The 144,179-nt window shown below is 42.2% G+C and overlaps 5 protein-coding genes and 1 long non-coding RNA gene across 9 annotated transcripts in view; 2 read left to right on the top strand and 4 right to left on the bottom strand.

Annotated features, from left to right (window-relative positions):
• Positions 1-30,772: 30,772 nt before the first annotated feature.
• LOC107282084 (uncharacterized) lies at positions 30,773-35,170 on the bottom strand. 2 transcript variants are annotated; one of them, XR_003238761.2, is made up of 5 exons: positions 34,991-35,117; positions 34,739-34,837; positions 34,118-34,204; positions 32,154-32,222; positions 30,957-31,097 (listed from the first exon to the last, which is right to left on the bottom strand). It is a non-coding gene; the product is annotated as an uncharacterized lncRNA (long non-coding RNA). The 2 variants fall into 2 exon arrangements; XR_001548578.3 differs by lacking the exon at positions 34,739-34,837 and having other exon boundaries at positions 30,773-31,097; positions 34,991-35,170.
• Positions 35,171-63,723: 28,553 nt separating this feature from the next.
• Positions 63,724-68,525, bottom strand: LOC4346496 (GDSL esterase/lipase At2g42990). Its single transcript, XM_015756004.3, has 3 exons — positions 68,065-68,525; positions 65,130-65,619; positions 63,724-63,996 (listed from the first exon to the last, which is right to left on the bottom strand). The coding sequence occupies exons 1-3, from the start codon at positions 68,449-68,451 to the stop codon at positions 63,803-63,805; spliced, it is 1,071 nt and encodes a 356-aa protein (XP_015611490.1). The 5' UTR covers positions 68,452-68,525; the 3' UTR covers positions 63,724-63,802.
• A 521-nt stretch (positions 68,526-69,046) lies between these two features.
• On the bottom strand, positions 69,047-90,480 carry LOC4346497 (auxin transport protein BIG-like). 2 transcript variants are annotated; one of them, XM_066303868.1, is made up of 14 exons: positions 90,050-90,480; positions 88,141-88,247; positions 87,772-87,937; positions 81,655-87,677; positions 80,831-81,448; positions 80,555-80,735; positions 79,113-79,347; positions 74,463-79,001; positions 74,132-74,354; positions 73,607-74,008; positions 72,716-72,859; positions 71,348-72,373; positions 70,719-71,222; positions 69,047-70,108 (listed from the first exon to the last, which is right to left on the bottom strand). In XM_066303868.1, exons 1-14 carry the CDS (start codon positions 90,273-90,275, stop codon positions 69,296-69,298), a joined length of 15,207 nt encoding a protein of 5,068 aa, XP_066159965.1. In that variant the 5' UTR covers positions 90,276-90,480; the 3' UTR covers positions 69,047-69,295. The 2 variants fall into 2 exon arrangements, with proteins under 2 accessions (XP_066159965.1, NP_001409634.1); NM_001422705.1 differs by lacking the exon at positions 90,050-90,480 and having other exon boundaries at positions 69,129-70,108; positions 88,141-89,975.
• Positions 90,481-102,520: 12,040 nt separating this feature from the next.
• On the top strand, positions 102,521-115,583 carry LOC4346498 (D-aminoacyl-tRNA deacylase). Of its 2 annotated transcripts, none has more exons than XR_010735045.1 (10): positions 102,521-102,743; positions 103,995-104,178; positions 104,498-104,640; positions 104,718-104,781; positions 108,598-108,650; positions 109,063-109,118; positions 109,997-110,065; positions 111,617-111,802; positions 111,953-114,484; positions 115,101-115,583. XR_010735045.1 is itself a non-coding variant. In XM_015756545.3 (10 exons), exons 1-9 carry the CDS (start codon positions 102,642-102,644, stop codon positions 112,038-112,040), a joined length of 945 nt encoding a protein of 314 aa, XP_015612031.1. In that variant the 5' UTR covers positions 102,521-102,641; the 3' UTR covers positions 112,041-112,088; positions 115,101-115,583. The 2 variants fall into 2 exon arrangements, 1 of the variants encoding a protein (XP_015612031.1); XM_015756545.3 differs by having other exon boundaries at positions 111,953-112,088.
• Positions 115,584-137,472: 21,889 nt separating this feature from the next.
• On the top strand, positions 137,473-141,141 carry LOC4346499 (fasciclin-like arabinogalactan protein 2). Its single transcript, XM_015756362.3, has 2 exons — positions 137,473-137,979; positions 140,059-141,141. Exons 1-2 carry the CDS (start codon positions 137,629-137,631, stop codon positions 140,911-140,913), a joined length of 1,206 nt encoding a protein of 401 aa, XP_015611848.1. The 5' UTR covers positions 137,473-137,628; the 3' UTR covers positions 140,914-141,141.
• A 1,876-nt stretch (positions 141,142-143,017) lies between these two features.
• LOC4346500 (FRIGIDA-like protein 3) overlaps positions 143,018-144,179 on the bottom strand; it is a 4,902-nt gene continuing 3,740 nt past the window's right edge. The window contains exon 4 of the mRNA XM_015756363.2: positions 143,018-143,675. Within this exon, the coding sequence (XP_015611849.1) occupies positions 143,262-143,675 (414 nt within the window). The 3' untranslated portion in view covers positions 143,018-143,261. The remainder of the gene's footprint in view (positions 143,676-144,179) is intronic.

Below are 144,179 nucleotides of genomic sequence, written 5' to 3' on the forward strand. Positions count from 1 at the left end.
TGTGGATTGAGGCGAGCCGCGGGATTGGGGCGTCGGGCGGCAGGAACGGAGATCTTGGGTTGAAAACGGAGGCTGCAGGTGGGCTGGCGCAGCGGACCGTTCGATCAGATTTCAACGCTCCAGATTTCTCCAATGTCACACCGTGCCATGCCATAGCGATGTTACTGAATCCGAGTCCCGTCTTTTGGATGCTGAAATGTGGTATGTCTTTATAGAGAGACTTTGTTTATGTCTATACTATGCTTGTACCAAATTGCGGCACTATTTGTTATCTAGTATATGCATAGTTGCTTGTCAAGCCGATGTTATTAGACATATGTTGCAAAGGCCAATTCTAAGTGGGTGAATTGGCAAGTGGGCATATGTTTTGATTGAATATGATTTGGCTTATGAACCGTTGAAATCTATGAAAGGCCAAATTGTAGTACATTTTATAGTAGACCATCATGTCGATATTGCTTATGATGAAGAGATTTGCTTAGTTGAAGTTATACCTTGGAAGATTTATTTTGATGGTTCTTCTTGCAAATAGGGTCAAGTTATAGGTGTAGTTTTATTTTCACCTAATGGCATGTGTTATGAGGCATCGGTTCGTTTGAAATATTATTATACAAATAATCAAGCTGAGTATGATGCTTTATTATTCGGCTTACAAGTGATGGAGATGATTGGAGCCAAACACATAGAAGCATTTGGTGATTCGGAATTGGTGGTGCAACAAGTTGCCGGGGCTTACAAATGCTTGTACGGATCATTAAATAGGTATCTTGATCAATGCTTGGATATTATTGCCAATTTATATAATTTTGCTATTAGACATGTTGCTAGGCGTGATAATTCTAGAGCAAATGATTTAGTGATGAACTCTGAGCTCCACTCGAGACACTCAAGGCTGTTGTTGGCCCGATCTTTCGGTGAGTTGTAGATAACTACGATTTGAGAGAAACGTTGACGACCTGACTACAACCGTACACAACGTTGTTGTGTTGTGCCTTAGCGATCGATACACCTCTCCGTGGGTTGTTGATCTTGCCGGTGCAGATCAACCTTATTCCTGCAAGGAAATCGAATAAACAAGCAAGAACAAGATAAAAGCAATCTGAATTGCAGATAGGAATTGAATACAAATGATAAGTTGGGATTCCGTAACAGGCAAACCAGCGATCTAACCGATCACGGGATTACACGGCAAAGTATCAAAGCTAAACTTTAATCTAAACAAAACCCAAGAAATCTTGAAGGGGTACCTAGCTATTTATGGAGGTGGGAGGATGACCAAGGGGACCCTAGGGTCGTGCTCCAACTGATTGGGGCGCACCCCACATGGGCCCCACTTAGGCCGGGTCCCAAACGAAGTTACAAGCAATTTGGCCCATTATAGGTGACGTAGCACCTTATTTCTGCAATAGCAGCCCACTGAGAAGGAATTTGGCAATGAGGTTGGATCCGTTGGAAAGATGACTACGTGAGCTTTCCATCAAGTACTCATGGACCCAAAACGGAGCTCGTATGCACATTTGGCGGCCATTTGAATTCAATACAGTAGCAGGTGGCTGAATTGGATTCCAATAATTGGAGGACTTGATCTTGTTATCATCTTGTTCATCCATGATGTGAGCAATGGTTGTATCAATGGTAGCCATGGTCACATCATCCTCCCCTTCTCCTTCAAATCATCGAGCTCACAAAAATCATCAAACTGAACATAGCCCGAATTATTTAAAGAAGATGTCAATTCTCGTTCCTCTATTTCATTAGCAATGTGAACGACATGCTTAAAATCGGCACACAAAGAAACACTAGAAACAACATGTAAGTGAAGCATTATCACACGACTCTTCTTTATCACAAGGAACAACAAGTAAATCAACTTGTGACAAAGGCATCTCAGCAATTGGTTCCACTAATGGCTGCTCTACTATAGCATGAAAAATAGACATGTGTAGCTTAGCTTGAGAATACTCACATTTATTTATCTCAGTACCATTTAATTTACCTTGCAAACTTTCTTCAGACACCACAGGTGCTTCATCCTCTTTCTTCTCAAGTACACCATTCTCCCTCTTTTGTTGAATGTGATGAATTACCTGCAAAATGTTAGTAACAGGAGAGACAAAAGATTGCTCCTCCAATGTTTGCACATCATCATTGCATCAGGATATAGGAGATTCAGAAATAGGAGATAAATCACATTGTTCATACTTTCTCGCATTTGATATGATCTGACTCTCAATGCTACGAGCAAACATGAATAGGTGTCCAATATGATTATATTTCACATTAGCAAGCATAACCTGAACTTCAGAACTAAGCCCTTTGAAAAATCTACGCATTGTGTTTTCATTGCATTCTTTTAGACCACTGTAGATAATGCAAACTTTGAATTCATGAATGTACTCTCACCTTGTGTTTCAGATGTTCTAATTTCTCATGAAGAAGACATTTGTAATAAGAACTTACAAAATGTTTTCTTATCAAGGTTTTGCATTCATCCCAAGTTTCAGGTTTGTTACTCACATAACTCCACCAAAAGAGAGCAGGAGAGGTAAACTTATTACTAGCAGCCTTAATCATTTGAGCATCAGAAAAATCATATTTATCAAATTCATTGTCTACTGCTAGCTCCCAATCAATATAAGCAACATAATCGTATTTACCATTGTAGAATGGTAACTTAGATTCAACTCATGCAAAATTATAGTCAGGTACCTCATATGCATCTTGTCGAGAAGTTGGCATCTCTCGTCGATGGTGAAGAAGCCGATGTTGAGCATGACCATCTCGTATCCCCTTGCGCAATCCTGGCATGGTTAATAGCAAACAAGAAACATACACAAGAATATGCACGCTCCTATCAACTACTAGGTAGTGGAAGCTCCGATATCACACACACTCAAGCTTTTTACCAAGTTCTTACCAAAGCAAGCGGAATGGTGACGTACACCAACTCGGCCAAGCATCCCAATGGAGTTTGGATGTATCGATACCTTGGCAAACACTTGCTATACGGCTGCAATCAAATATGTGGAGCTCTGGGTAGGCTTAAAATGTAGCAAAGGAATAGCAAATGCTCAAATCAGATAATACAAAATTGAATAATCATTCAAAGTCAGTACCGTACTGGTCCTAGGCTAGAACGTACTAGAGACGCGATCCTAGACACAGACGATACCACAAGATAGCTCCAGAAACAACTCAAGCACACTCTGATATACTAAAGCAAACTCAAATATAAGAGCTCATTTTTCTCTTTTCCATCTTTCTTCTTTCTTTTTTTTCTTTTATTTTTCTTTTCTTTTATGGTGCGGCTTTTCATTTCTTTTTTTATGCACCTTCCTGCCTTTTTTTTCTTTCTTTTTTTGATTTTTTTTACCAAAAACAGACTCAAGGACCTCAATGTGATGTTACAGGGACTCAAACGTAAATATAAAAATTTACAAGGACTCAAATGCAAAAGTCCGAACCCAAAATTAAAATTATACAAAAATGGAATGCTGAATTTATACTGGTTCCATTTTTTTCAAACGGATCTCCAATCCGACAATCGAAAACTTGTCACCAAGCTCTCTAGCAACTCACGGTGTAGATTGAAATCGAGAGGAGAGTGGGGAGTCACTCGGCTTGTAGAGGTGGTGTGAAGCCGCACGCGAGGGGGTGGGAATCGGCTATAAATTTGGAAATCACGCATGGAAGGAAACAAAGTCCAGAAACCGATCTGCTATCCTTTCTTTCTCCTTAACCGCACGCAACAGCGATATGCTATCCTTCCTTTCTCCTTAACCGCGCGCAACAGATCCTCTTCCTTGTGTGAACAGAACAAGCACAGGCGAATGCAGACGGCAAACCCCAGATGCAACTCAGCAACTCTAAGACCGACTGATAAAAACTTCTGAAAACTAGAAAAATAGAACCCTGGCAGCATGGCGGTTCCATTTTCGTAGGTCCCAACGATAACAAGTACACGACGACGACGACGACAGTGGTACAAAACGTGACCAGAACCTGAAACTCTAAACGAACTAAACGCTAAGACCAGCAACATGACTCGACAATGCAACGCAAAACTCAACAAAGCAAAAACTGAATGAACAATGCAATGGCACAAATATGGCTAGGTATAGGATGCAATTTTTTTGTATGGCTATTTTCTGGTAGTAGTGTTAACGACCAAATTTGAGAACACTGAGCAAAAAAAAGCTCTGATACCACCTGATGAACCCTGAGCTCCACTCGAGAGACTCAAGGCTGTTGTTGGCCCGATCTTTCGGTGAGTTGTAGATAACTACGATTTGAGAGAAACGTTGACGACCCAACTACAACCGTACTAGACGTTGTTGTGTTGCGCCTTAGCGATCGATACACCTATCTGTGGGTTGTTGATCTTGCCAGTGCAGATCAACCTTATTCCTACAAGCAAATCAAAGAAACAAGCAAGAATAAGATAAAAGCAATCTGAATTGCATATAGGAATTGAATACAAATGATAAGTTGGGATTCCGTAACGGGCAAACTGGCGATCTAACCGATCACGGGATTACACGGCAAAGTAGCGAAGCTAAACTTTAATCTAAACAAAACCTAAGAAACCCAGAATGGGTACCTAGCTATTTATGGAGGTAGGAGGACAACCAAGGGGACCCTAGGGTCATGCTCCACCTGGTTGGGGCACACCCCACATGGGCCCCACTTGGCCCATTATAGGTGACGCAACACCTTGTTTCTGCAATTGCAGCCCACTAAGAAGGAATTTGGCAATGAGGGTAGATCCGTTGGAAAGACGACTCCGTGAGCTTTCTATCAAGTACTCATGGACCCAAAACGGAGCTCGTATGCACATTTGGCGGCCATTTGAATTCAGCACAGTAGCAGGTGGCCGAATTGGATTCCAATAATTGGAGGACTTGATCTTGTTATCATCTTGTTTATCCATGATGTGAGCAATGGTTTTATCAATGATAGCCATGGTCACATCATTTAGCATGGCAAGCATATGGTTATAATGTGAAGAAGGGAGTATTTTTTATATTAGAAGAACCGGTGCTTGATTTCAAACCTTTGGGTGAAATTGGCAAAAATGCAGACCGGGGGCGGTCTAACCTGCGTTGCACGGCTGGTCTGACCGGTGACTAGGGGTGGTCTGACCGGCCGTATGCCGCCGGTCTGACCGGCCAACCCGGGCGGTCTGACCGGCCGTATGCCGCCGGTCTGACCGATTCTAGACAGAAGGTTGGGGGGCACGTCCCGATTGATTCAAAGGCCGAACTAATTGTAATTTCGGACATTTGTGCCCAGGATACAGAAGAGGATTGGAGAATTCCTTTGATTAAATATTTGAAAGACCCTACACTTAAGGTTGATCGGAAGATTTGGCGGCAAATGTTTAAATATACATTGCTTGATGAGGATTTATATCGCCGAAATATAGATGGGGTGCAGTTGAAGTGCTTAGATAATGATCAATCTAAAGTGGCTATGGGAGAGGTGCATGAAGGAATTTATGGAACTCATCAATCGGCCCATAAGATGAATTGGTTGCTTAGAAGAGCGGGGTTCTATTGGCCGAGGATGATTGAAGATTGTTTCAAATATTATAGGGGATGTGAGGCTTGTCAACGGTTCGGCAATGTTCAATTGGTGCCTGCCGCCGTGTGAATCCTACTATCAAACCATGGCCGTTCCGAGGTTGGGCTATGGATTTCATTGGTCAAATTTATCCTTCGTCATCAAAGGGGCATAGGTTCGTTGTAGTTGCAACGGATTACTTCACCAAGTGGGCCCAAGCCGTGCCGCTCAAGAATATGATTCATACGGAGGTAATTGTCTTTATTTTGAAGCTTATTATCCATAGATTCGGTATCCCGCAAACATTGACTACGAATCAAGGAGCTTCTTTTATGTCTAAGGAAGTGAAGAGTTTTGCCGAATTTTATGGTATAACATTGTTGAGTTCTTCTCCTTACTACGCTCAGGCTAATGGACAAGCCGAGTCGAGTAACAAGACGTTGTCGAAGATAGTCAAAAAGAAGATTGAGGAACACCCAAAGAAGTGGCATGAAGTGCTTTCTGAAGCATTGTGGGCGCATAGGATATCTAAACATGGTGCCACTAAAGTCACTCCTTTTGAATTGGTTTATAGTCAAGAAGCTGTTTTGCCGGTTAAGGTAAATCTTGGCTCTCTTCGGTATATCAAGCAAGATGATTTATCAAGTGAAGATTACAAGAATTTGATGGGAGACAATCTTGATGAAGTCATCGACAAGCGTTTGAAGGCTTTGGAAGAGATAGAGAAAGAGAAGAAGAGGATGGCCAAGGCATACAACAAAAGGGTGAAAGCAAAGTTGTTTCAAGTTGGAGAATTGGTTTGGAAGACAATTTTGCCTTTGGGTACTCGATCCAGGGAGTTTGGTAAGTGGTCTCCTAGTTGGGAGGGTCCTTTTCGAGTATGCGACATTGTTCGAGGGAACACATATTTTTAGAGACACTTCAAGCAGAGCGTTTTCAGCGAGCAATCAACAGAAAATACTTGAAGAAATACTTCCCGAGTGTTTGGCAAGACACTTAGGAGGTTCTATGGCCAGTAATTGGATTATCACCCTAAGACCAAAACATGTTCTATGGTTTTAGATTCACGCCATTCACCAAAACATGTTCTATGGTTTTAGATTCACACCCAAATTCGGCACCCAGGGATAAAATATGGAAAATTGCCAAAGTTTGGATGTCTGACGGTTTTCCTCTAGTTGGACCGGTCTGACTGCGGTGTATAGGCCGGTCTGACCGCCGAAAGTGGGCCGGTCAGACCGGCGGTGTGTGGCCAGTCTGACCTGTAGAGTCCGAGTCCGGGACTGTTTCATCGGGTCTCAAGGTTTGTGGGCCCCCGGCTTTACACACCAGAAACCCCATGTGTCTTACAATACCATTTCCTAGATCAGTAGATGGTACACATATGGCACAGTTGTATATCACAAGCTGACATCGTTATATAGTTTGAACTATACATTAATAGTACAAGGGTAGCCCAAATGGGATCCAAATAGACCGAGCATGGTCATGTACTTTGCAAAATACCAAAAGAAGTAGATGAGATAGCGGAAGCGAAGCAGCGGCGGTCCAACGTACTCCACAAGCATCGACTGGTGAACCTAGGTCCCGACTCCACCGGCTTCGATATCTCTTCATCAACATTGTTCCCGTATGGTCGACTCCAACTCCTTTCTAAAAGATTTAGTTAAGCAAGGGTGAGTACCAACCGTACTCAGCAAGCCACCACTACAGAATGCATTTAGTGCACACAGAGGTTCAAGGATGGCTTGGTTTATTTGCATAAAGCAAGATTTCATAAATCATTTCACAAACCTATGACTGAGCAGTTTTAACTGAAAACAACGATAAGTTGAAGTTATCATTAATCCGCAAGGGTTCATCCACCTTCCCCAAGCCTCGTTTGGTCCGGTTTACCCTCGCATCTAGTTTTCCATATTCCCAACATCATCATCATGACCTTCCTGCCCATCGGGCAAGATCACACCACTTAATCTAAGCAAGATTAAAATCTATGAGACTAGTCAAGTGTAGTACAAGTCCCGGCGCTCAATAACCGCGAGCACGGCTATTCGAATATATTTGATTTACTCACACTGCAGTGGATGTACGCTTTTAATCCCACACTCCGCGACTTGCCCAACACATGAGCCTAGTCCCAACACATGAGACTTTCCACGATCCGGTATTTCAGTCACCCTCGCGTTTCGGCACCCGCTCCAAGGACTATGTACCTCCATTGCACCCTTGGCACAACACACCACCTCAAGCCGGCGGTGAGGAGAGTCCTGGCGCCCCTGGGATCACAATGGGTTATATTACATATAGGTTAGGTCCATTTTAGATTTCTGATGTCATAAACCAATCCACATCCCTTCACCTTATCTCACATCACACTTCAGAACCACCATGACAGGGGTGCCGTGCTATAGCTGCCTTCATAGCTAAGTCTTCACCAGTTATTATGTTTGTGGGCTCTACACCTTCCATAGCCTCTAGAAATGCTTGAAACAACCATACAAAGGTTTCTGTCTTTTCATTCCTTAGAAATCCACAACCCAGCTAAATATCCAAAAAAAAAATACACATAAGGAAGTCATCATAGTTTGGAAGTAAGTTACTACAATTTGCATAGTCTGTACAGTTTGTTTTTGCTGGAAGTAAATCAGTACAATTTTGAACTATAGAACAGACACTAAAAGATGTAACTTGTAAACTTAGTTACTTTTTTTTCTTTTTTTTAGAAAAAAATGTAACTTCACATGCTACTGGAAGTAACTTTTATCAGGACTTGATGTAACTCAATGAATCCAACAACTAACTTAAGGTGTACTATAATGTACAAAGTTATTACAGATTTTTTAGATTTACTTTTTTTGCAAAACAAGGAGTACCTGAATTGATTGCCCATGTCTGTTTATCCCAATGAATGGTGCACAAGGCATGTTATACATGTTCGTCATGTATGTGCAGTCAAACGAGATGCAATCTTTGTAGTCTTTGTAGGCATTTCTTGCTGCTCCATCAACCCAAAATATGTTCTGCACCCTGTCTTCCTTATTAAGTTGAATCTTGTAGAAGAAATTTGGGTCATCCTTTTTGATTTCCTCGAAGTGAGCAATTGTTTGAGGCATATCTCTACACCTATACTTGCTCCCCATCTTTGACTTGAAATTGCTTATGTCTTTTCTAGTGTAGGGTACATTCCTAGCCCCTCCATACAATTCTGACATCAATTGCATAATTCTACCAGTTGAGAGATTAACTCCGTGCAACATTGTGATGAAATCTTTTTCCTTTTTCGGTATTGCTCTATGTGACCTTAGAAATTTCTTAAGTGAAAACTTTCTAACCAGAGGATGTGTGTGTTCTTCAACAAACTGAATTACTTCCCACCTAGTTCCTTTCCTCTTCACTGTCATCCTTACTTTGCAGGCAGCCTGTCTTGTTTTACTTCTTTTCCTTTTCTTTGGAGGGCACGCTTGTCACGCCCGAAAATTCACTAGTAATTTCCGAACTTATTTGTGCATAAAATCCTCGTCCAGGAATCAGCCGAGGTACACAAACTGACAATTTAATATACAGATTCATCAAATTAACTAAAACGATAAATACTTACTTAAGAGGCACTTAGTCCTCACCATGAAGAAAACTGCAGCGGAAAATAAAATCTAGCGAAGCTCCGGCTCCACTCCCACAGGCAGCTCAACTGGGGTATAAGCCAAACGTCTTCTCCTTCTGGATTCTTTTTCTTTAACTGAGGTTGATTGATTAGTGCAAGAATGAGCATATGACATACTCAACAAGCCACACAGCAAATATGCAAGTGCACGAGGATACCAAAGGATGGCATAATATAGGCTCATTTGCAAAAGCAGCATTTAGCAAAACATTTAAGAGAAGTAAAACAGTGGAGTAATTAATCAGAAATTTTAATCAACACTGAACAGCACACCCATGCTGCACAGGCCCAACCATCCTGAACAACCATACCCGGCTGTACAGATCTAATCTCCAAACCAGGAGCTAAGCAAATTATTACCAGGTATAACATCCATAATTATTGTGAGAGGTGTGAGACTAATCACGAAAAACATTGCTCAACTCGCCCATAACCGCGGGCACGGCTATTCGAATAGTTTTACTCTGGCCAGAGGTGTACCACTGTACCCACAAGACACGATTCCACACATGTTGCCATGCCCCGAAGTACCACCACGGCACTGCAAAGGGGGAAATCGTGACAATACCCTTTGCACAACACAACTCAAAACAGTGCACCGTTCCTGGATCATAATCACCCCCTCAAAAACCAGAGGCATGGACTCCCCAGCGACCCCCGTGGGCTTATCTCCGCCACTTCTCAGTCTGGTGCTCCGCAATGAATCATGCTATACAAAAGATAAAGCCGTTGCCCACGCTGGCTTGTGGTTGGCACGGTTAAAGTTTCACAACAGTAGCTCGCGAACCGGTCCTTAATTTTCATGAGCACGACTCTCAAAACCATGTGCTCACAACCCACCATTATCAAGTTTTAGTTGGCAAGTAATTAATTAACCAATCACGATTAACCATCGTGAACTATCATTAAGCCATCATTAAATAATAATGCGTCATAAGTTATCCCAATAGTGTGCTAATGTTTCTAAGCATGGCTAAGCAATCACATCTAATATCTAGCTGAACCAATATGTAAAGCTCAACTAGTCAAGTTATAAAAACCCAAGGTATCAAGGAATAAAGTAATCAATGCAAACAGCCCATAACAAAGGAATAGATTCACTCCACCCAGTGACATTCGAAAATAAATGCACAGTTGAAATAAATAGAGAATTTAAATATAGGATCAACATGCTCAAAGGATTGTGTTTAGGATCTGTGTGACTTGCCTTGCAATAATCGGTCTTCAATTAATCTTCTTGAACACTTCCGACGCACTCGCGAACCTTCGCAACGACGGAAACGACAAGCTAACACGCAAAACAAGGAAAAGACTAATAAAAACCAAATAAACAATACATAAAAAGTAAACAAACATGTAGATCATAATTTTAGATGAATTATGAGTCTTGAACGGCCTCATTCTGACTTCAAATGAATTTATTATGAATTTTACAAGATTAAATCTATTTAAAGCCCATTTAAAAAGAATTAAATAAATTTAATTCAATTTATGGACAATTTTAAAATGTAGATCTTTATTTTATATAACTTTTGCAACTTGAACCACATTAAACTGAGTTACAATGAATTAGTTATGTATTTTTAAAGATTAAACCGGATTAAAGCATTTATATGGATTTTAATTGAATTATGACGCAATAATGAATTATTTTTGAAAAGAAAAAGAGGATTATTGCGTCAGCGGCTAGGGTTTGCGGTGGACCGGGTGCACGGCGGCGGTTCACGAGAACGGACGGCCGAGATCGATCCATCCAAAACGGACGGCCGAGATCGATCGGTCCACGACCGGGCCACCGGGAACGGCAACGATGACGTCAGCACCGGCGGCGGCTCGGCAACGCATGCTCGCCGGCGAACGACGGCGCGGCGACGCGAACGGAGGGCACCAGGACGATGCGGGCATTGCGGCAAACTCACCGGTGACCAATGAAGCGGCGGAGGAGCAACGGACGGCGCCGGCGACGAGGAAGAAACGGCGGCGGTCTTCGGGTCGACGGTGACGGCGGTGCTCCGGCGGTCTTCGGCGGCGGCGAAGCGGCGGACGAGGACGGCGACGACTTGGCGACCACGATGGCGACCTCCCCGAGCGACGACGACGACCGGAACGGCGGCGGCGCACGGCTGGAGCGACGGCGACGACGGCGGCACAAGATCTCACGGCGCTAGGGCGCTTCCGACGGCGAGAGACGAAGGCGAGGGTGGCGACGGGTAGAGGAGACACAGGGGATCCTTTTATAGGGGCAAGGAGGCGGCGGCGAAGGCCCACGGCTGCCGGCGACGAGAAGGAAAGGTCGGGGTTTGGAGGAAAGAGACCGATCCGAATCGACCTCGAATCCACGAATTTCCAAACGATTTTAGCCGGTGATTCCAAAAGAGAAAAGGTGGAGGAGATCGAGAAGATCATTTCCCCTCTATCAATTTCACCGGAGAAGGAAAGGATCGAGCGGATTGGAAAGCGGCAGCAGCGCGACTCGGCTAGGGTTCCGGGCAGCGGCGGCGGCGCGAGGAAGACGAACCTGACAGGTGGGACCCACCTGTCAGCGACAGAGAGAGAGAGGAGAGCGGCAGCTCGGCGGACTGGGCCGACTTGGGCCGAGGGAGAGAGAGAAGAGAGGTTTTGGGCCGACTTTCGGCCCAAAGCCAAAAGAAGACTTTTAAAAACCTTTTTCAATTTACATTATTCATGAAATGCAATTCCATTTATTAAAAATACTTCCTTGGCTCAAATAAATCCCAGAAAAATCTAGGAATTATAGAATTAAGCAAAGTATTTAACAAAATTTTATCTAGCCCAATTTTATATTGAGATTTAACAAATTAAAATTAGATCTTCTCTTTTAGGCTTTTAAAATCATTTCTAATAATTCCTTTTAAACAAAAATTTATAATTTAAGGATTTTTAAACAAGAAAAGCACTTAACAATTATAATTAATGATAAAATAATTATTGAACTGTTCTTTGTATCATTTAGGAATTGAGGTCTGAAAAATCCGAGAAAATTTTAGAGAGTTGACTTAATCATGGAGAATTTAATAAAAATTAAATCCATCCATGCTTTATATTTAGGAAATTTTATTTCCCACATTTAACTTCACTTGTAAATTAAAGAACATTTAATATAAATTCTATTAATAATTTATTAAATAATTTATAAATCCTGAAACAAAAATCAGGATGTGATAACGCTTCACCCGTTTTTTCTTCTGGACCACATTTGTTGCAAACAAACATTACTTTGTCACGTTCTCCATCTTTGGCTGACTTCCTTGAAGTGTTGATTTTGATTGAAAATCCAACGCACTTTGCATACCTGTTATAGTGAGCCCTTGCTTCCTCCTCTGAGTTGAAAGTCAAGGTGAGGTATGGCACTTGTGTGCTGCACAAAAAATCCTGTGATGGCGCTGACTGTGCTTCTGAATCATCTGTGCCAGAGTGTTCACTTGAAATTGTGTTGGCAGTAGCAGTTGTTGCGCCAGTTGCAACACTAGTATGCATTGTGTCTGCATGATCTGACATTTCTTCAAATAGTTGCATCTCATCATTGGCTTCAAATACTTGCATCTGATCATTGGTTGCAAATACCTGCATCTCATCATTGGCTTCAAATACTTGCATCTGATCATTGGTTGCAAATACTTGCATCTCATCATTGGCTACATTGTGTGCTCGTAAACTTCCAGCATCATCAGCAGTATACATAGTTTCAAAGTCAAAAGTGTTGTCCAAATTTATAGTAGGAATCTCCATGCTAGTGTCAGTTGGATTTACAGGGAATTATGTTTCACTTCTGTCTTCATCATCAATTAGTAAATGATGTAGTGGATGTTCATTTTCACCAGAAACTAATTCCGGGATACTGTTGAGGTCAAAATCCATTTTTGCTGCATGTGTTTCAGACTATTAGTAAGTTTATACAGAGCATTCATTGAGGTAATTCAGTAATTGGGGGGAGAAGTAACTTGCACATCACATGAAAGTAAAGCTTTTATTTTTTTCAGAGGAGTAATTTTGTCAGACAATTACATCTGTGGTATAGAAAATTACTTGCATGTTTTAGAGGGAGTAACATTTATATGTTTTGAAGTAAGCCAGTACAGTTTGGAAGTAAGTTACATGCAACAGGATAGCAACTCTTATAACTGGACTCGATGTAATTAAATAACCTATACAAACATTTCTGTCTTTTTTAGATGCTTTCTAGGAAGCAATTTTGTCAAATTGAGACCAGTGGCTATACTAATTGAAAGTGCATCTAGGCCCCTAATGATTTTGATGATTGATTACAATGCGATTAGAGAGGACTAACATTTTTATTCAAGCAAATGTGAAGGTTGTTAAGTCCTCAACATGTTGTAATACAATGCATATCCCGTGAATGCGACATCGCGATGCAATGCGGCAATGATCAAATGGTATATTGTATCTTTTTCCTCGCATTGTGTCGTAGGAAAGCCGTACTATTAAGGGGGATGATGCATAGACATATAAGGAGTGATGCGTGTGCTCAAAATCAATTTTTCTTCGAAGCATTTCTCTTTTGGAGTGTTCTGGAAATTTTTGGAAGGTCCGAAAATAGTTTTCGGAAGTTCCGAAAATAGTTTTCGGAAGTTCCGAAAATACACAGAATTGTGTTTGAGTGTTCTAGAAATTTTCAGAAGTTTCGAAAATAGTTTTCGGAAGTTCCGAAAATACACAGAACCGTGTTTGAGCGTTCTGGAAATTTTCGGAAGTTCCAAAAATCATTTTCGGAAGTTCCGAAAATACACAGAACCGTTTGAGAGCTTTCTGGAAATTTTCAGAAGTTCCGAAAATGATTTTTGGAAGTTTCGAAAATACACAGAAGCGTTCTGGAAATTTTCGGAAGTACTTTCGGAAGTATTTTCGGAAGTTCCGAAAATGGGCGTTGACTTCGATTTTTCTCAGATCTGGAATTTTCGGAAGTTCCGAAAATTGTTTCGGAAGTTCCGAAAATCCCTTTTATTGCACTCCAACGGGCAGATCTTGTGAGGGCTGCTGGTTCCATTCCAATTATTTGTGCCCTTGGCTTGCTCTCTCTCTCTCTCTCTCATTCATTTGAGCCTTGCTTCCTCGATTCATCTCTCCACCCGTGTTTGATTTGGATTTGGTGTGTGTGTGAGAGTGTGGATTCGAGCTTGTGTGGGTGCTTCTTGTGGTCTTTGTGAAGATTTGTGAGCACTTGCATCATCTCCGGGAGTTCTTTGCATCATCTTTTACTCTTGGAGGTTGAGGACTCCTAGACGGCTAGGTGTCACTCCCGAGCCATCGATCTACTTGTGGTTGGCCGGGAGAAGTTTGTGAAGGCCGGATCTCGCCTCCGCAAGAGAAGAGATACCTCTTAGTGAAAGGAGAAGTGCTTAGTGCAACCTCTTGAGGAAAGGGTTAGCTAAGACCCGGCTCTTAGTGAGCTCCTCAACGGAGAGTAGAATCCCCTCAAGGATTTGAACTCCGGGGAACAACTTTGGGAGCTACATCTTGGTGATATTTCTTCATCCCTCTCCTCTAGCTTTGCTTGCTTGTGCTGTTATTGGTCTAGTTGCTGATTGTGCCTTGTATTTCCTGTTATAGTCTTATAGATCTAGAGTTTTCATTTTTTGTGTGCGCTGCTCTGTGCATTTTCGGAAGTTCCGAAAATCATTTCGGAATTTCCAAAAATTCCTAGCCTAGCTCCGAAAATTACTGCTTCCGCATTTCTTAAGTTTTAAATTAGCCTATTCACCCCCCTCTAGGCCTAATTGACCCTTTCAATTGGTATCAGAGCCTAATCTCCTAATTAGGCTTAACTGCTTGGAGAGATCTTGTCAGGCCAAGCGGGGGATGGGAACGATGGTGATAAGGGAGCTAAGATCCCTTATGACTATCCCTCTACATCTACATCTTTTGTGAGTACCTATAGCGGCAAAGCTCCGTACTTCAATGGTACGGACTATGCCGCTTGGAAACATAAGATGAAGATGCATTTGAAGTCTATTAACCCATCTATTTGGAGAATAGTCGAAAAAGGCTATGTTTTGCAGAATCCCGAAGATCCCACCAAGGAGGACGACGAGAACGAGCACAAGAACGTTCAAGCCGCTAATGCAATACTTAGCGCCTTGAGTGGAAGTGAGTTCAACCGTGTGGATGGCATTGAGAGTGCCAAAGTGATTTGGGACACGCTTCGGAACTTGCATGAAGGCACGGATAGTGTTCGTGAGTCCAAGGTGGAGATCCTCAAGGGGTAATTTGAGAGATTTGTGATGTTGGATGGTGAGAGCCCAAGCGACATGTACGACCGGTTGAGCAAGATCGTCAATGAGATCAAGGGACTTGGCTCCAAGGACATGACCGATGAGGTTGTGGTCAAGAAGATGGTTCGAGCAATCACTCCAAGGAACTCTAACTTGGTGACCATCATTCGTGAGCGTCCGGACTACAAGACTCTCACACCTCACGATTTGCTCGGACGCATCTTTGCCCATGACATGCTCGTACAAGAGTCCAAGGATGTCATCCAATACATCAACCAAAGCTCAACCGCAAGCATCAAGAAGGAAGACTTGGCTTTGAAGGCAAAGGAAGAAGAAGAAGAGAACCGCAAGAGCAAGAGCAAGGCGGAGATCGATGATGAAGAGATGGCTCTCTTCGTCAAGAAATTCGGCAAGTTCATGAGGCGAAGCGGCTTCTTCAAGGGAGGATTTTCCAAGCACTACTCCAACAAGTCAAGTGGAAGACACTCTGCAAGAGTGTGCTACGTGTGCAAAGAGCCCGGGCACTTCATCGCGGATTGCCCCCACCTCAAGGATGGTTCCCACATCAAGGAAGATAAGAAGAAGAGTGAGAAGAAGGATGAGAAGAAGGAGAAGCACAAGCATAGCAAGAGGGAACATTATGGCCAATCTCACCTTGGGATGATCTTTGGCTCCGACTCCGAGTCAAGCTCAAGTGATGAAGAAGGAGTCGCCACGTTCGCCGTCAAGCCTTCATCACCACCGAGACTCTTTGACTACTCAAGTGATGAGGATGCTCCGGTTTGCCTCATGGCAAAGGAGCCTAAGGTACCTTCTCCTCTTAAGTCATTTAATGTTGATCTTGTTAGTGATGAGGAGGATGAGGTTGAGGATGAGATTATGGATGACGAATTGTTCAAGTCCATAACTAAGGAATCCCTACCACACTTGAGTGAGTTGCTTGGGAGAATTGAGGACCAATATGCAATTCTTGAGAGGCAAGAGACTTTGCTCATTCGTGAGAAAGAGCGGTCTCATGAACTCAAGAGTGAGCTTGTTAAGGAGAGAGAGAAAAATGAGGCATTGGTACGGCTTTACAAGCAAACCAAAGAGTCTCATGCTAATCTTGATGTGGCGAACGCTCAACTTCAAGAGAGAGTGGATGGCTTGGACAAAGCATACCTCACTCTTGAAGAAAAGTTCGAAACCTTAAAGAATAGTGTCTCTCTCCCTAGCGAGCCATCTTGTTCCAAAATTGTCCCAAGCAATGAACCATGTGTGAGATGCAAAGATATTGATATTAACGCTTGTGCTACTAACTCTATTGCCTTGAGTGGTTTGCAAAAGCAAAATGAGAAGCTTACGGGACTCCTTCACAATGGCCTACTTAAGTGCTATATGGGTAGTAAGGCCCTAAATGTCGCGACCGGGAAAATTGCATTTTCCCGAACGCTAGTGTATTAATCCCCGTCCCAGGAAAAGCCGGGGTACACCATACAAACATGATATAAAAGACACATCTTTATTATATCGATAATATTTACATTATTACAAAGGCACTTAAGGCCTGACAATCAAAAATAAACAGCAGCGGACTAGCGGGCCTACGGCTCCATCTTCATAGGCGCTCAACTGGGGTATAAGCCAGGACTCCACCTAAGACTTCTTCTCCAAAGCTTCTCTTACTGAAGGGGGGGAAAAGATTGAGCAAGAGTGAGTACAACCACAGTACTCAGCAAGCCACACCGGAGATGCATAATTAATGCAAGGGAGTACAAGGGGATAATAATATAGGGGTTAAGTTTTGCAGTAAACAGCATTTAAAAGTCACTTACTTGCCCAAAGCTATTTTGTAAACACGATCCTAGAGCTATACAATATTATTAATCAAGGCCATGAACCCACACGAACCTGCCTTAACCCAAGGCCTACGATGATTCAGACCGAACTGGCAACCCGACCCTGGGTCCCAGCTCGTCCCAAGCCAACCCAGGCCAACCATTCCACATTTTAGTTGTTAAGCAAATTTTAAGAATTAAAACACTGACTTGGGTACATTGCTCGGCTTGCCCATAACCGTGGGCGCGGCTATTCGAATAGATTATACTCTGATCAGAGGTGTACATCTTTACCCACAAGACACATCTTCCTCACGTGTAACCACGTGCCACATACCACCACGGTATACGGACGGAAGACGTGACATAGTTCCCAACCCATCCTAGCCATAAACAAGAGTACCGACCCAATCCCACCTACGGCCGGAACCCCCGGGACAGGCAGGCAGGATTGAGCCCCCTAGCAGCAGGACACCAGCCCTGTGCCATGACATCTCGACTACCGGGCCGCAGCTCGTGTAGCCTTCATTTGTCCTAGAGATGTCCATCGACCCCCGACTTCGTCCATCTCCATCCGTGTACTTTTGTTTATAACCAGTCTGAGCTACAAACTAAGCCTTACCCACTAGACATGTGGAAGTACGGTAGTGCTTTGCAACAGAGGCCCGAGCTTAATCCTTATAGTACCCGAGGTACGACTAGCAAAACCCAACCACGCACCTCGAGCCCAGCCTAAAACCATTTTGGGGGTTTTGAATAGAGGGGGAGGTGTGTGTCCAATTCCAACATAAGCCAACCATTCCATAGTGTCCAAATGATATGAGAATTCCCAAAGTCTAAAGTTATAAAAACCACCTAATGTTGTCCTATTAAACAGCGAAGCATCTACCTAAATTCATACTAGTGGAACCATGAATAGAGTACCCACTAGTTGGGGTTTTGTTTATTCTAGGGTGAACAAGGTAATAATAACAATAGCAATAATAATGTCATAACAAAGGTAAATAGGCATGGCTAAACAAAACAGTGATAACGCGGGAATTTAAATAAAGCGGTAATGCATTAATTTAAATCAAAATAATTTTATAAACTGAGATTCAATATGCTCAAGGATGATGTGACTTGCCTTGCTCGCTTTCCCAAACGTCGGCTTCAACTTCCACGAAGAGCGGATCTTCCGAAGCTGCAGCGTCTACACGACCAACGGAAAAGAAACGGCTTTTACTCTACTAAACTCCATATAACAAGCAGAAACAAAGCACAAAAATGGGTTCTTGGCTTCTTAAGGAAAAATTAGAGACTTGAACGGTCCAATTCCGAGTTCAAATGGCCAAGTTATGGCCATTTGAAGCTTATATGCTCTTTAAATGGATATTTGCGAATTTCTTCATTTAAATTTTAATTTAAAATCGGATTTATTGCGTCAGCCGAGGGGAGGGGCGCGCGGACCGGGTCCACAGGAGTGGGGCCCACGCGGCAGCCTCACGGTCCACGGTGGACCGGGTGCACGCGGCTTACGCCGGCCGGCGCCGTGGGTCCCGCGTGTCAGCCGTACCCGAGGGCGCGGGCGGCTGACGGCCGGGCCCCACCTGGCAGCCGCGGGGCGCGCCCGAAGGCGGCCTCGCCGGCACGGCCGACGGGGAGGCGGCGCGCTCGCACCCCGATGGTCGCCGGCGGCGACCACCAGCGCGGCGGAGCGGCGCCCGAGAGAGGGGAGGGAAGGGGGAAGCGAAACGGCGGTCCACGGCTCACCCCGGGTCGACGGCGACAACGGAAACGGCGACCGAAGCGGAGAGAGGCGGCGGCGCGGCTCGGGTCGACGGGAACGGCGGCGTTCCGGCGGTCGGCTGGCGAAACGGAGGGGTGGACGAGGTCGGCGAGGACGCGGCGGAGCCGAAGGAGGCGACGCCGAGGCGGGAGAAAGTCCGAGGCGACGACGGCGGCGGACCGGAGCTCGGCGGCGACGGCGGAGAGAGAGGACGACGGCGCGAGCTCGATTCCGACGGGGAGAGAGAGCGGCGAGTGGCGGAAACGGAGGAGGGAGGCACGGGGAACGTTTAAATAGTGTTGGGAGGGGGAGAGAGCGGCCGGATGAGGGGGAATCGGCCGCGGAAGATCCGGCCGCCATTGATGCGCCGGCGAAGGTTGCGGGAGCGTTTCCAAACGAATCCGAGGGAGAGAGAGAGGGAAAAGTGGGGGGAAAGAGGGAGGGAATCACGGGGAGTGATTTCCCCCTCTTTATTGCGCGCGGGGACGGCGGGAGGCGGCGGGATTCGCGGCGGCTGCGGCGCTAGGGCACGGGCGAGGCTGCGGGAGCGGCGGGAGGATAGGGATGACAGGTGGGCCCCACCCGTCAGCGAGGGTGGCGGGCGGGCCCGCCCGTCAGCGGCGCGCGCGCGGGGAGAGGCCGAGTGGGCCGCGGGGAGGAGAGAGAGGGAAAGAGATGGGCCGAGCCGGCCCAAGAGGGGGAGGGGGGGAAAAGACTTTTTAGGGTTTTTCTTTTTATAAAATCATTTTAACTTTGTTTATTTCTTAATAATTATTATTTGTGCTCTGAAAATTCCACTAAAATTTGAGGGCTCCTTTTAGACCAAGGAGAATTTAACAAAAATTCTCCGGGTCACATTTGAATTTTTCTTGTACGTATTTTAATGTTTGCCAATTTCTTTTCGAATTTTAATTAATTCTATTATTCCTTTTAGAGAATGATTTTTATTTCGGGATGAATTTATCAGGACGTGACACTAAAGGAGTACCTAGGCTATCAAAGGGACAACTTCAACCATGAGGGTCTTGGGTATGTTCCTCCACCAAAAGGGAAGGTGGACAAGAGTGTGATGATCAAGAGGCCGCAAGGTCTTAGCAATTTTGTTAAGGCCAAAAGTATCCTTCCTAATGATTATGCTTGACATTGTTCTTTTGATGCATCTTATATTCTTAGGAAGAATGCTAGTGGTCGTGTTGTTGCTAAGTATGTAGGCCCAAGGGGCAAGAATATTTCTATCAAGAGAGTACTTTGGGTGCCTAAGGCACTTGTTACTAACATGAGAGGACCCAAACAAGTATGGGTACCTAAAACTAGAAATTGATCTCTTGTAGGAATATGTCTCCGGTGGAAGAAGTTGGGTGATTGATAGTGGATGCACCAATCACATGACCGGAGAAGAATCAATGTTTTCATCTCTTGATCCAAATGGCACTTCACAAGATAACATAGTGTTCGGGGACGATGGAAAGGGAAAGGTTATGGGATTGGGTAAGATTGCAATCTCTAATGATCTTTCCATTGCCAACGTTCTCTTGGTAAAATCTCTAAACTACAATCTTTTGTCCGTTTCTCAATTATGTTCTATGGGTTACAATTGTCTTTTTACCGATGTTGATGTGACCGTCTATAAAAGGAATGATTCCTCGGTAGTCTTTAAGGGTGTTCTCAAGGGAAAGCTTTACCTTGTGGATTTTTCCTCAAGTAAAGCCAAACATGAGACATGCTTAGTGGCTAAGTCCAACACGGGGTGGCTTTGGCATCGGAGGCTAGCCCATGTTGGTATGAGGAATCTTCACAAGCTTCTAAAGCACGATTACATCCTTGGACTAACAAATGTTCAATTTGAGAAAGATAGGGTGTGTAGCGCGTGTCAAGCCGGCAAACAAATTGGAGCACATCATCCCGTCAAGAATGTGATGACCACTACAAAACCATTGGAGCTTCTCCAGATGGACCTCTTCGGGCCAATTGCTTATCTAAGCATTGGAGGTAACAAATATGGTCTTGTTATTGTTGATGACTTTTCACGCTTCACGTAGGTGTTCTTTTTGCATGACAAGAGTGAGACACAAGCCATCTTCAAGAAGTTTGCAAGAAGAGCACAAAACGAGTTCGACCTCAAGATCAAGAACATTCGAAGCGACAACGGCAAGGAATTCAAGAACACGTGCATCGAGAGTTTCCTTGATGAAGAAGGCATCAAGCATGAGTTCTCAGCTCCATATTCACCTCAACAAAATGGAGTAGCCGAGAGGAAGAATAGGACTGTCATTGAGATGGCGAGGACCATGTTAGATGAGTACAAGACATCGGACCGTTTTTGGGCCGAAGCCGTCAACACCGCATGCCACGCCATCAACCGCCTTTATCTTCACCGCCTTCTTAAGAAGACTCCCTATGAGCTTCTTACCGGTAACAAACCAAATGTCTCTTACTTTCGTGTTTTCGGTAGTAAGTGTTACATTCTTAATAAGAAGGCTAGATCCTCTAAGTTCGCTCCTAAAGTGGATGAGGGATTCTTGCTTGGGTATGGGTCAAATGAATGCGCATACCGCGTCTTCAACAAAACCTCCGGTATTGTTGAGATCGCGCGTGATGTGACATTTGACGAAACTAATGGCTCTCAAGTAGAGCAAGTTGACTCACATGTGTTAGGTGAAGAGGAGGACCCGAGTGAAGCAATCAAAAGGTTGGCTCTTGGGGACATACGCCCTAGGGAGCCACAACAAGGAGCCTCTTCCTCAACATAAGTGGAGCCACCTACATCAACTCAAGCCGACGATCCCTCTACCTCAAGCTTGGATCAAGGTGAAGAAGGCGAGCAAGTACCACCCTCACCGATCAATTTAGCTCGCCCAAGAATCCACCAAAGTATCCAAAGAGATCATCCCACCGACAACTTAGGAGACATCAACAAGGGAGTATCCACTCATTCTCGTATTGCAAATTTTTGCGAGCATTACTCGTTTGTGTCTTCTCTTGAACCTCTAAGGGTGGAAGAAGCTCTTAATGATCCGGATTGGGTGATGGCGATGCAAGAGGAGTTGAACAATTTCACCCGGAATGAAGTGTGGACTTTGGTGGAGCGACCTCGGCAAAATATGATTGGCACAAAGTGGATCTTCCGCAACAAGCAAGACGAGGCCGGGGTCGTAATAAGGAACAAGGCCGAGGTTAGTGGCGCAAGGGTTCACCCAAATCGAAGGATTAGATTTTGGTGAAACTTTTGCGCCGGTAGCTAGACTTGAGTCAATTCGCATATTGCTTGCTTTTGCTACTAACCTCAATTTTAAGCTATATCAAATGGATGTCAAAAGCGCCTTTCTCAACGGGCCTATCAACGAGTTGGTATACGTGGAGCAACCACCGGGCTTCGAGGATCCAAAATTTCCCAACCACGTGTACAAGCTCCATAAGGCACTATATGGGCTTAAGCAAGCCCCTAGAGCTTGGTATGAGTGTCTTCGCAATTTTCTTGTGAAAAACGGCTTTGAGATCGGGAAAGCCGATTCAACTCTTTTTACTAAAAGGCATAATAATGATATTTTTGTGTGCCAAATATATGTCGATGACATTATATTTGGTTCTACTAACAAGTCTTTTAGTGAAGAGTTTAGTAGGATGATGACCAAGCGTTTTGAGATGTCCATGATGGGTGAATTTAAGTTCTTCCTCGGTCTTCAAATCAAGCAACTCAAGGAAGGAACTTTCATTTGCCAAACAAAGTATTTGAAGGACATGCTCAAGAAGTTTGAAATGGAGAATGCGAAGCCAATCCACACTCCCATGCCATCAAATGGCCACCTCGACCTCAACGAGCAAGGTAAAGACGTCGACCAAAAGGTATACCGTTCCATCATTGGCTCACTCCTTTATCTTTGTGCATCTAGGCCCGATATTATGCTTAGTGTGTGCATGTGTGCAAGATTTCAAGCCGCTCCGAAGGAGTGTCACCTTGTGGCCGTGAAGAGAATTCTTAGATATTTAGTGCACACTCCTAACCTTGGTCTTTGGTATCCTAAGGGAACGAGGTTTGATCTCATTGGCTATGCCGATGCGGATTATGCCGGGTGCAAAGTGAATAGGAAAAGCACATCGGGTACTTGCCAATTCTTGGGTAGGTCCCTTGTTTCTTGGTCTTCCAAGAAGCAAAACTCCGTCGCCCTATCCACCGCCGAAGCGGAATATGTTTCGGCGGGGAATTGTTGTGCTCAACTTCTTTGGATGAAGCAAACCTTGAGAGACTATGGCCTCAATGTATCCAAAATCCCACTCCTATGTGACAATGAGAGCGCCATTAAGATAGCCAACAACCCCGTTCAACACTCCCGAACCAAACATATCGATATTCGCCACCATTTCTTGAGAGATCATTCCACAAGAGGCGACATAGACATCCAACATGTGAGAACCGACAAACAATTGGTAGATATCTTTACCAAGCCTCTAGATGAAGCTAGGTTTTGTGAGTTGAGGAGTGAACTAAATATTTTGGATTCTCGGAATGTGGCTTGATCTATTGCATGCATGTTTGCTTGGTAGAATATGTTTGCATACCACTTTGTGACAAAATGATCATTCAATTCATGGATGGACACTAGTCACTTTTGTGGAGAACTTGAATCTATGTGTATGGGGATCTCATTTTTCAATGAATTTTGGTCCTAGCACAATTTGCAATAGATTCGCACATTCCCTCCTTCGAGGGTGAATCATCTTGTCTCATGGTAATTCACTCTCTTTTGATCTTTGGATCATCCATTTGTCTTGTGGCTATTGTTTTGTGTGGTTGATTGCGTGCTAGCCATAAGCTCAAATGGGGCCTAAATGTTCGACCATTCTTTTCACTCCTTCTTCTATCCAAAGATTTGCAAATTGCTTTCATCAAAATTCCCAGTGCGAATTCTCTTGAAAAATGCATTTCAAAATGTTTGCAAAATTGTTTTTCATCAAAATTCCGGCGCGAATCCTTTCAGAAAGGGGTTTTTGTTAGCTTTCCAGGTTTTTTCGGAGTTATTCCGAAAATTATCGGATAATTCCGAAAATTTTCAGAACCATTGCGTCGCTTCTGTATATTTTCGGAACTTCCGAAAATTTCCAGAACAGTCAAAATGTTTCTATAAATTTTCGGATCTATCCGAAAATTTTCGGGACTTCCGAAAATTCTTGGAGGATACTTAAACCCCCGACCGTGGACCTCTTTTCTTTCTCTCCTCTTTCTTCTCCACGGTTTCCTCTTTTTCTCCCTCCCCTCTCCGGCGACCCAATCCTCTCCGGTGATTCCTCGGCGATTCCCCGGCACTCCCCTCCACTCCAACCTTGTGGGAGCAAGGTTGGGAGTCTTCTTGGCGGCTACATTGTTGATCTTCCCCGAGTTCTTCACGTTCTTCGTGTTCTTGAGGTATCCAACTTAAAATCGAATCCCTCGATTCCTCGAGTTTAATCTTGCGATTTCCTTCGGTGGAGTTGTTACCCTAGTGCCATAGACCCTGTAGATTCAATTTCACAAGTTTTTGTTGGTGGATTTGTGCAGGATCTAAGTTGTAGTGCTCGGGCTGAAATTTTCGGAAGTTCCGAAAATTTTCGGAATTATTTTCGGAAGTTCCGAAAATTCCTGGCTGAGCCCTCCAACCTTGGTTTCGCATGATTCTTGCCTCCAATCACTTGTAAATCTTCTCTTTGGCTTCCTTATACTCATTGTTACTCTTGTCTTGATTGAAGGATGCCTCATTGCAAGCAAACTTCTCGCAAGTCCAAGCGCTCTAGGGATCGGTCTCCCACTCCTTCCCCATCCTCTCATGAGGACTCGGACCGTGATTGGTCCGGGCGAGAAGAAGAGGAGACCGGCCCTCAGGTGGCCAATGTTCCCCGGGGCTCCTCTCTCCCACCTCGGCGCTCCACTCATGGGGATGAAGGGTCCTCGCGGCAGCCTCGTGCTTCCTCTGGCGAGGGCTCTTCTCGCCAAGCTCACACCACTGCGCCTCCTCCGGCGAGGCTTATTGGCCCCCTCATGCTTCATGCTCCCTCACGCCATCCTCGCCGAGCTGTTCGTGACTGGCGCCAAAAGTCTGACATTGTGGCTGTGGAGCGGAATCAGGATCCTCGCTCCATGCCGCGCACCGCCTCTGATGACAGGTTCTGGACCTCTTTCCAGCAAGACTACAATGCCCATGCAATGGATCGATTGGGAGGCTTTGGCGACCTTGGATGATCCTGACCTCAATGCCGTCATTGGTGCTTGTGAGATGGGGGTTCGCAATTTCATGACCCTTCAGCAAGCTTGGTGCAAGGAGATCATTGCTCAATTCTATGCCACAGCCTATTTTAATGGTGATCGTGACATTCATTGGATGACTCAGGGCTCGTGGTATTCTATCTCTTATGACCAGCTTGCCAATCTGTGGGGTTTTAATGAGAACTGGATGCGGTACATGACCCACTTGCATAACATTGTGATTCCTCACAATCATGATTTGCGCCCTCTGTATCTTCCTGGTGGCAAGTTGGGGACTACTGAAGGGCTGAAGCCTTATCATATCTATCAAAACCGCATCCTTAGGCGGACCTTGACTCCAAAGGATGGTGATGCTAGCAACATCAACCATTTCTCCCGCTCCATGCTCCTCAGGTTCAATCCCCCCTGTCGTCCCTTTCATGTCTTTCTATTTGTTTGGTAGGAAATCCGCATGGCTTCTCTTCAGTATAAGAGAGGGCTTCCCTATGCTCCTCATATAATGCGGATGATTGAACATGTCACTCACCTTCAGTTTGTGTGCGAGGAGCCACATACCGCTCTTTCCTTGCGCTTGCCTAAGCGCGGGCCTGTGCCTCAGGACATCCCCTCCACATCCTCTCAGTCGCCTTTTGCTCCTGAGTGTCCTTCCTCTGTGGCTCGTCGTGAGCCGTCTCCCTTATTTCGCATTTTGCGGACTCTTTTTGGCCTTTGCTCTACGGAGGCTAAAAAGAACCGCCGATTGCGGAATTTGGCGAAGAAAACGGCTCGTGATGTCAAGTACCTCAAGGCGAGGTATCACGAGGACCACCACATTGATATCCCTCCTTCCCCTCCGGGTTTCGAGGCTGAACCCGATGAGCCCGAGGAGGAAGAGATAGAGGATCCATTTGTTGGGGTGCCTCCTGATTATGATTTCTTTGGTTATGGCCATGGCTATGGCTATCCCCCTCCGCCTCCTCCAGAGGATCCTCCTCAGGCGCCCCTTGCTTGAGTCTGTGTCTCTTCGTCCTCTCTTTTTGGTGTCTTGATGCCAAAGGGGGAGACTATCTATCATCTCTATCCTTATGTTGGTCGAACATTAGTGGCTTTTTATTTGTATGAGACTTGTGTGTTTCTTAAGTTAGTTTAATGCTTTGTAAGACTTTATTGTTTAATTATAGATGATGGGATGTAATGGATATTATGGTGCCTTATGTTTAATGTGATGTCATGTCTCTTTTATTCTATATTGTGGTTGTGATGAGATGATGATGTATTTGTTGCAATGGTCTATTCTCTCCATGTTGTGTTGGTGTTGAGATGAAATGATTACTTTGTTTAAATGCGATTCTGATATGATGAATTGATCCTTCATGCATATATTGTGATGATACTTGTTGTTTTGTGAGCTTCAATGTGGATGCAAAGATTTAGGGGGAGCTCTCCACTTGCTTTTATGCACACTCTTAGGGGGAGCTTTCACTAAACCTTTGCACCAAAATCATCTAATATTATTATTCTCTCTTGTGATTTAATCGAATTGTCATCAATCACCAAAAAGGGGGAGATTGAAAGTGCATCTAGGCCCCTAATGATTTTGATGATTGATTACAATGCGATTAGAGAGGACTAACATTTTTATTCAAGCAAATGTGAATGTTGTTAAGTCCTCAACATGTTGTAATACAATGCATATCCCGTGAATGCGACATCGCGATGCAATGCGGCAATGATCAAATGGTATATTGTATCTTTTTCCTCGCATTGTGTCGTAGGAAAGCCGTACTATTAAGGGGGATGATGTATAGACATATAAGGAGTGATGTGTGTGCTCAAAATCAATTTTTCTTCGAAGCATTTCTCTTTTGGAGTGTTCTGGAAATTTTCGGAAGTTCCGAAAATAGTTTTCGGAAGTTCCGAAAATACACAGAATCGTGTTTGAGTGTTCTGGAAATTTTTGGAAGTTCCGAAAAGAAAATTTCCAAAATACACAGAACCGTGTTTGAGCGTTCTAGAAATTTTCGGAAGTTCCGAAAATCATTTTCGGAAGTTCCGAAAATACACAGAACCTAAGTTCCGAAAATGATTTTTGGAAGTTCCGAAAATACACAGAAGCATTCTGGAAATTTTCGGAAGTACTTTCGAAAGTATTTTTGGAAGTTCCGAAAATGGGCGTTGACTTTGATTTTTCTCAGATCTGGAATTTTCGGAAGTTCCGAAAATTGTTTCGGAAGTTCCGAAAATCCCTTTTATTGCACTCCAACGGGCAGATTTGTGCTGTGGGTATAAATACCCACCTCCCCTCACTTGTGAGGGCTGCTGGTTCTATTCCAATTATTTGTGCCCTTGGCTTGCTCTCTCTCTCTCGTTCATTTGAGCCTTGCTTCCTCGATTCATCTCTCCACCCGTGTTTGATTTGGATTTGGTGTATGTGAGAGAGTGTGGATTTGAGCTTGTGTGGGTGCTTCTTGTGGTCTTTGTGAAGATTTGTGAGCACTTGCATCATCTTCGGGAGTTCTTTGCATCATCTTTTACTCTTGGAAGTTGAGGACTCCTAGATGGCTAGGTGTCACTCCCGAGCCACCGATCTACTTGTGGTTGGCCGGGAGAAGTTTGTGAAGGCCGGATCTCGCCTCCGCAAGAGAAGAGATACCTCTTAGTGAAAGGAGGAGTGCTTAGTGCAACCTCTTGAGGAAAGGGTTAGCTAAGACCCGGCTCTTAGTGAGCTCCTCAACGGAGAGTAGAATCCCCTCAAGGATTTGAACTCCGGGGAACAACTTTGGGAGCTACATCTTGGTGAAATTTCTTCATCCCTCTCCTCTAGCTTTGCTTGCTTGTGCCGCTATTGGTCTAGTTGCTGATTGTGCCTTGTATTTCCTGTTATAGTCTTGTAGATCTAGAGTTTTCATTTTGTGTGTGCGCTGCTCTGTGCATTTTCGGAAGTTCCGAAAATCATCTCGGAAGTTCCGAAAATTCCCAGCCTAGCTCCGAAAATTACTGCTTCCGCATTTCTTAAGTTTTAAATTAGCCTATTCACCCCCCCTCTAGGCCTAATTGACCCTTTCACTAATGATTTTTTTTCACAATTTGTTTTTATGCAGTACAAGATGAAATTGAGACGCAAATAGGGGATGCATGTCGGGATACCCGGTTTGAGTATGGTATCCCAAAACCACCCGCGACTGTCCAGGATTTCGATCGTGCATAGATTGATATACAGAACAGCTTTCGATACGTATACCCAAGTTTTTACAGAAATTATTATATAAAAGATAACTAAGACAGGTTTTAGGGGCCGACAGGCCAAACACACTCCCTACAAACAAAAGACCCAAACACAAAATAGGATAAAAACACCACAGGCAACGCCTGAGAGCAGATCGACCTAGAACAAGAACTCGTCAGCACCATAGAATTATTCCCCTTCCTGCGCCTCCTCAGGGAAGAACTGATCATCTGAACCACATTTTATGCAAGAGGTGAGTACCGAGGTACCCAGCAAGCCACATCCATAATAATACAAATAGAATATATGCAAGGCGTACAAAGAATATAGTTCATCAAGGAGGTTTCATAACAAGCCTATTATAAATAGTTTTTCCCTACTTTATCAAATATTTTATTCGCAAACAATTGTAAATCATCATTTTAAAACGGTAGCAATATTAATCACCATTCATCCTCATCTTCATCATATTCCATATTTGAATTTAAAATCTACTCATACCATGATAAATAGGAATCACCCAATGACATAGCTTCTTAACCGGAAGCACGACACATTCGAATGATTTAAGACTCATCTCTGCAGAGACTGCCCAGCTTTACCCACCTGATGTCAACAACTAGCTAGGCTGAGGACAACATAGTCGTTCGAGAGTCCCACTTACTACTAGTTACTGCTCAGTAGGATATTGATCCGTCCTAGCAGTCGGGCACTTGCTGGGCCTAAGCAAGGCTAGACGGTCGCTGCTTTCACGGGTTCTGTAATATTTGTGATGAACAATTGGCTATGCAAATGATTTAATCGTTGAATTGGTTTGAAAATATGTGTGAATGTTGGTGTGAGTGCGTGTGACTAATGTGGGACAGGTTGTGATATCTGTGCCCAGAAACGGTTGTTTTGTCTGATTATGTGCAGGTGACTTGAGGTCAGCCTTGATCAATGGTGAGGACCGGGACTATGTTCAGGGAGAAACAGAGGTCTAGTGCGGTCGGGATACCATGTGAGAAGGTGACTAGAGTCAGGATTCTTTGAGGTCAACTTCGGTCAACGGTGAGGATCGGGACTAGACTCAGAGAGGAGTTGAGGTCCAGACGGTCAAGGATACCGGTTGACGAAGTTGGATACGAGATGGCATACGGTGGATGGACATCGTATGAGGAGAGATCTTCGCAACGGGCTTCACGAGGTGTGCGTGCAAGCATCGGTGTTCGCGAAGGAGATTGGAAGAAACTGGAGAGGAGTATATGGTGCTACAGTGCTTTGGGTTACTGTAGTATGCATATGTGTTTGCGTACTGTGGTGAGCAGTAGCAGCATATATGTGTGTGGTGCATATGCATGTCGTTGCATGCATGTGTGTGCTGCTTGGGTGAAGCAGCAGCAGGCAGCTCGGCCTGGGAGGAAGCAGCAGGAGCGAGCTGGCCTGGGATGTGCGCAGGAGATCGAGACCGGGTGCCATACGGAGATGGTGGTGTATTGACGTCGGATTGGTTTCCTGCGGCTGCAGTTCGAGAGTTTGGAGGATTGAGTCCTAGTGTGACTAGGAGTTGTTCTCCTACTTCCTACTTTGAGTAGGAGGTTTTGGGTATAAATAGAGAGGGAGGGGTGGCCTCCTGGGATCGGTTTTAGAGAGACACAAGTTGAGAGAAAGTTAGGGTTTCAAGTTTAGTTCGAGATTTTGGTGAGGAGTGCTGTTGGTGCACTTTGTAAACACTAGTTGATGCAATAAAGTCGAAAAGTTTCAATCTACATCTTCGAGTTTGTCATCTACCGGTGTTTCTGGGTCCCGACGGTCTAACCGGAGGGGTGTGCGCGGTCTGACTAGTGGGATAGCGGCGGTCTGACCGTAGGTGTTCAAGCGATCTGACCAGCGAGGTGTTGGCGGTCTGACCGGCGGCAGGAGGGCGGTTCAACCGGCGGCGACTGGACTTCGTCATCGACTTCGTTCGAGGGTAATCTTTAATTCCGCAAAAGATTTTGGGTTTTTGATTTTCGCTACCATTCATCCCCCCCTCTGGTAGGTTCGTTTGGTCTTGTACGATCCTACAGGTTCCACCGTTGTGGATCATGTCAACCTGGCCAAAGCCCCTTCCACATGTCCACCCCAAACCTGCTCATAGAGCCACCCTACAGTCTTTCATATAGTGAGACAATGTACTAGGCTAAGTTTGATTACTCAGTCCTGTGGATGGGCGCAAATTACATCATTTTCCATGGCATAGGGGTAGTCCTTATATCCGGGGAAAACCACCAAAACTAGCACAGGCCCGTGCATACTTCAAGTGTAAATATACACTTTCCACAAAATAATTATAACAACATTGTCACGCCCAGAAATTCACGAACCAGAATTTCTAAGCTGAATGTGCATTAAATCCCTATCCAGGACCAGCCAGGGTACACAAACGACAATTGTTGACCTACAGATCCACGTTTTACAAAAATAGAAAAGATTACAAAATGCAGCAAAAAAGATAAAACGAGCTAGACTTGGAAACTTGACTTCAGTAGCGGGGCGACTCCACTCCACAGGCAAACCTTGACGGCAGCGACGAAACCAACTCCAACAGGACAGCTCCCACTAGGAAGATCTTCAGCTCTGGTGTGGGGGAAAAGAAAGCAAGACTGAGTACTACCCACTGTACTCAGCAAGTCATACCGGAAGAGGAGGTATGATGCAGGATATAACCAAAGGAGGCTAAAGGTTCTTGTGCATAAAGCAGGCATTTCAAAGCAGTAGTTGAAAGCAGTAAAACAGTAGTAGTAATTAAGCAGTATTAACCAATTACTGTCTAACGCTACACCACGTTGCAACAGGCCCAACCAACCACCTGAACTACACCAGTTCATTAAACTAAACTCGGGGTGAGACTAATCACGGTGAATCTGGTTGATCGCCCATAACCGCGGGCACGGCTATTCGAATAGTTTTACTCTGGCCAAAGGTGTACAACTGTACCCACAAGACACGATTCCACACATGTCGCCATACCCCGAAGTATCATCATGATACTGCAAAGGGGGAAATCGTGATAAGACCCTCCACATATCCCTCCCCTAACCATCCACACCACGCTAAGGTTTCACCCCCACCCCTCAAAAGGCAGTGGGCGGTCCCCTCTTGCGCCGCGATGAATCCGGCAGCTGGACAACCGGACACCCCGGCCGACCCAACTCCATCACGCCCACCCTCGCCACCGGTGCCTAGGAAAGGGTCGAGCTATACTTCAGATCAAGCAGTTACCCACTCCCGCTTGTGGTAAGCACGGTAAGTCTCCCAGGGTTTCCCGTGAACCGGTGCTTAACTGCCATGGGTGCGACCAGCAAAACCATGCACCCACAGCCCACCATTCAGTGTATTTTAATTAACTAACACCATTGCGGTGGCACCAATCCAAAGCTATGCTCGTAGACAAAGTCTATGTAATAATGTGATCCCCATTTGTGTACTAGTTGAACTAAGCATGGCTAAGCATTTCCTAAGCCAACATCTAGTCATTTTGATACCCAAGTTATCAATGGCATATGGTAAACAATATATGGCTGAGTAATAGGACCCATCCCACATGACATTGTAAAAGAATGCAATATTTAATAGAAATGCGGGATATTTGTAAATTGGGTACAATATGATCAATTGTATTGCATGACTTGCCTTGCTCTCGAACCGATGAGACCTCAACAACGTCTTCGAGAAACCGCGGATCGACGAAACGGCCGAATTCTACGCGACAAACAAAGCACACAAGCAAAACATGCTATAAGACTACTGAAACAGGAAACAAAACCATTTTTAATGGATTCTTTGCATTTTTCTTGACTTACTGAGACTTGAATGGACTTAAACGGAGCTCGGATGAATTACTTATGAATTTTAGAAGATAAACTGTGTTTTTACTAATAAAGAAAAAGTCCTTAATTATTTATTGCGCAATAAATGCCCAGGGCTGACGTCATCAGGGGGGGCGTCAGCACGTGGGCCCCATGGGTCAGCGGCACAAGGCGGCCGGTCCACCGTGGACCGGGACCACGCGGGTGGTCCACCGGCGGTGACCGGCGGCGCGGGAGACGGCGGCGGCCGGCGCGAAGGCGGCGGCGGCGGCCGAAGACGACGGCGCACGCGCGGAGGGCGGCGGCGCTCATGGGAGAGAGGGAAGGAAGGAGGAGAGCGGATTCCTCACCGGCGAGCACGGCGGCCGGCGCGAAGGAAGAAAACGGCGGTGATGACCGGCGATGCCGAGGCGCGGACGGGCAGCGGCGGCACCCTAAGAGAGAGCAGAGAGGGGTTAGGGGAAGGGAAGGCGACCACGGCGGCTTGAATTGCTGGCCGGAGATGGAGAGGAGAGAAGGTCTCACCGGCGCGCGAGGAGAAAAGGGCTCCGGCGTTGTTCGGCGGCAACCAAGCGGCGGCCGAGGTGCGGACGGGCTCTGTGAGCGCGACGGCGGCGATGGCACGGCGCGGCGGCAGCGCGCGGCCGGAGATGGGCGGCAGCGGCGGAGCTCGGGTGTGACGGCGCGGGCGCGGTAGGGGGCGTGGGAGAGGACGGCAAATGGGGGAAACAAGGGAGGGGACTCGGGGGAGGGTTTTTATGGGCGAGGGAGGGGCGGACATGGCCGGGGAGATGGTCGAAACCGCCGGCGACGTGGGGAGGAGAGAGAGAGAGTGGGGTGGGATTCAAAATGAATCCCGCCCACTTCGTGCGTGCGCGCGGGCGGGAAAGGCGGAGGAGTGGGGCGGCGACGTGGGCGCGCGGCACGGGCGGAGTGGGGCGCGGAGAACGGCGGGAAACGGCGGCAGCGGCGTGGGCGGTTTCGACGGCAGCGGCGGTTGCTGGAGGTAGGAGACGACCGACAGGTGGGGCCCACCTGTCGGCGTCCCAGAGAGAGGAGGGAGGGGCGCATGGGCCGTCCCAACAAAGGGGAGGCCGAGCGCGGGAGGGAGTGGGCCGACGGCCCAATAGAGAAAAAAGAAGGAAAAGAAAAAGGAAAAGAAGAAAGGATTTTCCAGGGATTAAAAATATTGCGCTTGCTCATTTTTAATTGGTTAAAATTATTTCCAAGGCTTTGAAAATTCCACTAAAAATCCTGTTAATATATTGTGACATGTGGAACCCAAGAAAAATTCCACCATGCCGAATTTGATTATTAAATGCATTTATTAATTAGGGATTTAGCTCTAGGTTAATTTAAACAATTTCTTCGAGCAATTTATTTAGCCAATTTTTAAAGCAAGGAGAGGGGGAAACTTCAAGGCGTGACAAACATGCACGGTCTCACACACCACAACATCCATCGTCACCCGGAATTAATCTTCCATATCACTCTAGGCGAGTGACTTATATCAAATAACATATTTTATATCACCCGTCACGCCACCACGTGACGACGGGTAAACTATGTATATGAATATAGATATTTGGTGGTCTTATCCACTAGGTTATCAAAGGGGCGTGATATAGCAATTCATGGATTTGGCCAATAATAACAATGTAATAATGGGTAATAACTAAACTAATAAGTTTATTCAAAAATAATTTATACGCAAAATAATTTATATAAAATAACTAAGTGGTTCTCTACTAGGTTTCAATATGATCAAAGATTGGAACTGTGGCTTGCCTTGTGGAAGGTGGCCTTCCGAAGCTTCAGCGTAGCCTTCTAGGTCCACTTCAGTTCCTGTGAGTCCGGTGGAATCTTCAACACCATCTAACGTACGCACACGAAGAAACGACCAAATAAGCCTATAATAAAAATACTACAAATAAACGATAAAATAAATATTGTGAATCGGAGCCAGAACAAAAGAAAATGATAAATCAAGAGTTAACTTGATTTGGATGACAAAAGATTTATTCTAGGGTTATGATTCATGGTATGTGTAGTAGTGGTTGCAATTTGGAATTAATGCTATAGATGACAGAGGTGAAAACTGAAATTGATTTGGAGTTTTAGAGCTCGAACATGAGAAAAACATCCTAATGGAATTGTTTGGACTGGTTTATTGTGGTTAGGCACTATTTAGGTGGTTTTGATGGGATTGGTTGGGTTCAACCAATAGGAAACAGCGCTGCCGGAACTGTTCATGTTCTTCCCGTGGCTTTTCACGTGAGTAACAGAGGTAGAGAGAAAAGCTCTAGAGCTCCAGTGAGGGAACGGCGATGGATACGATAGCATGACGTGTTCCACAGGCTGACACCCCCACAGGACGTGGACACTGGGCTGGAAGACAACAGAGCTAACCGGAACGCGAGTTCCAGATCGGGAGCTATGGTGACACCGGGCATGGAAGTGGCAGCTCCGGTGGCGAACGCGGGCAGGTGAGTGCGTCAAAACGTGTTCCTGGATGAGAAGGTTCCATTTTTGTGGTTAGTTGATAGAGATGAAGCGTCGGCCATGCCGACCTCGGTGGCAGCCATGGTGGTGGACAGGAGCACGATAGGAACCCGATAGAAGCAAGGAAAGAAGGGGACAAAGGTTATTGAGAATTCTCACCGATGAGAGGTGTTCCTGCGGTGCTGTGGTGCAGCAGCAGAGGGACGACGACGACGAATCGGCTACACAGCTGGCCTTGGCTGTGGCTGAGGAAATTTTGGGATGAAAACGAGTTTAACGCTTCCAGGGAAAGAAGAAGAAGGAGAAAAAGGAAAAGAGTGCAAGGTCTAGGAACCGACCGGGGAGATCGATGGCGAGGCGAGCTCAGCCTCTCGCTATGATTTGCGCGACGGCTAATGGAGATCGGCGCGTGGCTGATGTGAGGCGGCACGGGCGGGCGTGTGCGAGCACGGGAAGGTCGCGAGGCTGCTTGCGTGTAGCGCGAGAGCGGCCCTGGATGGCGTCGGCCTGCAGAGGCTCGGCTGGAGCCGGGCTGCCTAGGCTGGGCCAGGACATGGGGTAGAACAGCCCAACACAGAGAGTGACCAGGGAAAAGGAAATCCGGAATATGGGCTGGATTGCAAGGAACTCGGTCCGAGAAGAAACACAGTGATCTATTTGAATTTTTGGAGAGATTTTTGTATAGAAATTTGGTAGGATATTTTTGAATAGGAAATCGTTAAGACTGATTTTTAGAATATTTGAATGATGACTCCGGGATAACTTAAAATAAACACGAGCTCTTCTGATGATTTTCGGAATTTTCTCTGGATATCTCAGATTTGGTTTGGAGAGGGAAACTAAACAAGGTTACGTGGGAGTCGGAAACTTAGAGGGAACAAAAGAAATATAAGGATTGGGAGGCTCCAATTCGAAAGAACGAAGAACATTGACTTTAAATATTTTCACAAAAATTTTACCCTGAAAAATCTAGTATGTTACAATGCATCATGCTGTATATAGAAACAAGGTACAAAATGTGTAACTAGGAAATGTAAATTCAAGTTTATAGGGAAGTAACTTTGCATGTTTCTAGGAAGTAACTCATTGAATTGTTACAAGTAACTTTCTGCTAAAAATACACTGAGACTCTGTTAAAATTGCTATGAGAATTAACCTAATGCACAGTGAGAAGTTACTTAATACACAGTGAGAAGTAATTTAGTGTACTGTAGGAAGTAACTCATTGAAGTGTTAGAAGTAACTTTTTGTTAAAAATGCACTGAGACTTCTGTTAAAATTGCTTTGAGATTTCCAACACCATTACTCATGCCTATGTAACTAGGGAATGCAAATTTAAGTTTATTTTGGGAAGTAAAGTAACTTTTTGTTCAAATTGCTCTGAGAGGCAACCAAATGGAATGTATCATGCTGTGTAAACTAGGGATTGTGAATTCAAGTTTATCTGGAAGTAAGTTGCAAGTTCATAGGAAGTAACTTACTGATTTGTTAGAAGTAACTTCCTGTTAAAATCGCTTTGAGATTTTGAAACACCAGTACTCATGCCTTTTCAATAACTTTTTTTCTCAGCAGCACTAGAAAGTGAATTTGGGGTATAAAGGAAGACAGAAAACAACACTACAGCTCATTACTTACAAAATTACAGCACATATTCATATGAATTCTTTTCTCGAAGAATACAGAAAAGATCTAAAAGTTTCTAGGTTAGTTCTATTTGTTTTTTTTTTTGGATGGATCTCAAAGAAGACAGAATTTGAACTTCATGTGTACTTTACCTGGATATTTTCTTGGATTTACTCCTCCTCCTTCCCCTCTTCCAAGATGGCGATTTTTTTCTTCTTAGATTTGCTCCTCCTCCTTCCCCTCTTCCAAGATGGCGATTTGTTTCTGATTTTTACCGCTGTGGCAACTGCGTGGCGATTGATGTCGCCGATGTCCGGATTTGATGGGTTGGAGCGGGGGAGAGAGGCGCATCGCGCTGTCTTAGCTGGGGCCCACGCCAGCTAGCGACGTGTGGCGTTGCACGGCGCTTGCGCGCGCAAGCGCGCACTTTCCTTTCCTTTTTGAGCCATGGCGCACGCGGGGGCCCGGGAAAACGCTGTTTCCTTTTTTGGCATGGGCGCGCGCACGTCGCGCGATAGGGCTATCGCGATACCGGTCTCGGTGTAGTCGCGTCCAAATGGAATCTAGGTACCTTCATCTACCTCCAGAAAAATCCCCTCTAATTTTATCATGTCCACAAATTAAACTATAGATTTAAAAAGTAAGGGGGAGAGAAATAATCTTGAAAATAACTGAAAAATCAATTTTCACTCAAAATCCTACCCATCCCTTACACCCACACCTAGACCACACCACCCTGGACCCACCTGTCATCATCTCTGGGTCGCTGTCCAAGTGTTCACCTCCTCCAGCCGACCAGAGACACATAGGGAGGGAGGGAGCACGCTCTGCCGCCCTTCAGAGTCCGAACGCGCGCGACGCGTGGCTATGACGTGTAGACGCCCTCAAAATGCCGAGCTCCTCCTCTACTCCTCTCCCTGACGCATCGCCAAACTTCACTGTCCACCCTGAGCCGAAGAAACCCAAGGAGAGAGCTCCAACTCTCCCTCTCCACCTCTCTTTCGTCGTCGGCCGCCGATCACCAACGAGCCGTCTCCATCCCTATCTAATTCACGTTCCGTTATCTTCTCTCCATGCCGAGCAAATCCTCTTTTCACTCCATCTTGTTTCGTCCACTGCAACGACGGGAACGTGACCTCGTCTACGGGAGCTCTAGAGCGTGCTCCAAGCGCCGCCGCAAGTGTCGAAACAAGATTTCGGCAATACTAAAAGGGGGTGGCTATCAAGCTGGAAAAGTGGATGAGTTTAGAGACAAGGAATTTTATACAGGTTCAGGCCTTCTTAATCAAGAAGTAATACCCTACACCTGTCCGGGGATTGATCCGCCGAGTGTATTATAGATCGTATGATCTTGGAGAAAAATCGTACCCCAAGAGGCACCCGGACCCCTCCTTATATAGGGGAGGAGTCCGTATTACAAAGTACAGCCCATATCCCTAACGGAATAGGTAGTTACAGATAAGATACAATCATAACCGACTAAGATCCCGGGTATTTCCTTGACAAACAAGTTTGGATTTTAACCCGAGTCCCTTTAAAGATAATCTATCTATATATGGCACCCCATACCCAGTCGGATATACATGCCGTGTAGGTATGGGGTATCCATAATCTCTACAGTAGCCCCTGAGACCTTTACAGTCGACGAAATAGTCTTCTCTCGTAATTCAAAACAATAATCCGAGTGCTCCAACTTCTTCTGCCTTGGTCTCCCGAGTACTAAAATCAAAGACTGTGAAGGGCTAAAATAGAAAAAATCAGGTGCATCAACTAGATGCACCTAATTAGGTGTAGCCCCCAACTATGTGATTAGTTAAATAAAAACTAAACACATAGTTAAAGTGCAACTAACATCCATCCGAGTGGTTTTACAACCGAATCGTCCAAGGTATCACATAGCTAAGCATATGCGACGTTTGATAAAACATCCAGCCGACTGCTTTAGCTTTAATACACAAAAAAGGAGATATAAAGAGACCCGAGTGAGAAACACTCTAAAGGTCTATAAATCAACACATATGATAAGAATCCGAGTAAAAACTCTCAAAAAGATCCATCAAATGTGATATAAAGCATGACAAACGATGAGTCTAAATAGCCTAAGTTATGACTCACGCCATGACCAAAATAAGCATATAACGTGCCGAGAAAATGACTACTCAAAACCAGTCATCTCAACAAAACCCAAACAGCTTTTGCAGCCTAAAAAGCTTGCAAAATTAGTATAACACTTTTCCGTTGGGCACCTTTTTATTTGCATCGTAGTAATTCCAAAGAATTATTTAACTGCGTCAAAAAGGATTTTAACAGCATTAGGCTATATTGTTGTGAGCAAATATTGCCGAAGCAAAAATGCCTAAGTCCCTAAGGATCACAACTTAGCCACGCCGATAGCAAAATTGGGCTGAAGTACTGTTTAGGCCCATGCCCATTAGTACTTCCAATACCCTAATGAAACAACACTGAAGATCAAGCGCCGTTTCGTCTTCCCCGCCGAAACCCTCGCCACTTTCCCCATTTTCTGCTACAGTACGAACCCGCGCCGGCGAAACTAGGGTTCACCGATTCGCTCCACTCCATCCTCCAAAACTTCACGAAAATCTCCCACACAACCACCGCATCAATCTCCCATTCATTCCTAGCCACACCCCGAACCAAATCACCTCATTCAGATCGCATCCATGGTGGAAGAGAGAGAGAGAGCTTTGAGAGTCAGTGGGCGCCCTCCGATGTAACGGAGGAGAACCTGAAGGAGATGGTGGCGCACGGTGTTCTTCCGGCAAAGGAGATCATTGGGTGGCGTCCAGCATACGGCGAAGCATTCCCAACTCCTGACACACATGTGGTCGTGGTATTTTCTCATTTCTTCTACGGCGGATTTTCTCTTCCGACCTCAAGTTTCTTCAGAGGAATTTTGGATTTCTATGGAATCAGCCTACACCACCTAAACCCCAATTCCATAGTCCATATCGCCAATTTCATCCATGCTTGCGAAGCTTTTCTGGGGATTAGGCCACATTTCGCTTTATTCCGCTGCATCTTCTTCCTCAAGCCCCAGGCAAACAAAAGCAAACCATGCGTAGTTGGGGGAGCCGGATTTCAACTGAGGGGGACCTTGAGCCAAAAATACTTCTCCATGCCATTCAAAACCTCGAACAAAGGTTGGCACGCGAACTGGTTCTATGTGCAAAACCCCAAGCCAGCGCTTCCCGGATACTCCTGTCTTCCCCCAGTCTATCGCGATACCTGGAACTCACTGCCGATGGGAGAAGAAGCCGCCCAAGCGCTCGACTTGTTTGATCGCATGCTGAAGCTGAACGAACAGGGTCTACAAGGGGAACAAATCACTCGGCACTTCATCAAGACCTTGTTGGCACCAATCAAGGAAAGATCTAGAACAGCCTTTGAATTTGACGGCAAGCATGACCCCAACCGAGAGAACCCAGAATCTCTTGAGTTCAAAATTATGCAGGAGAGGATGTAAAAAATCTTCTCGAATGCCATCGTGGTCAGCTATTCACACACGTTGCCAGTCATACCATACAACGCCTTCAATCCTCCCCCACCGGTATGCATCATACATCTCAGCCTCTCTCAAAGCATGCTTTTATTTTCTGTAAGGTAGGTTGAAAACTCGGAATACCATGCACAGGAATTTGCTTTGATGAAATCTGACCCTCCGATTGCTCAACGCCGCTCACCCCGTTGGAAGACAAGCCAAGCCAGTGGAGGGCCGAAAATCCGGTCTATTGATCAACCTGACACTTCAAAGTCGACTAACCAGTCTGACTCTCGTAAGAGAAAATTGGTTGTGAGTGACGACGAGGGCGATGACGCTGAAAAAGCTGGCAACAAAGGGATGACTGGAAAACAACCAAGATAAGCTAACCCAAAGAAGAAAACATCCAGTTGCCCTATGCCGAAAATCAGGAAGTCCTCCAGGTACAAATCATTTGGCCATTTTCCTTGTATTGCTTCTCACTCACTACTGAAGTAGCACTGATAGCATACCTCAAATTTGTAGGAAGCCATCTGACATAGATCCTTCTGGAAAAGACCCCGAGCCAACTGACACGGAGACGGGTCCTTCAAAGGAAACCGGGCCGACTGCCGAAGATCGCCCGAGTGATAATCAACCAGCAACCGACAATGTAGAGACTAGCAATGAGCCCCCGACTGGAAATCATTCTGCCGAAGCTGGAGTCGGCGCTAATCAGGAGCCCCCGACTAGTAACCGACTAGAAACCAGTTGGGTACAGAACAAAATAATGACATCCCGGAAGTAGAAGCTCAAACTAACAGCCCTCCCAAGACGGACACTGGTGCTGACTCTGGAACTAGTTCTCCTGTTAGGGTGCAAGGACCTGCTCGTCCCAGACCGGAAATTATCACAGGTAAACTAGTCCTCCAAACCTGCTTTGATTCGACAACCTTTATTCAATTACTTCACTATTACTCATGAATATATAAGGGCCAATGATTGGTGATGAAGAAGAGGTCCTCCGGGTACAATCGGCTGAAGATTCCCGCCCACCAATATTAGTCAAGTGGAGGGATGATGAAATGCGGCCACAAGGAATTGTAATAAATAAGCAGAGGGAAGATGAGGAAGTATGTCTACTGAAAAAGACACTGGGCCAAGCTACTCGTCTTGTAAATGTAAGTCCACTCTTACAGAACCTCAATCATCCTGTCGACCACTTTACTTGAACAGGGATAAATTTGTGGTGTAGAGAATCCATCTTAGGAATGAAGCGAAGACAGCAACCCTCGAGAAGTTAGTTCCACACCTTGGAACCCTTGAAGCCACCAGAGACCAGCTGCACGAAGCCAAGGAGCTTGCCAGGAAGACTGAGCATGATCTGAGAGACCGTATCACCAAGCTTCAAGACTCCAATTTCTCGATAAGCGGCTCATCAAAAGGTAACTCTCATCCTTGTCTGACTCATTTGATGTTGCTATCCATATGCTATCAACCAACAAGAAGCAATACAGTGCAAGCCGCAAAGATATCCGATCTGGAAAAGCGGATCAAGGCTCTGGAAAAGGATAAGGATGAATTGACAAAGCAGAGGGACTCGGCCTTGAAAGATGTCGAAGGTACTTGCAGCTGGAACTTCAAAAAATCACTCTTATCTTCATGCCCTCTTGCTGATGTGAATGTACTTGTGCAGATCGTAAAATCAAATCCTAGGCTCAATTCGACGTCTTGGTCAACAAAATCAAGAGGCTTGAAGGAGCTAGAGATGAAGTCGCCAACGCCGCTACACCACTCGTCCAAGCCATGTTCTTCAATAACAATGGTCCGAGTTCATTTGACATTGCCGAGATCTTCGACAAGCTGAGAATTGCTCCGGATACATATTTTAAGAATATCAAGGAAGCTGGAAGCATGGGAGCAAGCCTGGCGTTGGCGATGACCAAGTCCTTGTACCCGAAGATTGATATTAATGCCATTGATGGCTTTGCAGACGGGACAAGCAAAGAGGCTGCTCTTGACCTCATCAATGATGCACAAATAGCTGCTGATAAAATAGCTGCTGACGTCGTTGAGAGATTCTAGGACAACGACCTCCAGCCGACTAGATCTAACAATTCTGATGATGAAAAGACTGATACTGATTGATGTTGAATTCTAACAATGATGATGACGATGATGATGGAGTTACAATTTGTACAATACTGATGAATTTATGCTGTGCTTGATGATTTAAACTCAGCTCCTGATTTCTTAAAAGTTTTTGTCAAACCTTATTGAGCCTAGAACTCGCAAAAGTTGTTGAAAAACTTTCAGTCCTCATTGACTAAGCCAAAAAATCAAACAAGGCAATGATAAATCAAGTAAGCAAATTGAATTGATAAGAGATCACACTCCATTATTATTATAATAGCCCCCTGATAACTTCAAGTACAAACTTGATGTTAACGTTCAAAGAGGAAAATACAAAATGTAATGCCTAAGCATAACAACGACGGAGATGTTCAATGTTCCGAGAGTTGTCGACATGAGTACCGTCTTCACGTTTGAGTCGGTAAGAACCTGGCCGAGTAACCTCAGAAATTATGAATGGCCCTTCCCATAAGGGAGATAACTTGTGCCGATCTCGCGTAGTTTGAATTTTTCTCAAAACCAGGTCTCCAACTAAGAAAGCACGTGATCGAACATTGCGATTGTGATAACAGCGCATCCCTTGTAAATACCGAGCCGATTGAATTAAGGCTGCTTCACAGGCTCCTCCAGTCGGTTGATATCATCTACTCGGTCTTCTCCGTAGCGCTCCTCGCTGAAATTACGAAATCGCAGCAACTCAAATTCCGCTTCGCTTGGCAACATCGCATCTGCTCCATAGACTAGAAAAAACGGCGACTGGCCCGTGGCCAGACTGGGTGTGGTGCGCAGGGACCAAAAGATAGATGGCAACTATTCTACCCATTTGCCAGCATAGGGATGTAGTCGGTCGAAAACTCGTGTTTTTATTCCTTGAAGTACCATACCATTGGCACGTTCGACTTGTCCGTAGCTCATGGGGTGCGCTACAGAGGCATAACAAATTTTGATGCCGAAGTCCTCACAAAAATCTTTAAATACTCCGCCAGTAAACTGAGTGCCGTTATCAGTGATGATCCGATTGGGTACCCCAAACCGGTGCACAATGTTGATGAAGAAATCTCTAGCCTTGTCTGCCGTGATTGTGATGACCGGTTTGGCTTCGATCCATTTGGAAAACTTGTCAACAGCTACAAAGAGATGAATATAACCACCGACAGCCTTTTTAAACGGGCCGACCATGTCGAGCCCCCATACCGCAAACGGCCAAGACAACAGGATGGTTTGCAACTCTTGAGCCGGTAGATGAGTCTGCCGGGCAAAAAACGGACAACCCTCACATGTTCGCACAATTTTGTCAGCGTCGGATACAGCTGTAGGCCAGAAAAAACCTTGCCGATATGCCTTGCCAACTATGGTTCGTGCAGCAGCGTGATTGCCACAGATGCCTGAATGTATATCCTTTAGTAATTGTTTTCCCTCCTCCAAAGACACACAGCGTTGCAAGATTCCTGATGGACTTTTCTTGTACAGCTCGGTCTCATGTACAACATAAAGTCTGCTACGCCTGGAGATCCGCTCGGCTTCGTCTTTATCTTGAGGGAGTTCTTGTTTGGTCAAAAATCTTATGAAGGGCTCTCTCCAGTCGGCTTCAATCATGTTTACGTCTCAGGCGTCCGTGGCCTTGTTTATTTCTTAATTTGGTACGATCGGCTCATAAAGATGTTCAACGAACACGTCGGAAGGAGCTGTTTCTCGTTTTGAGCCAAAATTGGCCAGTCTGTCGGCTGCCTCATTATTATGTCGAAGAACGTGGGTTAGCTCGAGGCCATCGAATTTATCTTCTATTTTGCGTACCTCCTGCCGATAGGCAGTCATGTTATCATCAAGGCAGGACCACTCTTTCATGACTTGATTAACAACCAACTGAGAGTCTCCACGAACTATCAGATGCCGAATTCCTAAGGAGATCGCAATCCTTAGCCCGTGAAGAAGTGCCTCGTATCCCGCCACATTGTGAGACGCAGAAAAATGTATCCACAATACGTAGCTCAACCTCTCTCCAGTCGGGAAAATTAGAACAACCCCCGCTCCAGTGCCTGAAAGCCTCTTTGACCCGTCAAAATGCATAGTCCAATGCTCTATCTTTTCCGCAGGCGTGTCTTCTTGGCACTTGGTCCATTCGGCGACGAAGTCTGCTAAAGCTTGGGACTTGATCGAAGTTCGCGGCTTGAAGGATAGATCCAAAGACATCAACTCTAAGGCCCACTTTGTGATCCGCCCATTTGCTTCGCGATTGTGAAGTATATCCCCGAGTAGAAATGACGTAACCACCGTAACCGAGTGACCTTGAAAGTAGTGAGATAATTTCCTGACGGTAATCAAAACACCACATAATAGCTTTTGAACTTGAGGATATCTTGTCTTGGAGTCAGCCAAAACTTCGCTAACAAAATAAATTGGTCGTTGGACTTTTTGGATATGGCCTTCCTCCTCACGCTCAACAACCAGAACTGTGCTCACAACCTGGGCAGTTGCCGACACATATAGCAACAGCGGCTCTTGCGGATGTGGCAAAGCCAAGACCGGTGGAGTAGTGAGGAGTTTCTTGAAGTCTTCAAAGGCTTTTTGTGCTTCGGGCCCCCACTGGAAATTGTCAGTTTTCTTTAACAGCTTGAAGAAGGGCATCCCCCGCTCGCCGAGTCGTGAGACAAACCAGCTGAACGCCGCCATGCAACCAGTCAACTTTAGAATGTCTTTCTGAGAGCTCGGCGGTTTCATGTTGAGAATGGCGTTGATTTTCTCCGGGTTGGCTTGTATGCCCCTATGGGATACCATAAAGCCAAGCAACTTCCCTGACGGTACTCCGAAGATGCACTTTTCAGGGTTTAATTTCATCCTGAAAGCGCGGATGCTCGCAAAGGTCTCTTCTAAATCCGTGATCAAATCATCCTTCTGCTTGGTCTTGACGACTACATCATCAACATAGGCTTCAACGTTACGACCGATCTGAGTTGAAAAACATCTCTGGATTATGCGTTGATAAGTTGCTCCTGCATTCTTTAACCCGAAAGGCATGGTGATGTAGCAATAGACCCCAAAGGGTGTAATAAACGAAGTCTTTAAACAGTCGGACTCCTTTAGTCGGATCTGATGATATCCTGAGTAGCAATCCAAAATGCTAAGTAGTTCGCAGCTGGCCGTTGAGTCAACTACCTGGTCAATGCGAGGTAACCCGAAGGGATCTTTGGGACAAGACTTGTTGAGGTAATCAACACACATGCGCCATTGCCCCGTCTTCTTCCGAACTAGGATTGGGTTGGCCAGCCAGTCGGGATGAATGACTTCCTTGATGAAGCCTGCTGCTAACAGCTTGGTCAATTCCTCCTTGATCGCGTCCTTCCTATCTTGTACGAAACGGCGGAGTCGTTGCTTGATAGGTTTAGCATCTTCCTTAACATGTAAAGAGTGCTCACTCACCTCTCTAGGAATACCAGGCATATTAGATGGTTTCCATGCAAAGATATCTTTATTATTTTGAAGAAAGGTGATGAGCGCGCTTTCCTATTTACAATCTAACTCAACGCCTATTACAGCAGTCTTAGTAGGATCAGAGGGATCAAGAGGAATCTTCTTGGTCTTGGCGTCGCCTTCTCCGCTCTTTGTCATCTTGGTTGCAGGCACTTCTCCTTCGGTTGCTGTGGACGCGGCCAGTCGGATCTCTTGTCGGGCGAGCGTGATCTCGCGGGTCTGGGCCATCTCGCAGCTTTCCTTGTCGCAAGTGACGGCTTGCTTGATGTCGCTCCGCAGGGATATGACTCCTCGGGGACCTGGCATCTTCATCATCATGTAGGTGTAGTGTGGGACAGCCATGAACTTGGCTAACGCCGGGCGTCCGAGTATGGCATGGTACGCTGTCTCGAAATCAGCAACTTCGAAGCAAATATTCTCTGTGCAAGAGTTCTCCCGAGTACCGAAAGTAACCGGCAAAGTGCTCTGGCCGAGTGGAGTAGAAGACAGCCCGGGGATGACTTCGTGAAAGGGCGCGTTACTCGGTTTCAATTCCGTACAAGGGATCTGCATGTCATCCAGAGTCTTGGCGAAAAGGATGTTGAGTGCACTGCCACCATCGATGAGGGATCGTCAAAGCTTGACGTTGCGAACCACTGGGTCTAGTACCAGGGGGTACCGCCCCGGGTGGACCACTCGGTCAGGGTGATCCGAGCAGTCAAACTTGATAGCTATCTCTAACCACCAAAGATATTGGGGTGTGCCGGGCTGAACAGCATTGATCTCCCGTTCGGTCAGCTTTTGCTTTCGTTTGGATTCATAAGCCAAGGGTCCACCAAAGATGTGGTTAAGTTCCTTGCGATGGTCTTGAAAACCAGTCGGGGCATCATCTTCATCATCCTTCTTCTTTGACGTGCTTTGATCTCCGTCATTCGTCTTGCGTGCGTTCTTGGCGTATTGTTCTGCAAACTGCTTGTAGACGAAGCAATCTTTGGCCGTGTGATTGGAATTTGGATGATGTGGACATTGGGAGTTCATGATCTTATCAAAAGTGTTGACGCGCGAACGTTGTCGGGAGGATGGTGTAGTGGTTGCCACAAGTTCCTCGGGCTTGCACTTATGATTCTTGTGATTGGTATTTCCACTCCCCCCCTGTGGTCGGCATATCTGTCTTCGGCTTCCAAGTAGTGCCCGACTGCTTGGACGCGGTAATGGCATCTTCGGCTTTGGCATACTCATTGGCTTTTTCGAACATCTGCTTGACCGTCCTGGGAGGCTTGCGCCCAAACTTGCCGACTAGGTCATCGTGGCGAATGCCCTTAGTGAAGGCGGCGATGATGACGTCATCGGTGATGTCGGAGATCTTGTTGCGTTGCTCGGAAAAGCGCCGGATGTAATCTCGAAAGGATTCTCCGGACTTCTGGACAACGTTGTAGAGATCGAACTGAGTGCCAGGGCGTTCAAAGGTGCCTTGGAAATTGGCGATGAAGTGGTCGCGAAGTTCCGCCCAAGATCCGATTGTGCCACGGGGAAGCCCGTGAAGCCAGGACCGGGCAGAATGCGCTAGTGCTACAGGCAGATAGTTTGCCATAGCTTTGCTGTCTCCTCCTGCTGCGCAAATTGCAAGACCGTAGACGGTGAGCCAAGACTCAGGGTTAGTGGTGCCGTCATGCTTCTCGATTCCAGTCGGCTTGAAGCCGGCCGACCAATCCACTCGACGCAGGTCGCTTGTGAATGCAGCGACTCCATCCACGTCGTCGTCGTAGCGATCTGGTGAATGGTGGGGACGTAGCCTCTCGCTGCGCGGCGCTGGTTGATAGTTTCGCGAAGATCGATGGGACGCCTGCGATGCGGGGAGCGGGGACGTTCAGCTCGACGCTCCCTGCGTCGGTCAGGAGGCGAGTGGACGGATCGCTCGTTGTGGTCCCTACTCCTGCGACTAGATCCGGCACCGACGGCGCTGAGGCTCGGTTGGTGATAGTCTTAAGATCGAAGAGGGGGGACTCGACTGCCAGTCGGTGTGCGAATGCTTGCGGAGTTAATCGGGACCAAAGTTGCGATCATGGTCTTGGTCTGGTTCAAGATGTTGACGACGTGATTGGCTTGATTGAGTGCGTCTTCCATGAGGAGGGTGTCGAGGAGGGTGATCGCTGCAACCGCGTCTGTTGAGGAGTGTGAAAAACCGCAGTTCCCTTGACGTCTTGCTGCCCAATGAGTTCTCGTGCTCGTCACCTGGCATCCAAGGCGCGTTGTCGCCGGTCCTCAGCCTCCTTTGCAGCCCGTTCGCGCTCCTATTGCTCATGCTGCAGCCGTTCTCGCTCTTGTGCTTGGCGCTCCTCTTCGAGTCGGTGTCGTTCGGCTTCCTTTTGTACGCATTGTTCTTCTGCTTCCCGGGCTTTACGCTGTTCTTCCGTCTCGTTGTCGGCCATGAAAATGCCGAAGTAGAGAGGCGTGTAATTATCTTCAAAGTCTTCGCCAAAGTCGTCGAGGTTGCGGTAGTCGTAGCGGTAGCCGAAGTCGTCGTACTCAATGATCTCCGTTGGCCGTGAGTCGACGCCGGGGGAGCTGAGGTAGCCATCCAGTTGTTCCGTCAAAACTGTGCCGAGAGGCTAGAGTATGACGCCGACTTCCTTAGAGCTAGACTGGATCGGGGCCGAGGCCGGATCCCGCCTAGACCTACGGGAAGAAGACGCCCTTGTGGTGAAGACGGCAGCCAAATCATCGGGGAGTTTCATCAGGATTGGGGGATAAGCTCCATCGTCTTGATCATGTCGTGTTATAGTAGATTGGATCTCGTCCGAGTGGTTTGAGGCCAACTCGGCTGAGATGATCTTGGGGTAGATCTAAGCCGAGTTCGGAATACCGAACGGGGCAGAGACCTAGCCTCTTCCCGACTGGTTCGAATCCGAGTCGAAGAGAGAAATCTTGCCGAAGTCGTTGGTGATGAAGTCGAGGCTGCCAAACCAGAACGTCTGCCCGGGTGGGAAGACGAAGTCATTGATGCCGGAGACGAAACCCATCGCACTAATCCTCGAAGAACTTGACGCGGCCCCTACCTGGCGCGCCAACTGTCGAAACAAGATTTCGGCAATACTAAAAGGGGGTGGCTATCAAGCTAGAAAAGTGGATGAGTTTAGAGACAAGAAATTTTATACAGGTTCAGGCCTTCTTAATCAAGAAGTAATACCCTACTCCTGTCCAGTGATTGATCCGCCGAGTGTATTATAGATCGTATGATCTGGGAGAAAAATCGTACCCCAAGAGGCACCTGGACCCCTCCTTATATAGGGGAGGAGTCCGTATTACAAAGTACAGCCCATATCCTTAACGGAATAGGTAGTTACAGATAAGATACAATCGTAACCGACTAAGATCCCGGGTATTTCCTTGACATACAAGTTTGGATTTTAACCCGAGTCCCTTTAAAGATAGTATATCTATACATGGCACCCCATACCCAGTTGGACATACATACCGTGTAGGTATGGGGTATCCATAATCTCCATAGCAGCCGATATCGTCCTCGTTCCGACCGCTGTAGACCAAGCCGAGCCGAGCCGTCGCGCCAACGTCTTCTCCTTGATGTCCTCCTCAAAACCCCTCAAAAATCCCAGGCAATGGCGCGATTCCGCCTCCTCCGGTGAGCCATTGTTCGTTTACTCGCGCACACACCATTTCTCTGGACTCACTAACCTCATGGACACACATGCTGACATGCACGATAGTTCTTGGAGCCGATTGAGCTGTCGCCGTTCACCCCGGAGGTTCTTGCCGCAGCCGAGCCGTCACACGAGCTGCCGTCGTCAACTTAGCTTCGCCAGCCTTGTTTTACATCTCGGTCAGCACCCTGGACTCCTTAGAAAGCACATGCATGCACTCCCTTAGTCGATTCGCACCTATGGCACAACATGCCTACCCATGCCAAAACATCCTCCGCTCGGACTCGCCGCCGACGTTACTCCGGCGTCTTTTGGTCGCACCCCCAAACGAGCCATCGTTTGCCGCCGGCGAGCTCGAGATCGAGCTCGGCCATGGCGCTCTGTTCTGTCCAGGTCGCAGGGACTTTGGTTTGAGAATTTAAACAATTATAAGGTTCAATATGAAAACATACTAAACACTGACATATGGGCCTAGGACTGCGGGTTGGTTTCTAGAAATCTCAAAGGCCTTTTTGCATATTGTCCGTATGACTGATAGTGGACCACTAAAAACAAAATCTGAGATTATATAAGAAAAGTACCTAAAAGTTGTAAAATCCATATAAAATCAAATATAACTCTTTTTGAGATGATTCGAATTTCTGTGAACTCACCAAGTCATTAACTTTAATGTTAAGGAATAAAAACTTGCACTCACAGTACAAATTTCACCTCTAAAATTTATCTAAGAAAAATTATACATAAAGCATACACAAAATTATAAAATGCATACGAAATTCATCTCAACTCATTTTGGGGTAAATTAACATTTCACAGACTCACCAACTTACACTCTCTGGTATAGTGAAATAAAATCATCTACTTACTTTTTGTCAAATGTCTCTAAAACTAGTATAATCAAAATAATTAGTTTTCTGTAGGCTGAACTTTAGAAGTTTATATAAAATTCATCTTAGATCCTTTTTGAGTAAACCAAAGTTCTGTAGAATCACCAAAACATATACTTCCAAGTTATAAAATAAAATTATGTACTTACTTTATAATAAAAGCCTCTAAATATTTATATAAGAAATAACCAACATAGAATAGCCTTTAATTGTAAAATTTGTAGAAAATTCATCTTTAGTCCAAATGGAGTGAACCAAGTTTCTATAGAACCAGAAAATAGTGAGCTTCAACATAGTAAAATAAAATATGGCACCTTTTGTGCAGGTTATAGCTCTAATCTTTAAATAGGTAATCTAAGAGTTAATCACTGTTGATGCGAAAAACACACACTGGCCTGGAAGATCTGCTTAACTTCAGTGCAGGTCCAAAATCTTGCTTTTAGGTTCGTGAGCGTGCCAGTTGATTTGATCCTGCAATCAACAAGAAAGAAAGACAAAAAAAACCGCGGTTAAATCCATAAACGATAGCCGATAGTCTAGTTGCTGATGACATATCATTTATCCTCGAGTCGATGTCATATTGGAATCGATCGGCAATCATAAATAAATAAGATAGAACTAAATCTACTTGATCAGGTATAGATATTAACGATGTATAATCCTTCCTTCGATGTATATTTAAACTAAGTGATTGGGATAGATCGGTCACCATGCCGAGACGGTATAAACCACTTAAGTCGAAGTATACATTAAAGCAATGATTATATAAACGTTTATAGCATAACCGACCAGATAGATCTAGCATGTATCAGCTAATACTCCGATACCACTTTATATTAAGATATTAAAATAGACAGAATATATCAAACAAGAAGCCTAATATACCTTAATGCTTGGCGGATTTGCTCAACTTCCCTTTCCGATTAAAACTAGGGTTTCCTTAACCGATTCCGTTTTGGCCGTTACCGCACTCCCTTTTAAATAGTAACCACTGCTTTGCTCGTTTCACGGCGTCAGCTCCCGTTTTAACCGCTCTAGTGAAAAAACTTTCCCCAATCTCTTCCTCGAGCTCTCCCGCGACACCTTCGAAGTTTCCGGCGACCCAAATGCGATTCTCTGCAACTCCAACCCTCACCGCCGGCAATGTCGACGTCCGCAAGTCCACCAAGCGCATCAACCGCCGAATACGTCAAGGTAAGTACCTGTAACGCCCCGATTTTCGGTCGGAATTAAAAATCATTTAATAATGCATTGTCTAGAAATTAAATAAAAGATAAATCAATTTAATCAAGTGAAATTATGGAGGAAATTAAAATTTCCTTTAAAAATAATTAGCCGAGAATATTTTGTAATATTCTTTGTGCCCTAATATATTCTCCGGAATTTTCCGTGAATTTTCGGAGCTCAAGAAATAATTTTAATAGCACAAAGTTCATTGAATCAATTAAATAAAAAGAAAACAAATTAAAAACTCCCCTTCCTCCTTGGGCCATTTTCGGCCCAAGAATCCTTCCCCTCCTCCGCGGCCCGCGTGCGCCCCTCCCCCTATCGGGCCTCTCTCTCTCCCCCTCGGCCCGCTCGCCCTTGAAGTCTAAATAAAGCCCTAGTCCCTCTCTCCCTCTGGCCGACAAGTGGGACCGCGGGACCCACTTGTCAGGTCCATCCCCAACCATCCTCCATCCTGGCCAGCAACCGCCCGAAGCCGCCATGCCGCCCGTTGCCGCCCACGTCGCCGCCGATTCCGGTCCTCCCGCTCGCGCCCTCGCGCCCAAACCACATAAAATCGGTTCCCCTCCACCTCCTCCACCAAATCCCCCACTTTTCCCAAATTTTTGGCGCCAAATCGAGCCCCCACTTCGCCCACGATGTCGCCCACGTCGCCGGCCGTTGCCGCTTCAAATCCGCCACGTCCGGCCACTATTTCTCCTCCCCGAGCCTATAAAAACCACCCTCGTGCTCTCCTCTTCCGTTTCCCCCTCCTCCCCGAGCTCCTCGCACCCTCTCCTGTGCTCCCCGCACGAGGCCGCTCTCCGCCGCTTTCCGGCGAGCTCCGGCTGCACGCTGTCGTCGCCGTAGCCACCGCCGCGCCGCGCCGCTTGCACCGCCAGCTTCGCCATGCCTCGCCGCACACCGGCCACCGCTCCATTTGCACAAACCTCCGCCGAAACTCCCCTTCCACCGTGCACCCGAGCCGCCACCACCTTAAACCGCCTCCAGCCGCATGTTGTCGCCACCTGAGCCGCTCCCGCGCCCTGCCACCACCGCAGCCAGCTTCGCCGCCCCGCGGGCAAGCCCGGTCACCACGCCGCTCCCCCATGATACAAAATAACTGAAACCAAACCTTGACATGTCGACCAGATACTCAAACCTAACCCACTCAAATATAGACAAAAAAAATACAACCTTAATATATAAGTCTCAAATAAAATATAAGTTGTAGCAAATAAGATTTCCCAAATAAAACATGGTTGGATTTAATTTTATTAAGCTCTCCGTGATTAATTACGCTATGTGAAATTTTCTCAGAATTTTTAAAGCTCAATTTCGAATTTTAATAATATTGACAACATTTATTTAAATAAAAACACTCCTTTCTATTGGGCTGAAAATAAAAACCCTCCTTTCTTTTGGACCATTTTCAGCCCATCTGAGTTTTCTTGCCTCGAATCCTACTATGCCCCACTAATGATGAGATGTTACCGTTCCGTTTTAAAAGGAAACAATTTTTAATACATCATAAAAGAAAAACTCATCGTACATATAAAAGAACATATCAATAATAGGCTCAGTTTAGATGGAAGTGGTTGGTAGTAAACTCCTATCACTAAGTTTTGATAGTATATTTGATATCTTTTATGTAACAGTTAATGGTTAAAGTTTCCACTTAACAACCGTCAACAAGGGTGTGCCACGCGTGGCACGGTGGCGGTGGTGCGAGACTGCGAGCTCCTGCCTCCTGCTCGACGTGGTGACTGATCGGATGGGCGCAGCGACGGTGAGGGCACGGCCGCAGAAGCCTTTTCCTCAACATGATGCGGTGACGGCAGGCGTACGGCGCGGAGATGGCAGCGACAGCCATCCATACCCCTTCCGTCTCCTCGTCGACGGGGGTATGGCGCGAAGACAGTGACGACGGCCGTCCCTCCCCTCTCTCCCTCTCCTCCTTAGCCTCTTCGTTTCTGCCATCAAATCAGGGAGACGGTGGCGGTGGGGACTGGAGCTCGAGGGAGATGACAGCGGATCCAAGATGACGATGACGACAGTGGCTTGGTTGGTGAGTTCAGCTTGATCCGCTAATTTGTTTGATTCGTCGATTTGTTGCCTCGTGATGCAATATTCACTACTATATAAACACGCAAAGATGTCCGCATTATAGATACCGGAATGGCTAAAACCAGCACATATAGTGCATTTCTGGCCTAAACACATGCCCATGGGGATGTCAATAGCAAAAACCGTCAGCTTAGTATACAAATAGATGCCGCTCATAGGTGCTGGTTCCGGTTAATAAACAGACACTTTTATGCAGATTGAGCCGATATTATCCAATCGAGCCGTGCGAACATTTTTTTTCTCTGCCCTCACTTCTCCTTTATTTTTCGCCCAACCCTCCTTTTCTGCACCTGCACATCTTTTTCTTTTTTCCTTCTCTTTTTCTGCGCCTCCTCTTTTGCCACCTCCATCCTCTCTTGCCTCCTCTCCCGTCTCCTCAAATACTAAGTGACGACGGCGGCTACTGCTGCTCTCCCTCCCCGACGTGGTGGCAATGGCTGCGACCCTCTCGCCAGTTGCCCACTCACCTTCCTGACGTGCAGCCGATGGCGGCTACTACTCCCCCCCCCCCCCCCGGCGTGGCGGTGGCGGCTACTTCCCTCCCTGGTGTGGTGGCAGCAGCTCCACCCCTCCCCCCAACTGACCCCTCACCTCCTCGACGTGGAGCTGACGGTGGTTCTCTCCAGCATGGCGGCGGTTTGATTTGTGAATATTTTGAGGATTTTGTGTTTTGGATGTTGATTTAGTACGACGGGGATTAAGTTTCTTGGGGATCAAATTCATGAGCTCTAGATTAAATTGGCTTTTCCGTGCTGTATTTTGTTGTGTCGTTGATTGATTGATTTGGGGATCTACCTTGTTTTTTTTGGACGATGAACTCGGACTCAAAGGATGGACAAAACGGACGAAGGGAAGCCTTATAAATATTTTTCTATTATATATTACTAGAAAAACTGCCCGTGCGTTGCAACGGGAAAAACTAATGTTATGATAATGATTATAATTTATTTTAAGAAAGAGACAACATATTCTTCACTTATTGGATAATCTCTGCTACTTAAAAAATCCATATTGATGATGGTGAAGCCAACACACACGATCCAACATAGACACGCGATCTATTAACCATGCATGGATAAAAAATCGAACGCTGCAGAGCGATCCCATCGTGCTCCTCCGCACCACCATCGCGCGACTCCTCTGGATCGCGATCCGCACTCAACAAGAAAATAACGGCGCCCCTAATCCCCCAACGATAGAAAACACTTTCAGGTCTTGTTCGATTTGGAGGGGATTGAAGAGGATTGGAGAGGATTGAGGGGGAATAATTCCTTACCACAACATGTGTGGAATGAATTCTCTCCAATTCCACCCTCACGATGATTAACCAAACAAGACCTTAGTGGGCCCACAACCATCGCGAACGATCCCGTGCGTAGCAAATAGATCTAGACAGCGGGCAGCCCTTCTCCGGATCGATGACTGCGCGCGCATGCCGATGTTCAGCCGTTGCTCGCACGTTCCTTTTCCGTGGTCACCTGGTTTGTGTCTCCTCTCCACTCCGCTCAACCATCGCGATTAATTCTTAGATTTCTCGATCGGTCCATGGAGGTCATGCCCGATCCCTATCAACCCAGAGAACAACTTGCAGTTTCCTTTTCGGTGTAAATCTTGTCGAAGTTAGCCTCTGATTTGTTTGAATTGGACGACGACGTGAGGTGCCTCGCCAAGTGATGGTCATCGCTGCCTGCAGCGCAGGTCGCTGCCGCAGCTGTGAGCACGAGCAGCGCCGTCGCTGCGCGGAGAGCGGCTGAGCGACATGAGCACCACCCCCCAGTGTGCTCCCTCGGCCAGGTCCGAGAAAGTCAGCCTCCTCAGGATCTTCACATAGATCAATCAAAATGCAAGTGTCATGGCAAGCTTAGCTTTGGAAAGCTTTTGTGTGTCGCAGACTGTATGCGACAACACAGATGGCCACAAGGATGTACTTTCATTTTGATCATATATATTTTATATGTGCATGCATAATTGATTCTTAATTAATAAGATAGAGTTAACACAATAGCCAATCTATTGTATTGGTTGTCTGTGGTATAAACTACAAAATAACACATTACTTAGAGCAAACAACTAGCCATGCTATTGACCTTGTTCTAAGCCGATAGGAGCCGAGCACACCGAATCTCGATTGGATCGATCGGATTGGCTTCCAGCTATGGTGTGCTTGAATTGCCTGTTTTAGGGAAGAAGGGGCGGAAGAAGGGGGGAGAGCGTGATGCGTGACCTGATGAGAAGGGAATGGCGTGCCGGCGCGGCGAGTGTATGCACGCGGTATGCCTAGAGAGCAGGGGCGGTAATGGATCAGAAGCCATGAACCCTTTCCCAACCCATCTAAACCTTAAGAACTTGTTTGTTTAATTCCTAAGAAAAAGGGAATTAAGGAAATTGAGGGGGAAATTGATCGGGTCTTCTTGTTCATCTCTTCATGTGTACATGGAAAAATGAAGAATTACATTTGCCGGCTATTAATGTAAGTCCTGACTGGCATTGATCATTTGAATATTATATCATATAATTAGAAATATTTAACTTACAAAGAAAATACATGTGCAGGATGGTGACAAGCTAATGCAATTTTTTTTTGCTAAATCTACTGATGTACCAACAAAATGAGTGTGAAAGCAACATACCTAATGGCGCACGGGATATTATTAAGTGTATCACAAATACACAATATTAGGGTAGTTATTTACCTATATAGAATAATTTAATTTGAGGTGATCATCCATGAGAAATACCATATCTGAAAATCCTTAATGTTCTAGATTTAATGTTTGTGCTTTAATTTGTATGACATCATCAAATTTTCGTAGCAGGCTTTTACCTATGTTGCCTTTTTATAATTTAATAAACACTGTAAGATTGTTTTATGCGACAAAAAGCTTGGATTATGCTTCTGTAATGAAAACAAATTTCTTGCTTGAAATTAATCTACATAACTATTATGATTTCTAGTTTCTTTGATTGCCAGATTTTTTTTCCTATGTTCAACAAATTTTCACTCAATGATTATTTAATATCTTTTCACTTAATATAATTTGAAATTGATATACAACATTTCCCGTTGCAACGCACAGTCACTTTACTAGTAACTTAAAAATTCAAACTGTTTTGCATTTCCATGTATCCCTGAACTGTATGGTTGATTCCCACTAGCCAACAAGATCTAAACCATCAAGGGTGTGTTTGGATAATGGGAAATGAGGGGTGGGGTTGAGATAGGGAAATGAACGAAGGGTTAGGATTAAATAGAAGAGGGAGAATGAATGGTTAGGATTTAAAGATGGGTGGGAAATCATTTTCCTTTTCCATTTGACAAACACTGCCCGAGGTTATGGATTTTGTCACCCCTTCTGACAGGAACTATTTATCCTAATTGTTTTCTGAATCTTTCATTAAAATAGAATTTAGCAAAATTTATTTTAGATGTGATCAAATTTTGATTAACATTTTAAATTAATTCAAACCAAAATTACCACAATTTCCAAATTTTCGATCCTATCTGTGTCGGAGAGAGGAATAGGGAAACCAATAGCACGTACACAAGCTTACAACACCGGTGATCTTGTAGTCTAATTTTGTCTTAGGCACTTAGCTCCTTGAATGGAGCACAACCAATGAACCTAAACGTGTACGTGAAATGATCACGAGCAAGTAGGGCTGTCAAAAAAGCTCGAGGCTCGCGAGCTGCTTGAGCTTGGCTCGCTGTAGACTCGGCTCGAGCTCGATTCGTCAACAATTTGAGCCGAACTCAAGCCTAGCTCCAAGCTTGCGAGCTTGACGAGCCGAGCTCGAATAGCTCGTCGAGCCCAGATTTCCCTCTCTTAAATTTTCAATGCAACAGCTAGTACTACTCCTACTCCCAATGAAAAGCTGTATAGAAACACAGAGCGTGCAGGGCTGCACCGTGCAGGCACTAGCCTACTAGTACTACTTTACTCTGCAGCACTAGCCTATTAGTACTACTAGCATACATGCAGCTCTATTTAATAGTACTACTAGTTGTCATATCATGTTTGAAAAAGCTACTAGTACTAGTAGTACTCGACAAGCATGCATGCAGCCTCCTTTCATCTGTATTGGTTATTTGAGGGCACACGAGTTAGGCTCGAGAAAGCTCGAGGCTCGAGCGAGCCGAGCTCGAGCCCATTTCTAAGCTTGTAGTTTAAACAGGCTCGACTCGAGCTCGGCTCAAGTTGGTGCCGAGCTCGAGCCTATATAGGTAAGCTCGCTTGAGCTCGGCTCGTTGACAGCCCTACGAGCAAGTAGTAAAAAAATCAACACGATGGAGAGAGGAGCATGTGTGTGTGTTCTCTCTTACTTTTCACCGCTGCATGCAATGTATTTAGATAGAAAATTAAATTTTCGTCTCTCCACGCAAGGAAGTAAAATCTCTACTACTTAAAAAATACGAAACGTTTCCTTCATCCGTCAAAATAAAATAAATAGCGAAAAAAAACTATCTAAACTAAAAAGTCCGATTCCCAGAAGATGTGGCAAAAAATAAAAAAAAAATACACCCTTAAAAAATCCGATTCCGAGAAGAAGTGGCAAAAAATAAAAAAAAAACGTAGAAGTCCAATTCCCAGGGGTAGCGAAAAAACAAAAAAAAAAACGTAATTCCCCTTAAAAAGGGGAAAACAAAAAAAAATCGGAGAAAAATAGCGAAAAATCTTTAAAAAAAATCCGATTCCCCCTATAAAAGGTGAAAAAACCAAAATAAATCTGTAGATCCGATTCAAAATACAAAATGTTTCCTTCGTCAGTCAAAATAAAATAAATAGCAAAAAAAACAACCTAAACTAAGTCCGATTCCCATAAGATGTGGCAAAAAAATTTTAAAAAATACACCCTTAAAAAATCCAATTCTGAGAAGAAGTGGCAAAAAAAATTAAAAAAAAATAGAAGTCCGATTCGCAGGAGAAGTAGCAAAAAAACAAAAAAAAAAACGTAGATCCGATTCCCCAAAAAAATGGGGAAAACAAAAAAAATCGGAGAAAAATCTAAAAAAAATCCGATTCCCCCGATAAAAGGTGAAAAAAACCAAAAAATCAAAAAAAAAAAGGCGAAAAAAATCATAGATCCGATTCCCCTTAAAAACAAATGGGAAGAACAAAAAAAAATATGATTCCTATGAAAGGCAAAAAAACAAAAAAAAATCCAAAAAATTAGGTAAAACATTAAAAGAGTTGCGAAATAACGGTTCGTAAAAAATAAAAAAACACGCGAGACTGTATATATCTTTTCTCTATCTCTAATCAAATCAAATCTAACTATATAAAAGAGAAGTTTTCATCGTACAACTAAAAATAAAAAAATACGCGATAAAATAAAAACGGTTTTAAAAAGTGTAAGAAAAAAAAAAGCAAAAAACGCGTGAGAAAATAAGTTAGAAAAAAGCGCAAAGAAAGGATTCCGTCGTCCTAAAAAATAAAAAAACACGCGAGGAAAAATATTTCCATCGTCCGTAAAAAATAAAAAAATGCATGCGAGGAAAAAATTGTAAGAAAAAACTGTGCAGGAAAAAAACGTTTATAAAAAAACAAGCTGCTCTAAAAAAATGTCAAAAAAAAAACTAAATTGATGGACGCTTGGGTCGGATAGAATCCTTCAATTTTTTTTCCATCTCCTACACGACTTTTATTTCGTCATTTATGCTCCTATATTAGAAAAAAGCAAAAAAAAAACACTCGAGAAAAAACAAGCAAGAAAAATGCGCGAGAAAAAAATGTCAGAAAAAACAGGCAAAAGAACACACGAGAAAAGAAGGCAAAAAAAACACGAGAAAAATACGGTTTTCATCGTCTGTAAAAAACAGAAAAACAAACGTGCTAGGAAAGAAATTTCAGAAAGAAATGCAACGTTTGTGAAAATGGTTTGAGAAAATTGCGCAAGAAAAAAACACCGTTTATTGAAAAAAAGCCACTCTGAAAAAACTATTAGAAAAAAACACTGTTTATAACGAAGCCAAATCTAAAAAACAATCGGATTCAATGCGAGAAAAAGCCGTTGTTTCTACAAGTGGTTCGAGAAAACCGTCCGACTCAACGCGAGAGAAAAACCACCTTTTCTAAAAAAAAAAGGCTAGAGAGAACCAATCCGACTCAACATGAGAAAAAAAATACTGTTTATAATAAGAACCGCTCTGGAAAACCGTCCAACTCAACGCGAGATAAAATTGATGGACGCTTGGGTTGGATAGGATCCATCGATTTTTTTCCATCTCCTACACGACTTTTGTTTCATCATCTATTCTCCTGTATTGTAGATCTTGCACATCTCTATATGCAATTATCAGACTATTTTTGTTAAGTATAGCTACTATTCTTGATAACATATGATATGGAAATATTATTAAAAAAATAAACATATTTTTAATTGTTAGTATTTAGAGAAGAGTGCACAGTGACTCTGTTTTGTATAGATTTGACCCTGCGATGCAGTGTAGGATTTGATTTGATTTGATGTTGTCATATGAATAATCTAATTATTTAGGTAAACAAGCATCGGTATGGTTGACATCGTTGAGGTTGGGCCATTAGATTGAAGATGTTCCAATTTTCTGAATGTCTTAGCAATAAATGATCCATACAAACATTTGCATTGACACGGTTATGCATGATAAAATGTATATTATCATTATAATTTTTCACCCGTTGCAACGCACGGGCATTTTTGCTAGTAAAATAAAATGTACGGACATGCCTGTGTACTAGGTAAAAAAAATAAAATGGACATAGAAAAATGCATTTTGTTATAATTCTTAAAGAATTACAATAATACAAAATCCTTAGTGTGCGCTCCACGGCCTATAGGCAAGGTGGATCTGACTTGACAATTATGTTTACCAGGTTCCCGTGGTTTCGGAAGACACCAGGTCAATTATACCTCCGATTAAGCTACGCTGGTCATCGTTGTCGGTCTTCGCTTCATGTTCTGCCATGCATGATTGTGATGGTGGTGATAGTGTAGATGTATGTGGGCGCCATGAAGAGGTCTTCAGCGAGAGCATGAATGACATCGGTGGTAGCGTTGAGCCTGAGAGTATTCTTCCTTTACTTAAGTCTATATTTCCTCCCAACTTTGACGGTTTATCACCTACATTCAAATATACACCAACACTCCTGGAATATGTTAGAATTAAACCCTACTACTATGTTGGATGTTTCATTAATTATGTTTTATGCAGGTATTGGCGGCATAGAATTAGCATTTAACAGCCGTCAACAGAGGTACGACTACAACTGGTCTTCAACCAGCGGCGTAGAGATTCACCCACTACCTCTGCGATTTGTTGAGAACAACTACACATCTGGTCTTTGCCCAGTGTGGTGGTCGTCTCATTATCCCATGTGCGTCAACTTCTGTAAGTATTTATATGTGCAAAATTTGTTCGTTGATCCCCTTTTCTTATATCGTCGTGTCTTGAAGTCGATCATATTGTTCCTTTACGCTATTCTGACAGCCTCCAAGAAACATAAGGGGATTTCGTCTAGGGACGCGCGCCCAGAGCTGATAAGTCCTTGTCAGATGCTTCAGAGCCAAACGACCATGTCATATCTGGTAGAGTGCTCCGTAGATGCATATTAACTGAGCCATGGATTCGTCAGCTTCAGCTTGGTTTGTTATAAGATTTAAGCTGCCTTTTGGAAAATGACTTTTCCATAAAGCCAACTAAGGGTAGCTTTGGCGAGAGTACTCTTTTATCGTCACATGCAGATTCAATTTATTTTCAATTTTTAAATTCATATTATATTGTGTTACCCTTGAGCGTTCGCTCGGGGGCTATTTCAATCTAACAATCTGTTCTGAGTATTGATTTTAGGAAAGTCAGATATCAGAACAGTTAAGTCAGATTTTAGGGCTTTGTTGCAGACTCTACAACTACTCGATTATCCAAGAATGGTTGGTGGATTACAGAATAAAGCGATTGTGTATCTGCCGAAACAAAATTCCTTATGTTCAATCCAAATTCTCGATTACGATAAAACAAGGAATTTAGTCGCATACTCCGCATTTTCTCGGTCGTCTGAGAATGATTAAATGAGCACAACAACTGTTATTCCAAGGTATTCGATCGAGATCATCAACTCGTTCATTTGCATTGAAGTCGGGGCTACTGTCAGGGTTATAGATAACACATACCCAATAGTAATCGACTAAGCTCGGCGGGGCCTACCATATACCAAGTCTTATATGGAATCATACCTCGTATATATAAAAGGAGTTCTGGATAAGGAATGACAAGTACAGTTCTACGTGGAAACAATAAGGACTACTCAGATTGTTTCTATATTGGTCTCCCTAGTTCTACTTGGACAAGGGGACATATATGGGTATAAATACAAGACCCCTAGGAAGAGAGGGGGAAAAATAGTCAGAATAGACACGAATACATGCCACCAAACATCAATATCAAAGATTAACCTAGACAAACCCAATCTGGCGCCTACATAGGCCAACAAGAGGGATCTAGCGCTATCTTTGATCTCACCGAGTATGTATTCGAGGAGGAAGACTACCCCGTCGTCGACTACGTGTTGGTGTTTCATGCCGCCAAGTCGACGACACAACTAGATAGGTTATCTCAAATATTGTACTTGTGTGATTCTGATGAATAAGAGCTACACCGGCTTCGGCCAACATGAGTAGGGCTATTACCTGATTCTGATGTATAAGGGGCCTGAACCTGTATAAAAATCCTTGTCTCTGGCTCTTTTACCTCAATCTCGTATATACTCTGGTACCAACGATCCCCATACCATGCAAATACCGTAGTCGTGATCTAAAACGTCGACAATACTATATCTATTTATTTCTAATTTACAATTATAAATGATGTGGTGGCAGCAGTGATGCACGCCCGCAAGAGACGAATCGTTTGCAAGAAAAAGGACCCTAGCCGAAAGAAGCTCAAAAAAACAAAAAGGAAAAAAGAAAATCAAAGGTCGCCCACAATCTTTAATCCCTCCCCGTCCCCACTCTCCACCAACCCACCACTCCTCGTTCCAATCTCGAATCCTTCGAGCAAGCAGCCTCCGGTTCGCTACCTCCACCTCTGCCTCTGCCATGCCTTCGCCTTCTTCTTTCCTCCTCATCTCATCCTCCGCCTCGAGCGCACCCTCTCTCCTGCTCGTTGTGCCGTTGCTCGACTCACACGCGCCGCTCGGCCGCATGCACCGCATCATGCTCAATGCCACGACCACATCACGCCAGCCACCCACTGTGCATCTCGCCTTATCCCCGCGCCGGCGCTAGGCGAATCGCAATGATGACGGCAAGGAGGACGAGAAGGCGGCAGCAATGTCCATGGTGATAGTGGATCTGGTAGAGTGGCCATGGCGACGGTGGATCTGGAGGAGGACGCAGCTAGCAAGACAGAGGCTGGCGATGGGTGGATTGGTGGAGGGCACCAAGCAATGCGAAGGCTGGCGACGACCACATCTTTTGTGGATCTTGTTGTAGGTGGCGGCAGAGGAAGGCGCAGGCGGCAATGGTGTGACCACGACATCAAGTGGTCCAACACTGTTCATCTTTAATTGGGGCTAGCTGCCATCGGTCTAGTGCTGGGCTTGAAGGAGATCAAGTTTAAGGTGGATCCTTTACTGATTTTATTTGGGTGAAATCTGGTTCTTGTTTTTGCCTTATGGTTGTATCGAACTATCAAAGTCTGATTTTGGTAAGTGCTTCCATGAGATTAGATTATTGTCAAGATTTTGTTGTTATGGGTTACCGGCTATAACTTGGTTTTTCTAGTCTCCGATTGGAAGAATCGGACATTGATGACACAAATGCGCATACAAAACGGATTACAAACGAAATTTTTTGGTGACGAACGGAAAATTACTAGTCTTTTAAGTAATTAAGATAAGATATAGGTATAGACGAGGACAGGACAAAGTGTTACAACGGACAAAATGTAGACATACTGCACATGATATATAGGCTCATATTTGTTCTGTTTGGGAATTTCAGAATTCAGATTGAGCACAATAAGCTCATCTTCTATTCGGCTTGGTGGCATGGCCTAGTACCACATAGGTACAAGGGTATTTGCGTAACAAAAATCCGGTACCTAGTTATCGTATCTGCAATAGTACTCCCTTCTTCGCAAATTGATTATCATATAATAAAATCCAAAATTTATCAAATTGATTATCATATAACCGTATAGACATGGATTTCATCGAAATATAATTAATGTCGTAGGAGATAATGTGCGCATGCTAAGAGTGTAATTGGCATGGTGTTTTACTTGAATGAGGGCATGGTGTCATGATTGATGCGATTTAAATTACTTTTGCTCTTGGTGCATAAATATATATGATAATCAATTTGGAATGGAGGGAGTAGCTCTTTTATATTAATTTGAGCGTTCAGATAATATCACGAGTGAAATATATTTTTTAATTCAGTGGAATACAGGTGAGGTGGTGTTTATAAATGCATCGGCTATGATCTTGTACGCCCTTTCCGATGGATGGACAGCATCAAAGAATACATATTTATCAGCATCGTCGCATGCCAACGCATCGTCCAAGGCACATAGAATTCCTGTCTCCACAAATCCCGTGCCACAACATCCTTGCATTGAGTTCCCAAAACCTGATTTGATCACAAGAAAAAAATATAATTCGGAGTGGATTAGATAATTTAAATTTTTAGGATCATACGTTTAATCATGGAGAATAGGATTACATAACTTATATGCTCCCTTCAATCATAAATATTTGACTTTTAAAATAAGATTTTATCAAACATTTAAAACTTTGATCATAATTAATTTCTCAAAACTTAGTTTTAAAATAACAAATTAAAATGGCATGCATAGATTTTCTTTTAAGATTACTATCATAAGACCCTAAATTTATTTAATACAAAATATATAGTCAAAATTTCCAAATTTTGATCAACGATCTCATGGTTGGTTTCTGGCTAAGTAAGGATACATAAAATTGTTTTGCGTAGGACCATTAGATTTTAGTCTTAGCGAATTAAATAAAGCCAATGCTAAAAAACATTGATAAAAGTACATTAAATAATTTAACATTAAGTTTAAAATTTTAACTTTTGCTTGTGGCTTATAAACCAACAAGCAAACAGTGAGGTTAAATATTATGACAAATGTCAAATATTTATAACCAAATTTCATTGACACGAAGAACGGGTTACATGCCTAGGCACACTTGAGTATCTTGTGTACAACCCATAGAGACACCCGGAGACACAATGCCACAGGGTTAGGTACTACTGAACGATCACTCGAGACCGATAGAGAACCTGTCATCGTGAACACACACCAGTTTGACTTAGACTCGGTGGATAGCTAGGACAACCTCTAACGCCATAGAGACGAGAGAGACAACGAGTAATTAGGGGATATATTGGAGGATGAATAGACATAGGATGCCAGAAGAAAGGAGGGATATGTAGATGACAGAGGTATAGATAATAGACTGATTTTGACGATTGATTGTTGGTTGATCGAGCTTGGCTCCTATTTTATATATATAGGAGGGATGGTGTTGCACCTAAAGGATCTTCTCCACATCCGATTGGGCTTATGAAGGTGTTACGGAAGTGTTAAGACTCGGGAAACTTAGATACAATCTCGAAGTAGGTTTAATATATCCAAAAGGTTCTGAATACAATTAACAATCTCGAACTAGGTTCAATACTGGGTACTGAACTACTGACCAAAATTTAATATGAAGCGAAGTGCATTACTGGGTACTGACCATATTCCCATGGCTTGGCAATGATGGCAGAGAGGATGCTGTACTGATCAACATACTCTACTTGTGCCCCTGGCAGCTCCCAGTTGAGCCTCCCAATAAGCCTCTTGAGCCTTGCGTTGAAGCTCAGAGCCACCATGTTGTACATCTCGTTGCAATCCCCAGGCCTGTCCGGGTTGATCGTCCTCTCCACCGGCAGGCACCCCAGCGGTGGCAGCCCGGCGAGCTTCACCCGGCGGCCGCCGAGCCCGTGCACGGCGCGCACCGCCCCGGCGGCGGCGCCGGCGAGGTAGGCCTCGTAGCGCGGCAGGGTGAAGCGGTTGCCCCTGATGGGGAAGACGAGGTAGTTGTGCAGGAAGTCGCTGGTGCCGACGCTCAAAATGTAGAGCGCCTGGCTTATGATGTGGTGTGCCGCTGCCTCGCCTTTGGCCCACCTCAGCTTCTCCTTGTACTGCCTGAAGTGGTCTATCTGCTGACTCAGGGTCATTGCTGACTGCAAATTAGTAAAACAAATGACAAGTACTGCATTAGGTTATGGTCTTGTCATAATGAGTGCATGCATGCATGCATGGGTTTGTTAGTTAGTCCAAGTTATGGTTCAATTAATTCTCGTGTACTCCCACCGTTCCATAAACAACAAACTTATTTCCTGGAGGAGTATTAGTATTTGGTTCTACACAGGGCCACCTAACTGCAGTTCGATCAGTCTACTGCCTGACACTGCTAAGTATTTCCTCCATTGTATTTTCTAGGCTGTTAATTGGGCAAGAATTAAGATAAGATAATATCATATCTCTTCTCTACTAGTATAAAAGTTTAACATGTTTTTGTCAAAAAAAGATTCTCAAGGCCAGTCTAAAATCTATTACTGTTCACTTATCAAAAATCTCTACTCTTCGCTTGTTCTACTCTTCGCTTGTTCCAAGAGAAGAAAAAAGAAAAGGTATTACAGGTACCGGATAGAGGACAGCGAGCGAGCTGACATCCGGCCAGGCCTACATGGGCCACGATCTAGATAATGTTTTCTTTTTACCAGAAAGGTAACGTGTAATGACCAACTATAATCTCTACTATTATAAAAATTGAAGATATTTTTATCGGTATTTTGGTATGTCATTCGTATATGAGTCAGCTTTTAAGTTCGTTTGCTTTTAGCAATACATATCCGTATTTGAGTCGGTTGTTAATTTCGTTGGCTCTTAGTAATACAGAAGGAAACATATAAGAAATCCGTTTAAAAAAAACTTGCATGCTAACTTGAGACGATCAACCTCAACTGCAGTTTATGATTTTCTAAAAAATATATACATATATCAAAGCGAATTTCCACATCTTAATTAAACTATATAACAATAATAAGATTAAAATAGACTTCACCCGTTACAACGTTCGGTCATTTTTTTTCTAAGTCATTAATCAAATTTTAAATTTTGAATCGGTTAGATTTTCTTCATATACTTCTGATTGGTTGAAAGTATACAAATTTGCCATTGGAATCAGTGCCACAGAAATACGTGGCACCAATCTTGATTCCTAAAAATATTTATACTTTAGAATGGTGGGAGTATTAATTTGTGCACTAAACAAGGTTCCCAGGTTCAGTTTCTTGCTTTTGGATAGGCCATGAAGCATAGTTACTTAATTGTCTCGAGACTTTTGCAGTATTCTTCTAATTAATATTTCATATTCCCTTTATTTGTCGCAAATTAAAATAACTAAGTGGCAGTGGATTTTGCGGTTATCAGTTTTCTCAACTTATTACAAGTATAATGTGGCAAATTTGTCAACAACTGATATGGTTTTTTCTATCGTACGCCAGGTATAAGATATGGTTTTTTCCTTATTCAATGCACAGTTCACGATTTAGTACAAACATAAATTTATTTAATAAAGCTTCTGATTTCAAATAATTTTTTTCTCTAAACTATGAAGACAGAATTATTTTTTACATTTACTTTGTACATTTCAAAATAATTTACAACTTTTAAATTGTCCTTGATTATTCCTATTACATATACTACCAAATATTATTTTCACTGTCAATTAAAAAACATATTTTATGCACTATATTTACTGAATCATAGAAATTTTTAACGTTTTATTGAATTTTTTTAAAAAAAACGTTAATCGACTGATGGTAACCGCGAGCTGTAATTAGTATAAAGCAGACGGTACTATTAAACTTCTAAAAAAATATACTTTATTTACTACTAGTTTGTTTTCTCGATAATTGAATTTAATCATTGACGTTAAGGACAATTTAAATCTTGGTGGGTAGAATTATAATGCATTTACTAATAATTATCATCGCGTCATCGGGGATAGATCTAGGAAGTAATTGAATGAACAAAATAGATAAAAGAAATATACACATAGAAGAAAATACAACCAAACTCCAACAACATTTAAAAAAAAAGGCAAAATTGTTTAAGGAGCAAATCCCCCCAGTTGAGACGTTGCGTTGTTCTTTACTCGATCTGCTCAAGAGGGAAGGAGAGGTATATAAGGGCGAGGTCAAATGTGTCGTTCTTATTTAGAATTGGCACCTATGTCTGATAGCTTAAAATGGTGTCACTTTTAAAATGGGTTCTCCAATGATTATTTCGATTTGGTAAAAGGTGAGCCCACTCGAAGAAGTCGTTTGTTAATAAAAACTGGTTGTGCCGGTTTCTATTAACAACCGTCACATAGATGCCGGTTATCTCCAATGGTGTCCCGCGGCGGCACGCGAGAAAAACAATGTTTCTAGAATTTTCTACACATACAGTGTCACCCTTTTTTTATTGTAATAGTGAACAACACTTCCCTGTTATTAATTAGTTTGTTGGCTGATCAATGTTTATACATTTTTTTTTTGGAAAAAAAAAAGACTTTCACCCTGAAAGAGCTGGAAAGTATAAAAGGCTAGTATATATTATACCCCGTACTATATACTCACTAGGATTTGTGCAGTGATGTTGTCTAGGCCCGTTCCGGCGGAGGCGAAGCTGACGCCCGACGCGAGCTGGTGGATGCTGTGGCTGGGGTCAAGGTACGGCGGCACGGCGGGCGGCAGCCCCAGCGCCTCGGAGACGAAGTCGGCGGCGAGCCGGCCGTTGGAGAACCGGCCGGTGGCCACGCCGCCGGCGAAGTCCCGCCCGTACGGCGGGTAGTTGCCCCTCGCCATGGTCTGGATGAAGTTGTTGTTGCCCGTGTCCGCCGTGGAGTCGCCGAACACGATCACCGCCGGGACGCCCCCGCCGCCGCCGGCAACATGGCATAGCAGGACGTGCGCGATCACCACCACCACCACCACGGCTTTCATGCCATGTCGTCGCGACGACATCTTAATTAGTACTCCCAAATTAATTTTTCTCTATTTTCGTTCTGGGATTCGTCACTGGCTACGTGCAAGTATTTATAGTGTCGTCGCCGCGAGCGACAAGGGCACGCGAACGATGAGCCGGGCTTGTTGTTCATCCGTCTCCGAGGCGTTTGCTTGCTCTACATGCCCCTAGCTGCAAAATTTTGGTAAGTTCTAGTACAGATTACTTTTTATCTAATCCGATTTCATGATGCCCAGAAGATTGCATGCATGCATATTGATCAATCTTCTGTGTTAGGTTAATTAATTATGTGGCCGAGCATGAGCATGCATGGTAGCCAGAACAGTGACCATAGACGGTAGTAGTACGTAGTAGTGGGTAGACCATCTGATGATGCTACAGCAACCGATTTTTAGTTATTGGTATTGATCCACTGATTTCGGTGGATCATTCAATGTGCGAGCTAGCGAATCAGATCGTCTACGCTTAATTAGACGTACTTCATCAGCGCCGCGTTGTAACTTAAAGGTCGAGCTGATCTTTCATTACTAGGTCCTGCTATAAGTTAATTTAGCAAATGTGCACTTCTTTTGAGTTTTGACGCTAGACAGGCTCTTGTCGTCAATAACTTCATTTACGGTCGTTGTTTCACCTTCATGTTCTTCAATTGCAGGTGGAGCAAGGAATGTGAATGGAGGCTGGTAAATGCCAGGACAAAAGCTAGCATACAAACCTTGCCCAGTTTCATTTTACAAGGAAGAATTATAATGTTTACAGCTGCCACACAAAAGCTGACTATCCTTACAAACATACAGGCGCGTGGCAAAGTTTCAACACAAATTGTAGATCCTCGGAAAACTTCGTTCAGCTCTTTGCACCGTGTATGATCGCCCGGACAAAGTCTTCACATGTAGTGTGGCCACCGGAGAACACATCTGGCAACGCACCCATGACATCGAAGGCCTCCTGCAAGTCCTCAGATGAGGTCATGTCTTCGAGCCATGAGAGCACGTCTTTGGAGAATCCTAGCATCTCCTTCATGTTCCCCAGCTTTTCTTTCATCATAATCTCCCAAGCTTCGAGGTTACCACCACTTGATCCGTCCTTCTCACCGACCTTTTGCGTGCCAGACGATTTGCCTTTCTTGAAAAATTGCTGCAGCTGCTCAATCAAACCAGTGTACACCAGCATCGGCTGGACAATGGCAAAGAGCCTCTTGCTGTCGTTTGAATCGGCGGATGAACCTTCATCTGATCGGACTGCAGAGGAAGACGTGTCGGCAGAAAGCTTGAGGGTGGATCGTCCATGCTTGTGTTGCATGTAAGCATGGTAGATGCCCCTCTGCAGGAAAGCGGGGCGGTGCTGCAGCCAACTCTCATAGGACTCAGACAGCAGAGAATTGACCATCATGAACTGTACAGTCTCCTCCGAGGAACCTGAACCACCACGAGCTCCAGATAGAGCTGAAAGTCGAACAGGAGATTCTGGAGTTGAAGGCGAAGAGGACAAGTACGAGGTAACAGCCTTGGCCATGACATGACGCTGCTGGTTGGCACTTCCATCTACAAGATGAGAAGCCATTTGGATCATGAAAGGAAGAAACCGCGAGTTGCTCTCCCTACCCCCACCTTTGCAGTCAGTGCTGAAAGAAGCGCCTGTTGCAAACCTGGCCAACATCTAGTGAAAACAAATGAAGTTTGATTAGTTTTGTATGTGCAAGAGGAATGTACAATGATTACCTATGAAGGAAAATGCCATAACAACAAAATGAAATTGACAGGTCCGATTTGCTGCTCTCAAGTTACCTCGTCACACCAAATAAACAAGAATTGAATGCCATCAAGTATCAACCAGTTTTGCCTCCATACAAGGCAATGGCATTTAGGCTAAAATTGGAATCATATCAGAGAATAATATGCCCTACAGCATGCATTCTATACAAAGCATAAAAGGAAGACCATAAATTACAGATATTTCAGCTTTTGTTGTCAGTAATGAAGCAAAACATGTCACTTTGATGACAAATTTATCTTTGATTTTCACGAAGACATTAGAGTTATTTTGTTAGCCAGGCATAAAGAATTTTAGAGTTTTGCTGTTGTCATAAATATGTTCCAGATGGCATCCCCCACAGTTCTCAGCAAAAAATAAAATAAAGCAAAAGCTCCAACGAAACATAAGAAACTAGAAAATGCACTTTGTAGGGATGTAATAATGGCAGAATGAATGAAATGGAATTCCATACAATGTATACACGAGGAAATAAGACGAAGTCACTGCCACGTACCAGAACAATGTCATATGTTAACAAGCGAAGGCGACTTCCATCTGCTCGTCCTAGAGAATTCAATTGGTCCCAATACTGGTCGAGACATCGTGTGTACTGCCCAGGAGGAACAGATGGCCCCCTCAAGGGAAAGATACAATTACACAGTGTCTCATTATTTCTCAGGGTAGCACCATCCCATTCCTTTTTAGGATTCTTCAGTGCAGCATCAGCTCTTTTAGCCTCCTGATGACATTGGTAGTGTATGATGTTGAAGTGGCTAACAGTAGTGTAAACACAGTCCCCACGGCCACTGCCTGAACTAGTGGCACCCAAGTTCACCCGTTTACTAAATGCATAGACTCCTAACATGTCAGTCGGCCTCAAAGTATACCCTTCTCTACAAACCATGCATGCTAACCCATCCTCTTCTTCTTCCACATCATCCAAGCCTTCAATTATAGGCTGAGACACAACAATACGTCTACCTCCATCAGAAGCAAATTCTTGTCGCATTCCTAGCCCCTGGTATACAAAAAGAAGGTAGCAAAACATATTAATTTGTGCACATGCAGAACAGGAGATCAAACACTTATACAAGAGTACAAGACTCTGCAAATAATGAATGAAACCATAATGGCAACAGTTACCTGGAGTAGCATTTCTCTTTTCTTGAGAGCACGGCGTCGCATTTCATCCCTTGTAGCATGTCGGAGCTCTTGAATCTTCTCTGCCAAGAAGCCATCACCATTATTTTCTTTGTTGGCAAGGGTATCCAAAAGATTTTCTGCTCTTGCACCAATTTCATTTTCACCAGGCACTCCTTCTAAAGCATGCAGCAATGGCAGAATATCTTCTTCATCGACACACTTTTGTGTAGGCAGATCACCCTTGGCGAGCCCCTTCAACATTGAGAGGATGAGTGGAATGGAAGGCAGTTTTAACCCAACTGTCCATTCTGCACTAGTCCTAAAGCTAGCCTGCCCTGCAGAAGCAAAGCTTTCCCTCAGATGACCTACAGCTGCTTTTGTAATGCCCTTCTCTAGAATAATCTCCTTCAGCCTTTCACCGCAAGAACTTGTCTTGAGTGACTCTGAGACTCGAACAAAGTTTTCAACAGCAGACCTCTGCATTGATGCGTTTTTGCTTAAAGTTTCATCTTTTGGATTTTCCTCGTGTTGTTTCTGCAACTGGTCAAACTCACTCCAGTTCATAAGGTAGGGCTCAAAATGCAAAACAAGGGCCTCCATGGCTGCTGGCTCCCCATACGTCAAGTTAGGTAAGATCCTTGCCACCATCTCCTCGTTTCTTTGTTGCTTGTTTGATTTTTTGGCACCATCAGGAGGGCACAGCCTCTCAAGAAACATGAGAACAATTTTCTTTGCCTCCTCACCAGCACCAGTCTCCTCAGTAGTAGTTGTAAAAACACTTTGGGCAATACTTATGTCACTCTCATTAGCTTCCATTGTAAGACTTTCTACAATTAATAGAATACCCTCAGCTGGCTCCATCGCATCTACTGAGAATGCACGTCTGGCTGTCTCAAGTAGCAAACCCAATGCACCCAGGCGTAATAAAGCACATCTATTTTCACGAATTTTGCAACAATACTTCAGAAGGTTAAGGACTGAACCCAATTCTTCCTGGTTTGATCTTAACTCATCTTCGCGTAGGCTCTGAAGAAAAAAGGATTTTGAGGGCATAATTAGATTGTCAAGCCTCATTAACAATAGAAGGATTAGATCAGAAAATTCAAATATGAATCCCAACTAAACACAATATAAGCCTAAATTATAAAATATTATTAGTACTTAATTGTTCTCAAATTTATAACTTAGCATGATCATATAAGACCAACTGACCACCTACGTAAAATAATATTCAAAGATATAATATTTTTTCAGAAATATCTTACAAATTATTAAAAATGTGCCTGCATATATAAATCTGTACAGATTAATTGATCGTAACATGTTACACGGGCAACAAAAAAAAGACCGATATCTTAACATTATTACCTGAATCATGCTTAATATAATTTCAAGGCCTCCACATTCCCTTACAGCACCTGCTATAGCAAACTCAACTTCAGGATCTTGTGATTCCTCCCTTTCATCTTCTAACTCTTTAATCATAGGTTCAGTAGCTTCACCATCTAATCCCTGATATGAAAATAAACATTCTCTTTCAACACAGATAGACCAGAAAAGAGGCAGAAAATCACACAAATCACCCAAACACTGTCAGACAGCCTCACAATATGCTTCATCAATAAATATACGATGGGACCCTAGAATTCAGATGCACTGTGCACTAGGTATGAATAATTATGTTGGGAGAGATTTCTTTCAACAATGGAGATAATAATCCAAGGCAGCACAATTTTCTTTATAGTTGTAAAAGCTAACACAAGACGGAACAAATTTACATTCTTCGTTTGTGTAAAAACTAAGAACAAATTTACTGAGTATAGTGCATTTCCGATTATAGTGTTACTTTAGGTGAGTGTTGAATAAAATATACCTAGCAGTTACTGCTATTCAATATTAATGAGTACATGCTAGGTCAATGAATCCCCTTCCTTTTATTGCACTTGAGAAGGAAAAATGACCAAAATGCCTTCCAGTAATATTTCGTGTATGCAAAACAAGGTAGAAAGAGGTGGAAGAAATATACTGTTTGTAGGGATATTTTAGGGAAGTTTACCTAGAAAAATGTGAGATGCAAAGTATATGCTGAAGGAAACTATGGTCAATAATGCCAAGTAAACACAAATAGAGGGAGTAATAATTTGTTTGTAGCCAAGGACCAGCATTAGAAACAACTAGGATGATATTGAAATTATCCAAACTACCGATGTGCAAACGAATTGAAGGCACTGAAATCGAAGTATAGTCCTCATAACTAACCTGCAATCTGTAAGTGACTGTCATTGGCGGACAATCTCTGACAGATGAAGCAGCAGCAGACAGTTGGCTAGCATTGGACAAAGAATGTTGAGTTTGACCATGGTGCTTTCTCCATACTTGCTCATAGACTTGGGAGATGCTAAGGTCAAGTGAAATTATATTCCCAGCGACCAGTAACTCCATACCATAGTCATCTTCTAAAAGACCAATCAAATCAAGTTGATGGCATATTTTATTTTTCACATCTCTCATCAGTGGGCCAATCTCAGCACTGGAGTATGGATTCCTTGTCATAGAGCCCCTAATGAACTCTTCTTGAGTATGTGCTTTGTTTAGAATTAAGAGATAAACAGGTTCTGGCTTTACTGGGCAAATTAAATTGCAGAGTTGCTCCAAAATGAACTGCAGAAAGGTCCCAGATAAGATAACAACAGAAACAAATAAATTTAAGTTTGTTGTTAGAATTGATAGAACAGAATTTAATTAATCACAATATAATATAAAACAAGAAGTTCAAGATTATACCAGAGATGTCCGTCTCTTCTTTTCCTTCACATGCTTTTGCAATCCAGAGATGCAAGCACGAATAAATTGACGTTTGTTTGCAGTACTCTCTACAAGCAAGCTATCAAGAAGGTCCTTCAAAAGCCTATTGCAGTCATTAATTAACTTTGTCTTTTGCACAACTAGCCCACGGATAACCAGAAAAGCCTCCAGCACATCAGATAATAAATTATCACTCATAAATCTGCGACATATGGGAAATTAAAGATACAATGAGAAAGAACTGCATGGGAGCGGATGTTCCACAAACCAAGAAATTAGGGTTGGACATGCAGGGTATATTAAGAGTTACCTTGCTCTAATATTGGGAATTTCAAGAAATTTGTTGAGAAGCTCAACAAGCTTGTGAAGAATGAATCCTTGTGAAATGTCAATGCTAAGGCTTCTCTCCTGTGATTCAACATTGGACACTTCTTTTGTTATCAAAGAACATAATGTGGTCAAACAACCACGAACAGTTAAGAAAAGACGTGAAGCTTCTGTATCAATCATTGTCCCAAGTAACTCAAAGTACTCTGCGGCACTTTCACCAGCTGACAGTGTTCTAGGGAGTAACGACATAAGCAAGTTCAATAGTTGAAACTGTCTGGATGAGTTTGATGGGCATAACAAGCTTATGAGAGTGCATATTTCAGATCTTATTGACTGAGAACAAGAACTTAAGATCAAGTCTGAGACCCAGGAGCCCAAGGCAAATTTTGAGAAGTCACCTTTAGATGACTTTCGACATGCACGACGCTTCCACCTCAGTCCATATTTTAGAACCAGGTAGTCAGATTTTTGTGAATCATGCCGTGTTTTTTGCAGTCCTTTCACAGCTTGTGATACTTTATACTGCCTCCTCACAAAATCAAGATATGATGCACCGCTCTCCCATTCTGAATAGCTGAGAAGTGAAATATCCTGTCGTCTTCGACTTCCATCTGGAATCTTTCCTGATAACTCAGACTGAGTCTTGGAAGTGGAAAGATTAGTTACTGAATGGCCAACTGTATCATCATTCTTTGCCTGCATCAAGCTAGATTTTCCCATACCAGGCTCTTTTTCCCCAGAATCAGATTTTGGAGGAGTACAAGCCTGAGAAATGATTCTCAAACAAGGGAGAATAATATGCTCTGAAATTGCAGGATGCTTTGCTCCAACTTTAATAGAAGAAAACAACAACTGAAAAGCAACACGAAGCCTTGCCTCCCAAAACTCATCCACAAGGGCACATGTCTCTGAAAGTAGAAGTAACTCTTCTCGTGTAGATTGTGAAATATCCATGGAGCGATGGTGCTCAAGACAATACATCACCTTCTTCTGAATCAGGTTATTCAGTTCCTGCACTGCATCTGCATCACCTTCAGAGAAGGAAGAAAGCACAGCTCTTGCAAGAGTGCGTGCAGTTCTAGGGCCCTGATGAATGTTGTTTTCAAATAATTCTGACAGAATGCCAGCACTAACAAGTTGCTTCCTGCTGGTTGCATGCTTGGACAGAACTTGTAATAACTCCAAGCATTGAGTTACAAACGTGGTACTACAGCCATAGCAACTACTTGGAGACCTTGGTATTGAACAAGCCGGTAATGCATCTGTATCATTAGAATTCTTCTGGTGCAGATATGTCATTAGAACACGGCGCAGTCCTTGTAATGTCTGAACACTCTTGCTCACTGAATCAAAAGCTGCTTTGCACTTTTCACCATACAAAACACCAAGAAGTGCAATTTTGCGATTTACTTTGCCTGTAGGCCCAGGGAGAGACACCATCATCTGCTGGACAGCATCTTTCTGTTGTGAATCAATCTCCTGCTCACCTATGCTTGATACAAGTTTAATGAGAGGCTTCTTAAATCCCATCAGCTGCTGATATCGCCTGTGAGCATTTTCTGATTCTGACTCAATTGCTGTCAATCCTTTCCTCATATCATCATCGTTTTCCATGTTATCGAATGAGAAACTTGGTTTTGCCATGAAATGGAATTCAAAACGACCATATTTACTGTATCCACACTCATTGCAGAGGAAAGAATCAAGGTTTTCATAGTTAATATTTCTGCATTGTCTACATTGGTATGCATTTTCATGACAATTGCTACAGATGCCATGCTTATCAGTTACAGACCTGCTACACCGAGGACACTGCAATGACTCAAGGGAAGATGCTTGAAGATTTTCATAAAATGAATCAAGCTCAATCATGAAATTGCATGCTGTGATTGGAATGGGGAACTCAACCTTCAATTCTGTCTGATTAAATGTAAGATGGCAGCTTTTAGCACGCTTCCAGAGAGACCAATTATTCTTCAGTTCTGACAAATCTGTTACCGGCCTGTTGTTGTAATATAGGTTAAGTACTTTCACTGACTTTGACTTGCGAGCATCATAAACATTCATTGTCACCGACTGTATAGTAAAGCTTCCAGTACATTTCACTATTATCCTATTGTCAGTGAATTTGGTCTCAGACTTCAAACTTTCAAGCTTCATTCTCGAATATGGAACATCTGGGCAGCTGCAGGTAACACAAGGCTCACTTTCCAAGTAATAGCCATCAAACTCCACTAAGCAACTCAGTGTATTGTATATACGGGAATTCGGATGATTTGCCAATAGCTCATTTTGAGAATGAAGTGTGTCGAAAATGCAGCTTACTACATCAGATGTTAAACATTTATTCAGAAGTTCAGTGTCACTTTGCTTTGCAGTAGAATCATTAGCTTTTCCTAGTAAACATGTCATGAGATCAGTGTACTCAATGATGTTCTGTCCATACATGGGTAGATACTTGACCTTCTGCAGTAGAGTTGTTAACATGTTCTCCTTAAATGAGCTCTTTGCATGGTACCACAGTCCAAATAGAACACTTTTGGCCTCATGGCGCACACTCGTTGAGTTCCATTCCAACAAGAATGTATCAACAAAACGTTTCAAGACATCACCATCCTTACCAGTAAACACTACCACAGCCTGCTCCATGTCCATGCAGGATTTTTCTGAGGAGCCTTCAGAGCTATCGTCACCTTTCCGCTTCTTTTTTGAATCTGATGACTGTGAACCAGTCCTTGTGGAACTTCCAATATCTCCACTCTCTGTTTTCTGTGCATTATGGTTAGCATCTTTTCCTGAATAGAATGCTAGATTTAAAAGCTTGAGAGTCTGAACGATACATTCTTCACTGAAATAGTAGAAGTTATCCATTAAAAAAGGAAGAAGATCTGTGTGCTTCAAGCAAAATTTTTGCCAATTTCTTGGCCTTGATGCAGCCACATCACAAAGAGTAGACAAACATTTTATAAGCTTAACACTTCTCTCATAGGGCACAGGATTTCGAAAACCTCCAGACTTATTAATGATTTTATGAAGTTTCTTGACTTCATGTGAATATTGCCATGAATCCCTGACACTGTAATAATGAGTCTTGCTGCCACACAGATGAAGAAATAGCCTCCTTGCATACCTCCGAACAAACGTTGTATGAGCATTGCTGATATAACTACAAAGAACATCTTGGTATCCATCTAACTTTAGATCCTTGGTGTTGGGAACCTTGCAACTTTTATCCTTATCAGCTGATTTTTCCTTTTCTGGTCGAACCATGCTATATACAAGCCTGAATGTATTCTCCAACAACAATTTGTAGTAGTCCATGAAAAGATCAGTGGGATGGGACTTGGCATATGAATCTGAGAAAAAGGGAGAGAAGTTTCCCGCTGGTAACTCTCTCCGTACTGTCAATAGGGATCCACAGCCTGAACTAGAAGAGCCACCTTCACCATTTATGGATGATGACTTGAAAACATGAACAAGTTGTTGCAGTATATCCATCAAATAGTTCAGAAAGGATTGCTGCCTGAGGGCAGAACAAGCACGAATTAACTGGGAAGCAAACTCATTTTTATCATGGTCATCATTGGAGGATTGAAGAGTCGTGGTTGATACTTGGACATGAACAGGACCTTTTTCTGTCAAATCAGAGCTCCCACCTGACTTCGAATGAGAGCCATCAGTCCCAGGCTGATGCCAGTTACGGAACATAAGTGTGAAAAACATGAAAACAAGGATAGATACTTCTCCGAAAGAACAACGTGTTTTCGCAGGAAATGGTTTACTTATATTGATTTCATCTATAAGCCACTTCACAAACTTTTCTAAATCCAAATTTTCAGGTTTTGTGCTATCCATGAAAGGTCCGCCAACTGCAGATGAAAGTCTGTAAAACAGCTGCATTATAGGTATAGCTCGAGTGCCAGCAGTGGTCTCCATCCAGCCACTAAGCTCTTCAATTAAACGACTAAGTAGCAAAGAGTTAATGGCCCGTTTTGATGCAGAAATTGATACTGTCCTTTGTTCGGTCATGGAACCATGGAAATCTACAGACTCACTTGCATCCAGTACATGAATTGACGATGGTGAGGTCTGGATAGTTCTATCAGCAGGAGCTTGAAGGACACTGGAATCTGTTAGTTCATCAACAGAGAAATGAATTTCATTTCCTTCTCCCCCAAATGTATCAAGCTCAATTGGTATTGCTGACATGGGATGATCTCTTGAATGTGGTGCAGGTAGACGATCTGCATCAAGTATCTCATAGCATGTTTCACACAAGTCAAAGTCTGGACATATGTTGCAGTGCCACCTTCGCCTAAGTATTGGAACAGTGGAACAACCATCACAACAATATTGCACTGAGGATGTGGCAGGATCTTCTTCAATCATGACCTGAGCATTTCCAGTGGTTGAATTTGAAGCAGCACTTGCTTTTGCATGATTGTCAGGAGCATCATCATTAGCAATCATTGTCTGCTTTGGGAAAGGGACTTGGAGAAATCGTGATGAAATAGCCAAACTGCAAAGGCCAGCCAAAAAAAGAACATTGGAAAATGCATGAGTGCTTATAAGACTGAGACAATACTAGAATATGTCAAAAATCCTGCATAGGCAATACAAAAAAGACCACCTGCTTGAAGTCTGGACTGCTTCATATGGCGCAAATAGTAACTTCTTCAATAAAGCAACTGCAGGTGCTACTGAGACTCCAGATTTTTCATTTGAATGTAAGGCCAAGCATTCAGCATAGCTATAAATAAATTCCACACAGGGTACAACTAGGCTATTTATCCTTTGCGTATCTGGCCTGTCTAAATCCAAAATACCCCAGAAAACTTGCATAAGACCATCAACTAGTTCAGTGCCTGCATAAGGATATATTAGTGTTTAGAATTTAGCAAATATGCCAATTCTACCAGCCATATGTTGATACAGCAATAACATTCCTAATGATAAGAAGATTGCATTCACAATGTTGTATGCATATATATTGCAATTGGAGTTGCATACATAAGTTGGCAAAGTAGCACACTCAAGCAAGATAAACCAGCAACAGTTAATTCAGTGCTTGCACATCTTGGCAGTTACATACGATTCAAACTGCTGGCATACTCGTGGATATTACCCAACAAGCCTACTTTTAAAAATCACTTACCCTAGCTTTCTTGTGACATTAAGGATAGCAACAGCTTAACCAGAACAGGAGACATACAACGGTTAACATAAAGAACACAGAGTATTGCTAGCTTGTTGCATTGAGTGATTGAAAGATATTAATATACTCCATCAAGAATTCTCTGTGCATGCACACAGGACACAACACATGACAATTTGCAGCATATAATCATTAATTACAGGACTACAGCAAATCCGTTGAGTGTATAGGTTTTTACGCGAAAGAATCAAGGGAAACTTTTCTTTCTCCTAGCTGCTTTTGGCATTGAGAGAACTTACAAAAGGACTTCTTTTGTATGATTTTTAGATGTATGAAATCGATCAAATCAACAAGATCTTCAAAGATTATCAATCCCATCGCTTGCTCTTCAGCTTATTAGTCGCTGCCAAATTTTGAATTTTAAAACTTAATTTTGGAGTTGATTTTATGATTTTTTTTCCATTGTAGTTTATGTGCTTATTATAATCAGCTGTAAGCGAAACGATGGGGCTGCATAACGAATGTTTCATTTGGATTGGCAAAGATTCAGTATGACTAAATTGATTCTGCAAGACCAACATCCTATAACACTTATGATAAAGTTCATAGTTTCCAGTAAGAATGTCACTGTTTTTTTTTTTTGTGTCTACTCCCTTTACATATAATTTTGGTCCATAACTTTTTGTTGTGTATTGGTAAAAGATTAACATTATCATAACGGAAGTAATCATGATGAATATGTCAAAATCTCTCTCTCATGGCCAACACTGATGAAATGATGATTGTAAATAGTAGTATATGAATGGTCAAACTTTCAAAATATTAACTAGAATGCATAAAAAGAGTAAGAATTTCATGATTCAGATAAAGGAAATCATGACTCTTTTCTTCAACAAATGTTGGAGTGAAATTAATACCGTGGGTCTCAAGAAAAGAAGCCAAGTTTGATTTCCTGTGCACAGCAACTTTTGACACTGTGTGGATCTGGGCTATGAATTCTTTTGTAACCCAACTGGATGCAGCACCTCCAACTCCTATTCTTGAAGTAATTGATGGAAGTGATTTTATTACCCCTAGAAGGCGCATAGTATCCTTAACCTGGGAAAAAGATTAGAATAGCTTAAAAGTGTGACCACGAATAAAGTAAAAACAATAGTCCCATATAAATATTAAGAACCATATACTTGGCATACATGATAGTATATTTCCTTCTTCGGGAACACAGCCTGAAGGACACGGCATGCAGCAGAATGTAACAGAGGCTCCCTGTCACTCTGAAAGATTGTTTCCAGCAAAGATCTGCATTTTAGATTGTTAAGTTCCATGTCTGCATCGATTGTGTCCGTACAGAAACCTGGTTGGCAAAGCAGGTATATCCGTGAGAGGATCCTGAGAGCATCTGCCAGAACCTGCTCCTGGATAGGAGCAGCTTGCATCGTTTGAGCCTTTTTTCCAGACTTTCCACTAGCAGAACTACCACCTAGGACATGCGCTTCCATATCAAGTGCAGCATCCATTTTTTCTTTCCATCCAAATTCATCTTTGGCACGACCATACACTTCAATAGAATCTATCCGAGGAATAGATGAACCATCGAATGTCCGACCAACAACAATTGTGAATTCTTCGTCAGCCAGAAGTGATTCAGCAGTAGTGAACGGAATATCATACCAAGATCTCATGCCTTCATCCAGCTTAATGACTCTATGAAAAATTGTGATTTCTGAAGGGATATTGCTCGCAGATGTGTTACCCACATGGATTCGGCAACCAACCATGACAATATCAGGGTTTGGGTTTGAAATAGTCACCTACAGAAAAATAACAGAGTACAAATAAGTAATCCATTGTGAAGTACATAGTAGTACTTCCGTTTTTTCTTTATTCGACGTTGGTTAGTCGTCATCTAAATAAAAATGGAGGGAGTAGTAAAACATACGCATAAGCTAGCCCCATGCAAATGCAAAATAAAAATCACAGGACACCAATGGGCTAAACAAGTCATGTAACTTTCTACCTTGAAACCAGCGGATGTCAAACTTTCTAAATAACCATCATCTGAGCTTAATCTTTGCTTGATGCTTTCAGAATCACTACTTTTGGTTGTGTCACTATTGAATTTCACATCACATGTGATACATGTCGTCTTCTCAAAAAAATCAAGTGGAAATTCTGGTTTGGTGCCAGCATAAGCTCTACTACTAAGGATACTGCTGCCCAACTTCTTTGTCTGTTCTGCAGTAAGGGTTGTTGAACTATCACTTCCATTAGGTGTATGTGAATAAATGTTAAGGCTTCCATCATCATACAAAAGAAGACAATGAGCTTTATCTTTGGATAAAGGCTTATATGCAGCAATACCAACAACTGGAGCATTTGAACCACTTGCATGTCTCATGTTATGTGCAAACAACTCGTGAGGACCCAAAGATACAGCAAGAGGAGAGTTTGATTTAAATTTTGATAGGCAAGCAAGGGCCCCACTGCCAGCTATTAGCTCTCTCCAACGGTACAGGCCTGCTGGTTTCGATTTACCGTCTTGATCATTCTCACATATGTAGGACAATTCAGTAATTGACGAGGAATCGCCATCCAAGCGCCCCATGTAAGTTGTGCCATCTTGATGAGACACAAATAGAAGCCTGTAAGTTGATGAGAAGTACAATGAGAGACCTTTGTGCATAGATACTGCATCTTTCACCAAGACTGTATCAGTCAATGTTTTCGCACCAACATCACCCGCCAAGGCAACATTCAACCTATACAAAAGGCCTCCTTCAGAAAGAACAAGAAGCACCAACTTTCCCATTGAGGAGGGAACAAGCGTGGCATCAACAATTATATCATCAGCCACAGTAAAATAATGCAACGGGCTAATGTTGTCCTGCGAGAGATCATATATCTTCACAAACTTGTTTGTTACTACCATGAGTTGTACCTGAGAACCTGGAACCCACTCCACGCAACGAATATATGCTCCTTGCAGAGCAAGTTCAATTGCAAGCCGATCAGTTACCTCACCACGGCTATTTAATGTTAGTACTTGACAATCCTCATACCCGGCAACAGATAGGTAATGTTCCACCAATGGATTGAAAATCAAATGAACAATTTCAAAGCGAACTATGTTCCTGGAGAGAGGCTTCACATTTGTTTTGTCTGCTGTAATAGGAGCTGCAGTAGGCTGTCCAATAATTTGTCCCACATCAAATATAGCTACTTTATCCCCTTCTCCAACAGCAAGCTTACCTCGAATGCTGATACTTAGCAAGGATTTAGTAAGAGACCCATTTGCAAGATGCGACTTAAGTTCCCTTGAATTTGGATAGTCTGCTTTTATCTTCAGGTCCAGCGATCCACTTTTGAAAGCTTTCTTCAGTTGAAAAATATCAGAAGCTTGTGACATGGGCATTTCACCTCCTAAAAATACTTTCCTGTCCTTCAAAAGATTCAGCTCTCTTTGGCTAAGTATCATTGGAAGCAACTTCTTGCAGAGTTCAAGCATTCGAACTTCAACATCAAGATTTTTAAGAAATACAGGAAGCTCATCACTGAAGCCTTTCGGCACAGATAGCTTGATACAATTCTCAGCTTCAGTTGAGATGTCATCTTCAAAATCAGAACCACTGTCTGCAACAGGCTCCACATCCTCATGATAAGGCAATATTGGCTGGAAACTGCTCGTGACAGGAGGAGATACACTAGAGGTACCAGTAAATTTCCGAGGTTTCAAGCACTGACAGCTGCTTCCCCTCACACCACCAGCTCCACAATCACAGAAGAAACGGCTTGACCGAGAATAAACAACACGATGCCCTTGATGGCACACCTTGGCACAGACAGAACAGCAACCCTTGGAAACAGTCAAATCACATGTATAGCAGAAGTACCAATGCTGTTCCATGAAATTGCTACCACTGGATGTAAATGTGCACACTTTGGTTGCAAGAGCTCTTTCACTGTTTCCATCCTCTTCCTCATCTCTATCAATACTGACCAATTCCCCATCAGATGTTCCATCATCTTCATCTTCCTCGCCGGAGCTAGCATCACAATCAACAGTGGAATTACTTTCTTGATTGGTGCGAAGAACAAGACTGTCTGAATTCTTCAGTTGCTTTGGGATAAGAGATCCTGAACCAAAACTGTTCCCAGAACTTTTAGAAGAAAGCCTCTTAAGTGCACTTCTGTTTGATCCAGCATCACCAAACACTGACTCCACGCAAGTAAACAGAAACTTCAAAGTATGAAGCAAACCCTCATTACCAACCATGTTCTCCATCAGTTTCAGCGTTTTTTCAAAGAGCTCTTTGAAATGTGATTCATCAGTTGAGAGTTGAGCAATAAAATGGAAATGTGCTTTAACAATCTGAAGGTCACATGACATGAATGCTTTATCAAGTAATAAAAGCATTGAGTCAAAGAGGTGATGCTGAAGCTCTTTGGCAAGTGTCTCAGATGAAGGGCAGGTAAGGCGCATAAGAAAATCCATTGTCAATTCTCTTAGGGCTGTAGGACCTGATGTAGTACTATTGGTGCTTTCAATCTTCATAGAATGACCCAATGTTCGAAATTCTAGCCAAGAAGAAAAGCAGGACACGTCCATTCCAATAAATTTGTGTTGCAATTTCTGCTTAAGATCGGGACAAAGACCATCACCTAGAATATCAGTAAACAAGTTAAGAATCTTCAAATTAACCTGCTCAGACTGGCATTTGTCCAGTACATCAATAAAAACGGACATATCAGCCTGCTCAAGAGCAAAAAGACTGTTTGCTCTTTCAGGTGCTCCTTCTGCTTCACCAAGAAAGAATTTGAACACATTTGTTTTAGATCGGAGGTCTTCCACTAGATCAACAATGGTAAAAACTATAATTTCTTTCACCTCATTATCCATGATTTCTTTCGAGTTGATGTCTGCCAGGTACCCTTCTAACTGCTTAAGAACAAACAAGTCGCTATATCCAGCCAGATCATCCTTCTGGTCAATTAGAGACATAAATATAGAATCACACAGCTTGTGAATGGATGTGAACATTCCATCTGACTTTATAGTCATTATCATACTAAGTAGTTTAGAAATAACACCCACATCAACTAGATCTCTGTCATTGGGCTGCATGATCTTTATACATCCATTGAGCATGTAAATGATCTCATTTATCACCAGAACACAAGAAAGGATAGCACTGTTATTGGAGGCAGAGTTCACTGGAAATCCATGTAACAAACACTTCAAGAGAAAGTATTCTTTCCGCCCATCACCCAATTTCGTAGCAACTCGATCTATCCTTGATGAAAGGTCACATATAGGCTCCAGCATTCCAATGTTTGAACCAACTTTCTCAAAGAGAAGAGGATGCTTGGATTTGTCAAATGCAGAATGTTTAAGCAGCCAGGAAGGATAACAATGATCCTCACAAACCCTCCCTTTCTCAACAACAAATGAGATAAATGCTTCCTTAAAAGCATGAAGATAAGTCTCCAACAGTGATGACAAAACATGTAAACAATGTCCACTATTTTCACTTATGAATGTAAGCAAACTCTTCCCAAATATCTCTGCATCTTGGACCACCTGCTTTCCCTGCAAATCAACATCAGGTTTCCCACTTGTTTGGTGCCCCCAAAAACCAGTATTAATTAGAGACAGAATAAGAGAAAGCCATGCTCCTTTCCTGAGGAAATCCCAACTTTCTAGAACACTTGGACCACAGAGAATCTCAGACTGCAACAACTTCAGGAATCCAAAAATTACAGAAGGCAGATTGGCGTCCAAAAGTGATGAAGCATCATCACTTACACTGAGAGCAAACGAAATGAAAAAGTTTACATCAGCGAAGTCAGGATTCAACAGACCTTCATATCCACCGCTGTAACCTATACCAGAGAGAGTGCTCCAGCAAATCAAAAATAAATATCTCTCCGCAATGAGATCCTCAGCCACTTCAGCTTTCCTGCCCTTCCAAACACCAAGAATTTCAGAAATGTTTGAGCCCAAATTAGCGAAGTTCAAACCCAAAGCTTCTAGAGCAGACTTGTCAAAGTAGATTTCAGCATGAGCTGGAGTCACGTCAATCAATTGAGGGAACAAACTACTAGTTGAAGCATACTCCTTGACAGTATCAGCAAAAATGCCCTCCACAACTTCAGCTGTGAAGGATGGCAAGTAATCATTCATGGAGCGTGACTGACCTTCTTTCAACAAAATATCCCTCATTCTGGATCTTAACCTCATAAGCAACCATGACGGATGTGTTACCGGATACAACAACATATGCCGCAAGACAAGCAGGAGTCTTGACAGGAGTAAAGCCCATCTTGTGAGTCCAGATGCATTTACTCCAAGTGGAGGCTGTCTCATTTTCTCTAGGGAGGAAAGTACAATATTGATCAAATCAGCCTTTTCTGGCCCAGTGGTTGAATGGAATGCCACCAAAAGAATTTCTAGATGGAAGGCACAAGGAAGAATTCTGCAGAAATTATTCAAATCTAATGAGCTGGATGATTTATCATTTGCTTTCTCCAAAAGATAACCAACATACTGAACAAAAACTTTTCTTCCAAGATTATATATTGAGCTTGCCCCAGAGATGATAGCACGTGCCACTAGAGCAAGCGTATAATTGTTGTAAGTATACATCCCATTCTCAGCATTAAACACTTTATCCACAAGATCCTCTCTTAAAGATGCCGGGCATTCATGGGAAATAAGGAACATCTGTAGAAGTTCAAAACAGGCTGTGTTGATATGCAATGAGTTAACCTCAGAAAGAGATGTTGTAGCAATGCTTTCATCAGAGCAAAAGGCTGGACATTGAAGTATTGACAGAAACTGTTCCAAATGATTGCTGTGGAACTTCCTGCAAGCATCCACATATATAGCAGTGCACCATTCAGGGGAGAAGATGGACATCTTCATAAAGCATATCAAATCAGCAGCTAATTGAATAGGGCCATGCTGGCTGCTCGAAGGGCCACTCCCTAGAGAAATTGGCTGTTCAACACTGTCAGCTACTCCTGTAGAGCGGGCTTCAGCAAATAGATTACCAAAAAGTGCTTCTTCCTCATGACTAGCCACAGACTCCAACTCTGAAAGAGTAACTTGCTTTGTGCAACTCATCTGCGGCTTCTCAAGTAGAGGCATTGATTTTACTCCCTCTTCATGGAGGAAAAAGATGAGATGTACCAAATCATCCAACCATTGCTCTTCTGAAGGGAAGATTAATTGCAGATACTCCTCAGATGTGTATTTCTTCAGCAATGGCACTTTCTTTGAACGAGCATGGCAAGACAAACCATCTGTCTCGGAATTGCATGAATAACCTAGAACATCTTTGCCAGGTCTGTCCCTGTCAACACGACTTGTCCAACGTTTGGTATCATTGAGAAGTTTAAGCACATATTGAACAATGTGGGGTGAGTAAACTAAAGGGGGCATCAAGCAAGCAGCAGATCTGTCATATTTCCATTTTTCTGGGCTGAAAATTTCCAACAGGGAAGCAAGTATGCATACTTGTACTGTACAACAAATATCACTGTTGCAGAAGATAATATGAATTAGCTGCAGAAATTCGTCAAGTATTTGCAGCAACACAGTTCCAACACCATCTCCAGAAAACACTCTGTCATGGTTAGCGAACTTGAACTTAAGTTTAAACAAGACTGGCAGACTATCAGTACATCTTGCTACTGAACAAAGCATCATCGCATCAGAAGCATCACAAGGAAATTCCATAGCCAAACCATGTACTAACTTCAAAATTCTTTGGCCAAAAGACAACCTCATATTAAAGTTGGTATCTTCTATCACATCCAAAGCTGGAGACTGGCAAAGCTTCTGAACCAATGTAAGAAGGACTGGTATGCAATGTAGGTGAACAACTGCAAAATGCTGTGCTATTGACACCATGCCGTTTGGGGATGCTGTGTGTGATGATTCAGTATTCTCTGCAATAACATAATCTTGCTGTAAACATTCAGGTGATAACGTCAAACGAAACCGTTGCAGATCATCTCCACTATTTGAGCAATTGAAGCCTGGTTGTGCCATCAAAAAACAATCAGCAAATAAAGCACCAACATTCCATAAACCTTGAATTGCATTTTAAAGGACAAGTTTCCAAGAGTTCACCTTTTAAATAGCAGAAATACTTCTCTTGTGGGCTGATACGCTCAGAATCAACTTGGACAGACGACCACTGCTCAATAACATCATTTACGACACTGGGTTCCAACGAGTAAACCTTGCTGGGAGTCCCTCTAAGCAGCACGCATTCCATGAAATAGGCAACCTCGTTCTGAAAAGATGAAAAACATAATAAAAATAATAATAATGCTACGTTAGAGAACTTAAGAAACTCCCCAAAAATGCAGACTGAAGTAAAAGGAACATGATCAGCATGGTGATATTACATCATATTGCAAAAGGTAACAACAAAGTGATCTGTTTTAGGTCAACACGATCATTTCCCAAAAAATAAATCAAGCATAAAGAACTTACCAGTAACCCATAGTCTTCACATGCATATGATGATTTTTCGAGATACAATAGACAGAATTCCAAAGACCTCTCCACAATCTCCACAACCGTTGACTCCACTTGCTCCACTGATAACAAAACGTGCAAAGGTAACATAGAAGGTGATATTAAAACCTTGCAGGTTGCTAGACATTCGTTTATCGAGGACATGATAGACATGTCATGGTGACTCTTTCAAGGTGTTCCTAACGGTTAATAAAAAGCACATAGACAGTGAAATGCAGGGGATATGAGAAATGCTTTAGTCAATGAGAAAATGACTACAAAAGGATTATTGCCGCATTTTTTTCAGTACTAACATCATAAGTGACTTGAAGCTACAGTACTTTCAATGGGAACCATAATACCATATGATCTGCATAAGTGACTCATAGCTTTGGATAGAAAGACATTCTGCTAAATATAAAGCACAAAAAGAAAAGAACGATGTAAACTAGAATCAGAAGCAGCAATGTATTTACTCTAAGGCACCAACTATAGATCCACGCTTAAAAGAGACAAAGATATACCTAAAACAAAAGTGTAACGCCCCTCAATAAAGGATGGTGGTACACTCAACTCAACTACAGTGCTGACTTCACATTTCATATTATTTTCGAAACCAAATGGAATGGATGGATCAGAAGTGGAAACTGGTAATTGATTGTTTTTGCGCATTCATGGAAGCAATATATCAAAAGACAAATTTTGTAATGAATGTTCAGAAACCTTAAAGCTGTCAAGAAAAATTACAACTACTAACCAAAGTCAATAAAAAATCTGCTGGTCATAGCAATAACCAATTTTATTGGCAAAAAGTTTCCGATGTTGGCAAGTTTATTCTCAAATGCAAACACCTTAATCCTAATTTGAACATGGAACAGGGAAAGTAAAATTACCAACATCACAAGTAAAAATATCCAATCTCTAGATAATTCCCACTGATTGCTAGTCATCTTATCAGGCAATTCAGAACCAAGCTCAGCTAGTCTAAAGCTAGTTACTACAAATAAGAAAACTGGATTTCATGCATCCCTAGGCATAGCAAAATGTGTTGCATCACTAGGCATAGAAAAATAAGTAAAACAAACATGTACAATGCATGCATGTGCATACCAAAAGTATCTAAAACGCAATTATAGAACTTATACGAGTAAATAGATTGTAGATAAATATTAACAAGATGCACACACTGGTGATCATTCGTGACCTTGCAGCACCTGTAGTACTCGTGCTAATGCAACACAATTTCACAATGTGTGTGACTATAATGAGGCACGAGAAAGGCAATTGGAGAAGAGTAAAGAAGTGGATAGAGAATGCACAAAAAATGAACGGTGTTGGGCTTCCTGACAAAACATGAAAGCGCTGCTGCATCAAGAAAATATATATCAAACAAAGGGCCTCAAGAAAATATATCAAACAAAGGGGATCAAATGCCCTATTAGATAATCTCCGGAGATAGCATACAACCAAGCAAAGAGAGGAAGGGATACAACAATTCAAGTTGGCAAAGTTGATCACCAAACAAGATATAAAACACATAAAACCAAATACTAATACTAATAATAAAAGATAAAAGGGGAGATAACTAGGTCGGTTGTTGTAATCAACAAGAACAACTGGTCGTGATTTCACAGGACCAACTCTCAAAACCAAGCGAACCCTGCTTCCTAAGAAAAAGTACTACAAACAGCATCAAAACCAAGCCAACAAGGCAGTACCAGCAGGAGCGCATCTCATGAGCACCAAGCTTTTACAGCTGCAAGATCAGAGCCTAAATCCAAAACCCTCACCGGCAACGACCAAAGAATCCAAAACGGGAGGGAGCAGCGAGCCACCCAGAGCTAGGTCGGGATCGCGGGGGTGGAGGGGGGTGGGAACACTCTACCTGAGGCGGAGAGGACCGCGGAGACGACGGCGCGCGCGGCGGCGAGGACGGCGCGCGCGCGGGCCGGGTCGGCCGGCGGGCCCGCGGCGAGCGCCCCCGCGAGGGCCTCGAGCCCCGCCCGCGCCGCGGGCCCGCGGAGGCGGCGCGCGGGCGGGTCCCGGTCCCCCGCCGCGGCGGCGGGCGGATGGAGGAGGAGGTCGAGCAGCGCCGAGATCTCCGCCGCCATACCGCGGAGACGGGGATCTCCGATCGGCGGCGGAGCCCTAGAGAGACAGCGTGTCCGGATCGATCGCCCGCGGGGAGCAAGGGTTTTACTTACACTCCTCCTCCAGGTGTTTGTTCTAGAGAGAGAAAGAAGAGAGAGAAAGAGAGAGAGGAGAGATGGGCGTGGGGAGGAAGAAAGGCGAGCGACGATGATGACGAAGAGCCTCGTCGCCTCCACCGGGGTTGGGGTTAAAGTATTTTCTTTATTTCTTTTCCCAACGGTAAGATTTCTTCTTTAATAATTCTAAAGAAAAGGCGGTGCTTGATTTTTCCTGTTAGACTGTATACTGTATAGTATATAGTACGTATTTTGTAAGTCGGTTGTGATGATATTTTTCTGTGTTTTTCACTATAGCCCTTGCGAGATATCTGGGTCCCATTCATTGGATGCTCAACTTTTTTTTCTATATTTGATGATGGAGTATCAAATAAAATTGTGATTCTCTTTTGAGAGGGAGATGGTAGAATGTTGTTTATTTTAAAATTCTGAAAATAACTATGCTACTCAAAAGAGTATAATAAGTCTTCAGCTAGATGTGCAAATTTTAAACAAAATGGTTCAAACGTTGGAGAAGATTTGTAAAATATAAGTGTGTTTTACACAATTTATTACTCAACGTTTTTCAAACTTCTAATAGTGAGGAACCTATTACATTTAGGCACTGTTTCGCGAAAAGAAAATTTTTTAGATATCACATCGGACGTTTGACCGGATGTCGGAAAAAGTTTTCAGACACGGATGAAAAAACTAATTTCATAACTCGCCTGGAAACCGCGAGACAAATTTATTAAGCCCAATTAATCATTCATTAGCACATGTGGTTTACTGTAGCACTTATGACTAATCATGGACTAATTAGGCTCTAAAGATTCGTCTCGCGATTTCCATGTAAACTGTGCAAGTAATTTTTCTTTTTATCTATGTTTAATACTCTGTGCATGTGTTCAAAGATTCGATGTGACGTTTTTGGGAAAATAAATTAGAAAATAAACAAGGCCTTACAACATAGTATGGACACCGCGTAAGATATCTATTTCCAACTATTTACCCTATATTAATTAGGAGTATAAAATTACTCGATAATTATGCAAGTAGACCCTAGTAATTTTTCTTCTCAATTCACCACTGACTTCTGTCAACCCTTCATCTCCAATGTAGTAAAACTTGGATGCAGGTCATCTGCTGTAATACTAGAGAATACTATTTGCACAGTGATCGAGTCTTGTGCTATAGTGATTTGCATTAGATATATACTGTAGCCAACCGTGTCTGATTTTACTATCGACCTCCTTTTTATTGTAGCACGCTGGTTTACACCGTTGGATGAAGATCTAACGCATCAGAACATGAGCTAATGCAGCACCTCTGCGTTTTCTCCTTCAGTGCAGAGGATCCCATCTGTAAAACTCTTGATTTGCAACATGTACGGTTAACCAAATTCAGTGTTTAGCTAGTAGTGCTAAATTGTAATGACTTATCTTGCATGGTCACGTTCCTCATACAATGATTTATAGAAAGTTTGTATATTTTGTTCTCGTAAGTCGTAACTAGATAAGTTTAAAACTATCAGAGTAAGAAAATAGTAATGGGATTGTAGATCTTTCATAGTTAAAAACTTTCGACCATTATTCTTCTTATTAATAAATGATGCGCAGATGTCATGCACGTATGAAGAAAGAAAACTTTTGGTCATTTTTCAAAATCTTGATAAAATCTAATCTCTCATCACTCCGCAATCACTTATTTATTAGATAAAGGTTAAATAAATAGTTGTTCTAACCTAGATATGAAATAAATTTACAACATATAGACATTTACAATTTAAATGTAAAATTACCCAAGATAAATTAATACCATTTATACTAATAAAATTAACAATAGAAGTAACTAAGTTATATGTTATGTAGCACATTGTATTTTAGACTTAGTGGTGTACAATTTTAGATGACAAAAAAAAGGCATTTGCGCATTTGACCCTATTTTGAAAGCTAACTACCAATTTGACCCTCTTTTATCAACTTTACTTATTTGACCATTCTTTTCAAAATTGAAGATACAGTACGACCCTATTCTGTTAAGGGCTTCTAACGGTGTTAACTGGAGTATAAAATGTCCTTTTTGCCCTTACTCATTTGACCCTATTACATGTGGGGCCCACCCGTCAGTTCTCTGCTCTCCTCTCCTCCTCTCTTCTCTCTTCTTCTGCCGCCGCCTCCTTCCTTCCTCCGCGTGCCGGCGGTGCCAGCCGTCGCCGCTAGGCCTGGCTCCCCTCCCTCCCTTCGCTGCGCGCCGGCCTCCGCCACCCTCCCTGCTGCGCACACCGACGCCGCCGCCGCCTTCGCCTCCCTTCCGCACAGTAGCAGCCGCCGCTGCTGCCCCTACTCCCTCCCTTCCCCCCACGGCAGCAACCAGCGCTGTCGCCCCTCCGCGCGGCAACAGCCCCACTGCCACTCCTTCCCTCTGCTCCGAGCCCGGCAGCCGCCGCCGCTCCCTCACTTCGCTTTGAGCGCGGCAGCCGCTCCCTCCTCCCGCGTGCGGCCGCCCCCGGTCCCTCCTCACGCGGCCGCCACCGGTCCTTTGCGCTTGGCCAACGCCGACGCTGCCGATGCAGCCGCTGCTCCCTCCCTCCTCGCACGGCCGCCACTACTGCTCCCTCGACGCGCGGCCAACATAGCCGTTGCCCCCTCGCCGCCGCCACCCCCACAGATCTCCGCCGCCGCACGATAGAGAGAGAGAGTCTTGGGTTTGGATAGGGTTTGGAGGGCATCTTGGGCATTAGTAATATTAGAAATATTTTCTTTTTTTAAAAAAAAAAGAAATCTAACCCTAACGGAGTTAGCGAATCAGAGTCAGACGGAAGCTTCACTTTTGAAAAGAATGGTCAAATAAGCAAACTTTAAAAAGTATGGTCAAATTAATAGTTACAGTTCAAAACGGGGTCAAATAAGCAATTGCCAAAAAAAAAAAGGTTTCGGTCAACTGAAATCTAGAATTGTTGTAAATTTGGACCAGGCAAACTTCTGTTGTAAAAGACCAATGTTCCAAGTTTAAATTTGGTCAATGTTCCTTGTAAAAGAACTTACCGGTGATCACTCGTGGGACTCGTAAGGATTGACCACTGGACATCCAAGTCAATGCTTTGGACAGCAATGTGTGCTGTGCAAAATCGAAGGAGAGAAATAGGACAGCACGGGGACAGTGCAAGCTTAGGCCTTGTTTAGTTCTCAACTTTTTTCTTCAAACTTCTAACTTTTTCATCACATCAAAATTTTCCTACTCAGGCTGTGTTTAGTTCACTCCAAAATTGAAAGTTTGGTTGAAATTTGAACGATGTGACAGAAAAGTTGGAAGTTTTATGTGTGTAGAAAGAGTCCCACTCCGGTGCTTTCTACTCGGAGTATAAATTAATTAAAACCGTTGATCTTTTTATATCTAATGGATCAGATCTATTTATACTACTATCTTAAATAGCGGTAGTAGAAACGTTAGAGGGTATAATTGTCCAAAAAAATATGGACGGGATGGTTGAATTCGTAATTTTGCATATCAGTTAGAAACACTTGAGCATCGTTGGGCCGTGCTAGGTTTAGGGTGAGTGTGGCGGAGCAGATGCGATGAGCAGATCGGCGGCGTGCTTCCATGAGATCGTTGCGGGATTACGGTGGGGGATCAGCCTCGGGAGGCTACTCCTTGCCCAGCGGCTCAAATGCTGGAGATCAGTACGCGTTCCACGCCAGACCCGAGAAGGAGACATATAACCAGCGAGCCTGAAGCCCTGAACCACGACAAGAAGTCAGATCAATTCAACGATTTCAACGCCATCGAAGCCAATCAATATTACGGTGTTTTGAGCATCGCTCTGAACTGAGCAAATGACCACTCTGAACTTAAATACTTCGGTACCATCCTTGGACAAATTTAGCGATGTTAATGGCTTAATTATTTAAGAACTGAAAACACAACATGTGGAGAAACTAATCAAATAGGTTTTAAAGATAATCATGGTGAGTTTATAACAGCACATTTGCTCTTGCTGCTCGATTTGACTATATAGCTTTGTTCAGTAGTTCTTTGTAGTATTATCTGTTTGACGGAGCCACGGAGGAGCTCGCATATGCCGGAGTGGGCACTGCCGCCGGAGTCGGGCGCACGCGAGAACAAAAGGAGCGGTGACACAGACGAACTGATCCTACTATTAAGAAAAAAATAAAAGTTAAAAATTACCCTTAACCGTAAATTAGTAAAATACTAATTTGCCTTTATAAATTAATGGTTCAGATTGCTTCTACTTGTAGTAGAATACTATAAGTAGAGAGCACCGTAGCGGTGCTCGTGTAGAAAAGTTTTGATGTGATGGAAAAGTTGAAAGTTTGAAGAAATATTTCGGAACTAAACACAGCGTCACACCAACTTCTACCTTTTTTTTTAAACTTCTAAAATCTAATTTTAGTGTGGAACTAAACACAGCCTTACTCCGCAGCAGCTAATACAAAACACAGGTGGGGTGATTGCCTGATTGGCAGGAGAGGAATCTTTTGTCCCCTATTTTTTTCCTTTTCTTTTCGCACAGCTGACGCCGCAACCCTGCTTTACAAGCTGGATTTAGCACCTTTAACCTTTTGTATTTTTGTTGATTGATTTGATTAATAATTAGCCGTGGCAACTAATCTATCTTCTTTCTAGATTTCGCCCTTTAACTTTCTTGTAGTAGGAGTATGTATATGCTAAGGATTAAGGGCCTTTCCTAAGTATATGCTGAAGATTTCGTCCTCGAAGGGAAGGCCGGGCCTACTTCTTTGAGTTATTTAGGACGCATGACTAAAGCCAAAAAGTTTTTCTTAAAATAATTTAGTTGTAGAAATGACATAGTATAAATCTCCAACTATAGTTACATGCATGTACTATTCAAGCTAACATGTTAGCTTGGGGTTTTGGGTCTAACAACAAAGGTGTGAAGACGACCAACAACCATACAAATTTCTTCCTCATTTTTTGTGGCTTTTAATGCGTCATCTTTGTTAAATACGTTTATCCTTGACTTTTAACTAAGGCCTTTGTAATAAGCGGTTGTATATTCAATCGATGCAAAATGGATTTAATCCATAAAGAAGATAATAGGGTCTACTAAAAAAATTGCTTTTTCTGGCGGCTAAAATCCATCTTTGCTGGCGGCTAAGCTAATCGCATGCGATCAAAGGCCAGAGAAAATAGGCTATCTTCACAAGCGGGATTCATCTGCAAGCAAAAATAGATTTTCGCTGGCGGCATGGTTAAGTGGACTGCCAACGAAAATCGACTTCTACAGTCGGCAAGATTAAGCAAACCGCCAGCGAAAATGATTTTCCATGAAAAAAATAAATCCCCAAAATATATTTTCGCAAAAAAAAGAGAAAATAACTCAGATTTTCGCATCCAAGTTTTCAGGCTATGATTCAAATCCTCATTCAGAGAGTTCATTAGATTCAATTAACATGCAAGTGAACACACATACAAGCATTTTGAACAAACAGATGAACATGGAAAAAAAGAACAACAACAGCTAGAAGCATCGCCACCGAATCTGCCTCCACCACCTGATGAGGACATCCCTTCCAACGATACAACCATGCCTATTGCACAGCAAGGACCAATGACTAGAGCTCGAGCTCGTGAACTTAATTATCAGGTAAAGTCATTCCTAGCTAATCATACAAGTTCTTCTCAGAATTGGGTGCTACTAAATGGTTGTTGTGATCTACTTGTTGTTAGGAATATGGGAGAGGAACCAGATCGAAAGCAGCACTAGCAGCGCTGATTTGATGAAGTCAATGCTCTTCACTCCGGAGGGCAAACGGGGCAAATGAGTACTTGTTGGAAAGATCTCGTCGTCTACTTTCAGCTATGTGTAGCCTCACCATCAAATTTGACCCAGGCTGCTCAGAATGACGAAAATAGTTCTTCACATCAGAAACTTGGGCTTGGGCCTTGTATCTTTACAGCCCATTAGGGGTCCACAAAACCAAGGGTTTGCTCCCACCTCCTCTCCTGGTCATTCCTTCACCTATATAAACTCCTAGCAGCCACCATTTTGCACTTTGGGTTTTGTTTGGATGTAAGTTTAGCTGCAGCTACTTTCTTGTACTCGCGTGTGTCGGCTAGACCACCCGGATACTTGTATTCAGAACCCCATTTTGGTTTGTTTCAGTTTCATCATTTGACAAGTGCCGTAAGCTGTTTCCTTGTCAACTTGTTCTTGCTTGTTCTTCGATTGCTTACAGGTTCAAGGTTATTCTTGGCACGGCAAGAACAACAACAACGTGGAGTCGGTGTACCGGTTGCTAAGGCGCAGCACCCCTGTGGTAGTTGTAGTCGGACCGCCAACGTCGTGTCCTCCCCCAAATCAAAGTTTATCCTCCTCTCATCGAAAGATCGGGAACCCCCCGTTGCTGCATCAATTGCTGGCGTCTAAGCTAATCGCATGCGATCAAAGGCCAGAGAAAATAGGCTATCTTCACAAGCGGGCTTCATCTGCCAGCAAAAATAGATTTTCGCTGGCGGCATGGTTAAGTGGACTGCCAACGAAAATCGACTTCTACAGTCGGCAAGATTAAGCAAACCGCCAGCGAAAATGATTTTCCATGAAAAAAAATAAATCCCCAAAATATATTTTCGCAAAGAAAAGAGAAAATAACTCAGATTTTCGCATCCAAGTTTTCAGGCTACGATTCAAATCCTCATCCAGAGAGTTCATTAGATGCAATTAGCATGCAAGTGAACACGCATACAAGCATTTTGAACAAACAAAAGAACATGAAAAAAAAGAACAACAACAACAGCTAGAAGCATCGCCACCGAATCTGCCTCCACCACCAATCTGGCCGGGAGAAAGGAAGGGGGTCGTCGTCACCGTCACCGACCGAGCAGCAGTTGATGCTTTTCACCGTTGGATCAGATGAGGAAGCCACCGTATGTGGGAAGCCCCACCGTCACTGAGCTTTTCCCGCCTCATCGGACCTCACTGCCGCTGAGCTCCTCTCGCCTCACCAAGCCCCACAACTGTCACCGTCAAATCTGGCGGTGGAGCCACCGGATCTAGGAAGCCCAGCCGCCGCCGAGGAGGTGGTGGCAGTGAGATCGTGGGAGAGGGAGGGGGAGGAGGAGAAGAAGAAGCGCCCGCCTCCTATCACCGTCACCGTTGCGCATCGCTGTCGGAGCCACCGCCATCGCCCAAGAACCGCCGTTAGAGCCACTGCCGCTGCCTATGGGGAGGGAGGAGGAGATGATGCTGGTGGGTGGATCTGAAGGGGGAGGAGGAGAGGATGCTGGCATAGTTGAAAAAACCGAACCGGCGATCGAATCGCTCGAGTCCTTGGGTCACCGGTCCAGCGGTTCAACCGCCGGTTCACACGGTTCGAATGTTGAACCCGACGTGTTATATTGTATGCATATTCTCTTCTTATCACTTGTGAAAGTTAGCTGGGTGGTGGATGCATAGGGCTTTCAGTCAGCCAACCAGCGTTCGAACCCCCGTTCCATCCCTTTTTCTTGCTATTTTCAGTAGTACACATGCACGTGCACAAGGCCTAGACTGTCCCATCAAGGCCCATCCTCTCTTGGCATGACAAACCGGCCGGCTCGGCTCGCTCTGGTTCACCGGTTCACATGAAAACTGGCGGTTCAGGCGGTTTATTCCGGTTCAAATGCAGGGGCGGTCTTTACAGCAAACCGAGCCGCCTAGCCCTCTGGTTCTGGTTTTTTCCGGTTCAACCGCCGAGCCGGTCCGGTTTTTTTGTACTATGGATGCTGGTGGAGGAACCAGAGGAGATTTTTGTAATTTGGAGCGGTGTGGATAAGGAGTGGTGGGTGGTGATTTTTGTAATGGGCAATGATTTTTCAATGTGCGTGGATTTTTTCAAGGGCGGTGCTTTTAGTACCCGCCAGCAAAAATCTAGTTAAGAGGCACGCCGGTTAAAAAAAGGGTTATTTTTGCAAGCGGACTTCTTAAGCAACCGCCAACGAAAATGGATTTTCGTTGGCGGTCCTAAACCCTCCACCCCTCGTTAGAATTTTACAAGTCGATTTCTCATGTGACCGCCAACGAAAAAAATTTGATACAGCCATAAAAAACCCTTTTTCTGGTGGTGAGATAACCCTGCCACTGCGTTAAACACGTACAACGACCAACATCACATAGTTCCACACCAAACTGAAGTAGAAAATAAACATAACAACATGTTCTAAAACAAAATAATGAAATATCAAAATTTTATATCTTGGTGCTAGCCCTGCACCTATACGAGCTGAACACCTCCGAAGTGATCTCCTCCAAATTGCAATGCAAATAGTGGGGATTCGATGAAGTACATTGATATCGTTATGAGATCCGTGCAAACAAAAAAAAGTGAAGCGTGTCAAATCCAGAGATCTTTCGAAGCAACGACTCTAGAATCATTATAGGCTCATGCACGTGCCCTTAGTACATACCCTAGCATTCCGTAGGGCAGTTCTTACACTTTCAATGCATACGGTCTACAGAGCTATTGATGAAAAATCCGCGCTCGGTCGATGGTGTCAGATTTGTGGTGGCACAAACTAAGTCGACGAACACAATGGCCTGGAAGATCTGCTTAGGTCCAGTGCAGGTCCAAATCTTGATGAGATGCAGGCATGACAGTCAGTTTGATCCTGCAACTGACAAGATATATAAATTGAAGATCACCAAAGAGCCGATCGGCTGGAACTCATCGGTTGAAACCCTGATGAAACCCTTATTATAATCAAAGACATGTTAGCTTTTATGATTCTAAGTACGACTAGGGATGATGCATCGCAAAGTATGCAAAGAAGCATAAAGTCTAAACAATCAAGCCTTTGACTATTTTTCAGGGTGATCGATACCTTAGTTAATCTAATCTAGTAAGATAATTTAGTCAATACCAGCATAAACCCTAAAACGAATCTCAGCCGATATGATCAAATTAAGATGATAAACTAGATTAACTAAGATATGTGATAAATAGGTAGGAAAAAATGTCAACCGAACCAAAGTGATCCAAGACATCGAAGCGATGCAGCCTTGAACAACACTAATGTAGCCGATACAATTGCCAGGGCCGGAGGAACGTAGGACTTACCCCTTCATCGGAGATCGAAAACCGATGCAGCCCCACGTTAGGTGCCAAGTTCCGCCGTGATAAGTAAAAACCTCGGGAAAGAGGGTGGCAATGTGCCGAGAGTAGTTGCATTGATCTGTGAGATAATTGACAATGACCCCGGGTGTAAATATTTATACCCATGGGTAGATACTAGTCCTTGTTGGATAAGAAAGAAACTTTCCTAAAGATAAAGGAAAACATAAAATCCTTATCGGATACTAAACACACTTTCTTAAATATAAAAGGAAACTAACAGACACTTTCTAATTAATAGATAAACTGTCATGCTGCATCCTCCTTCAACTCAGTCTTTTCTGGATAAAGTTCCTTTAATTGATTAATTTCGTTAACCGAATCTACCAAGAATCCGACTATTGACGACTTGATAATTCCTATCGGCCGATTCCATGACTCTGAAGCCGATACTGACTCTAGGCCTATGATGACTTCGGGGCTTACTAAATTTCACCGTTAACAAGAGCCTAACATACTAGGGAAACCTCTATTCTCTCCAAGTGCAAGTAATCGAGTTGTATCGTTCTCATTGGATGATCTTAAGTACTCATGTTCAAAAACTTCAACAATTGCTTTCACATACCTTCTCAGATTCTCTATAGCGGTACTTTCTGCAAGACCAACATATTCATCCAAAGCATCTGCTGCTATACCATAAGCTGACTGACGGATTGCTGCAGTGATCTCTTGATGACAACTTAACCCAAGTATACTGATTGCATTTATCTTCTGCACAAAATAGTCATCTTGATCCTCTATTGCATTAATTATGCAAAGAAACAGGGGTCTGCTCATTCTATTCCTGCGTAGTCATTACTAATGAGACATACATATCTATGCATATAACAAAGATAAATCAAATAAAATTGGCTCAATACAAACCTGTGCTTGAATAAAACTAGGTCATAGGTAGGATTATCGAAAAAGTAATCTTGGTAAAATTTCAAGTGTCATGTTTCTCTGTTGCGATCAACCACTTCATGTCCCATGACATACCCACCATGTTTTGATGTATTGACAGAGTACCAATAGCTATGCATGATTTGTGCTGCGACCCAAAAAAATCATCGTCATCATCGGACGATGATTCATCCACAAGCCCTTGAAACAAGAGTAAGTATGATTCATCACAGATCAAATTAACTGCCAAACCATTATTCATCACCAACAGAAACTTTCTCCCCTAGCGATATTATCAGATCAAATTAAAAAAAAAGAACGTGATTAATAGGAGAAAATCCTAACATGAGGATCGCCTAGGATATTAACCTTCAAATTGATGTCATGGTCGTGTAGAGGATTAGCTAGCCTTCCGCTTTTCCACATTAGAGGCGAAATCTTCCATCAGTACAACCGTGGTCGGCGAGGGATTCTCTGACGGCAGCAGGAGCCGGCGGCGTTAGGAAGGGCAGTGGCAGGATCAGGAGTGATTTGATCCGTGCATATGTTAAAAAAAAGCAAAACAAAGCGTCGGTAACAATTATGGGCCCATCCAATCCTATATGGTCAACCAACTAATTTTTGGGATTATATTTTTAGGTGGAGATGAAATAGATTTTTAGGTCTAAAATTTTTTAGAATAGTCCCAATCCAAGGAAGTAACTTTTGGGCCTGAATCGGAGATGCTCTAAGGCTGTGTTCCGTACGGAAAACAGAGCGGTTCATTAGCGCGTAATTAATTAAATATTAGCTATTTTTTTCAAAAATGGATTAATTTAATTTTTTTAAGCAACTTTCATATAGAAACATTTTGCAAAAAACGCACCGTTTAGCGGTTTGAAAAGCGTACGTATGGAAGAGGGAGAGGGGTTGGGAAGAGGGGGTGCCGAACACACCATAAGGCTATGGTGCTTCGAATATGAAGCTGCATATTTAGGCCGTCAAAATAATTCTTCAAATTTTCAACTTTTCCATCACATCAAAACTTTTCTACACACACAAACTTCCAACTTTTCTGTTATATTGTTTCAATTTCAACTAAATTTTCAATTGTGGTGTGAACTAAACACAGCCTTAGCTCTACATTGTTTGCTTTTATGCTCTTCCATGCTAACCTGAAAGAGGTCTACAGCGGATTAATTGCAAACTTGCAGTAACATATATGCTACTCACTGGCAGCATTTGCACGGAGCTTTTTTTTTTCAGCATTTGGTCATTTCAAAATTTACGCTGCTATGGTACATTTTGTATGGAGTTGCAAAGTGCGCATCCTGCCAATCAAGACCAAAAACTTTAGGCAGAGAGCCTACGCAAACTAAAAAAATGAATCTAACACATGATGGGTGAGACTAAATTAAACAAATATTATTCCTAGTAAGAGATTATCATAAAAAGTTAAAATCCGGTGTAATATGTAAACCAAAACACTTTTCCCCGCAAAGCAAACAATCAAGCTTTTTCTAGTCGGAAAACCCGTTTTATGAAATATTTGGTAAGTTTACATGGAATATCATAAAAATAGCCCTATCTTGAAAATAAAAAAAATGAATAGAATGAAGAAAGCATTAGGGTGAGTTTGAGAAGAGAGGAAAAGAGAAGATATATAAAACGAGGTGAGCCATTAGCGCATGATTAATTGAGTATAAACTATTTTAAACTTAAAAAATGGATTAATATGATTTTTTAAAGCAACTTTCATATAGAAATTTTTTTGCAAAACACACACTGTTTAATAGTTTGGGAAGTGTGCATACGGAAAACAAAACAAATTATCTCACAATGTTACCCTATTGAATGCAGCCTTAGTGATGTGATGGTTCACAGCCTTAGTGGTGTGATGGTTCACAACTTTACCCACCAGGATTCAAATCGTAGTACCCACGAATATTACGCTTAGGGTATAAGTATGGTGCTGTATGTATAAGTGGTGTGCTACGTGACTACGTCTACTGTCAAAAATAAAAAAAAAGGAAAAATTGTATAGAACTCCATTTTATACATTGAGTTTCAATATTTTCGTTCTTTTCTTTTTCTACGGAGTATAAGGTAAGAAAAGAAGTTGAAATAGGCCCTAGACAAATCACAACTTATCAAGCCCACGGCCCACCGTAGAGGAGCGGCATTCTATCGATTTTTCTCCTGGACAAGAGAAGCAGCAGCCGAGCACGAGCGCGAGCGGTGCTCTGGTGGAGGAGAGGAGAGGGAGGCGTGGTCGGAGTCGGAGTAGGAGGAAGAGGAGATGGTGGTGCTGGTGGTGGCGACGGCGTCGGACCCGGCGTCTATCGGCCCAGCCGCCGCCTTCCTCGCCATGCCCGGCTGGTCTCCCGGCCCGCCCATCCCCGTAAGCAACCCACCGCCCCCCATCTTATCTAGTCCCATCCACCCCAATCTCAAATTCCCCAAGACTTGTAGTGTAGCACGGGGAAGCGCTGCTCCTTAATTAGGGTTTGGGCCATGGCTATGGCTAGTGTTTATGGTTGTGGAGCAGGTATCTTGTTCGATGCGGCAGGCGTTTTCTTTTCTGAAGACTGGAATTGTTCTTCTGTTCTGAGCTTTGCAAGCATATGCGGCCAGGTGCCCAGGTTATAGGATGCGCTTTTGGTGCGGGTTTATGCAATTACAGATACTAGATAGAGATTTGCATGTCCATACTAGTTGCTACGCAGATCGCAGGACGATTCCGGATGTTATAATCTGTTTTTACATCATTGCAAATTAATTCATGAATGGATATTGATAGTATAAAAATATATATTGCCCTTAGCTTTTCAAGCTCCTCTGGACTTTGTCACATAGTTACCGTCCACATGCTGCCACATTAAAATTGACATGACATGATGAGTCACAGCAAAATGGAGAGTGGCGTCTATACTGTTCTTTTTAGTGACAAGGAAAAGGTAAACCATTTGTATGTATGATAATATATAAGAACGTCGATATATTTAAAGATGACACTCGAGCTTTTATCCATGAATAATGCAAGCAGATATCGTGCACTTACAGCTATACGCCTCCATAAAATATTAGGGGGAATCTGTCTCTTACCTTTGAATAATAGAACTTGCTAATTTAAGTGTATGGCAGAAGAAGGTAAGTCACCAATTTGATCAATTAGCCTCATCAGAACAAATGTTTGCGAAAATATATCTGCCTCAATCAACAAATAAATCCAGATTTAGGTGACTATGGAGCTGATAAACCTGTTCCTAAAGACGCATAGCAGAACCATGGAGAATAACAGTGCTATGTTTCTTCTATCATCAGTGATAAATAATGGTATGTCGAAAAAGAGTTGGTCAGAATCCGGTGTCCCTGAACTTTCCAAGGTTTTGTCTGCGTGTAAATTGCTTTTCCCTACTTCAGGCAACATAGAAGGCAATGAGTGATCAGAATGCAGATCATGTACACCAACACATATCTATTATGTTCCAGTGACTCTGTTTGTTTTATTAAGTTTTAGCTTCAAAAATTATTGTTACAATTTTTTTTGTAACATCCATCAGATGTTATGTTTCTGGCATTTTGCAGTTCTTTAATTTGTTAGAATGCCGCGACAATTCCATATAAATCTCTGATGGTATATGTTTTGTAGGAGGGGATGGAGAGCTTTACAAACGGGGACGTTCGACTATTGAAGCATGAACGCAGCATCATTGCGGAGGATGATCTTGACAACCGGTGGCAGGCAGCCACTGGAGAGGCTGTTTCTGAGGTCATATTCCTCAGCAAACACACTGCTGTCTCCAACCGTCCTGCGCTTACTGTCCATCCAATCGGTTGGTTATTTTTAGTCATAAAGTGCTATATGTTTCTTGTTTATCCCTGGCTCTGTTAAATGTTTAATATTTTTCTGTGTTTGAGTTATATTGAATACCTAAATAAGATATGACATAAATGGTGGTTAATAAACCTGAAAAGGTACTGAACTTGTATTTTGTTATTTGTTTGTTTACAAATAATGCATCTGTACTTTTTTGAGTGCAATACATATGCTTATTTGTGTAAATTAATGGTTCATACTTCATAGTACCACATGTATTCAATTATTTTATATTAAACATGGTGTCATTTTTCTTTGGTGTGTCGCACCTTAAGGTGTGCCACATCTAAGAGAAGATGAGACGCCACCTCAAGGAGGGAGACCAGGATGGGCAGCTCTGCCCAATCCTCGAATTGGTCCATGGCTCCGTTTGATGCAAAAGATTGCGGTAGACCAAGGTCTTGTTCCAGAGTTTGAGGTACCTTTTCTGTTGATGATTTTTTTTTTCTTCTGAACTTTCTGCTTTTAAAATTCTAATTCTTATTGCTTGTGAAGATTACACTGGAAGCTACTCACCATGGACCAGTCACCAATACACCAACGATGTTTGTTGAGATAGGTATAGATCTACTTCCATGCTTATATTCTCTGTATTAGCATGTATGGTAGGGTGTTTTGTAAAGCTTCCTACAAACTGGTTTTTGTCATTGCCCTTTACATGTCTTTTATAGTTTCAGAAACATCTGCGCCATTAGCTTACTCAGGTGTTTCATGCTGTACATTTGTTTTGTGCTCTTTGCCTCCCAAATGTCAATCATCAATGCCTAAACACATGCTAGGACTTTTTTGGGGGATAGTTGCAACTATTGCAATGGGCATTTCATAATCAAAAAGAATTTGTGATTTCACAGATAACTAATATTAAGCATTAGTAATCATTTGATCATTCATGTAAATTTGAAACTTTTAATTTAATCATGTTCCACTTGTAGTTGTGTACTTGTGTAAACTTAGATAGTTTGCCTTAGATACGTGTAACCTTCTTGAGCAGGGAAGAGTCAGCTAGCAAAATTATATACACATTTACTCCCTCCGTCCCCTAATATAAGGAATTTTGACATTTTACTTGCACTGTTTGACCATTCGTCTTATTTAAAAAAATTTGGAATTATTATTTATTTTATTTGTGACTTACTTTATTATCCAAAGTACTTTAAGCACGACTTTTCGTTTTTTATATTTGCACAAATTTTTTGAATAAGACGAGTGGTCAAATGTTACAAAAAAAATAGTGAATCCTATATACCTATACAAATCATCCCCACTACTAGCAATTCTCTGCATCCTCATGCTTCCACGTCACCCCGTTTTCTCCTAGCCATTGGATCTCGATCAAGCGCTTCTCCCGGTCAATCTGTTGGCAATCCATTGGATCAAATATCAATGGTTAATGTGCAGTCCCTCTGTTTTCTTTTGCTGGCCAACAAGCCCAACTTTACACACCATCAAGCCCAGTCCACACTCCTTGGCCCAATTTCCACCGCATCTTCCCACACTCCATCCACACCACCATTCCCGTTACCCTCTTGAGTTCGAGCGGTCACGTCTCCCTGCGCCGCTAGAAACTGCGAGTGCGGCGCCGGCGCCTCACCTTCCAGATCCTGCGTAGCGTCGTGGTTCCCCGCCAGCTCTTGGACTGCTCACCTCCAAATGGAAACCACCGCTCACCTGTCGTGGTTCGATCGCTCAAACTTTATAGCTGTCATCAAGATAGTTGTTGTCTCCTCAACTTCAAGAAACTATCATCCTCCACATCCTGTTCGGTCGAATCCTCACACGCTGCCCGATTCACTTCCTACTGCATACTATTTCACACCGGAAACCATCGTTCCATTCGTTTTCCCTGCCTTTAAAGCTTCAGCCGCCTCCTCACCTTCAAGAAACCTCAGGGGTATATATTCATCTACCAAAGGTATGCTTCTTCCTCCTTTTCTTGAACCATAACCATATATGTTCATTCAATTTATTGGCTTACATTTCTCCTTTGAATCGCACTCGATTGATTTGTTCATGTTATATACCAGATTATCAATGGATTAAGGACATACGAGTATTGATTTGGTTTCGGCTCTTCTTCAGATTTCCACTGTCCCAATATTTATTTGGATTTGTCTCTTCTTCAGATTTGTACTGTCCCTATTCAATAGGATTGAAATTTATTTGGATTTGTCACTTCAGATTTCTACCGTCCCTATTCAACACGACTGACATTTATTTGGATTTGTTTCTTCTTCAGATTTATACTGTCCCTATTCAACAACATTGAAATTTATTTAGTATGTACAATTTGTTAAAGGAGCCAATTCATGATCATGGTATTATATGACGACTCTAAAGATCATATATATGCATATACCGGTTTTATGTATTGCTGCACCTTAATTTGTTTTATTTCTGAATACTCCGGTTGCAGATCATTGCTATTAGTAGATTAGATACTGTCGTTGTAGCAGCAGCTCTGGGCTACTGCTAAGGTCAGTCGCCATGGCCATCCAAAGCAGCAGTTGCAGCATAAATTTCCTCCTATATGAATCCTCTATTAAGAAAAATATCAACAATACAATCGGTAATGTTTAATTGTATCTACTTCATTCATGGTCATGTTTTCCAAATATTATATTATGCCCACCCTACGTTACTTGCTTTGCAATTTCTTCCATAAGAACAAAACAATATCATATTTTCTGCAGACTATCAGGGACTGAGTTCAGCAATGAACTTAATTTAGGTAAATATTGGTCCTTGGATCTGTTCATTTTTTTTAGATGAAGGGCAACGCCCTTTGCATCCTATGGTGGATGCACCTTGCATCTGTCCATGCTAACCTTCTTTGCTATATGATGTTCTTACTTAACATACGGGTTAATAAGCTACAGTTTGTGATGGATGTAACTTAATTCTTATCTTTCCCTTCTTTCTTAGTAGAATATAAAGGATGCTCTTTGTAATAGCACACAATTGAACATAATAGGGGATTCATCATTTATGTTTCTATCGATACAATCTCTCTGCCCTAATGATTAGTATCCTCAAGAAAAAAAAATTAAGAGAGTTTCTGATGCTTTGTTTAGATATGGTAGCTATACTTTTTCCAAAGATAGAAAATGTTTAATTTTTTGGCTTTCAATTTACTTTATGGTATAGGATGGTAAGGGATTGAGCGATGTTGATCCAATAAGTTAGTAAGGGATTGCACTATGTTTATGGATTTTTTACATTAATCATAAAACATAGATTACCTCACATGTAGACCATTTTAACTGAAGAAAGGTCAATAATAATCAAAATTATTCTCTCTTACATTGCTATAACTATTTGAGATATTTGTATCTCAAACTTCACCTTTGTCGGGCATTCCGTTTATATTTCTTCCAACAAAATACTAAATACTCCCTCCATCTACTTTTGATAGTCATATTTCTAAATCTAAAAAGTTTATTTTTGATAGGCATATTTCAATTCAACAACCTATCATCTTAATGACTTTCTCGGATTTAATGCATGACTCTCCATTCTTCCACACAAGATTGGCTACATGGGCATCGAAAAATGTAAATATTAATGAATCGCTTGTTTACGAGAAATGACTAGCAGCATGTTTAAATGGATGATAAGTAGAATTACTTATCATTGGTCTGTGTGCCAAGATGAAATATGGCTATCAAAAGTAGATGGAGGGAGTATTGTTTGCTGAAATAAAATAAAATAATCATTTTCCATGGCTATCTATTGCATTTGCCTTGCATCTCCGCATATATAGTCTTATGTTCCTACCTACAAATCCCGCAGCAACGCGCGGGGTATTTTCTAGTATCCCTTATATTAGGGGACGGAGGTAGTAGGTATCTAAAAGAGATTATAGGGTTGAATCCTAGAAACTGATAATTTAATGGAAGACAACTCTAGCATCTGATTCTTGAAAGGTAGAAAGTGAGACAAGGCTTCATTTTGTATTAAGACCCAGATAACGATAATTCCTTTGGTGCAATTACTTTTGGAAAATTTGGTGTTTGGCAAACTGATTTTCTTTTTAATTGAAGTTGCAACCATAAATAGAAAAGGCAGTGCATTGTGAGAAAATTAACTGTTTGGTAACAGAATGTCTAGCCTTAATTTGATTTCTCAATAGACCACATACTGCATTCCAAGTTTATCACAAATAGATCCTTACCTCTCTGCTGTGACTCCTAATCTATCTCTTTACAATAAAGCAGTAGGTTGATGTAATCTTGATTGATATTAACTTCACCCTCCACCTCCATCCAATTCCAACAAGTGATTCTTGTACAAAAAAAAAAAGAGAAAAACTAATAATAAGTTCTATCTTCCATTTGATGTGTTGAGCCAAAATTGCTAATACCAATGTTCTTCTCAGGAAGTACTGAAGAATATTGGTGTCGGCAAGATGCTGCTCAGGCGATTGCCCTAGTTGAGTCATTTTCTCTGTTCTCTTCTACTGTGTATATGTTCTTTGTACTTGATTTCCAAGAGGAACTAAAGGTATCTAGTTTGAACCACAAGATTATATGTGATAAAAAGGTTTAAATTGATATAATTTTTCTTGGCACATTTCTGTGCATTGTCCGTATCCAGATGCTGCTTGAAATTTCAGCTTTTACCTGTTTTCATGGATGCTATCTTTTACTTCTGAATCATGCCTAACCGAAACCCTTTTTACTATACTCAATATGCAGCATTTACCAAAGTGCAGTTGGTTAACTACTGTTTGTGTTGATCGAAGATTCATTAAGTTGTAAATATTGATGTTACCTATATTTATTAATATTGCTTTAAAGAACAATATAGGAAAATATGAAACCAATATTTCCATTACTTGCAGGTTCTTTGGAAAGGTCTAGGGCTTGATGAAGGAAATACTGTTGGAAGTTGGCAGGGGTATGTTCACATATGTTCTTATCCTTTGTGGAATTTTATAATCGTTGTGGTAGGTTAGAGACCTTTTCATTTTGGTTTTGTGGAGTTGAGATTAAGAAGACTATAGTAAGTTGCAACTGAAAATTCTGAACTCACTAGCCAGCTACTAGGGTAATTGAGTACTAGTCTAATTTGTTATATGGAAATTGACACACTTAAAATTTGGTCAAACGGAATGTTTATATACTACACGGTGATTATGTTTCTAAAATGTTTCGACAATAAAGCAACCTAGGTTCCCATTGTCATTAGTATTACTACAATGCATAACAAAAGAAGATGACTAGAAGACATGGTTTGAAATAAATTAGTTTTCTTTTTCCTAGAGAAAAGGATGGAATGGGATGCGATAACTTCTGGAAGAGAAAAATACTGATCCTTTATTCTTGCTTGGTTAACAGTGGATCAATTGCTATTGCCCCTTAAGTCACAAACTGTCTCCAATAATTTTTCAATATTATTTTCTTGTTTTATGGCAGCATTAATCTGTTTATTTAGTACTACCTCTGTCCCAAAATAACTTTATTTCTAGCCACTGGGATTCAAATTAGCATGGAGGAAAAAAGACCAAACTGCCCTCATTAATAGGAAAATAGAATTGGTGGGTGGGAAGGTAAGGGGTATTGAAAGGATAAAACTCCTCATTTTGTGGTGACCAAGGGTGGATAAGGTGATAGAAATGAATTTACTTTGGGATAAATGGTAGAGCCTAGAAATAAACTTGTGTTTGGGATGGAGGGAGTATCTGATATGGTGATGTTTGTTTTCCTTCTAAGTAAGTATCCTTTCCTTATTCTTGTTTCCGTTTTAAGCACTAAGCCTTATTTCTTGCGATGCAGTAATAGTGAAAAAGTTCTACTTGGTATAGGAGGTGGTCACTATGCTCCTCGCCATATGGATATTGTCATGTAAGCACTGATGTGAATTTATGGCTTATTAGTTAAGACAGCTTCTATTGATGCATTGCCTGCAATGTATCTCATCCTTCTGTAAAGGAGATGCCTGCCTAATAAAACAATGCACATTGAATATTTCAAACTTTTTCCATATTGTATGAGAATCATTTGACTTATGTACTGAACTGTAGCAAGAAGTCTAAACTATTGTGTTGATAATTGTAAATTTCAATCTAATTGTATGTCTGTAGTACAGTCCTGTAGATATATGGTTGGTGGTTGGGTCCAAATAAAATTGGTCGCTAACACCAAACTCAGAGCTATGATATTGATCTCGATGAAATTTATCTGTGGGTGGGTATTTTTGTAGTCCATTGTCATGACCAGAGGCCATGACGGGATAAACACCGCCGGGAAGATAGCCGGGCGGCGTCGGCTCCTGGAGAAGGGATGTAGATTTAGGCTAGGGAGAAGAACATTATTGGGGGGGAGAGATTAGACTAATTGATATTCATTGCTTAATTGATAGATGGTACAACTTGACCCCTAAGTAAGGATAGATAAAATCCCATCCTTATAAGGATAGATAAAATCCCATCCTTGGTACAACTTGATCCCTAAGGATAGATAAAATCCCATCCTTATATAGATGGTACAACTTGACCCCTAAGTAAGGATTTAATCTTATCGTATCTCTAACTAACTAACTAATAATTTTATCTCTAACTTTACCGGTATGGGCTGTCCATGGGCCTTGGCCTTATGGTCTAATGCCCATGACATCCATCCTGTTCTCTCTGCATTTTTGATAATCTGAACAAGCATGTTCCTTTATCTACTTCAATTACAAGAGTTGTAAGTTTAATGCTTCGTTAACAAAATTTATCTATGGAACGGATAAACTATCGAGGACTATAAATGACAATATATGTTAGGCAGTTAGATTACAGGGTTGGGACCGAATGAGGAGAAACTTACCCAGCATATCTAGAAATGGCAATATATTCGAAGAAGGCCCCCAGTAAGATGTATCAAATATACAAGGAGAGGCAGGGATCATGTAAAACAACATAGGTAGAAGCAGTTATAAGAGACTTGAAGTTGAAGGAATGGAATATATCCAAAGAATTGGCTTTGGATTGGATTTGTGGAAAGTAGCTATCCATGTTCGTCAGAACCATGATCGTGAATATTGTTTTTCTCTGTCACTAAACCATCTTTGTTTTAGCTCTATTTTCCTTTGTTTCATCTGATTTTGACTTGGATTTGATCTTAATCTACCCAACTTGATTGGGACTAAGGTTGATGTTGTTCTGTTTTAAATGGATAACCTATTGACCTTTCTAGAAAAAATGAACTAGCATACAGCAGACAAACTATTTGTTGTCTCTTGACTTTTCCCGAAGTGTCGGTACAATATGCTGTTTGCTGAACTGGATCTGCAGTTGATTGCAACTCCTTTCCAACTGTTATCTCAGTCTATGTGCACTTAGCCATGTATTGTACAAAGGGGAAGAAGAAATGTGTGTTCTAACATTGTGTTACATTCTTGAAATATTTCAGCAAAGATGGCATATGGGTGGGTCATCTGCTCTCTGGTTACTCATTGCCTATGGAAGTGTCACCTCAAGGAAATGGAAAAAGTTATAGTGATGTTGGTGGAATGTGGAAGCATTCCATCAAAGTTTCATATGATGCCACGAAGGCAGCATTTCCTGGTGGTCAAGTTATAGCACATCTTGATCAAAAGTAAGTGTCATATCCTTTTTGTCGGTGATATCTAATCGACTAACCGTATAAAAGATGCTACTTCATTACCTTGTGCTTCTCTGATGTATAATAATCTTGAACTGTTTTAGTTTAACATTCTAATTCTATCAGTTGGTGCTTGACTTGTAGGAGCTTCAAGGGCTGGCAAAAGAATGCTATCATGAGCTACTTGCAGGAGCTGAACATAAGGATAGGAAAACCTAATGATTTCATCTAATATGCTGCAGCAGGTGTCCACATAAAATTTTTCTGCGTCGTATATCAGGTTTGCTTCTACTCATGTTTTGGTGCCAAATTCACTTCTGCATAATTTTTTTTTTGAGAATTACACAGCACAACACAGACACATAATGCATGCACACTCACCCCTATGAACGCACGCACGCAAACCCTACCCCTATGAGTAGGGGTGGAAACGGGTCGGGTTCGGTCGGATCTTATCCTTCCCATATCCTAACCCACATTTCATAATCGGGATCGGGTCGGGCACGAATATTGTCGGATACGAATACAAGCACGGATAATATCGGGAATAAATACGGAACAAATACGTACCAAGACGGATACAAACACTATCGGTTGCGAATACTTATTCAGATATGAAATCAAAGCAACATCCATATATACCATATAGGCAATAGGCGTTCAACCAGTCCATATATGTATAATATGAATATGTTAGAGGCGTAGGGAATAGTAATGCCTATCAGCACAACAGAACCAAAGTGGCTGTGGTTGCATCGTGTAGTACCAATGCATTTGGTGCCAACACTTCGGTACCAGCCAGAGATGCACCTGTGCTTGCACAGATACTAGTGTTTGCATCACCACTAGCCATTCTATCCTAATCCTACAGCCAAACAACAAAAGTAAAATAAGAAAAAAATCCTTCAAGTCGTAAGGTGATGTTGATAAAGGGCAATAAAACACTTAACTTTTGCTCACCTGGATGGCTGGGCCTGGATGAGCTGCTGAGAGGTGACTACCAGAGGAGATGGTCGGCGCCTCGGCGGTGACCGGCGGGGCCTTGCGACGGTGGTCGGCGGCGGTCAAACGGCTGTCGCATATCTACCGGCGATGTGCAACAGTGGCCAGCGGGCGCGGGTACGCAGCAACGTAGCCACTAGTAGCTAGCACATCGCCTAGCGGCTAGCATGCGCGGCGGCGGTGCTGGCTGTATGCCTGTGCCTGTGATTGGTTGCTCGCGTGCGGCGTGCGGCGCCCTCTGGCTGCTGCCTGCTCGCCTCCCTGACCTGAGGCTGAGTGTTAGCGCTCGGTGGGCCTTTTGGGCTGTTATGCAATTGTGTTGATGCCTGGTGGTGGTAGCAGTCCGGGTCATATACGGGTAGTTAACCGGGTAATACCCGCACAATTTACCGGATACTCTGTATCCGTCGGATACTGTCCTCCTGAACCCGATCTTATATCCGTCAGAAAAAATCCGTTTTTGAATCCGATATCCGTGTAAGCACTCGGGTATCCAAATTTTTGACCCGAATTTGTCCCGTATTAATACGGGCGGGCGGGCGGGAAATACCCGCCCCGTTTTCACCCTTACCTATGATCATCTTCGAAGACTAGGCCGGCAAATCCTGGAGATTTGACACGCCCAGATTATGTAAATATATAATTTGAGGGAAATGTCAATTTTCATCTTTGTTAAAGTCTTTTGAGTTTCTAACGATACCAGTATCATGGATTGTTCGTTCTATTTTTTTCTTTGTTTCTGCTTAGATCACATGTCTTCTGTTGGAGAAAGTCCTGAAAATTTGCAAAATAGTAGTTCATTAACTCAAAATTGCTGGCCTATCTGAGGCCTACCCAATATTCTGTTGAATTTTGCTAACATCCGACATTTTTATAGTAGAAACTAGAAAACACAACATTATCAGCTAACAATGCTGCTTTAATATTTTGTCAAACTGGCCCCAGAAACATTTTAGGAAGGCAGAAATATAGGAAATGCCACAATTGTTTTTGGTATTCGTGCAAGCAAATATATATAACAAAACCCAGGTTTTATGATTGAAGTTGCAAAATCAAAGGGGATTTTTTTAGAACACGCAGGAGATCTGCATATCATTTCATTAAGATAGAGGGAAGAAGGTGGACAGCGTTAGAGAAAAACTCCGACACCCACCCACCCGAAAGTTCAACAGCAACACCACACACCCACAAGGAACAAAACGGCCCTAGTATCCTAGCACTATAGCCTTAGACAAAAGATCATAGAGCTTAGAAGCTCCTGCTAGTCACCGTCCTGGTTTAAAGGTTTCACAAAGGTCCAACCATATTAAAATCTTTAGTTATTTTTTATCCACTTTGACCTATTTTGTTCAAGGCATTAATAAATTTATCCAGCTAGAGTAATTAATTAAGTACTAATAAATAACTCGATAATATTCACAGATGTATTGCATGGCATTTAAATGAAAAATGAGATTTTATGAGACCTTGAGACCACAATACCTGTGTTATGTGCCACAACCGTAGTATGTAGGGTTTTCTGCAATTTTGACATGAGAATATGGGTTTTCTTAACCTTACTCTTCTTTGTATGGATGACTGAACAACTTCACTCCTGCGGCTGCACAACAACTGCAAACATGGTTTCTTTTTCATGAGGTGTAATTGGTTATGGTATTCTCTCCTAAAACTCAGGTAACAATAGTGCCTACAACTATCATTTTACTATATACTAGCTAAAGGCTCGTGTGTTGCAACGGATATTATAAGAGATAAAAGCAAAAGCAAAAGCAAAAGCTACAAGTTTATAGCATAGGTAGTTGATTAGGCATATAATGCCATATTCAGAGCAAAAGCATTCACGTGTGGAGACCTTATGGATTCATATGTCAGCTTGTTGACGTTGGACGCCACCACTAGCATCATTTAAAGTAGTATAGAGTATAGATAACACTTCTAACATAAACCTTTCAACCAAATTAAAATTAAATCTCAGAAAATTAGCTAGAGTTAGATGTTTTTTTTAAAAAATAAAAACAGAGCAAGAGAAAACCTAGATGTCTCTCAAAATAAAAATATTAACCCAAAAGTGATAGCTTGGGTGAGCAGGTTAACCCCCCTTGCTGTGGTTTATATACCCAGCTAAGACCTTGTTTTGCTGGCCAGTGTTCCGGCTCATTCCCCATGGGTTAGCTAGGATATTCAACTAACCAAGGCCTAAGATGACATCTGTAAACTCACTTTCTACGTGTATCATAGGCTTGTATTGTGTGACTCACAGTTTGCATGTCTGGCTCTGGCATATGTGCAGGGACAAATGGTAAAGGTGCAGCCTGTGCCAGGGAGGCAAAGGAGAATGCAGCCTCGTGAGTTGATGATGTTAATGTTCCTGGATGCTACACATGAGAAGTGAGAAGCAAGCAATAGTCATCCTTAATATTGCAAGGGAAGCCAGGATCGATGCTGCTCTGAAGAAACGGTCTAGAGTCATGTCAGGAAAGGTGGCAGCAAACCATCCAGCTAGCACGTTATCTAGGCTTTCATATACTAGCTGTCTAGTAGGAGTATTTCTCAGGTTTGTGCATATGGTGGCCAAATAAAAATTAGTACAAAAGAGACCCATATAAAAAGGGACACATTTTAGTATTATAAATCTGGACAATAGTGATACTAGGTTACTATATTATGAAACAAATAGAGTACTTTGTTTTGGGGATGCAACTAGTTGGACTCCAACAGGGAACTCTTGAACATTTTTTCTTATTATAAATAGTATGACTACCAAAGTAACAAATGACTATGTGTGCACATTATAGAACAAACTTTTTCTATGATCAGTGTAAACCTTTTGTTATATAGTTTAGCAGTCAGCAATGAAAGCTCAACCTTTTAACTGTTACACCTGCATAAAAGGGCATATATTCTGAACAGGGCGACGTTAGTTATATGCACGTTTATATTGCACACAATTCTGAAACTAACAAACTGCACCCAAAAACTGGGGGCGATGTTACGTGTTACCACCCCCGTTTCATTATCACCGAACAACAATAACAAGTGAGGCTATCCGGCTACAATTCTGGATGACTGGATAGTTAAGTAAGCATAGAAGTTACTCCCTCCATTTCATGTTATAAGATGTTTTAACTTTGGTTAAAGTTAAACTACTTCAAGTTTGGCTTTATAGACAAATATAATAATATTTATAATACTAAATTAGTTTCATTAAATCAATAATTGAATATATTTTTGTAATAAATGTCTTGAGTTAAAAATGTTATTATTTTTTTCTACAAATTTAGTCAAATTTAAAGCAGTTTGACTTTGACCAAAGTCAAAACGTCTTATATTCTGAAACAGAGGTAGTAGAAAGCATTAAGGATAGGGAGAATAGCCAATATGATCCCTAAAGTTTCGCTCCTGGATCATTTTAGTTCTTAATCTTTCATATTGTACAAACAAGTTCTTTAAATTTGTCATGTGGGCTGATATAGTCTTTGGTCCCACCAAAATCGCCACATGGACATGCCACGTCACCTTCCTATGTAAAATCTATATGATTTATCCAATTTACCCTCACATGTATCATAGGAAAATAAAAACAAAAGAAAAAGTTAAAAAAATATGGTATATGTAAGAGCAAAAATATACTTCAAAAGGGTGAAAAAAAGAAGTATTTTTTTCCTATGTTATGTCTAATTCACACCTATATTTATTTTTCTATGATATACGTAAGGGTAAATTGGACAATTCATTATCGATTTTGCATGAATGATGACATGGCATATCCATATGATGATTTTGGTGGACCCAAGGACTATTCTAGGCCTTATGACAAAGTTTAAGGATTTCTTTGGACCATTTAAAAGGTCAGAGACTAAACTGATCCTATAGAGAAACTTTATGGACTAAAGTAGCTATTCTCCCAAAAATAATTAGGAAAAGGGTGGAAGCATAGGCATGGTGAGGCAAAATTATATGGAAGAGAGGAGAATGGAAAGCCGATGGTTGTTCTTCCCAGCTGGCTGCTGCCCTTGCTGATGCCAAGTGTCCTTTCTCTTTTGTTTTTTTTTCTCAATTACACATCAGATGTACATGCACACGAACACCACATGCACACGCCTGCGAGTGTGCCCCTGATACACGGTTAAAGACATAGAAACCAACAGCACATATTTGGCCCTAGTAAATTCCTATTCAAAGATCACTCGCGTGTTTTATCGGTGGACCCTAGGATTTGAACCTGATAGGTGGCGATCAGACAACCTCTGCCTAAGGCCTACATGCGTGACAAGAGCTTTCTTGAGTTTTTTTCCATTGTAAAATGGAGTTAAAACTCAAAACATGTTGCTCTCTCTATCTAAAATATTGAACATTGCTAAGTTATTTAGCAGAGATTAAGATTGAATAGGAAAGACTTTGGTGCGCTTTATTAGTTGAGAAATGGTTGAGGGTGAGAGAGTAGTTAAGGGTAAGTTGGTGGATAGGACAAGCCTTGTTCCGGCCAACTAAATCAAGTGGCCATATTTTAACAAATATACTTATATTACCTTGTCCTATAGTTATGATATTTTTGTTTTATCATTATTATCCATAAACATTCCATGATTGACATATCATGTAAATTGTCACACTTTTCTCGTGAAGTCTTGCCACCATAGTTATTTTGAGCCATCAATGATTGGTCTATGCTGCAAATTATCTCTCCTCACAAAGCCACACTATTCTAGACCAATCATTGATGGCTCAGAAAAAGGACCCGTCAAAGGTGACGGTTATCTGTGACTAATTCATAGGGCCATCACTGGTGTGCCGTCACAGATGTAGGGTTCTGGCGTAGTGTCTAACTCGAACGTGCATATTTAAAACCGAGCGTATCAAAATGTCACGTCAACCGGCTAGATTTTTATCATATGCCTAAATATTGGAAGCTGGCCTACCATATAGAAACATACATTTACACTGTATCAACGACGATTCAAATAAAACAATAACCCTGATGAGCAACATATACACTTGACTCTATTGCCACACTACCGATGTGCTTCCATGAAGAATTTAGTGAGGATTTACGGTCCACACGTTGATGCAATAATAATTAGCAATAACTATATATTTAGTGGTACTCCCTCCGGTTCTATATTAATTAACGTTTTGGACAAGGTTAAGGTCAAACTTTTATAATTTAGACTATCAATAACTTTAAAAATATTTAGTTTAAAGTAACTAGAACAACTTATATAGATTTATCTTTTAAAGTACTATAATAAAAGTAAACATGTATTTATTTATTATATATATTATAATAGAAAATAAGGTTAAAGATGTATCTTGTAGATCGTGTCATTGTCCAAAACGTCAATTAAAATGAAACCGGAGGGAGTAGTAAATAAGCTAGATTGAAAATATATATTGACGTTTGAGACTGAGCATGCCAGAGATCCAACGTTATTGCTATAGCAATTAATAGAGAACAATAATCACCCATGTTGAGTGTTTTAACTATATAGAGAAATAAATGATATCTTAAAGAGGGTATACTGCCGTATGACTGCATACACTCCATCTGGTGTGTATATGTGCACCATCTGGTGTGTACATGCATATGCACCATATAATCGAAAAAGAAAAATCATCACTAAGAATACATTGAGTTTGCTTGTCATGTCATTTTTTTTTAAAAAAATCGAACTAGCCTATATTCCGGCCTGTAAGTGTGGTCTGTGGAGGTCCATATACTAGTCTTGAATGTTGGAACATGCTAATCAGTCAGAATCACAATATAACACTTTTAAGTACGAATTTAGGTTATGTCAACTGTTAATCAATCCCCAACACGACAAGTCTCAGTGTAAAGTAAACACTCACCCGCTGCCAACTGAAAGTGGTTAATTTTGAATTAGCCTTCCGATAGAATGCTTTTAAAGAAGACAGGGTTGCCGTCAGTTTCCATCCAGCTCGGTTTGATTTGGTACTCAATTTCGAGTTTGGCACCAAGTAACAATCATGTCAGCACTCAAACTGATCTAAGGCATGTACAGTGTTCCTGTGATGGCAGTTAAATGTTCACTTTCTTAGGAGACAAATGAAGCCTTGTGCTGCCAGAAAAATCGTAAGAGGTCATATCATGGATATTTGACATATTAATCTGGAAGTCCTCGAATTCAATTTAACCCTGGGTTTTTCGCATGGAATTTTCTACTAGCTAGTAACTGTTCTTGACATGCCCCGGAATTTCTATAATTCCAATGTGAGCCCTTGTGATTTTCACTCAACTTTCTTTTTGAGGAAACACTCAATTTCTAATCTATTACTAAATTATATTTTGATTACTCATATGCCCTGAGTTTTTTTATTTTAATCTGATATTAGTTGAACATGAGTTGACTGCTTTTTTTCTCTCTCAAGCCTTTGACTTTTAACATTAAGGACCTCTAGATAAAGGGAATGTATACATAAGCTTAGGTGCACACACACTAAAGACACCAACTAATAAATATCATAAGAAATTCTATAAAAAATTTTACACTTACTTATAATAATATTATACATAAGTGCACGTTTCATCTTTAAATTCATCAAATAATAATAAGTTCATCCAAAACCACAATTTGTTTTTGCATAATAACAAATATATAACTTCGAAACTATATAGATGTATGCTATATTTACTCCAATGAGAAGTCTAGCTGTGCAAGGGAGTAAAATGTCATTCATTATGTCAGATTTTAAACTTTCATAAACTCGAACTATATAAACTAGTTTGTCATTAAATTATTGATAAATATCATTGCCTCCTATCCAAGCCACTTAAGTTCAAAGCTTGAACCACTGTTGCCGGATTTCTGACTCTGTCACTTCTTCACGCATTGGTGTCGTTCAACCATTTACCGCTCTTTATATATTGATGTGTCTTGGCCATTCACCGTCCATCGACCATTTACCGTCTTTTCACCTTATACCAATAGTAGCTAAACTCTTATGTCAATTGTAGGATCATAAAAGTCATTTATCACCCCAAAAGCTAGCCTATGACTATTTTTAAATAATATTCCTCTCTCTTCTACAACCAATATGAAACTATTAAAAAACCATTGTTTCAAATGAAACCACCGTAGAACATGGTTCATTACTTTTTTTACCCATTTTTTGAAAGTTAACATTGAGAAACAACTAGAAAATCTCTTTATAAATTCGAACTCAAACTTTTCAATCTTGGATTTCAATCTAAATTGGACTCATTTCCATACTACACATCTTCATTATGCCATATAAAAACTCTGCCTCCATGTGCATTATTTTTTAACCTAAGCATGCTGCATGATATCCTTAATCGTTCAGACATGAACTTCTTCTAAGTCAACTCCCGATCAATCACCGGCAATACTATCATACCTAGAGATACATCTACACATGAACAAACAAAAAAAAAACCATATCCGTGCACAAGTTATTTCCTAACTTGACTTATATTAGCACATAAACAATATATGATACACTTATGAAACTATTGGAAGCCATGAACATTAAGAAATCATCATGAAACCCTAATTCACTCTGAAATCAACTCCCACCTGGAATCAGCCGGTCTGATCGTCATGTGGCCCAGTCAGACTGTGGCTACCATGCCTGCCGAGCCTCATTCGATCTGACTGGCCTTACCAAGCTAATGCTACCTTCGTCAATTTGACACTTCGCTGAATTAACACCACTTTACCAAAATCAATTCACTTACTTGCACAAACAATTATTCATTACAAAACTCTGAGTCAAAACAATAATTTCACAACCAATTTTGATCTCAATGCACCGTAGATATGTCTCTTCGAGTTGTTCACCTCAATTGTGGAAAATAGAGTAAAAGGAAACTAGCTTTTCGTTAATGCAGTTTTAGAGCACAGGGATACAAACAAGACAGCTTGGAAAGTTATGATGGAAGGTTAGTTGCATATGTCCAAGAGAACTAGTTAGGAAAAGAACGATCATGGAAGGCAATCAATATATACTCTGGATTGTGCCCGCAAATAATCCTTGCAAGTAGCATAGTATACTACAGTTTCCATCAGCTGATCATAGTTCAAGAAGTATTATGTAGTTAGGAGGGACAAATCTTATAATTAATTATTGAGGAAGCTGTCCTTCAAACTCCAATATGCAACAAACGTGTCATGCGTGAACATCTTGTTGCATATGACACTGCAACACGCGTAGTACCATCTAGCTTATTGAGCATCGCATCTTTCTTTAATTAAGATGTTATGCCGGCATTCCCTTGAGTCTTGCCTTTGTAATTAACAAGCATGCATAAGCCATGATTAAAGTTGAACAAACTAGCATATCAATATTATATTGTCCAACACCTAGCAGGCTGGAATAACTAGTTGAACTGACTTGTAAATAATCCGAAAGAGCTAAACACTAATCAGACTTATATACTACTAGTAGTTAGACTAATCATCAATCATCATAAGACCTGAATTAAGAAAGGTAGGATCGATACAGAACAAAGTTTAATTAAACGTTTGTGTTAAGAGCTATAGGCAGCTAGCATACCTGTAGGTTGTGTTATATGCATATGCTCCTCCATATAACTCTACTGTTTAGCGCTACTGTTAAATACGTGAAGATGAGTTATATATTTTTGCAGAGTAAACAGAGACAACAAACAACTGAACATTTTATCCGGCCTTGGTCGCCCTAGCTATCTGTTGTCAATTTTCCATCACGTCATTAAATCTGTACCGCGGTTCTAATCTGATGCCTGACCATTACGCTTAACCTAACCCTGCTTATATATATATATATATATATATATATATATATATATATATATATATATATATATATATATATATATATATAGAGAGAGAGAGAGAGAGAGAGAGAGAGAGAGAGAGATAATTAGGTAATTACTATTTCGTCCCCCGTCATGGGAGGCTTTAATGTTTCCAAGTCCCCAGCGACGTGTTACCGGCTACACCACACTGGTCGGGCTAACGCATCCAGCGATCAATCTGAGCCGTCCGTTTCAGCCATCTCCTGATCTATTGTCCTCCTCGTCTCGTGGGCCTCTGAGAGAGAAGTAGAGAACGGCTGTCGGTTGTGGTTGGTTTCTCTCTGTGCTTTAGCCATCATATCGTGTGCTTGATCGGGATGACAGCCTGCTGGCAGCCTCATGTTACACGCGATGACGGGTAAACATGCAATGAAGACCCTAATTTAGATAAAAACTAGAAAAACTTATCTAAATTTACTCAAAAACTAAATATGTTGATGAGATGGATGTTACCCAACCATATAAAAAATCGTGTACAAACTCAATTTTATTTGTGAGATATGAAAATAAAATGTTTTGAACATATATATCGTTGGGATAATTTTCTGGTTTGAAATTTGTTATTTTCATACATCACAAATTAAATTGAGTTTGGATAAGATTTATAACATGGTTATGTGACATCATCATATCCGCATGTGTGATTTTTTTTGTTTAGATGACCTTTTTGGTTGAGATTTACACGAAATTTCATCTAAGATGAGTTTTTATATACCACACATATTTATCCTTGGATGACCATAGATACATGCAAATGTAAAATTTCTTCTAATTTTCCTTCAACCATTCCAATGGCTAGTGCTATTTGGTTTGAGAAATCAAATCATTTTGGATGTATGATCCACCATTCTTTGAATTTTGTATAATGACTATATTCCTCGTCTCTTCACGTACTCCGTCTATACTTTTGAGGGATAAGATAACGATGGACAAACTATTTCATAACTCAAATAGAACAAACTATCTAGAATCATCAAGTGGTCAATTGACCATCTAAATCGTCAAATCAAACAGCCTATACATATGATGGTAGATCCTTTATTTCTTCTAAATTGATTGTATCTTTTTTTTTCTCTTGAAAATTTGACCATCTCTTTGTACTGTTCCTCTTTTTCAACCGTCCTAATTTTGAGTACCATTTGATCGATTTAGGGGGCATATTGATGCTAGCAAAATTTGTCTCATTTTGTCACAAGTTTGACAGATAGGTTTGAGCAAGTTGTTTAGTTGTTAGTAATAGACACAGTAAGTTGTGGGAAGAAGGCTAAGGTGTAGTTTTAGTTTATTTTCCTCCCACGAAACTTAGGGTATGTTTGCTTGAGAATTAATATTTGTCATACATTTTTTTACTAAGATAGCTAAGTTTAGTCTTGCCACACTTTGTGACAAACAAAATTACAAACTAAGTTTAGATAAAGTTAAGCAAAGAGAATAGAGAAAATAACATGTGGGTCAAGTGGCTAAAAGTTACATAAACTAGGGTTGTAGCAGGAACCAAACACTATCTACTAAAACTATGGCCTGTCTAAGCTTATATGTGGCAAATTTAAGCGTACACAATTGTTTGGCAAGCTTAAATATCTTAATTAATTTACCGAACCAACCAAATTAAACACCCCCTAATACATTCTTTTGTTATCTTAAGTAACTGCTACTACCTTCGTTTCAGGTTATAAGACTTTCTAGCATTGCCCACATTCATATATATGTTAATGAATCTAGGCACACATTGTTAATGAATCTAGACATATATGTGCCTAGATTCATTAACATATATATGAATGTGGGCAATGCTAGAAAGTCTTATAATTAACCTGAAACGGAGGAAGTAGTATATGTCGAAAATTCAATTTTGTAGGCATGTTTCGATCGAGTTTCATGCATGCTGGTATATGTGATCATGAATAGTCAATTTATTTGTTTTATATAGAGATAAACATGTACAGTACACGGCTATATATAGATGCCCTTTATAATTTGCCATGCTGGTTGGTATATGATCGTGTTGGCTCACCTCTGTTAGGTGGATATATATATGTACCGGATGAAATTAGGGTGTGAAGCCACTTCAGAGTTCAGACATGAAGGAAACACGCATGCATTTTGTCCCTTTTGGAGGTTGAAGGCTCAACTGCAGAATATTGAAATAATGCATTACTCTATAGCCATTTGCTCCAACCTGACAGTACGTTCTATATCTTGTTAGATTACTTGAAGAATAATATGTATCAGGATTATTATAATTAGGTTATGTTTGGTATGGTTCCAGATACCAGCACTAGTACAAAATCTAGCATTCCAATCGACCCATCTTTAACCGAGGCGTGCGGCCAGTTACAAAGGTACTCACCTTTGTCGGGTTACAATGGAGCCCATCACCGATGACATGTCCGTGATGGGCTCTAAATGAATCCAACAAAGAGGACGGCAATACCTTCGTCGCGTTGCAAGTGAAACCCGTCACCGATGATATGTCCGTGATAGGCTGGAGAACCTATCTGCGAAGAAGGGTGGGATTTGGGCCCAACAAAAGATATCTATTATCAGTGATGGCATCTAGCCTGACACAGATGAGAGTTTCACATTATTGATCAATAATCAGTGACCACACATTTTTGTGACACAGATGAGGGTTTCGGCCCATTGCGGATGACCGATTCCGTAGTAGTGCAGATCTATGATTGATTTGGAGTTTGTAAGTTAAATTAAAATGGTTTAAAATTTTACATTTCATCGAAAATAAAAACAAAATCAGCATTGATATGTTATTAATAGAATCATGGAAATAAAATGATTTATAGAGTTAGAAATATCCAGTTCTCATATTAAGAGGTACCAAATATAGAGCTTTAGTAATAATTAAATCCGTCTGGATTATTGGTTCGTGAATGTATATTGAGCAGAGACTAGCTGTCAGCAATTGTTTATTGTATTATTTATATGTGGAAATTTACGTGAGAGAAGTTAAACCATCATATTGTTCTTAATTTTCTGATGCACTTAGATTGATTTGCCTGTACTTGAATTTCTCAATCAAACAGTCTATGTAGCCATGTCCCATATAGGTATCGAATGAATCTATAACCTCATAGATATCGATAATATTGTTGCGACTCACATCAGAGTACAGAATTAAACTCTCTAATCGATTATAATTAGGAAAGGTTATATCAGAGTGCAAAAGACTTGTATTCCTAATAGCGATAAATAATTTAAATCTAATTTGGTGAATTCAATGATTATAAAAAAAACAATAGTAAAGTGTTAAGTTGAGTATGAAACTTTTAGATTTTAATAATTGGATATGTTTCAGATTTGATTGATGAAAGACATCTCAATTAATTGAAATTAATTGGATATGTTTCATCTCTTAGCGCCAGTCCAATCACGGGCCCTGCGTTTGCTTCGTGCAAGCCCACCATAGCTCGTGTTTATAATTAAACTATGATGGGTCCACAAGTATAGGTGTCGGTTCTATCATAAGAACCGAGCCTATACTTCCCCAAGTATAGGTGCCCATTTTTTTAAATGAACTGGTACCTATATATAGGTGGCTCCATAAGTGCCAACTGCCGATCAAACTTATTATAGTTGTCGGATTTTGGTTAATAACCAGTATGTATACCATAGGTGGGGGGTTGCTAGTGGTATGCGCCGCCGGCGCACGCTTCTTGGGACTAGGTAGTTAGACTAATCTATTAGTCTTATCTTAGAGATAATAACGGTAGTAAATAATATTTTTTTTCCGCAAGATTTTTTTAACTAACAAATTGAAAAAAATAATCTATATCTGAAGTCAAATTTTTAAAATTTAAACCTAGATTTGAAAACTTTCAACTCGAAATTTGAATATTTTAAGTCAAATTTTGAAAACTTTCAACTTTTCATCTCAAATTTCCAAAACTTTCAACTCAACTTTGAAAACTTTCAACCCAGATTTGAAAACTTTCAACTCAAATTTGAAAACTTTCAACTCGATATTTGAAAACTTTCAAGTCTAAATTTGAAAATTTTAAGTTACGGTTTAAAAATTTTCAAGTCATGATTTGATTTAAAAACTTTTAACACAAAATATTTGAAAACACGTGTGCTGAAAATTTTTAAAAAAGTAATCAGAAAAAAAGAGCAAAAAGAAAATAACAAAATTGCGAAAAAAAGGGAAAACGCACGGAAAAAATCGCTAAAAAAAGAGACGCATGGCGCGGTGGAGGGCGCGTGCCAGATAGCAATCTCGCTATAGGTGTTAGTTGGATGTTATAACCAGCACCTACAAATTAAATTAGAATAGGCGTCGATTTCTGTTTAACCGACATCTATGAGCCGATACCTATAAGAAAGTTCTGTAATAGTGAATGTATCAGCAGTCATGATGGCGAGCACTTTGTATATTTTTCTGAAATATTTTATCTTAAATCACTCGTGTGTGAAACAAAACAATCGAACCGTTACTTGTACGCAGATCTTTAATGGGTGATCGGACCAACTGTTAGAGATGTTGTTCATCGACCAAATGGCACTATCCATTCACTAAGCCGTCGGCGACAGCATTTTTCACTGGTGGAGAAACCCTTTGTAGTCCCGGTTCGTAACCCCCCTTTAGTCCCGGTTTCCAAATCGCTATCTTTAGTCCCGGGTGAAATAACCGGGACTAAAGATCGATCTTTAGTCCCGGTTGGGACCCCAACCGGGACTAAAGATCGATCTTTAGTCCCGATTGGTAACACCAACCGGGACTAAAGATAGCTCAGCCGTCTCGGTTGGTATTACCAACCAGGACTAAAGATCGAGCTGACCTTTTTTTTTTCATGGCCCTGTTGCTGCATGGTTTATATATATATAAACCATGTTTCAGTACATATATGCATATATAATATATGCATATATATATTATATTATATTATATATGTTTCAATACATATGTACATATATATGTATTTATACATATATATGTTATGCAAATGCATATATATATATATATATATATATATATATATATATATATATATATATATATATATATATATATATATATATATGTATATATATATGCATATGACCAAAATATATTTACATTATAGAAAATGTGTACACATGCATATAGAAACATATGTAGTCATGTATTAATTACAATCCATTATATGTCCTAGCTAGCTACGATTTCGACGTAGTAGTAGTCGCTAGCTCAGAAGCTAAGGACCTATGAATTGTGTTTCCGTCATAGTAGAATTCACCCTTGGGATCAAGGATTTGTTCGTTGATGAATCCCATGAGTTGTTCTTGAACCGCCGCGATAAATTCCTTGTGCGTGGTCAGGTTATCCCTCATGCGAATAAATTATATGAATGTATGAAATTGATTAGTAATTAAACAAGAAATCGATACGTAATGAAATTTTGAATTTATTTGTACGTACATTGAGCTCTCTTGTGGTGATGATTTGGTCTGCAAGGCAGTGGCAATACTCGCACACGTAATAGCCGCACAAGTTAGTTCTCTTCTTTTGCTTTACGCACTACAAATAAATGACAAACAACGAGAGATCTAATTAATATACACTTGTATGTATTTGAATCGGAGAAATATAAATGTAGAGCATGTGTACTCACAGGAAATTTGAACTTCCGCCTAAGTCTTTCTCTCCATTTGCCGCGGACCAAATGACGGAACCGATACCAAGCCCTACATGGAGTTTAAAGCTATGATTCGTAGTAGAAATTAACATAACAAGATTTTCTTAATTAACAGAGGAACTTATGACGGTACCTATCTATAAGTTCGAAAATCTTGTCAAACGTAGACTCTTTTTTATCCATTGGGTCATATACGTTGACGGTGCAGGCCGACAGGTCGAAGAGTAAAAGCACCCAGTGGAATCTGCAATATGCGTGGGATGCATTACATATGAAACACTTAGCAAGTTCGTACGGGAATGAAATTTGGTATAGGAAGACAGTAAAATTAAACTAACTCTGTGTTGTACGGCAACAGTATGAACGTCTTGTAATGCTGCGCCTTCAGGAGATGAACGAGATTGTCCTCTGTGGCTTGCGGATATTGGTCGAGCATTGCGATGTTTACTTTCCGAGGATCGATGAATCCAGTATCGAAAACCCCCCGCCGTCGGGCCCTTTGAATCTCCATTCTACAACGATAAAAGGGAGTATATTATTTTCTATAGTCTACTTATATACAAGGACCTAATTAATTAAAGGAGACGTATAGTAAGAAATCTAACTGAACGATATACTTACAAAATCCAGCAACTCATAATAGAGATGTCGAGAGCGTCCAGCTGGTATAGTTCGTAGATTCCCTTGAAATTGATCCAGAGAATGTCATCTCCTTGCAAGAAGTCTGTGTCCCTGATCCTCGCTCCGATCATCTCTCTACCGGTGGCGCTCATCTCCATGTACAGCTGATGGAACTTGTACATTTGTGTGGGTAGGGACTGCAGCAACTCAGGCTTGACAAGCGGTTTACCGAGTTCGTACATGTATTTCACTTCCGCCTTTTCGATTGGTGCGACTCCTAGCAATTGATCCGTAGTTAGACTAGTGTCAGTAATAAATTCTTCTATCGTCATTTCTTTACCGGTCACCAACGGCTCGATCTCCTGGTTTGGTTGCTCTCCAAGCTGAGGGACTGGTTTGGACTTTCCAGAAGATGCTTTCTTCAGCGTTCGCTCATAGTCCGATAGCTTAATGGCCTCCTTGGCAGGTGCAGACATACCCCTGAAGAAGTTCATGACACTCGTGTCTATAGGAATCTTCTTTTCTGGACTTCGAGGCTTGAATTGTCTCTTGACTTCTGATGCCACGTAAGCGTCAAGCTTCTCTTGCGTGCAATCGTACCCCGGGTCCTTGTTCTTGGCGGCGTCAACTTTCGCCTTCTTCGTTGCCCTTGTGTGGGCAGGCGGTGGAGCTTTAGGGGCCCTTGACTTTGAAGGTGCCGGAAGAGGAGCTTGCGGAGGAGTCGGTGTAGGAGCCCGAGGAGGAGTCGGTGCAGGAGCCTGAGGTGGAGACGGTGCTGGAGCATGAGGAGGAGACGGTGCAGGATCCTGAGGAGGAGATGGCGGAGCCAAAGGAGATGGTGCACGAGACGCCGCTTGTCGCCCAGGGAGGATGATGTACCGCCTGCGCCATAGAATAATGGCATGGCTTGTGTCTCGTAGATGCGTCTCACCGTCTCCTCCAGGGTAATCCAGCTCGAGGTCCTCGTACACGCCTTCGACCAACTCAACTTCGACCTTGGAGTATCCTGCTGGAATCGGCCTGCAGTGGTAAGTACCTGAAGGGTCCGTTGGGATGGCCATGCCCGACGCCACCTTCATGTGGTGAGAGGTTATTTATTAGTAATCAACATATATAAGCAGCAACTAGTGGAATGGGCAAATCTAAAATATATAAACTACGAGCTTACCTTTATTGATAAGTTCTTGAAAGGAATATGCAGCTCACATGGTGTCCGCTGAGTGATGTCATCAACGGGGCAGGTGGATTCGTCCTGGGTTTGCATGGCGTCCATGCTCTGGGTTTGCATGGCGTCCATGCTCTGTGATCCTACCTGCCCCGTTGAGGCGCAGCTGCTACGGTTTCCTAACGGGCTCACCATTGCAGGAGGAATGGTCGGCTGGGGATCATTGGACCGATGTGCGGCCATGCGTTCATCAACCTTCCTTGCTACCTCCTCTTGCATGCTGAGCTCGTAGCTCGATACCCTGAACTCAAGATCTGCAATCTTCGCCTCGGTATCTCTCTTGCTCCTCATCCGACTCCTGTACGTGTGGATGTCCTCCTTGAACCCAATCTTCCAAGGAATCACCCCTTTCCCTCGTGTTCGTCCTGGATGCTCTGGAGTCTGCAGGGCGAGTGACAGCTCGTCCCTCTCTCTATCCGGTCGGAACGTGCCCTGAGAAGAGGCTTCCACTGCGTCTGTTAGTCAACGCGCAGCCTCTCGTATCTGATCGCCGAAGACCAGTGAGCCATCAGCTGGGTGGAGCGTTCCACCGTGAGCACAGTACCAGAACTTCGATCGTTCCGGCCAATTAGCGGTGGCCGGTTCGATACCCCTCTCAAGCAAGCTAGCCTCCATCTCCTCCCACTTCGGCATCGCGACGCTATAGCCGCCTGACCCCAAGTGGTGATGGTACTTCTTCTTGGCGGCATTTTCTTTGTTTCTTTCCATCATCGCCTGCCTTTGTTCACCTGTCTTATATGCAACGAACTCGTCCCAGTGATCCCTTAGCTTTGGGAATGTGTCTGCCCCTTCAGGATATATTTCTTGTACAGCTCTCCCTTGAAGCTCTGAAACTGTTCTGCCATTTTCTTCAGAGTCCACCTTTTCACTTTGTCCTCTGTACCCGCGGGAAGGGTGAATGTCTCGAGCATTGTGGTCCACAGCATCTCTTTCTCCAAATCTGGGACAAAGCTCTCATGATCTCCGCGTGCCCTTGTTCTTCGCCAATACACCGTAATGACAGGCACGTTATCCCGCACAACCCAACCGCTGTGACGTACATAGTTCTTGGTGGCTTCTGCCGGGGCACTAGGTCGTCCATCTTCTTCCACTTCCGTTATGATGTGCCGACCCTCAAGCTTCTTCGTGGCACCTCGTTGCCCACGTGCCCTCTTCTGTCCAACGGAGGGTTGACTTCCACTAGCCTCCTCCTCCTGGTTCCCCTCCACATCCCTTTCCACGTGCCCCTCCTGGTTCCCCTCCGCATCCCTCTCCACGTTCCCTTCCTCATTCAAATACTGGTTTGGGTCCTCGTTCCCCTCTTCTTCGTTCCAGTACTGGCTGCTTCCCTCCGCGATTGTATCGTACAATATCTGTTCCTCATCGTGATCAGCCATCTGTTCATACAGGAAACATCTGCTAAGTCATGAGACATTTATGTTTTAACAATCTTATATGCTAACAATCATATGCTAAGTCTAGGTGACGTATATTATAGGACCCTAGCTAGTCAATAAATTATATAGTAAGTCTAATTACAAATCTAATAATCTTATATTAAAACTCAAATAATCTTATACTAAAACTCAAATAGTGATAAATGCTAAGTCTAGGTGACGTATATTATAGGACCCTAGCTAGTCAATAATTATATACTAAGTCTAATTACAAATATAATAATCTTATATTAAAACTCAAATAATCTTATACTAAAACTCAAATAGTGATAAATGCTAAGTCTAGGTGACGTATATTATAGGACCCTAGCTAGTCAATAATTATATACTAAGTCTAATGACAAATATAATAATCTTATATTAAAACTCAAATAATCTTATATGCTAAGACAAAAATAGCCATGTATGCTAAGTGTAACTGTCGTATATTAGAACCCTACACAATCTTACATGCTAAGTCTAATTACAAATCTAATAATCTTATACTAAAACTCAAATAGTGATATATATGCTAAGTCTAGGTGACATATATTATAGGACCCTAGCTAGTCAATAATTATATACTAAGTCTAATTACAAATATAATAATCTTATATTAAAACTCCAATAATCTTATACTAAAACTCAAATAGTCATGTATTCTAAGTGTAACTGTCGTATATTAGAACACTACACAATCTTATATGCTAATTAAGTCTAATTACAAATCTAATAATCTTAATTGCATTACAAATATAACAATCATATATATATAATTATGTCACTTGCCTGGGCGAATTCCTTCGAGGGCTAGCTCTACCACTCCGGCTTGAGGGACAACTCCGACAACGTCTTTTCTGCAAGATACAAAAAGATGTATTAGGATAAACGTGATGTAACATATATTGCATTTGACGTTCACGTTTCGTTCACGATATCGTTCACGTTCGCGTTCTCGTTAAGGTCACGTTTCATTCACCTACGTTTGTTCGTTCACGTTCATTAACCTGCCTATAATTGCATTTCACGTTCACGTTCATTGGCTCGTTCACATTCGTTCGCTCGTTCTCGTTCACGTTCATTCACCTTGTTCTCGTTCACGTTCGTTCGCTCGTTATCATTCACGTTCGTTCGCTCGTTCACGTTCTCGGTGTGACGGCAGCGGGACGGCGGTGTGGCGGCAGCGGAGCGGCGGCGGCGTGCGGCGTCGTGGCGTCTCATGGCACGGCGTCGTCGTGGCGCGGCGTCGTGTCGTGACGAGGTCGGCGTCGGCGTCTGAAACTCGGCGGCCGGCGGCAACCGAGAGGGAGAGAGAGAGATCGAGATTAGAGAGAGAGATCGAGAGGGAGGCGGCGCGCGGCGGCTCTCACACCGGAGATGCGGCGGCGGCGGAGGAGGCGGAGGCGGCGGCGACGACGACGAGCGCGAGACGACGGCGAGATACGGCGGCGGCGTCGGCGCGGGGATGCCCTAGGCAGTGGCGGCGAAGGAGAAGACGAGAGAGATCGATCGGGCAAAAACTTCTAAGTGTTGGTGGAGAAGACGAGGGCGCGCATCGGGAATATATATAGCCCTAGATCTTTAGTCCCGGTTGATGAGAACAACCGGGAGTATATCTTTACTCCCGGTTGTTCTCATCAACCGGGACTTAAAGATATTTTTCCGCTATTTTCAAATTCTTTTTAAACCCGGTTAGGGTTAAGAACCGGGACTACTGATAAGCGCACTGAATATTATTTTCCATTACATATGTGTTTCTAAAATAGAAGATAATGCATTACAATTATTTAAAGTACAAAGATTAATGACAAATACTTCGAAAAATTATTGTTGTCTGTAATAAATTAAGTGGATAAAACGTAATAAGCAAATATATGATTTAAAATTAATAAAAATTCTAATAATCATATATACTTAGCATATGAATGATATTATTAAATTGGTAAAAACTCTAATTAACATATGTATATACATACAACATGATTTAAAATTAATAAAAATTGTAATCATCATATATATTCTTAGCATAGGAATTATATTAAATTAATTGTTAAAAACTCTAATTAATATATGTAAATGCCACATGCATGATTTAAAAATTTTAAAAATTCGAATAGTCATATATAATTAGCATATGAATGATAGTAAATTAAATTGTGAAAAACTCTAATTAACATATGTAAATGCCACATGCATGATTTGAAACTTTTAAAAATTCTCTAGTCAATTATAATTAGCATATGAATGATAGTAAATTAAATGTTAAAACTCTAATTAACATATGAAATTGCCACCTGCGTGATTTAAAACTTTTAAAAATTGTAAGTATCGCATATAACTAGCATATACATGATTTAAACTTGTTAAAACTTCTAATAATCGTGCGTAATTAACATATGCCATACATCAATTGATTTATATGGATAATCAATACACTCAAATAGTTTACATCGTGTACACAATAATTACGGCAATACATCGGCGGTGACGGTTGACCGCACGTACTTTCTCCTCACTATTGTTCCCTCATTGTGATCGCTACGTGAGTAAGGGGTGTCTTCATTTGATAGGAGGATGCTAGGGTCAATCGTCACCGTGAAAGGGGGTTGTCCATCCAACTGATCGTAATCCTCGTCAGTCTTGTCCTCAACTCCGACGATTTTTCTTTTGCCTGGGAGAACCACGTGACGCTTAGGCTCGTCAGGCCCTCTGCCCTTCTTTCCTTTGCTATACATGTCCTTCACGAAAAAGACTTGCGTTACATCATTGGCAAGGACAAAAGGTTCGTCTGAGTATCCAACGTTGTTAAGGTCAACCGTTGTCATCCCACTGTCATCAATCATTACGCCTCCACCAGTCAACTTAACCCATTGGCACCAGAACAGAGGGACCTTGAGAGGACCATAGTCAAGTTCCCATATGTCCTCGATGGCACCGTAATACGTGCCAGTTGTTCCATCGTGTCCCATGGCATCGACACGAACAGCGCTGTTTTGGTTCGTGCTCTTCATGTCTTGGGCTCTCGTGTAGAATGTGTACCCATTGATCTCATATCCCTGGAATGTCGCGATCGACCTAGACGGTCCCCTCGCCAGGAAGGCAAGTTGTTGGTTGATCGACTCGTTACCCATGAGATGTTGTCGTATCCACGCGGGGAAAGTATCAATGTTCCTAGCGCGAACTAGAGCCAAGTGCTCCTCGATGTAAGGAGCTACCAATGAAGATTGTTGCAGAACCGTGAAATGGGCTTTACGGAATAAATTGTTGTCTACCGTCATTATTGCTTTCCTTCCGAGAGTTCCCTTTCCCTGTAGTCTCCCTTCATGGCGTGATTCAGGTACCCCGATTGGGCGAAGATCTTCGATAAATTCTACACAAAATTCGATGACCTCCTCTGTTTCATAACCCTTGGCGATGCTTGCCTCTGGACGAGCACGGTTACAAACATACTTCTTCAGAACGCATGTACCTCTCGAAAGGAAACATGTTGTGTAGGTACACAGGCCCGAAAATACTGATCTCTTTCACAAGGTGACAAAGTAGATGCGTCATTATATTGAAAAATGAAGGTGGAAATATCAACTCAAAACTGACGAGACATTGCACCACATCATTCTGAAGGGCTTCTAATCTATCCGGATCGATGACCTTCTGCGAAATTGCGTTCATGAATGCACATAGCTTTGTTATTGTTGCCCGGACATTGTCTGGAAGGATACCCCTTATTACAACTGGTAGCAGTTGTGTCATCAACACGTGACAGTCATGAGACTTTAGGTTTGTGAACTTCTTTTCCTTCGTGCTTATTATTCGCTTGATATTCGTGGGGTATCCAGATGGTACCTTTATACTCTCCAAGCATTCAAACATACTTTCCTTCTCTGCCTTGCTAAGAGTGTAGCTGGCTGGACTCAAGTAATGGCTTCCTTTCTCCTTTGGTTCCAGGTGAAGGTCGCCGCGTTGTTCCATATGCTTCAGATCATTACGTGCTTCCAGTGTATCTTTCGACTTTCCGTGTACACCTAGGAAGCCAAGAAGGTTTACGCAAAGGTTCTTAGTGAGGTGCATCACGTCGATTGCGTGGCGTACGTCCAAGAATTCCCAATAGGGTAACTCCCAAAATATAGAGTTCTTTTTCCACATCGCCGCGTGACCATCTTCGCTCTCTATAGACTGGCTTCCAGGCCCCTTTCCGAACACTACTTTTAGATCTTTAACCATAGCAAACACTGTTTTCCCGTTGCGATGTTTAGGCTTCGTACGGTGGTCAGCCTTATGTTCGAAGTGCTTGCCTTTCTTCCGTACCGGGTGGTTTGCTGCAAGGAATCGACGATGACCCATGTATACAACCTTCCTACAGTGCTTAAGATACGTACTTTCTGTTTCATCCATACAGTGAGTGCAAGCCTTGTACCCCTTGTTGGACTGTCCGGATAGGTTGCTAAGTGCAGGCCAATCGTTGATGGTTACGAACAGCAGTGCTCGTATGTTAAACTCCTCCTGTTTGTCCTCGTCGCACACGGGGACACCTTCCTTCTTCCACAACATCTTAAGATCTTTGACCAGTGGCCTTAGGTATACATCGATGTCGTTACCAGGTTGCTTGGGGCCTTGAATAATAATCGGCATCATTATGTACTTCCTCTTCATGCATACCAGGGGGGGAGGTTGTAGATACACATCGTAACGGGCTAAGTGCTATGGCCGCTGCTCATCTCTCCAAAAGGATTCATGCCATCTGTACTCAAACCAAACCGTATGTTTCGTGCGTCCTTTCCAAATTCTTTAAATTTTCTGTCTATGTTTCGCCACTGCGAACCATCGGCGGGGTGTCTCAGCATCCTGTCCTGTTGACGCTCTTCAGCGTGCCATCGCATCATTCTAGCATTCTCCTTGTTCCTGAACAAACGCTTTATCCGTGGTATTATAGGGAAATACCACATCACCTTAGCAGGAATTCTCTTCTTTGTTAGCTGCCCGTCAACTTCTCCTGGATTGTCTCGTCTAATCTTGTATCGTAGTGCTTTGCAAACAGGGCATGCTTCTAGGTTCTCATACTCCTCACCGCGATATAGGATACAATCATTCGGACATGCGTGAATCTTCTGAACTTCCAGTCCTAGCGGGTAGACTATCTTCTTAGCCTCGTACATTGTCTCGGGCAATTTGTTTCCCTCCGGAAGAATGTTCTTGACGAGTTTCAATAAATCGCCAAATGCCTTGTCACTAACCCCATTTTTTGCCTTCCATTGCAAGAACTCCAGAGTGGTATCCAACTTTTTGTGCCCCTGCTCGCAACCTGGGTATAACGAAGTTCTATGGTCCTCTAACATCTTGTCCAATTTATGGGCTCCCTTTTCACTTTCGCAGTCCTCCTTGGCGTCCTGCAACATCTGACCAAGATCATCCGCAACGTCGTTACCATCAGCATCCCTTTCCTCCTCGCCCGTTTGATTTCCTTCAAATCCAACGTACTGAGCAAAGTCCGGAATATTGTCGTCTTCCACTTCATCTTCTTCTATTTCAACACATTGCTCTCTGTGGGATGTCCAACAATTATAGCTTGGCATGAACCCCGACTCAAACAAGTGGAAATGAATAGTCCTGGATGCAGAATACTCCTTCTGATTCTTACACTTATTGCATGGACAACAAATAAACCCCTTTGCCTGTTAGCTTCGGCTACTATCAAAAAATAGTGCACGCCGTCAATAAACTCTTTGGACCGCCGGTCAGCGTACATCCATTGCCGATCCATCTACATGAGTCGAAAAAAAATCGTACAAAAATAATTATTCTTACAATAATGACAGTCATACAATAATTATAAGATAATTACAAACTGTTTCAACAGTCATACAATAATGACATATCTTTATTCATACAAAAATCATAAAATATTACACCAAATAATTCTTATTTACTATTTCTAAAGTTTTAAACTAATTTTAATGTGTTTTACTTCTTTTAATTTTCATTTTAGTTTGTTTTCTAGTATTCAAGATTAACTTTCACTATAGTTTTCCTTCTCAACTATTTTATAAAACCTTCTTTAGCAAATCAACTAAATTTCTATATATTCTTTCTTCCCCACACAAATTTTCTCCCTCGTCAACTTACAACTAAATTTTGGAGACAAAAAAGTGTGCAAAACATAGCTGCAAATGTAATATGACAAAAAAAACATTGGAGGATGAAGTTGCAAACCTTTTAGGCACCTCCGATTTGTATGTAATCACCAAAATAAATTCACTAGAAATTTTGGCATGACCTCCCCTCTTTTTTAAGAAATTTTGAAGCTTGCTCGGGCAGCTGGAGGAGGAAGAAGACATATATATAGGGGTGGGACTTTAGTTACCAACCGGGGCTAAAGATCCCCGAGATCTACCAACCGGGACTAAAGATCCCGGGGGGGCTGACATGCCCTGACAGCATTTGAACTGGGACTAAAGATGATCTTTAGTCCCGGTTGGTGTACTAACCGGGACTAAAGATCAAATATGCCCGTTACCCTTTTTAACCGGAACTAAAGATCATCTTTAGCCCTGGTTTTTATTGCATCCGGGACTATTGTGGAATTCGACCGACCGACGAAAGATGGTTTCTCCACCGGTGTTTCAACCGTTGCGGATGGCATACCCTAAGCTAGTCCAAAAGTACATAGTATATATAGCTGAAGATGAAAGTCCCTGGCTAGTTGCTTGTATATATGCTGAAGTAAGAAGTGAACTGTCGGTTTGCCCTCCAAATAAATCTAGCTAGCACACCTCGAGATTCCCAATTAAGTCAATCAGTAATAATAAATAATTATGAACCCCTAATTAAGACCAATAAGAAAAACCAAACACAGGAGGAAGGAACGGAGCAATTAAATATAAGAGTGAAAGCGACAGGGCACCGGAGCGTGGCAGTTGCGTAAATTACTCCAACCCTTTCTCTCCATGCATCTCACCTCCACAGCGACCCACCACCCTTCTTTCTGCCATGCCTTACATTTACATACATACCCCTCCTCTCAGGCTCTCACTCGCGCTGCATGCCACACTGCTTCTTCTTCTTCTCTCTCTCTAGCTAGCTAGCTAGCTTCTCTGTAGGCTGTAGCTGCGGTGGCAATGGCGGCGGCGAGGTTGTGGGTGGTTGCGGTGGCGGTGGCGGTGGCGGTGGCAGTGATGGCGGCGGCGGTGGAGGGGAAGAGCTACAACATCACGAAGATCCTGGCGGCGCACCCGGAGTTCTCCAAGTTCAACGAGATGCTGAGCAAGACGAGGCTGGCGTACGACATAAACCGGCGGCAGACGATCACGGTGCTGGCGGTGGACAACTCGGCGATGGCGTCGCTGGACCACTTCACCCTCCCCACCATCCGCCACATCCTCTCCCTCCACATCCTCGTCGACTACTACGGCTCCAAGAAGCTCCACGCCCTCTCCCATGGCGCCACCGCCTCCTCCTCCATGTTCCAGGTAAACTAATGGCACTTCACCTAATTAATCACATGTATTTTTACATAATTAACGAGAGTATAATTACCTAGCTATCATTATTAGTTTTTTAATTGTTTGATTAATTAATTATAGCTAGGTACGTACTAGTACTACCACAGTACCCACGTGTTATCGAACATGCAAGCTAGCTGATCACGTACATACAGCTAATTATTTATTTTCTTGGTTACTACTGTACTGTATTATAAATCCACCTTCTGATAGGGTCGGTGCTGTTATTTTCATAGACAGGGTTCTTTAATTTCTCTTGTCATTGGGGGAAAATGTTAAGCGAGATCTTATTGCCATCTTGAACAAAGTATTTCTGATTAAGATTTTATTTTTTAAAAAAAATCAATTAATTTGAAATACTCCAGTTTCAACAAGTTTAGAATAAATTTAAAGAAATTCAAGTGGACCCGAAATTTTCGCCATGGTGCTAAATTAATCGAGAGGTTCAACGTTTAGTTGAGAGATAACACAGTACATGGCAGAGTTAATTGTTGTGCAACTACATGCTCACTATACTTATATGGTTTTTCTCCATGCAAGTGGGCTAATTGTACATTTAAACTTAGTTAAGCCCACATGTCAATATAGCTTCGTGATTACAAAAACTGGTTAGCCAGATATTGACCTTTTAATTTGGTCACGAAATCCAAGACGAGGAGTATACGTGTGAATCAAGTCTATATTGTTATAGATTTAATTAATGTAAGTTCAGATCATATATATGTGTGGGTTTAGACACTCATCATCTAAAAAATAGGTGGATTTATGCACTAGTTAACTTAAAGTATTACTCATGGGTTATTCAAGTAACTAAGCTCAGCTTTCATTTTGTTTGGAAGTGTAATCTTGAAAGTTTACATCATTATGCAATGCAAGCATGCCGGTTCAGAATCATTTTGTAATATTTTTTGTAAAAAAAATTGTTGGCGGTTTACATCGTATACTACCTCCTTTTTTTAATATATGATGTCCTTAACTTTTTGATAAACATTTGGCCATTCGTTTTTTTAACATTTTTGTTTAAACATAAAACAATATAAGTCACACTTAAATAACATTTGGTGGTAAATCAAGTCGCAGTGGTAGGAATGTTCTTGATTTCATAATTTTTTTGAGATAAGACCAATGGTAGAACATCTCTTAAAAAAATCAACTGCCTCGTATATTAAGAAATTGGGGGAGTATATATTTCACCGTATTAATTATAGTAGGGATGTTCTTAATTCAATTAAGTGGAATTAATGGAGCTGTTTGAATGGCACCATCAAGTTGCCATAAAACTTTTTGACAAAGTTTTGTCATGCGCGCGATGCATATACAACTAGAAATTCCAAAATCCACACATGCATGCCGTTGGGTGCCAGGTCACTGAAGAACAGCTAAGCCCAGTGGTGGGCCCAAGATGACTAAGAAAACACGTGGTACCGATTCCACCGACAAAGTTGGTTGGTTAGCTAGGATTGGAATTTCATGCATCCAGTTGCTCTCAACATTATCAAGCTCACTCCCTATTTTTCCCATACCTAATTGCATGATTGATTTGTGGGCCCTTGCATACGCACTTATCAGTCATCACTCATCATGAACACAAATCACAGAGGATCCATCATCCACGATTAGGTTCCCCATCCTTCTCTGGAAAAAAAAATATGATACTCATTAATTAATTGAGCCATCCTGGACAGATCATATTATTTGTCAATGGAGACTCAACGTCTATTTTGTCATATGGACAGATCATATTTCACAATTACAAGAATACCATCTTAGTCTGAACACAAAAATGCATGCCCTCAGTATTATTTGCTTTCGGATTTCGGTGTTGATGAAGTTCAAAGATAATTAATCCAATTTTCTACTACTCTTTAATTTGTGCTTTTGAACCAATTAATGAAGTTTACAGCCAGTGTTTACAAATTTTGTTATTTTCATGCTCCACGTGATCCGTCCATTTGTAATACAATTAAATAATAATCACGATGATTAATTAAATAATAACCACGATGATGAATTAATTGAAATGAATGAAAATAAAATTGCATGCAGGCGACGGGGTCGGCGCCGGGGACGACGGGGTACGTGAACATCACGTCGCACAAGGGCGGGAAGATCGACTTCATCTCGGAGGACGCGGACGAGAGCGCGAAGCCGTCGAGGTACGTGAAGTCGGTGAAGGAGATCCCCTACGACATCTCCGTGCTCCAGGTGAGCTCCGTGCTGTCCTCCTCCGAGGCCGAGGCGCCCGTCCCGCCGCCGGCGCCGGTGAACCTCACCGAGCTCCTCTCCAAGAAGTACTGCAAGTCCTTCGCCGGCCTCCTCGCCGCCAACGCCGACGTCTTCCGCGCCGTCAACGAGACCAAGGACAACGGCCTCACCCTCTTCTGCCCCGTCGACGCCGCCGTCGCCGCCTTCATGCCCTCCTACAAGAACCTCACCGCCAAGGCCAAGACCGCCATCCTCCTCTACCACGCCGTCCCGGACTACTTCTCGCTGCAGCTCCTCAAGTCCAACAATGGCATGGTCACCACGCTCGCCACCGCCAGCGAGTCCAAGAAGGACTACAGCTACGACGTCCAGAATAAGGGCGAGACCGTCACGCTCGACACCAGGGTCGTCAACTCCGCCGTCACCGCCACCGTCGGCGACGCCGAGCCGCTCGCCGTCTACGCCGTCACCAAGTTCCTCAAGCCCAAGGAGCTCTACAAGGTCGTCGAGGCCCCCGCGCCCGCGCCCGAGCCGTCCAAGAAGCACAAGTCGGCGGCCGACGACAGCAGCGACGACTCGTCGGACGATTCCGGCGACGTCAAAGCCCACAAGGGCGCCGCCGCTCCGGCGCCGCTCGCCCGGTGGGTGACCGCCGCCGCGGCCGCCGCCGTAGCAGCATTGATGCTAATGGCTTGATGCATGAGTCAGTCAATCTACACTCTACAGAGCAGAGTGTGTCGAATTTGTTTTTTTTTTTTCCTTTTTGGTATGGCTGGTCAATTACAAATAAGAAACATAGATGTGTGAATGATTTGTAGTTCTTTGAGTTTTTTCTTTCTTTCTGTGGTGGTTTGATGTAATTACTTTGTAATTAATATAGTTGTCCATAATCCACGGAAAAAGCTAAGAATGATTTCATCATAATTAAGAACAGCGTCAAATTTAGTTAAAAAAAAGATTCTTTTTTCTATTCTTTGAAGAGGAAACAGAACGGTTGGAACCACCCTTTTATTATACTTATCTTAGGGTTTCCCCCTCTGGATAAGCTATATAGAATTATGTATTTCTTTGTTTCTTCGTGACAACATTAGTTGCGAAAACTTTATATATATATATAGATGTCTTAGTCAATTTTCGTTTATTTGCCTTTTCTTTAAGGGGTATAATTGGCAATTGATTTCAACATGGTATATTTACTCAGTATCTTAATGTTCTATGTTCTTCGTGCTATATCACATCCCATCACATAGGGTGCGTTTGCTTCAAAGCCATACATGGATAATATATGGTCATCCATGCTCTGTTGGATACGATGATCTAACTTTTATTTGGTTTGTATGGATAGGATGATTCCAATTTCTTATTTGTTTAGAGAGATATAACATGAATGGGATAAGCCACAATTTAGTATGGCACATTTGTTAATTTTTTTTATCAAAATATAACTAGAGATTTAATTGTAATTAGTATAATAGTATAATCGGATTACAAATTAGATAAATAGTTCAGGAGGAAAAAACATTTTAAGCTTGTTAACAGAAAATTAAACCAACCACATCCAATTGGAATAGGCCAAGTCACCCAAATTAAAACATGGATGGCTTTATTTGGCCAAATTAGCTGGATCTACTCATCCAGCATATTAAGGATATTAAGGGAATATTTTCTTTTTGGGTTGCCCCATCCACCCTGCTCTTTATCCAAACAAAACAAAAAAAAAATCAGACGGTCTATCTCCCATCCAACATCATTCACCAAACCAAACACACTCTAACATGCGACACCCTCTGTGGTAGATGTACTCCTTCTGTCCAGGAGTTGTGCACTTCCCTTTTTTTATGTACTCCCTCTGTCCTATACTGTAGGGACTTATGCACTTTCTTTTTAAGAAATTAAAGAATGGGTGATTTTAAATTAGAGGATTGTGATTAGCTTAGAATGTGAAGTAATATTGGACATGCTTCTGCACTTCTTTTTCAAGAAATTAAGGAATGAGGGTGATTTTAAATTAGAGAGTTGCGAATTTGCGATTGGTTAAGATGAAAAAGTAGACGTGGAAGTAGTTATTATATTATATGACAAAATTTAAATGCTAGCAGTATCTATATGATACTGGACGAAGGTAGTACTACCATGTATCATCCATTGGAGCCTAATCTATCAGGCTTATATAGGCTAAAATTTTGGCATTATGGCCCTTTCAAGAACCTTATTTCTGGGAAAAAAAAACTAATTGTAGAAATGAGGGTGGGGTTCAAATCTATAGTTGGGAGCCAAAACCATCTAACGCTAAGCTATACTTTGCTTAATGTAAGTAAACCCTGGTTTTAGAAAGAACGAAGATCAGCACCAATCTAAATGATACTGAGCTCCAATGACAAAGCAAATAAGCAAATTCGTGCCACCCCAAATAAGAACTCAACGCCAATGTTTGGCGGCGTTGTACAGAACAAAAAAATAAAGGAATTAAATGACATGATTGGTGAGATAGTACTATACTATCCAGGGGTCATCTGATATTCTACCATGATTAATTTTCTGTATTTGATTAGTAACCTCAATATGAACTAACAGTTACTTAATTGAGTCGATTGGACTCCAGGCACACTCATTGAAATAGTAGATCCAAAGCTTTGCAGTTGAACTCGTAAAATACAAAAATCTACCATCATCAAATAAAAAGATTTGGGACAACAATTTTGTTTCAAGTGCAACAGAAAGGAATTAGTGGATAATTCCACCAAGCAGAGCACATAATTCCAGAATTCTGCAGTACTGGGACTATCTCAACTCCAACATATATATGCCATAGGCTATATATTAAACAAAAGCAAATTATTTTAACTAGACATTAGAAGTAAATTATGTCATAAGTCGTGAGGGAAATTAACAGATTTTCACACTGGCCACTCAGCACACACAAGAGTGGTCGAACTAATTTAAGCTAGGCAGTCTAGCTAGTGGATTGATACAACTACAGCACATAGTAGCAGCAGGTTAAAAGCTAGTACATAGTTAGGAAAGAGCACATTACGCTCTCTCCATCAGTGGATATATGGTACCTGGTACTGAACCTGATAGCCATTACCATAATATGTTGTGTGGGCAGGTGAGATGCCATAGGGAGCTGAGCTTATCATTGTGGGATGGTGATGGGCCTCAGCACCATACACATACTGCCTCTCGTAAGGGTAGGAATGCCTCTGCGGCGGAGCAGCCTGGTAGAAGCTTTTGTCAGGAAAGCTAGTATGTGGCGCATATACGGATCCATTGGCACGAGGCCTCTTAGACTGTGGCTTTGCAGCTTCAACAGCCCTCCTCTTGTCTGCCTTAGCTTTCTCTAGCTGGATAACTCTTTTCTGAAGCAGGTCAATCGGATATTTCTCATCAAGTTTGTGCTCCTCGATACACTTAATAGCAGCTTTCAAGGCAGACAGCTCTCGTTCATTCATTTCATTCTGAATAATATGGTAATTCATCAGATATACTACAATCACAATTAATTAGGAATGCACGCAGATATGCTTAAAAAATGTACAGACCAGCAAGAAGAGAAAATATTTGTTACCCCACACAAGAAAGAAAAGGTAGCAAGCAACTATAGCTGAATAGTATCTTGCAAGCTAAAGTAGCTCTTTATTATTCAAGTTCTTCAGAACAGCACTGCAGCTTCTACATTGAAGCTGATTGGTGGCTAAATGATTTGCTAACTTTATGATATGATCAAACCCCGTACTTTAACTATTCCAGGATAAATAAATCAAATAAGTGAGTGAACAATTACAGTATACGACTTGACAGCCATAGAACCTAATGAATCAAAGTAGCTGAATTCAATTGCTGAAAGGGCCAAATGTCTCATTACCATTTATATCAGGAAATTTTCAAACACGATCAGCTGGAGTGCTGGATCACACAACATAATTAGAAAGTTCAAACAGTTGCACAGGTGAAACTAGCTT

The sequence above is a fragment of the Oryza sativa genome, chromosome 9 (assembly GCF_034140825.1).
Source record: "Oryza sativa Japonica Group chromosome 9, ASM3414082v1".
NCBI lineage: Eukaryota > Viridiplantae > Streptophyta > Magnoliopsida > Poales > Poaceae > Oryza > Oryza sativa.

What these genes read in the sequence shown, in the direction of transcription:
- LOC4346498 (XM_015756545.3), top strand. Translation starts at nt 102,642, where the DNA reads ATGGTGGTGCTGGTGGTGGCGACGGCGTCGGACCCGGCGTCTATCGGC. An exon ending in CTCCCGGCCCGCCCATCCCC is followed by an intron (nt 102,744 to 103,994) that starts GTAAGCAACCCA and finishes TATGTTTTGTAG; the next exon opens with GAGGGGATGGAGAGCTTTAC. An exon ending in AACGATGTTTGTTGAGATAG is followed by an intron (nt 104,782 to 108,597) that starts GTATAGATCTAC and finishes TGTTCTTCTCAG; the next exon opens with GAAGTACTGAAGAATATTGG.
- LOC4346496 (XM_015756004.3), bottom strand. Translation starts at nt 68,451, where the DNA reads ATGTCGTCGCGACGACATGGCATGAAAGCCGTGGTGGTGGTGGTGGTG. An exon ending in ACATCACTGCACAAATCCTA is followed by an intron (nt 65,620 to 68,064) that starts GTGAGTATATAG and finishes ACTAATTTGCAG; the next exon opens with TCAGCAATGACCCTGAGTCA. An exon ending in TGCCAAGCCATGGGAATATG is followed by an intron (nt 63,997 to 65,129) that starts GTCAGTACCCAG and finishes TGATCAAATCAG; the next exon opens with GTTTTGGGAACTCAATGCAA.
- LOC4346499 (XM_015756362.3), top strand. Translation starts at nt 137,629, where the DNA reads ATGGCGGCGGCGAGGTTGTGGGTGGTTGCGGTGGCGGTGGCGGTGGCG. An exon ending in CCTCCTCCTCCATGTTCCAG is followed by an intron (nt 137,980 to 140,058) that starts GTAAACTAATGG and finishes AATTGCATGCAG; the next exon opens with GCGACGGGGTCGGCGCCGGG.
- LOC4346497 (XM_066303868.1), bottom strand. Translation starts at nt 90,275, where the DNA reads ATGGCGGCGGAGATCTCGGCGCTGCTCGACCTCCTCCTCCATCCGCCC. An exon ending in CGCGGTCCTCTCCGCCTCAG is followed by an intron (nt 88,248 to 90,049) that starts GTAGAGTGTTCC and finishes TTTTGTTATCAG; the next exon opens with TGGAGCAAGTGGAGTCAACG. An exon ending in CAGTCACTTACAGATTGCAG is followed by an intron (nt 72,860 to 73,606) that starts GTTAGTTATGAG and finishes TTTTCATATCAG; the next exon opens with GGATTAGATGGTGAAGCTAC.